General features: G+C 43.1%; 1 protein-coding gene across 1 annotated transcript; it reads right to left on the bottom strand.

Moving 5' to 3' along the window:
* Positions 1-15,480: 15,480 nt before the first annotated feature.
* On the bottom strand, positions 15,481-89,121 carry CPLX3 (complexin 3). The gene is made up of 3 exons (XM_077472833.1): positions 88,398-89,121; positions 31,603-31,690; positions 15,481-17,429 (listed from the first exon to the last, which is right to left on the bottom strand). The coding sequence occupies exons 1-3, from the start codon at positions 88,559-88,561 to the stop codon at positions 17,205-17,207; spliced, it is 477 nt and encodes a 158-aa protein (XP_077328959.1). The 5' UTR covers positions 88,562-89,121; the 3' UTR covers positions 15,481-17,204.
* Between the last annotated feature and the right edge of the window lie 47,575 nt (positions 89,122-136,696).

Raw genomic sequence — 136,696 nt, 5'->3', positions numbered from 1 at the left:
CAGTTTTTGAATGATTATTTAATTTATTAAGGGAAAAAAGCTGTCCAAACTTTTGCCCCCTAAACCTAATAACTGGTTGTGCCACCCTGAGAAAGATTATCTATTACATAATATAGATTCAGATTATTAGTCACAAAGCACGTAGTATAGCTGCAAAGCAGCCCCAGACCATCACACTACCACCACCGTGTTTGATTATTGGTATTATTTTTTTTTTTATGAAATGTTCATTTTGCACCATATTTAACGGGATGCCCGCATTCCAAAGAGTTTAACATTAGTCCACAGAATATTTGTCCAAAAGTCTTGGACATAATAAATAGGGATGAGCCGTACACCCCCTGGTTTGGTTTGCGGCAGAACATGCGAACAGACCAAAAACCTGAGGGATGTCTATAGTATGCCTGTAAAGTGGCACGTGTTTCCCGTGTTTAGAACAGTCCCTGCACAAAATGACATTTCTAAAGGGAAAAATAATTTAAAACTGCTTGAGGCTGTAATGTAATGTTGCCACCCCCAGCCCATTAATGGGCCCTTTGGGTCTGGTATGGATATTAATGGGAACCCCGCACCCAAATAAAAAAAAAAAAAGGCTTGGGGGTCCCCCAGGCTCTATATACTCTGAACAGCAGTATACAGGCGGTCCCCAGGGTTACAAACAAGATAGGGACTGTAGGTTTGTAATTTGGAACAGGTAAATTTTTTAAGTGTAGCTCCAGCCCCAAAATGTTAAGCTTTTTTGATAATATAGGGCAGGGTTATTACCCCTGTAACATTTTTTTTTTTTTGCTGTGTCCTTGTTCAGAAGACTTCATCTCACTTTTTGTCCCAGTGCCAATTGGATTTTGAAAATTTTGGGTTATTAGGGAAAGAAGGATTGGTGATAAAGCATCAGCGGAGACACATTTTTCCCATATTAACTCTTACAGGAGAGAATTTCCCTTCCTAGTGGTAGATTTCCTCTCACTTCCTGTTATCTCCCTCTGTTTGTAAGTTGGATGTTTGAAAATAGAGGACCGCCTGTATATACTATACAGCCTGCCCTATACACTCTGCGTAAAATTGGGCCTTAGGTGTTGGTACCAGAACACTGTAAGCCCTCACAGTTACTCTTGTTGGGTGCAAGAACAGGCCCTGCTGTGAAATATTAGATCAAAAATTTTAATTACACTCCCCTGTTAAACAGGGGCAGACAAATTGGGTCATAGGCAGTGGTGGTGGTGGTGGCACAACACTGTAACCTGTCGCAGATACTCTTGTTAGGCACAGGAACGGCCCTGCTGTGAAATATTAGATCAAAAATTGTAATTACAATACAGTGCAGCCGTAGTGCAGTTGCTACTGCTTTTCTGGTGGTGTACACAGAACACAATACAGTGTAGTGCGGTGTTGCAAAACAAAATATACATCGTGTCCAGAAGGCCACCAAGGAGAGGCAGATGCTTTTTTTCTGCTGCTGGTCGTGTTATTGAGCCAGAACATGCAGAAGTGTTGGTGGAGTGGATAACAAAGCCGTCCTCATCCTTTCAACCAGGCTCAGAGTAGTTCTCCTTCCTATGCAGCTGCCAAAGTGGCCTATTCTACCAACTCCTTGTCCACAGTCACTCCTTCCGTAGCCCAACCATCATGCACGGAGGAGTCCCCTTAACTATTCAACCACAGTGTCGGGTACATGCTGCTGAAGGATGCGCAGCGATTTGACGGCTCCGATGTTGGTTTCCAGGTTGAGGAAGGGAGTAACGTGAGCCTAGAGAGAGGGAGTGCCCAAGAAGGCCAAGAAACTGGCAGTCCTGTTCCCCCAGCTGCAGCTTAGTGCCAAGTTTGCTCCAATCACTAGGAGGGAGGGGAGGATGAGGTCATTGACTCTACTTGGGTGCCTGATAGAATGGAGGAGGCTCAACCCCGAGTCAGGATGTCCTCTAGGGGGCAGCTTAAGGGCAGCCACCCTACAGCATGGCACCGCAGAGCTCCGCAGGTGCAGCGCGCTGCTGACTCCCGCTGATTTTGAAAAGTTCCTTGGTGTGGACCTTTTTGGACACATGTGCAGCAGATCACACCGTTGCTGTTTGCAACCTATGTCTGAAGCGGATTAAACATGGCCACAACAGCAGCAGCTTGGACAACACATGCTTGACCAGACATATGACAACCTCCCATGCAGTCTTTTTCTCGTATACTATATTTGAGATTTAATATTTCTCAGATATGATTTGGGTTAAATGAGAGTTCTTTGACCATGAGTGAAAGCTTTAACACAATAACAACATTTTATTGGTGAGTAGTTGAAAGTCTAATACACAACCATCTATCTATAGTCTACAGCAAGGAAGAAAATATTAGGTTAAAATAAGAGAATTACATGAAGGAATACAGAGTATATTCCTGAAAACATTCATCTGCAAACATATTTAGTTACTTACAAGTAAAATGCAGACCTTTCCCATAATTACCCTTTGCACCAAGGTTCCATCCATTCTGATGGTTGCTCTCCCATAAAAGTGTGTGTTTCCCTTCCATCTAGTCTGTGTATATCATTACATGCTGATGGCTCATTGGTTGGCATAGCGTGGCTCTGATTGGTGAGCTTCCCTATTACTGGTTAAATACTGGATACATCTCCAATCCCTATACTTTGCATCCATGCCCCGTTTAATGCAAATCCTTGTGACTATTCTGAGCAGGAGCTTAACTTGAATCTTCCTGGGAAATTAAGTATTGATTATGAATTGGTCTCCCTTCATTGCATATCCCAGCATGGGATCCTTTGAAGTGAGGTTTGGATCCCATTGTTTGTATATACAAGCCTAGGCACTGACTTGTCTGGTCTACCAGAGATTTCGGTGACGATAATATGTTCCGCCCTGCATAGCTACAAGCTAAATTAAATATGTTCATTAAATATAAATAAATAAATTAAATATAAATTAAATATATTCATAATTACAATATCCTACGGCAACAGCACTTCAAAAGACACACATCAAAGAAAGATGCAGACTTCTCCTTGCTCCTCATCTGGGATCTCCAACCCTACTCCAGTCCTCTGGAAAACCTACACTTAAAGGAATGAAGGTCTAGCAATAGGTGTCCCAAGTACTTGCAGCCAATCTGCTAGCAGTACACCATTATCTGATTTTGGCAGGGAAATTTCCCTACCCCAGTTGCTAAACATTAAAAAGAAATTCGGTCCCAGCCATCCACATGCTGATCTTCTGAATGCCAGCTTGGCCAAATTGCTAGCACTGCAACTACTGCCTTTTCAGCTGGTAGACTCTGCCCCCTTTCTTGAATTTGTGTAATGTGCTGTACCTCAGTCGCAGCTACCAAAGTGCACTTTCTTTTCACGGAAGGCCTTTCCAGCTCTCTACCGGCATGTGTAAGGTGTTGTGCTTTTTAAGGACAGTCTTCCCGCACAGTATTTATAATTAATTAATTTTTAACGAGGATATTTTTAAGATACAAAATCAATCTATATGACACAGTCTATACATATGAAACTTATTCATGGAGACATGTGATCATAAAAAATAGTTACATTTATTGGTTGAGAAAAAACAAATATTTACATGAAATTAAAATACATCTTGAAAATTAATGGAAACGCCCGTAAAAATGGGCGTAGTACCTTGGACATAATACCACCATGGTAACTTCTCGGTAGAATCAATAACCTTGTGAAAATGACAATTAAACAGAACGTCTGTATTTCACATGTCCAACCGTTACTATACTCCAGGTAAGTAAGTGGTTAACAATGTGAAATACATTAGACGTTTGTTTTGTCAATAAAAGTGGCAACTATGCAAAAAGAAAAATATAATGAAAAAAGTAATCTTTAGAGAAAAAATCTAAAAGGCAGTTATTGATTCGGAAGAACGATCATTAATATTATAACATTCAATACATCAATATTTGAGGGAATATACATGATAAAATCAACATGACATAATTACCCATTCCAAGGTGGCTACTGTTCCCAATGGCTGGTCACCAGAGTTAAGATGACTGCTGTAGCTTTCAAAAATGGATACTCTTAAAGAGGATTTACTTCTTGCGACCTCCGAGTTCCAAGGATCAGGGTTCAGGAATCTTCATGAATGTCAAACTATGTATTCATGCATGGTGCATGGGTGTCTGTCTGGGAGTGTGTGTATCTCCCAGTGTCCCCCTCAGGGTGTGTCCCTGAGCCTTCATCCTTTCATGGCATCTTTCTTGCTTCTAAATACCCTCTCAGACAATAAGATCATAAAACTTATAACATGCTCAGCCCTAAAAGTATGGCTTCTTTTCTATTGGTTAAGCAAAAACTAATGATTTACTTTGGTGAATTTTCAGGTAATATCACCTTCAACCACTAGGCATGTCTGAGAGCAGAAAATGTGTTCTGAACTATCTTTTAAATAATATGTTCTATTTTTCATACTGTGTATCAGTTTTTATATTTGTTCTAAGGAATATCTATATCTAGTATTCAGGGATACTAGTAACCGACATAATATAAAATACGCTTAGCATAATTTTGATTAATCACTATTACATAAAATGGTTATATATATATATATATATGTATATCTATGAAAAACTGGTCTATCTATGAAAGACACATGTTGTTATATATATTATTCAATATCACACCGAACGATTTTCTATATGGATACATGTATAATTCGGGTATATCCGATGAATATTTGTTTATCTAAAAACATGTAAATTCTTATACAATTATAATCACGATTATATGTTTTTCATAATACTAATTTGTTTCTTAAACTCTTCTACTTATAAAATCACACTTTCATATATATTTTTTTTTATAATAAAGTTCTTAGATCATCAGATACTAATTATAATCATCTCTGTGACCTACAATATCATATATAATTTGAATGACTTATAATCACCATATAAGTACTTTTAAAATATTTCTGACTTGCACAAACTTCAAATCTTTTCCACCATGTGTTGAATTTGAACAGTTTCAATGGATGTTTAGAGATGGCTTGGCTATTCACACAGTTCCTAACTCTAGCACAATGGGTTATGTTAGGTGAGGTTGGTTTCCATGTGATAACAGTCCGAATAACCTTTTTGTCTCTCTGTCTGTATTTGTCGATTTTGTTTATCCACTAAAACCAGGTAAATATCTCCTTGTTTTGTGACAAGTGTTACCATTGTTCCATCGGTTTCTGTCTCAATACAGGCTTGTAAAACTTTACATAGTTGATATATTGGAGACTTGTAAAAAACAAAACAAAAAAAAAAACATAAATTCATCTGCTTTTCTCTGCAAGGTTTTCAAGAGCAATAGTTCACTTCATTTTTGAGGCCTACTGGAATTTCACATCTTTGCCAGTAAATATTAAATGTATTATTTTTTTTTCTTAATGAATTCACAACAAAGGCAATGTTTTTGTCTTGTTGGACAGGGCGGTCAGCAGTAAGGTGTATATCACCGCAGACTCATTGTCTAGCAGGCACAGGCAAGGATGTTACCTTTCCTTTACGGCGCACTGGGTAACTCTGCTGGCAGCTGGGAAGGCTGCAGGACAGGGTTCAGTATTGTTGGAGCTTGTTACGCCACCATGCCTCTAAAATACTAGTGGTGATTCTGCTACAGCTCTCTCCTCCACGCCCTCCTCTTCTTCTTCCTCTATGGCCTCTTCTGCAGATTTGTTCTCTGAACCAGCGGTGCTCTGTAAACGTTCAAGGGGCTACGCAAGCACTCAGGCAAAAAGGTGCCATGAGTTACATAGTTAGGTGAAGTTGAAAAAATACACAAGTCCATCAAGTCCAACCTATGTGTGTGATATGTCAGTATTACACTGTATATATGTTGTGGTCATTCAGGTGCTTATCTAATATTTTCTTGAAACTATTGATGCCCCCTGCTGAGAGTGACCACTGCCTGTGGAAGGGAATTCCACATCCTTGCCGCTCTTACAGTAAAGAACCCTCTACGTAGTGTAAGGTTAAACCACTGCTTAGGGGACAGGAGCCACACTGGGGCAAAGATTCTGTCAGCTCTGCAGGGGCAGGCCTAGAGGTGGTTGACGCCATGCCAGCTTCACCCAGGAATGGTTGTATGCGACAGTGGACCCACCTTCTCTCTGCCCTCCGACAGGGACACTTGACCCATGTTCCATGTTTGGCACACATCCTGAATTTGGCGGTTCTTTAGCAGATACCCAGGCTTACAAGATCTCCTGAGGCAGGCCAGAAAAGTCTGTGGCCATTTCCAATGGTCATGCAATGCCAGTGCTCGGCTGGCTGACATTGAAAGGGAATGCAACCTGCCCACCAACCGCCTCATTTGTGACATGTCCACCAGGTGTAAAACAATATTGGCGATGCTGCATCGTCTGTAGACGCAGCAGAAGGCCATCAATGAATACCTGTGTGAGTATGGCAACAGGACAGAGTCAGGGGAGCTTGGCTTATTTTTGCCACGCTAGTGGCTACTGATCAAGGATGCATGCACTGTCCTGTCACCATTGGATGAGGCCATGAGGATGGTGAGCACACTGAGCAGCGACAATGCATGCATCAGTGATACTGTCCCTCTTGTCTTCCTGTTGGAGCACACGCTTCATGGAATAATGGACAGGGCACTTGAGGCAGAGCAGTGTGAGGAAGAGGAGGACTTCCTTACCTCTCAAGGCCCCTTTTATCCAGATATTATTATTCCTGCAGGCCTGTCAAACACACAGGAAGAAGAGGAGGATTGTGTCAGCATGGACGTGGAGGATAACATTCAGTAGCAGTCTTCAAGGGATGGTTTTAAGTCCCCAGAAACCCAAGGAGTTGTGCGTGGCTGGGAGGAGGTTGTTAAGGATCATGTGATCCTTAGTGACCCAGAGGACTCAGAATCAAATGCCTCTGGAAACTTTTGCAGGCTTTGTAGAATCAGGGAGCCCATGCAGCGTAAGGACCATAGGATTTGTGGTATCAAAGAGAAGGAATCATTACTGGCTGGCAACTCTTCTTGATCCATGTTACAAGGGTAAGGTTGCAGAGCTCATCCTGCCTTCACAGAGGGAGCAAAGGATGAAACATCTTCAGGAGGCCTTGAAGAAAGGTTTATGCAATGCATTTCCAGACCCTGTGAGGTTACAATTTCCTGGTGCTGGACAACGTGTTGCTGAGGCTTCCGTCAGGTCACCTGAGGCCAGGTGACAGATGCACGCCATTCAGGAGTGCACCACAAAGGTAGTGGACCCTACGGCTGACTGCTGCGGATGGGAGTCTAGGTGGTTAAGGAAGGAAGGTACCCTGGAACACCAACACGGATCCCACAGGGGCTACAGCGTAAGATTCCACAGGGTGCAGAGTCTAAGAGCCAGCAGGTGTTCACCAGACCCTTAACCATGACCGCTTTGTTCAGTCAGAGGAAGAGCAGTGGAGAAGATGGCCGGCTGACCGATGCCTTTAGACAATTTTTCAGTCCTCTGTGCCAAGGTCTGATCGTTTCAAGCAACCATCGTCAGCGTCTGCATTACATGGTTCAGGAACATCTGGGGCAAGAGCAGACTTGGAGACCTTTCCAACAGAGCATCCACTGGGTTACTGGGTCTTGAGGATGGACCACTGGCCAAAACTAGCTCAATATGCAATTGATCTACTGGCCTGTCCTGCATCCAGCGTTCTTTCTGAACGCACATTCAGTGCTGATGGAGGGTTTATAACGGTTCATAGAGTGCGCCTGTCCACAGACTCCCTTAATAAGCTCACATTCATAAAAAATAATCAGTCTTGGATCAGCAGCAGCTATCAAGCACCTTATGCTGATGTAACTGCTTGATTTTTCTATGGATGTGGGATCCCTTGAAGACTGCCTATGCTGAGTGACTATCCTATTCCTCCTCAATCTTGATGCTGCTAGCTTCCAACAATATTTTTAGTTTAGGGCACCACTGCCTAAGGCCCAATTTTTCTGTCTCTGTTTAACAGGGGTATGTAATTACAATTTCTGATCTAATATTTCACAGCAGGGCCCGCTCCTGCACCCAACAAAAGTAACTGAGGGGTTGTAGTGTTGTGGCACCACCACCAAAGGCCCAATTTTTCTGCCCCTGTCCCAGCAGCAAAGAAAAGGACAAGCGTGCCTCACGGCAACCCGCAGAAGAGGCACCGTGTCCATGACCAGCAATGTGGACTGTAGACACAGAGGAGCCTGCTTGCCCTCTTTTAGTGGCCTGTGAGCATCTGCCTCTCCTTGGTGGCCTCCCGGACATGATGGGGATTTTGATTTACAACACCACACTACACTGTATTGTGTACTGTGTACACCACCAGAAAAGTAGTAGCAACTGCACTATGGGTGCACGGTATTTTGTACACCACCAGAAGTCTAATAGCAACTATGGGTGCACTGAATCACCTGCCTGCCTGAAAGTATATTTGAAAACGTACACCAGGAATGGCCTGCAATGAGATATAGGCTTGGCTAGACTAGAATGCAGTGGATATATATGTAGGAGACTGTGTGTGTGTGTATATATATATATATATATTTTATGCACTGCAGATCACTGAATCACTTGCCTGCCTGAAAATATATTTGAAAACGTACATCAGGAATGGCCTGCAGTCAGATATAGGTTTGGCTAGACTGGAATGCAGTGCAGAGATATATATGTACGAGACTGTGTATGTATATATATATATATATATATATATATATATATATATATATTATGCACTGGAGCTCACTGAATCACCTGCCTGCCAGAAGTATAGTAGAAACAGTACACCGGGAACGGACTGCAGTGACATCTAGCTAATCTGTGTACAGGTCTTACTGTGAAGAAGCCTTTCCAAATTTGGGGATTGAATCTCTTTTCCTCCAGATATAAAAAGTGGCCCCTTGTTCTCTGTAATGACCTGAAAGTTAATAACTCACTAACACTAAGTTTGCGATATGGACTACTTCTGTATTTGTACATGTTGATCATATCCCCCTTAACCACTTCAATACTGGGCACTTTCACCCCCTTCCTGCCCTGGCCAATTTTCAGCTTTTAGTGCTGTCATACTTTGGCAATTGTCATACAACACTGGGCCCATATGACATTTTTATCATTTTTTTTTGAGACAGCTAGAGCTTTCTTTTGGTGTATTTAATCACCGCTGGGTTTTGTTTTTGTTTTTCCTAAACAAACAAAAAAAAAAGACTGAAAATTTTGAAAATAAAAGAAAATTTCTTTTGTTAGAATATTTTGCAAATAAGCTATTTTTCCTCTTCACTGATGTGCGCTAATGAGGCTGCACTGATAACCAGGGCACTGATGATCAGTGCCCTGATTATCAGTGTAAACCTTATACCATGAGCGCGCATCCAATGATGAATAAACTCCAATTAATTTATTTTGGAATTCACTTATCACTTATCATAAAAGACACTGATAAAAATGATATAAGTTCATATAAATTGTAACAAAAAGTCAATATAGTGCTCCAAAATATGCTGAGTGATAAAAAGACACAATGGGGGTTATTTACGAAAGGCAAATCCACTTTGCACTGCAAGTGCACTTGGAAGTGCAGTCGCTCTAAATCTATGGGGTCGATCTGAAATGAGTGGAAGCTCTGCTGATTTTATCATCCAATCATGTGTAAGCTAAAATGCTGTTTTTTATTTTCCTTGCAGATCCCCCTCGGATCTAAAGTGACTTTACTTCCAAGTGCACTTTCAAGTGCACTTGCAGTGCAAAATGGATTTCCCTTTTTCGTAAATAACCCCCAACGTGTTCCTTTGGTGCTCCTGCTCACAAAGAAATCAATCAGCGCTGCTTACTAGAACAGTTGGATCTCAGATCATGCACACTCATACAAATGCCATCTCTGACTCTTCCAAGGGAAAGACCCTCTCCAATACAGCGGGCTATTCAGTTATATAAAAATCTCAGAGACAGAATCATCCTTTTCCAAGTAATCTCTGGCATCATAGGATAAAAGCAAGAGGCTTCATGGTGCAGTATTTTCAAAGTATGTATTAAAAATATATAGTAACACTTACATCCAAGGAAAATGGTAGAAAGTTAACTCTCAAACAGCCACGGCTCTGACCAGCAGGCTTATACATGGTGATGTCAAGGAATACTGCTCAACCCAACGCGTTTCCACATACTAGGCATCGACTGTGACTGGATGCTCTGAAACAATATACCAACAGGCTTGCTGGGTATCGGCTGTCCTTTCCTCACACAGGCAGTCATGAGGAAAGGACTGCCGATAAATGGCAAGTCTGTTTACAAGTGATCAGCTGTGATTGGACACCGCTGATCATGTGGTAAAGTGCCGCTGTGATTGGCTGTTTACCGTGATTTGTGATCAGTTGTGTCTGATTTCTATAGGTGGAAAATTATATCTCTCTCCCAACAGTCTATATATCTCTTCTGATGCAGGAAAGTATTTAGCTATCTTTAGAAACTGCAGCTTGGCATTGCATGCTATTGTTAAGTCTATGATGTCGCAGAACACCCAGATCCTTCATCATTGGTTCTCCCAGATGTTCTCCTGGCATGGTTGGGTATCTAAACCCAAAACAAGAAAAATGAACACACCCATCCCACCTGGTAATCTGTAATATACTACATTTTAGTACTCGGATTTAGTTCTTCTTTAAATTGTTTTGGCACTTAGGGTGGCCAATAAGAAAAATTATCATAAACCGGATAATCTTAGTTCTCTTGAAACTAGGGTTGAGCTCCGGGTGTTTGCAGAACAGCGAATATTATGGGGTGTTCGCACCAATTATTTTTTTTTAAATGGCGTGAGGGGCCCCCCCAAAATCCATCCCATGCCCTTATCCGAGAAAGCAGCCACAGCAGGCCAGGAAAGGGGACAAGCGAGCGCCCCCCTCCTGAACCATACCAGGCCGCTTACCCTCAACATGGGGAGTGTGCTTGTCCCCATGTTGATAAGGGCAAGGGCCTCATCTCCATGTTAATGGGGACAAGGGCCTCATCCCCACAACCCTTGCCTAGTGGTTGTAGGGGTCTTTGGACGGGGGGCTTATCAGATTCTGTAAGCCCCCTTTAACAAAAGGGGCCCCCAGATCCCACCCTCTGCCTATGTGAATGGTTAGGGGTACATTGTACCCTAAAAAGTGTGAAAAAAGTAAAAACGACAGGAGACAGCTTTTGACAATTCCTTTATTAAAAAAAAAAAAAAAGTGGCCTACGATGTCTAACCATCTTCAGTCACGGCACCTGACAGACCCAGAAAAAAAAAAGGTCTGCCTCGAGAGGCGCTGCCCTGGCTGCTATCTCTTGGCTGCGACAGCTGTTATAGACAAGGGCGGGGATATGATAACATGGTGAATACTGCAAAGAAAATAATAATGAAGTATCAATGTGCTCAGACAGAGACAATGTGTAAATAGCAGCAGTATATCCAATGCTTATCCCAGCTCAGAAATCAGTGTATATAAACAAATATACATGCATAAACTGTATAGGGGATAACCTACGATGATGTTAAAATAAAAAGTGCCACACAGTGAATAGTCCAATCAAGTGATCTGGGATTCAATTGCCCAAAGTTGTGATATAACAGAAAATCCCACACAATGAATAGTCCAATCAAGTGATCAGTAACTCAATCGCCCAAAATTGTAGTCGGAGTGAGTCTTGAATCAATCTCGGTAGCTTCACAGGTGGAAATCAGATAGATGAAACACTCTTACCAGATAAGTTGGATACGAGTACCATACGGCAATGTATCATACAGGCTTGATTTTTTTTTTTTTTACTTCTCCACTATGTGCCTTTCGTGTTCTATCTTAGCCACCCTGATTGCATCCTTACATTTTTTGTGGCATTCTTTGTAAAGTTGGAATGCTGATGAGCCCTTAGCCTTGTATTTTTTTGAAGGCCTACTCCTTTGCTTTTGTATGCATTTTTAAGTTGGAGTTAAACCACTCAGGACTTTTATTAGCTCTTTTAAATTTATTAACCTTTGGGCTGCACTGGCTAATCTTCTAGCAAGAACCTTGGTTTAGGGAGGTTGGCTCTTTTTTATTCCCCTTATGTGTCCTATTTTGTGTGATTTATACTGAAACAAATTGACCTGTGATCGCTGTTTCCTAAATTGCCCCGTATTTCCACATCCGCGATCAGGTCTGTATTGTTGGTAATCAGTAGGTCTAGTAACGCTTTGTTTCTTGTTAGTGCATTTACCATATGACCCACGAAATTGTCCTGCAAGACATTTAAGAAATTGTGAGCTTTAGATGAATGCATGGTTCCTTCTGCCCAGTCTATGTCTGGATAATTAAAATCCCCCATTATATTGACACTTCTCATCCTTGCCGCTAATCTAAATTGTAATAGGGCGTACGCCTCCCCCTCCTCCCTCTGGATAGGGGGCCTATAGTATACGCCCAGTATTATTTTCCCCTTAGTTTCCTCCCTTTGTAGCTCTACCCATAAGGGTTTCACCTCCTACCTTGCTCCATTAGTGACATCGTCTGTCACATTCACTTGTACATTATGTTTGATATACAGGCATACCCCTCCCCCTTTTTTACCCTCTCTAGCCCTGCGATATATGGGGAATACCCTTGAATGGTAAACAAGAATGGAATGTGGGACTTTAAATGGGGCTATTGATTTGTGGAGGTGGAATGGTTAGTAAACATTATTAGTCACAATAGTATGAAACAAGTGGAAAAGTAATTATATATATATATATATATATATATATATATATATACACATGCAACATATGGCACGAACATAATGGATACATAGATACATACATGGCAGCTTAATGGCACATAAAAAAAGATATATATTGATGGTTAATATACAGTAAAAACATAGTGTACACATGTCATAGAAACGTCATTTGGCAATATAGTAAATAGTAGAACATTTTTAACATAATTGATGGTATAGTACAGGATAGATTCCTATTGACAGGCATGTGGATACATCCTTAAATGCTAACGCGTTTCATGTAAAAAAAAAATAAGTACCCAGGATTGGCAATTTGCCTTTTCCTGTTATGCTTAGTATTACACTAAATCGATTATATTATGTTCCTTGCAGATAACTTGTAGCATCCACCCCTGAGGAAGTGTTTTTTATACGAATCACATTGGAATTCAGGGTGTATCCACATGCCTGTCAATAGGAATCTATCCTGTACTATATCTACCATCATGTTCAAATAATTCTACTATATTGCCAAATGCTGTTTTTATGATGTTTACACTATGTATTTATGTTAACTATCAATATTTATTTGTTATTTTTACGTGCTATTAAGCTGACATATATGTATCTATGTATCTATGTATCCATTATGTTCATGCCATGTGTGTGTGTATTGTGGAGATGCGACCCCATGTCACAGGTGCATATAAGCAGTATATGCCTGATTTTGGCAGGAATACTAATTACAAACCTGTGGGCTGGGTTCATAAACATGCCAGGAAAAGAAGTCAGTGCTCAGACTTGGAGACAGCTCCGCCCGGCAGACAGGAAGTCTGGCCAGGAGGGTTCCAGTAGGAGACGGCTCCAGATGCAAGAGACAGGAAGTCTCGGAGTCTAAAGGCCCGTACACACGGTCAGACTTTTTGACAACAAACATGCAAATTAGCTGTTTTGGAGCAACATCCGACTGTGTGTACGCTCCATCGGACAAACTTTTTCTGTTTTCATCTGACTTTTGTTGGCTGTGCGAATGGACAAACTTTCTGCCAACAAAAGTCCGATGGAGCAAAGTCCGACCGTGTGTACGGAAAAGCATCGGACTTTTGTACAAGGTACAAACACGCATGCTCAGAACCAATGCAAAAGATCAGACTACAATACAGAAGTTCACCAAAGGTGGCGCTGGAGTCATTGAACATCCTCTTTTGAAGCGGCGTCAGTATGTTGTGACGTCATTACGTTCGTGTTTGTTGTCAAAAAGTCCGACCGTGTGTATGCAATACAAACTTGTGGACCACGCCCTTTGTTCAAAAGTCCACGGAAAAGTTTGTACAAAGTCCGACCGTGTGTATGAGGCTTAAGACTGCAGGTGACAGTCTGTGTGTATGTCTGAAGCAGGCAGGTGTAGCCTGTGACTAAAGCAGCACAAAGCTGACAGTGAGTAAGCCAGGAAGCTATCATTTGTTTATACAGTGATGGTGGAACCCCCTGCGAGGGAAGATTACTGTTTGAACTTTTTTGTTTCCTTTAAATAAAATTGGGCTGCCATGTCCTAAAAACGCAAGTCTGAAGTGGCACGTTTCTGGAAAATTGCATGCACCACTTGAACCTAATCACCCCAGATCGTCACAGTATATATATATATATATATATATATATATATATATATATATATATATATATATATATATATATATATATAAAATTACGTTACCACTTGTTTCATACTATTGTCACAAATAAATTATGTTTACTAACCATTCTACCAAATCAATAGCCCCATTTAAAGTCCCACATTCCTTTCTTGTTTACTTAAACCAGGGATGGAGGCACACCTATTTTCAACCTGACTAACTATTTAACCATTTAACTCATTTAACGTCCCAAATTCCCCCCTCTCATTCATACCCTTGAATGGTTGCCAGCCAATCATGAGAGCTGTTGAACAAAGTCTCTGAAATTCCTACAAAATCAAAATCCTCCTCGTACAACAGTAGCTCTAGTTTTCCCTTATTGTCCGCCAGACTCCTGGCATTGGTAAACATGCCACGTAGTTTAGACCTGTCACATACTATCTCCTTATTGAGTGTTCTGAGGTTGCAAGTAGGACTTGTTACTGTACTTACCTTGGATTTAGGTGCTTTAGTCAACCTACCACTAATGCCCTCAATACTACCCTCTGGAGTTTGTTCCGTGCTGACTATTTCTACCTCTAGACCTCCCCTTCGCCTAGTTTAAAAGCCCCTCTAACATGTCAGCCATCTTCACTCCCAGCTGATCTGCACCTTCCCCATTTGTGGGGCACTTGCACATTTACTTGAATATGGCATGACTGGCAGGCGGTAGCACCTATCAAAAGCAAAAGGGGGCTTAATTCCTGCTGTGGCATGTGTACACCTTTGGCTGCAGCCTTAGCAGCTAATGGGGGTAGGGATTGGCAGCAGTAAAAACACCCCTCAACATTACATGTGAACCAGCACTAAGGGTGCCACTACCGAATGCAACTAAGGGCTCATTCACAAGTGCAGCAGGAAAAACTGAAAAGCAATCCGAATGTGTTTGACTGGTGGCGAGGAGGCAATGTGTTGCCTCATCACCACCTGATTTAAACCCATGATTGCTGCGCAATGCATGCGATTGCAACACGGTAGTGCGGCAATCAGACATTTAAATCAGGTGTTAGGAGGCAACACTGGATGACACTGTGCCTGGTGATTTTTGACTTCTCCCATGTTGTTCAGGTAGATCTCCACCTCTTTAAGGTTGCCTACCCCTGATTTAGATGAATAGAGGTTTTGGAGGAGAAAGGAAAGAACACACATTTTTCCAAAGTGGTCTTTTAATAACAAGTTGTTATAAATTCAGTTGCTAATAGTAACTACCAGTACAGATACTTAGAGTTGTAATCAGAGCAGACATCCACCTATACACGGAGTCACAACACTGCTGAGACACAGGAGAAGGTTGACTGATTCAGGACATGGTTTCTCATAAAAGGACACCTGTGTGAAAAGGCTGATGGAAAGTGCCATTCCCTGAATCTTAGGTCACATAATAGCTCTAAGGAAGAGTGTGGACATATTCAATAAGTCACTGCGTGGGAACTAGTATGCCGTGGTGGAGTTTGGGAATGACTGCTTCTGTTAGAGCCTTCTCACACAGATGTTTTGCTTGGTCACAGAGTATTTTAACCCTCTCCTCAAGTAACATTAAAATCACTACTTGTACTGTGAAACCACCAACAGTTGTGATGGTGCAAACTCCTTTGGTGCACTTATCCTCTTACTCTACACTGCAAAGATAGATCTATAGTTTGGAATGTATGGCTACCTGGTCTTTACATCATACCATAATAAGGCAAAGGTAACCCCTCTCCTACCTGTATAGCCAGGTTAATTCTTTCTCCACTGACTTATATGAGAACTTGTTTTTCCCTGTGTATTACATGTTTATTATGATTAAGCTGTGCAAAGTGCAGTAACCCATTGAAAATGTTCAGTTTACAATACTCACATTATGGAAAAGATGAGATCTGGGTGCCATGGGTTACAGCTTTATACAAAAGTCTTTGCACTACCTATCAATTGTACCAAGTTATTGCTTGTTGTAAAAAGTAATACAAAATATAAAGTATTTTAAGAGCCCATAGCGTGTAATGCCAGATATTTTACTATCACCTTCCTCTTTTTATATACAGTTACTGCAATTAAAATTAGAACTTTCTTTCTCCATGTTACTTAAAGGTATTGCGTATGAGACAAATAAAGAGGCTGTTATTGCTTTGTTCTCATACCAGAATTGCCAATTGCCTGGTTGTCATACTGATGCAGTGACTTCAATAGTTTGTTACTGACCTGTACCAACTTTTGGCCAAGATTGGCTGCTCTAACTTTACTGGCTGCATGATTGTCCAGGTCAATGACTAGAAATGTGCTGCCGCCACTGTATCTTGTAAGATCACCAGCTTTTTCTAAAAGAGATCTGTAATGGCAGCCTTCATATTTGTCTCGCACAGGTTTCATTTAACATTACATATAATGATTCCATTATATTTTAGCCCTGATAAAACTGAGAACCAGATTGCACAGTTTCAAAGGATGTAAGAGCAGATACAGTACAACAGAAAACCTGCACATCTAATTTTAAGTCATAACAAAAGATATTAGTGCTGGCTTCAAGAGCTGTAAGACACATACATAACACAATGCAACTCCACGTATTGGGTCATTTTTCAAATCTGAAACAAAGGAAGAGCAGACTGCAACACAAGGAAATTTACAGGCCATAAAGGTTACCATTTAAATATGTACAAGCAGACATCTAAACCTTTCCCTGGAAGATCTTTGATATTTACTTGTTTAAAAAAACAGGCCCTTCCTGTTTAATACAAGAAAATATAGGGGCTGTGCATATATTACTGAGCTGTGTTTGCTCCAAAGGAATAATTTTGATTTGTGACCAGTGCTGGAATGTATGGTCTCAGAGCTGGAGTGGCAAGTTAAAGCAACCCGTTGGACAGCAAATATTTTAGGGCATTAAAAGAAGTCACATAACTGAGCACTTTTCAGCGGATTGTTTCAGATCATCCAAAGTTGACTGAGCTTTTCCTTTAATTGAGTCCAAGTCAATATTCTGGATGTTGCCGAGTTGTCCAATGACAGATGACCTTCCTTCCTCTTCTTCATTATCCTCTTCGATCATTTTTGCCAACTCCTTGGGCAGCTCCACATCTCCTCCAGCTAGCTGTATTTGAGCATCATCAGTGTCATTCTGCATAGAGAGAGGAACAAGTGCAATAATTATCTTGCAGACATTGGCTGGAATGTGTAATAAGAGGTCCTTACTTGTTTGCAGTGTTAACAGTGTTTATTCATATAAAAATTATGGCATAGGTTACCTCTTTGTAGGGATATTATATTTGTGCATTCACTGACTTTGAGTCCCAAATCTAATTATACTTGCTCTTGTCTTGTTGATATAGAATAACAGTCAATATATTACAAGCAGCGTGATTAGAATACTTTCTTTAAAACAAAGGGGTTTTAGTCTTACAGTTAATTTATTTCAAATAGAAGTTCAGGAATAAAAAAAGATAAACACACATAGGGGGTTATTTACTAAAGGAAAATCCACTTTGCACTGAATGTGCACTTGGAAGTAAAGTCGCTGTAAATCCGAGGGGAACATGCAAGGAAAATAAAAAACAGCATTTTAGCTTGCACGTGATTGGATGATAAAATCAGCAGAGCTTCCACTCATTTTAGATCTACCCCTTAGATTTAGAGTGCACTGCCAAATGCATTTTCAGTGCAAAGTGGATTTGACTTTTGTAAATAACCCCATACTCACCTAGGTGGATGCAGCATCAGTCCCCCACCACCTCTAAGACTGAGAACTGAGTGATCAAAGTCCACTTATTGCTCTGTTCTCAGACTTTAGTGAGCAGAGAGCCAGTGTCTCTCTGGAGCACCAGGTGTGGAGGGAGCAGCTGGCTGAGAGGCTGAGCCAGCTGTCTCTCAGGAATCTGGGTGGATCCCGACTTCAAAGTCGGGATCGATCCAGAGCCTGTACTGGCTCAGTGACATAGGCAGCCAGTGGACGTTAGCCCGCTGTTGGCTGAAAAAGCATCACAAAAGTGTAGAACAAAGTGCACTCCTGTGATCCATAAGAGAAGTAGGACAAAAAGAGCTTTGGTCCCACTTCTATTAAGAACAGCCAAGGCCAAGTAGAAAATGTTGCTGTAGAGAGGACCACCCTTGCTGTCTGCATAGAAACAATGGTCTCTCTACAGAGGTCTAACAGTCTTGCTGACTCAGAGATACAACTCTTTATTCAGCTGGAAGCATAATCATTTGTGATTGGATAGCTCTAGCTCTGACTAAGACCCCTTTCACACTGAAGCTCCACTAAAGCGACAGTAATTTTTGCGGTGCTTGAGAGGCGTTTTAGAGGCGCTTTTGCAACGCTTTTCAGGCGATTGCAAGGCAGGTTTTTTAAGGTCACGTGACAACATGACCTTAAAAAAATCCAATTTTGCAGCTCTTTCGAAACACTGCCCATTCTTTTCAATGGGCAGGGGCGATTTTGGAGCAATTTTTACAATGCTCCAAACCCGCCCCAAAGATGCTGCTTGCAGGACTTTTTCTAACGTCCCGCAAGTACACCGCCCGAGCGTGAAAGCAGTCATGCAAATAAATAGGAGACAGTTTTCAGGCGCTATTTCTAGCGCTACAATGCCTGAAAACTGCCTCAGTGTGAAAGGGGTCTAAGTAGTGTGGATGTGTTAGACCTCTGCATTGAGAGCACTAATTCCACACAAAGAGCAAGGGTGCTTCTTTGTAGTATGCTGGTAGTGGACAGGCTTTTATTACTCAGGCTGTAGCTGCTTTCTAAAGAAAATAAACAAAAAGAGTTTTCACACCTTTTTTAATGCACCTGGAATGTATTTAATTTATATAAACTGCAAGTTCTATTGAACTTTAACCAGTTCCCGACCAGCGCACGCCGATGTACGTCGGCAGAATGGCATGGGCAGGCATATTGGCGTACAGGTATGTCCAATCTTTAATGCCGCCCTGCCATTGCGAGCGCGCCACCGGCGGCGCGCTCGCGTGCTGGTCGGGACCCCGTGAGTCCGGTCGCAGGTCCCGCAGACTCGATCGCCGCGGGCATACCCGCGATCGTCTCACGGGGCAGCTGAACGGAGAGATGCCGCTGTAAACAGCATCTCCCTATTCTGCCTAGCAACAAGTGACGCTGATCGCTCATCTAAACTGGCCCTAATATGTATATGTATGCATGTGAGGTTTGTACTGTAAGCCCCTTATGGACAAAAACTAATGTGAATGCATAATATATACCATGTAAGCGGTAAGCGCTGTGTAAATTGTTGAGGTATATAAATACCTGCAAGAATTACAAAAAAAAAGTCAGCCAGCAATTATTTTTCTATCTTGTACAGCATGGGATAAGGTTAGAACTTTTTTTTTGTATTTTATTGCTCTCTGTGTGCCTCTTACAGAAAATTCTAGAATTCTAATTACTTTCTGTTGCAGTGGCAGTAATCAAGATAGAAGCTCTCAAAGTGGGGACCCAGAAGCAATAAAACACTGACAAAAGTTATAACTATTCAATACGACATGGTGGCATATACTGTCATTGTACACATATTATGCTACCAAGTCAGTAGTCTAACCTCATTTAGCCCTTTGAATAAATCTTTTATTATTATACAGGATTTACAGTGCCTGACAGTACAGTTCCAATACAATTCAATACAGGAGGAATCAGAAGGCACTGCTTGTTAGAGCATACAGTCAAACTAAGGAGTCAGACTTATAAACTAACCTAAACTGGGGAAAAAGCAAAAGTAGAGAATTTATTGGATTATAAACCAGCTGAGTTTTTGGAAATTGTATTCCTATTATGAAATACAGTAACACCTGATTGCATTTTTTTGGATGCTGAAAGGAGTGAGCTGTTGCACATGGGCATGGTACAGTGCCTTCAAAAAGTATTTATACCCCTTCAAACTTTCCACATTTTGTCATTTTACAACCAAAAACGTAAATGTATTTTAATGGGATTTTATATGATAGACCAACACAAAGTGGAACATAATTGTGAAGTAGAAGGAAAATGATGAATGGTTTGCAAAAATTTTTACAAATAAATGTGTGAAAAGTGTGGCATGCATTTGTATTCAGCCCCCCTGAGTCAATACTTTGTAGAACCACATTTCTCTGCAATTGCAGCTGCAAGTCTTTTTTGAGGTATGTCTCTACCAGCTTTGCACATCTGGAGAGTGACATTTTTGCTCATTCTTCTTTACAAAATAGCTCAAGCTCTGTCAGAGTGGATGGAGAGCATCTGTGAACAGCAATTTTCAAATCTTACCACAGATTCTCAATTGGATTTAGGTCTGGACTTTGACTTGGCCATTCTAACACATGCATATGCTTTGATCTAAACCATTCCATTGTAGCTCTGGCTGTATGTTTAGGGTTGTTGTCCTGCTGGAAGGTGAACCTCTGCCCCAGTCTCAAGTATTTTGCAGACTCTAAAAGGTTTTCTTCTAAGATTGCCCTGTATTTGGCTCCATCCATCATCAACTCTGACCAGCTTCCCTGTCCCTGCAGAAGAACAGTATCCCTACAACATGATGCTGCCACCACTATGTTTCATGGTGGGGATGAGGTGATGTGCAGTGTCAGTTTTCCGCCACACATAGCGTTTTGCTTTTAGGCCAAAAAGTTCAATTCTGGTCTCATCTGACCAGAGCATCTTCTTCCACATGTTTGCTGTGTTTCCCACGTGGCTTGTCGCAAACTGAAAACGTGAATTCCTATGGCTTTCTTTCAACAATAGCTTTTTTCTTGCCACTCTTCCATAAAGGCCAGATTTGTGGAGTGCATGACTAATAGTTGTCCTGTGGACAGATTCACTCCTGAGCTGTGGATCTATGCAGCTCCTCCAGAGATACCATGGGCCTCTTGGCTGCTTCTCTGCTTATTTCTCTCCTTACCTTGCAGTTCTGCAATACGCTTTCCATTTTCGGATGATGGATTGAACAGTGCTCTGTGAGTTGTTCAATGCTTGGGATATTTTTGTTTTTATAACCTAACCCTGCTTTAAACTTCTTCACAACTTTATCCCTGACCTGTCTGGTGTGTTCCTTGGCCTTCATGATGCTGTTTGTTCACTAAGGTTCTCTAACAAACCTCTGAGGGCTTCACAGAACAGCTGTATTTATATTTAGGTAACTTTTGAAGACAATTGGTTCCACTAGATTTTAGATAGGGGTATCAGAGTAAAGGGGGCAGAATACAAATGCACGCCACACTTTTTCACATATTTGTTTGTAAAAAATGTGGAAAATGTATCATTTTCCTTCCACTTCATAATTATGTGCCACTTTGTGTTTGTTTATCACATACAATTCCAATAAAATACATTTACATTTTTGGTTGTAAAATGAGAAAATGTGGAAAATTTCAGGGGGTATGAATACTTTTTCAAGGCACTGTATATATCACCAACATTTTGCGCAGCACTTTACAACATGAGGGCAGACACTACAGCTCCAATACAATTTAATACAGGAGGAATCAGAAGGCACTGCTTGTTAGAGCTTACAATCAAACGAAGGCGTCTGACTTATAAACTAAGACAGGAGAGAGAGGCGCCTCTAAATGCAGAATTAGTAGCTATTGTCTCTCTAGAGATACTGTCTGCCTGGTCCTCATCCTCAGAGTGCCCTTATGCACTGTACCTAGAATTATAAACGAACCTTTTACTGTGGGAAAAAGCAAAAGTAGAGAATTTATTGGATTATAAACCAGCTGAATTTTGGGAAATTGTATTCCTATTATGTAATACAGTAACACCTGATTTCATTTTTTTGGATCCCGAAAGGAGTGAGCTGTCGAACATTGGCATGGTACAGTGTCTCAAAATAGTATTCATACCCCTTGAAATTTTCCACATTACCTTAGTGAACAAACCATACCATGAAGGCCAAGGAACACACCAGACAGGTCAGGGATAAAGTTGAGGTTAGGTTATAAAAAAATATCCCAAGGTTTGAACATCTCACGGATCAATGTTCAATCCATCATCCGAAAATGGAAAGAGTATGACACAACTGCGAACCATCAACTGACAGGCCAGGTAAGGAGAGCATTAATCAGAGAAGCAGCTCTGGAGGAGCTGTAGAGATCCACAGCTCAGGTGGGAGAATCTGTCCACAGGACAACTATTAGTCGTGCACTCCAAAAATCTGGCCTTTATGGAAGAGTGGCAAGAAGAAAGTCATTGTTGAAAGAAATCCATAAGTATTCCCATTTGTAAGAAGCCATGTGGGGGACACAGCAAACATGTGGAAGAAGGTGCTCTGGTCAGCTGAGTCCAAAATTTAACTTGTGCCCGAAAGCAAAACGTTATGTGTGGCGGAAAACTAACACTGCACATCACCCTGAACACACCATCCCCACCGTGAAACATGGTGGTGGCAGCATCATGTTTTGGGGGGCTTTTCCTTAGCAGGGACAGGGAACCTGGTCAGAGTTGATGGAAAGATGGATGGAACTAAATACAGAGCAAGCTTAGAAGAAAACTTGTTATGCCACATACACACGACTAGACTTTCTTTCAGAATAAACTCTAACGGTCTTTCCGGAAGAGTTTCGACCGAATGGACTTGCCCACACACGATCACACCAAAGTCTGTTAGTTTCAAATGCGATGACGTACGACGGGACTAGAAAAGGAAGTTCAATAGCCATAGCTGACCTTGCGTCATATTTGGTCCATCGGACTAGCATACAGACAAACGGTTTTCCCGATAGGAATTGATTCCGTCAGAAAGATTTAAAACATGTTCTATTACTAGGTTCGTCAGACTTTTTGAAAAAATATCAAATGAAATGATTCTGTCGGACCTTTTCTTCCGGAATGTCCGGTCGTGTGTATGTGGCATTAGAGTCTGCAAAATACTTGAGATTGGGATGGAGGTTCACATTTCAGCAGGACAACGACCCTAAACATACAGCCAGAGTTGCAATGGAATGGTTTAGATCAAAGCATATTCATGTGTTAGAATGGCCCAGTCAAAGTTCAGACCTAAATCCAATTGATTATATGTGGCAAGACTTGAAAATTGCTGTTCACAGACGTTCTCTATACAATCTGACAGATCTTGAGCTATTTTGCAAAGAAGAATGGGCACAAATTTCCCTCTCTAAATGTGCAAAGCTGGTAGAGACATCCGAAAAAAGACTTTCAGCGAAAGGTGGTCCTACAAAGTAAGGGGGGCTGAATACAAATGCACGCCACACTTTTCAGATATTTATTTGGATAAAAATTTGGAAAACAATTTATCATTTTTCTTCCACTTCACAATTACGTGCCACTTTATGTTGGTCTATCACATGAAATCCTAATAAAATACATTTATGTTTTTGGTTGTAACATGACAAAATGTGGAAAATTTCAAGGGGTATGAATACTTTTTCAAGGCACTTCTTTCTTTCCTTCTTTATTCTTATGCACAATGTAGGACAGAATTTGGGTGGACTCATTTTGTATTAATGATTGCACATAGCACATAGCGCTTTAGTTAAAAAATATATGTGCCTTTTCCTTTTTTTTATATATAAGGGGTAATTATAATATTCGAGGAAGATGGGGTTTGAGTAAATCAAAATAATATTAAGAAAAACAATACGGAATTTACGCAAATTTGAAATTTAATAAGTGGGTGGAGCTGCAGGAGGGTATAATGGTAAGTAGGGGAGCTAAAGCTAATCAAACAGAAAGCGGGAAAGGGAATGCTATAAAAACCTATATGGCGCAGGGTAAGGGTGAAAGGGTGGAACAGGAAGTGGATAGGGGGGAAGTAACAGAAGGGCAGGCAAATAAAAATCCCGCCGCTGAAGAGGGAAAAACTCCACAGAAAAGTCAGAAAGAATAACGACATCAACAAAAGGAGATGGAAAAAGAGAGGGAAATAGAAAAGGAAGGAGATAACTCCCAGTCACTCCCTACTAAACAGGATATGGCAGAGATGATGTCACATTTAGAATGCACGAACTGAATGCAACTAGAGCGGATATTCAGAATGTATTAAAAAGGGTAGAAGAATCGGAAGTACAGTTAGAAGAACATAAAAAAGCTATCATGGAACTGTGGGAGAGGGCAGAGTTGGATTGGAAAGAAATGAGGAATATTAGATATAAGCTGGAAGATCAAGAAAATAGGAATAGACGAAACAATTTAAGAATCCGTGGGCTGCTAGAATCCATGAAAAGTAATGAGCTGGAAACCGTGATTCGTGAAGTGTTCAACAAAATAATTAAAAAAGAAGCAACATTTCCTATAGTTTTTTATAGAATACATAGAATACAAACAACAATGAAGTCACCATCTGTGATGGTGAGAGATGTAATAGTGAGATTTGCCCAATATGAAATAAAACAACAAGTTCAGCAAGCTACGAGAAGCCCAGAAGCTATTAAATATGGTGGAGCTACGTTGCTTATCTTCTCCGATCTGTCACAGGAGACATTGGCTTCCAGGAGGGCCCTGAAACCCCTAATAAATCAATTACAAGAGAAGAAGATTTCCTATAGATGGGGTTTTCCAGCATGCCTGACAGCTAAAAATCAAGGCGTATCAGCTATCCTGCAATTTCCCAGAGGACTTGAAAGAATTTTGTAGTAAACTAGACCTACCATGCATGAATTTAGAAAATTGGGAAAAGAAACCGCCAGAATGGCTGAAATTTAGAAATCAGTCATGGAATAGAGTATAGAGGCTTCTTAGTAAAAAGGGAGGACAAGGGGAGGGAAGGGGAAAATGAAGAGAAATGTAAAATAAATAGCAGGTCCTTGGGTAGGAATAAGGTAGGAAAATTAGGACATAAGTAATAGACTCTTGGGTAGGGTTAAGATAAGCAGGCTCCCTTCGGAGGGGGGGTGCTGAGGGCCTGGCGGTGCCCGCCTGTGCCCCCGGGACCACCCCGTCCGAAAGGCATTTACAGTCCCCCAAGGGAGGTCCAAACAGGTCTGGGGTCTGGCAATAGGTGCTAGCCTGGTGGATTATAACATTGATATTCAATGTATGGAGGGGAGGGAGGTGGGAGGAGAGTTGTGTAAAGGGATGGGGATGGGGGGGAGAATGGGAAGGGGAAGATTATGTTTTGTCATGTTGGTTATTTGGTACACTGAATGGATCGATCCTGGGGAAAAAATTTCCCTTTCGCTTTTTTTTTTGACACCGCAGCTTTATATCTCTGGACATATACATTTGATTCCTGTGAAAAATGGCCCCACTGAGGATTGTTACATATAATCTTAGAGGGCTAAATAGCCCTAGTAAGAGGTATCAAATTTTGCAGGAATTGAAAAGCTGGTCATCAAATATTTTTTTTTTTACAGGAGACACACTTTAAATGGTCATATAGTGCTGGGTTGAACTCTAAAAATTATCCAACCTGGTTCCATGGATACTCCCCTAACAAGAGGTCCAGAGTGATAGCAATATTTTTCGATAGAAACACCCTCTTTGTTCTAAAAGCTATGGAATCAGATTCCGAAGGGAGGTATTTATTTATTAAAGGTTCCATGTTCAACAAAACATATACATTAGTTAATATCTACTGCCCTAATTCTCACCCTTGTCCCTTCTGTGGAAAAGTATTGAATAAACTGGAAAGTTTTAAGGAGGGAGGGGTGATTGTGGCAGGGGATCTTAACTTTGTTTTCGATCCTGCTCTTGATACCCAACCTCCATCTCTACGTTCAGAGGAGAAATATTTTAAGGTAATTAAACGGAAATTAAATCAACAGCAATTAGTGGAGGTATGGAGAATTGCGCTTCCTAGGGGGAAGGACTTTACATATTATTCTCAGGTACACTCCTCCTATTCAAGAAATGACTATATCTTCCTGGATCACCAGCTTTTGGAAGGGTTAAGGAAAGTGGAAGTGAAATCAATAACCCTCTCGGATCATGCCCCGGTTATGGCTACCTTGGATTTAGAGGACATAGCGGATAGGCAAAGATCATGGAGGTTAGACAAAGCTCTCTTATATGATCATAATATATTTGAGGCCCTAGAAATAGCTCTGAACCTATTCTTTAAAGAAAATAATGTAGAGAATATTGCACCAACTGTACTGTAGGAAACCCATAAGGTATTTATGAGAGGGAGATTGATAGCAGAAGTAGCTAAGAGAAGGAAAATATGGACAGCGCAAAAACAACTGATCCTGCAGGAAATTCAGGAGCTGGAACAGCTACACAAAGGGCTAAATGCTCACAAAAAAATGGTTGAATTAATAGGAAAGCGGGAAGCACCGAGGGACCTGCTGGAACAGGATAATAGGCGGGTTTTTCTGAAGTCAGCTAAAAGGCAATACGAATTTGGCAATAAACCTTGGAGACTACTGACAGGGGTAATTAAACCTAGAAGAAATTTTAATTACATTGCAAAAATGAAAGATAAAAAGGGAGTGATGAAACATTCAAATAGAGATATCAGTAAAAAAAAATTCAGAATACTATCAGCTATTATATAAAGTGAGCAACAGCCAAGATTCTGAGGATAAACAAAATAGAAGAAAAAAAATTGAACAGTATCTTCGGAAGATTGAACTACCAAGTATAACAGAATAAGATTCAAGTAAGCTTGATAGTGATATTTCTAAGGAGGAGATAGAGAAGGCAATTAAAAACAGCAAGAGTGGGAAAAGTCCAGGGCCAGATGGATATACGTCAATATATTTTAAAAAGTTTATAGGATCCCTGACACCCTTCTTTCACCTATATATGAAGGAATGAAGATACGTAAGGATGCCCTGGGGGCCTACATAACAATCCTGGCAAAGGAAGGGAAAGCTCCAACACTTTGCTCCAGCTTTAGGCCAATTTCCTTGATTAACGAGGATGTAAAAATTTACGCAAGGATCTTGGACAAAAGATTGAAGCAGTATATGCCAGATTGCATAGAGAGGGATCAGGCAGGCTTTGTCCCAGGTAGGGAGACAAGGGACAATATACTAAGGACAACCCTCTTAATGCATAAAGCAAAAAAGTGAAGGAAATCTTTCCTTTTCCTATCAGTAGACGCAGAAAAGGCTTTCGATAGGATAGATTGGGAATATATGCTGCAGACATTATATACATTTGGCCTTGGAACACGAATGCTTAGGTGGATAAAGGCTCTATATTCCAACCCCACAGCTCAAATCCAGGTGAATGGAACTTTGTCAGACACATTTAGGCTTCATAACAGGACGCGCCAGGGATGCCCACTCTCTCCCTTACTTTTTCGTGTTTTCTTTAGAACCCCTTTTGGCATCCATAAGAGCGAACTATGAAATTGAAGGAATAGAGGTCTCTGGGCAAGACCATAAGATATCTGCGTTTGCAGATGATATTATGCTTTATATAACGAATCCCAAGCAATCACTTCCAAGGATCCTGCAGGAATTGGATAAATATGGGGCGGTTTCAAATTTTAAGATCAATAGGGAGAAAACTGAAATGTCTGTGTCCCCCCCCCAAAGGAGAGAAGAGAATTTAGAGCTCTTTTCCCCTTTGTGTGGAAAGATAAAGGACTAAAATATTTGGGAGTGTTACTATCATCATCAATAGCAGACTTATACCAGGATAATTACCTATCTCTCTTGAATAAAATTTAACAAGACCTGAAAGGATACCCTGCACATAGATTGTCTTGGTTCAGTAGGATAAGTGTAATTAAAATGATGATCCTTCCAAAAGCCCTATATATTTTTCAAAGCCTTCCGATTAATATCCCAGGGGCTTATTTCAAAATTATTAGATCCCTGATACAGAAATTTGTATGGAATAGAAGAGGCAGTCGTATTTCCTATAAAATAAAGAGTAGATCTAAGGATAATAGGGAGTATTCCTCCCAGATTTTCAGAAATACCATACAGCAGCACTATTGAGGAGAATTCTGGACTGGGTCTATAATTGCCCCATATAAAAAATGGGTATCACTGGAAGATAATATGAGTAAAGTTGCTCTGGGTCAGATCATCTGGATTCCATTGAAGTATAGAGGTCTCCCCAGAGAAATGGCTCCAATTACAACTGAAACATTAAGAGCATGGGATACGGTACTTAAAGGTGCAACAGGGCAAAATAATTGCCCCTTGATGCCCTTGACAGGAAATAATTACTTTCCCCTGGGGAAAGAAAATAAATTGTATTTAAAATGGACCCATGTGGATCAATTAAGACTAAGAGACGTGCTAAAAACAAACACCTTATGCTCATTAGTGGAGCTACGAGAAAAATATGGTACAACATCATGGAATGGGTGGAGATATAGACAACTCCAACATTTTGTAGAATCCCTTCCCAAACCCCTCCGCTCAGTTGATAGCTTAAATCCCTGGGAATGATTGATTGACCAAGGGAGGATAAGTAGACAGGGGATTTCCAAAATATATAGGATGTTGATAACCTTTACGGATGATGGGTTAATGTGTCCCTTGGGGAGGTGGGAAGTAGAACTGAACCATCCAATTTCGGAAAACCTGAAGGGGAGGGTTATGGACTATGTCCACTCTACCTTAATGGACACAAGGATAAAAGAAATGAACTATAAATTATTGACTAAATGGTAATATGTTCCATCTAAAATGCATAAAATGAATCATGACTTATCACCTTTATGCTTTATGCTGGAGAGAATGTGGGAAGGAGGGAACCCATGCTCATATATGGTGGCAGTGTAGCTCGATCCAGTTATATTGGGTATAAGTGTTGGACTTAATTAAAAAGATTGACGAGACGGAAATAGAACTAGATGCCTGGAAATGTTTGCTCCATGCGATTGGGGGTTCTAGGAAAAAGTATAGAGCAGCACTCACTCCATTTATACTTAATGCAGCGGAAGTATTAATCCCGATACATTGGAAAACAAAGGAAATACCAAGGATAAAGGATTGGTCTAGAGAAATAGATAGAATGAGGACTATGGAAGAATTAATATGTCTTCAAAAGGGAGCAGGAATAAGATCTCAGGATACCTGGAAGAAATGGCTAGAATTTAAACAGTCTCTGATTTATTTGGGAATTATGGGGAATGAAGGGAGCACCCAGGGGCTAGTCCACTGATGCCCTCTCTCCATCCCCCTTGCCCTATGAAGGAGAGGGGAATATAATTCCTATTTCCCTCCCACTTTTTTTTATTTTATTAATATATATTTTATTTATTTATTTATTTTTGTTGTTCTTTCTTTTCCCTCCCTCTCCGCACAAATAAAAGGAGGATGGTAATGGAGCTAGAGGGAGGGGAATTTCTTCTCTCTATACCTCGAAAGTAGGAAAAATAGTCACGGGTAAGAAGAGAATAGTATGGTTTATAATGGGGTAATGTAGTTTACAGAGGGATAGATAATCTCCCCCCCCCCCCTTTTTTTTGTCTCTTTCTTTCTCTCACAACACAAAGGTGGATAACACTGAGGTAGAGAGATTGGATTCTCTTTCCTTAAAAGTAAAAGATGAATAGACACGGGTTACGCGGGGATATCGATTTTAATCACTTGCTTACTGGGCACTTAAACCCCCCTCCTGCCCAGACCAATTTTCAGCTTTTAGCGTTGATGCACTTTGAATGACAATTGTGTGGTCATACAACACTGTACCCAAATTACATTTTTATCATTTTTTTCCCACAAATAGAGCTTTCTTTTGGTGGTATTTAATTATAGCTGGGAGTTTTATTTTTTGCTAAACAAACAAAAAAGGATGCAAAATAAAAATAAAATAAAATCATGTTTGATAGTTTGTTATAAAATTTTGCAAACAGGTCATTTTTCTCCTTCATTGAAATGCGCTGATGAGGCGGCACTGGTGGGCACTGATAGGCTGCACTGGTGGGCCCTGATCGGCTGCACTGGTGGGCACTGATAGGCACAGTTAAGGCGGCACTAATAGGCACAGATAAGGTGTCACCGATAGGCACAGATAAGGCAGTACTGATGGGCACAGATAAGGCGGTACTGATGGGCAAAGATGGGCACAGATAAGATGGCACTGATAGGTGGCACGGATGGGTGGCACGGATGGGTGGCACTAAGGGGCACTGATAGGTACTACTGATAGATGGGACTGATGGGCACCGATAGGTGGCACTGCTGGGCACTGATGGGCACTGGCAGATGACACTGATGGGCACAGATATGTGGCATTGAGGTGCAGCACTGTTATTGAGGCAGATTGTGGGCACTGATAGGTGGCACTGTGGGTACTGATGGGTGGCACTATGGGCACTGATGTGTGGCACTGATGGGTGGCACTTTTTTAATATTTAGGTGGCACTGGCAGGGGGCAGATGGGCACTGATGAGCTGGCCATGATCGGGACTGAAGTCCTTCTCACGGCTGCCGGTGATCGGGGTTTTTTTTTTCTGTCAGCGCGAGGAGGAAAAATAGCCGATTACCGGCTCTGTTGTGTCACATGATCAGCTGTCATTGGCTGACAGCTGATCATGTGGTAAGGGGTCGGGATCGACCCCTTGCTCCGATACGTGATCAGGCGAATCTCATAGACTCGCTGACCACAGGCCGCTCGAGCACGGGACGACGTCAATAGAGCAGGTCCGCGCTGTTGCCGTCATTCGGCTATAGCGCGGATCTCCAGTGGTTAAACATTCCCCCCCCTTTTTTTTTTGTTGATGGAGATAGGGAAATATGCATGCTTCCAGGTTTTTCCTCTTTTTCCTCTTTTATTTTTTCTTTTCCTCCTTTTTTTTGATAGTTACTAACTAGTGATGTAGATTTATTTTTGTATTTAAACGTATGTTAAAGGATCGATCCATTCAAGTACCTAATGTAATTTTTCTATGTATTTATGTATACCTTGAAAATGTTTAGTATTATCATGAATGATTTTCAAATTGTCTTGCAAAGTATGTAAGATTTTTTTAAATGTGAAAAACTTAATAAAAACTATTTAAAACAATGTAGGACAGAATTTGGGTGGACTCATTTTGTATTAATGTGAACAGTATTTGAAAGTTGAGAGGTATGTAATAAGATGCTTGTTTCCTGATGAGTATGAGTACTAACGTGTATGATAATGCATTGTATGACAAGTTTTTTTTTTTTTTTTGTATCCCGACCCTACAAAATACAATTATTTCACCTTTGGTAGTTGGCAGTTTTTTTTTTCTTATGTCTATTGGAGGTATGCACTAAACATGAGTTATCTGATTAATATGATATGCAATGAGCACTAATTTGTATGATGATACAAAATTTCTTGATCCCAACTGCACAAAAAAAGTTATGTATATAACATATAAATTGGGATAAATACATGCACGTTATGTTTCCTCTGGTATGGAATGAGATATTGACCATGGTGCTTTTTTCCAATCCTCCTTGTGCAAATGAAATTTTACCTTTGGTAGTCGGTACTTGTCTCTGAAGTGAGTCCGCAGTGTTGCTCTTTCAGCTTTGCGTTGGGTGTATATAGCGTCCCGCTCCATCCTGCATAAAGCAGATTACATTACAGTCATACAGTATGATTACTACAAATATGAGTCTATGAATATAAAGCTTGTCATAATACCTTAGGTTTTCATAATAAAGTCCCCTAACAAAAATCTAGATAACTAGCTTATTAAAAAAAAAAATAACATATAATTATAACCTACAGCAATTAAATCTTTCTTAAGAGGGACTATGCCTTATGTCAGATGATGTGCACACAGTATCTTTGTGACATTTAGGGCCGGTTCACACCAGAACATGGTTCAAAAAAGGTGCATTCCATGCTAGTTTCCCTCCCCGCAGGTGAATGCACTGCCCTTATGATTTGCGTGTATGTCAGTGCATACCTCCCAACATTTTGAGATGGGAATGAGGGGCACCTACTAACAAACGTATGTAAGCATAGAACACGCCCCCTGCCACACCCCCTTAAAGGGGAATTACCAAGAAAAAGTTAATTAAATCAAGGGATTTCTTTTAATATTTTTTCTTTATATTGGCTTTTAAAATGTACAAATTAAACAATTTAGAAATCGGATGAAAGGTTTAGCACTAGGAAACACTTTTTGAAAGATAAAAAGTGCATTTTATATACAACTATATAGATCAGACCAAACTGAGGAACAAATGAGGAGGAAAGAGGGACAGAGGGACATTGCTGCAAATCAGGGACAGTCCCTCAAAATCAGGAACAGTTGGGAGCTATGTGTCAGTGTATTAGACACCAAAAACTCAGATCACAAATGCAGTGCATTTGTGGGTAGGGATGGGCAAACGGTTTGTTGTTTGGTTGATTGATGAACAACTGAACAAACGGGTCGTTCCACCGTTTGTTCGGCCTCCCACAATGCATTCTGGCGCTGAACAGTGCAGTGCAAGCCCTGATTGGCGGAAGCAGTGAAAGCTTCAGCCAGTCAGGGCACAGAGCACTGTCAGAGTCATGATTGGACACTGTCATCATGACTTTATCCTACTATGGCTCATTTCCACCCCACAGTATAAAAATATTCTTTCAATGGCAGCCATTTTCAGTGTGATTTTGACGTGGACAGAGATAGAACAGGGCTCTGTTCAGTGCTATTAGTTAGTGTGCTATACTGTGCTATTTTGCTTCAACTGCCAGTGTAAAATATTAGTTTAGCGTCAGTCTAGGGATAGTGTGAGTGTAGTGAGGAGGACCATCATTCAGCTTTACATAGTGTGCAGCTAGAGTAGGGACAGCTCAGATAGATTCCCTGTAGTGTGGTGAGACCATGTCATTCATACATATATTAGTGTAGAGTAGGAACAGCTCATATAGTTTCAATGTAGTGTATTGAGACCGTGTCAGTAATCTTGACATTGGTGTATAGCTAGAGTAGGGACAGTTCAGATAGCGTCAGTGTAGTATAGTGTATTTCATTGCGTTACTGCCAATTTAACGTCATTTACTTATGTGGGCGTTACTGACAGTTTAATGCCATTTACTGCCAGTTTAATGCCATATAGTTCTGTGTGCGCTACTGCCCGTCTAACGCCATATCGTTTTGTGTGCGTTACTGCCCGTTTAACGCCATATTGTTTTGTGTGCCTTACTGCCAGTTTAACGGCATATTGTTTTGTGTGCGTTACTGCAAGTTTAACGCCATACCGTTTTGTGTTCATTACTGGCAGTTTAACGCCTTATCATTCTGTGTGTGTTACTGCCAGTTTAACGCCATTTGCTTCTGTGTGTGTTACTGCCAGTTTAACTCCATATAGTTTTGTGTCTATTACTGCCAGTTTAATGCCATATAGTCCTGTGTGCGTTACTGCCAGTTTAACTCCATATCGTTTTGTGTGTTACTGCCAGCCATATAGTTCTGTGTGTCACTGTATGTTTGGCGCATTATATTGCAGTATATTATAATGTATCCGTGGAGTGTGTCTATGTAGTGTGAGTACTCAAATTAAAGTGTACTAAACACCTCTTTACATTGATTAAAGTGCATCTACATACAGATTTCAACTTCTTAACATTTGCTTATAAGCTCCGTCCCCTCCCTCCCAATAACATCTAGGAGGACAAGAAGGAGAGGCAGATGTTCTCTTGGCACTGTAAGGGGGCCAACAACAAATGTGTCCACAGGCAAAGGTGGACATGGTAGTCAGTCCTCAGGCAGGGCATAATTTCCTCTGTTTAGTGAGTTTGTCTGTGCTATCCAGCCACAGCATGCAGTGGAGGTGATGAACTGGCTTGCTAAGCTTTCCTCATCCTCTGTCACGCAAGCAGAGACAAGTGTGCAGACAAGAGTGGATAAACCTGCCTCCTTGTCCACATCTATTCCTGCCATAGCCCCAACATCAGCCATTGAGAAGTCAGCTGAGTTATTTGACCATGGCATCAGCCACTTGCTCCTTGATGATGCCCAACCATTACTGGATTCAGATGTTGGTTCTGAGGTTGAGGATGACAGGAGCATGAGCCTAGAAAGAGGGAGGAACACAGGACAAATTGGCATTCATGTTCCCCAAGCCACAGTGTATTGCCAAGTTGTCTCCAGTGGTAATGATGAAGATGGAGGAGATGATGATGATGATGAGGAGGCCAACATCAAGAAAGAGTAGAGAGCAGCCACCCTATTCGATCACATCCACAGCTGTTATCTCCTGGCCCACTCCCCAAAGCTCAGCTGTCTGGGCCATTTTCAGTACATCTGCAGCAGATCGCATTGTTGCTATCTGCAAACTGTGTCTCAAGCACATCAAACGTGGCAAAAACACCAACCATTTGGGTACTACATGCTTAACAAGGCATTTAACATCCAACCTCTCAGCCCGTTGATAAGAACACCTAAAATCCACACAAAAGGGGCACAAATATGTCCCTCCTCCTCCTTACCCACTTTAGTCTGCCCCTGCGATATCGAGTCATTACCTTTCAGCAGCCTCCACTGACAGGGATGATGGTATAGCACAGGGTGTCCCAGGTCCTAGCAGCACATCTGCCAGCAGCACACCACCAGCTGTAGAATGTAGCTGGAAAATTTCTCTGCCCCATCTTCTGCTGGGGAAAAAATACAGTCCCTGCCACCCACATGCCCAGCATCTGAATGCAAGCTTGTCAAAGCTGTTGGCTTTCTAACTTCTGCCTTTTGGTCTGGTGGATTCTGCCCCCTTCCATAAATTCGCATAATGTGCTGTAACACAATGGCAGGTTCCCAGTCGCTACTACTTTTCACGTAAGGCCATTCCATCTCTCTATCATCATGTGGAAGGGAATGTTCTGGCATCGTTGGGCAAGGCAGTCACTTGTAAAGTCCACCTTACTGCTGACAAGTGGACCAGCAAGCATGGGCAGGGACTATATATTTCCTTCACAGCACACTGGGTAATGCTGCTTGCAACTCGAAAGGATGCAGGACAGGGCTCGGTGCTGCAGCTTGTTTTGCCCCCACGTCTCTATACAGCTGGTGATCATGCCAGACCTGTGAGCTCTACCCCCTCCTTCTCCTCCTCCTCTGCCACCTCCATACCCTCCTCTGCAGAATTGTGCTATGAACATCAACTACCCCCTAAGCGTTCAAAGGGCTATTTCCAGAGTCAGGCTAAAAGGTGCCATGCAGTGCTTCAGCTGGTGTGTTTAGGGGACAGGAACCACACCGGAGCAAAGATTCTTGCAGCTCTGCAGGGTAAGGCCCAGAGGTGGTTCACACCATGCCAGCTGGAGCCAGGAACAGTGGGGTCTGATAATAGCTCAAACCTCCTGTCCACCCTTAGACAGGGAAAGTTGACACATGTGCAATGCCTGGCACATGTCCTCAATTTGGTGGTGCAGCATTTCCTAAGTAAATACCTAGGGTTGCAAGATGTACTAAAGCAGACCAGAAGAGTCTGTAGTAATTTCAGGTGGTCATACACAGCCAGTGCTCGTTTGGCTGAAATTCAGTGGGAATTCCACCTGCCTGTAAACCGCCTGATTTGTGACATGCCCACCAGGTGGAACTTAACTTTGAGACACATACAGCAGAGGGCCGTCAACGAGTAACTGTGCCAGTACAGCATGACAACAGCCTCAGGCCACCTTGGCTTTTTTCCCCACACCAACGGCTGATCATTAAGGATGCATGCACTGTATTGTCACCATTTGAGGAGGCCACAAGGATGGTGGGCAGTGACAGTGCATGCATCAGTGACACAATGCCTGTTGTGTTTCTGCTGGAGAAAACTCTGCAAGGCCCACTTTATCCACACACCATAATTCCTATGTCACAGAACACACAGGAGGAGAGAGGGGAGGAGGATAAGGAGGAGAATTCGGGCACTTTCATAGGCTTCGAAGAAGAGGAAGACATGCGTCAATCTGTAAGCGATGGCTTTCCAACCCCAGGACCCTTAGGAGTAGTAAGTGGCTGGGAGGAGGAAGTTCCAGATGTTGTCATCCTGAGTGACCCCAAGGAGTCTGCTTCTCAAGCCTTGGCAAATTTTAGGCGCATGGGCAACCTCATGCTTCAAAGCCTGCAAAAGGACCCAAAAATACGTGGCATAAAGGAGAAGGATTATTACTGGTTGGTAATCCTCCTTGACCACCGTTATAAGAGGAAGGTCTTGGAACTCATCCCGTCCCCACAGAGAGTGCAGAAGATAAAATCTAATCTTTCCTGACTCCGGTAGGTTACAGTGTTGTGGAAAACTTAGTTTTGAGTCTTCCGTTGGTCAAGAGAGGAGCGTTGGAAAAAGGCGGCTGCCTAAGTGAGGCATTTTGGAATTTTTTTAGTCCTCGCCACCCTGGGCTGTCAGCTTCCACATCCCACTGGCAGCATCTGCATCACTTGGTAGACAATTACCTCGGGGCCAAAACAGAGATGGAGATCTTTCCAACTGACGAACCACTGACTTACTGGGTCATGAGAATAGACCACTGACCAGAACTTGTCCAGTATGCTATTGAGTTGTTGGGCTGCCCTTCATCAAGTGTACTTTCAGAACAGGCATTCAGTGCTGTAGGAGGTTTCGTTACTGATCATAGAACGCATCTGTCAACAGACTCCGTGGACCGCTTGACTTTTATAAAAATGAATCAGTCCTGGGTTACCGGCTATGAAGCCCCTGATGTTGATGTCACTGATTAAGTCTTTTTGGGATGTGGAATCCCTGCAGGACTTCAAGGCTGCCTAGCTTTGAGGATGTTCAATCATTTCATCTGGAAGAATGTTTTTGGTATAGGTTTCATGGGCACAATTAACACCCAAAGACCAATTTTTCTGCACCTGTTTGACAGGTGCAGATCATTGCATTTTTTTACAGCAAGGCCAATTCTTGCTTTCATCAAGATTACCTCTATAGGGCTACGGTGGGAAGGCGCCACGACACCCAAATATCAATTTTACGCACCCGTTACTTGTATCCAAAGTCAAAGTGACACCAGGATGTATCCAAAAAATCTCTAATCTTGTTCGCCTTGCACTACATTGTGGCCTCATCATACACACTGGCTCCCCAGCTGTTGTTGAGCAAAATAAAGGCAGCTTGCAGGGAAAATGTAATTTTTTGGGCTTTATAAATGCGATTATTGCTGCAGAAGATTCTAGACATGGTACAGATCTGCCCCTTTACAGGTCGACTAAGGGGACCCCCCCCCAAGTACTATATTGGAAGGAATTTGTAATTTTTATGCTTTCACTTTAAAAATCAAAAAAAAAATCACTGCTCATTTAAAAATGACGTTTTTCACAAACTTTTTTTTATTGATACATGTCCCCCAGGGCAGGACCGGGACCCCTATAATCATTGTATGGCCAATTACTTGCATATAAGCCTTCAAAATGGGCGCTTAATTTTTGACGTTTGGGTCCCATTGACTTTAATGGGGTTTGTTATTCGGGTCCAAACTTTCGTGGTGTTCGAAAATTCTGGTGCAAACCGAACAGGGGTCTGTTCGACCCATTCATATTTGTAGGCACCAAATTGCATGGTACCACAGTACCATGCAGTTCGGTGCAGTGCGTTTTCAAAAGTCGTTTTAAGCCCGCAAAGTGTGTGTGTGTGTTAAAGTGGAAGTAAAAGCTTTTTTTTAATCTATACCTATATTTACTGTACCTACAGGTAAGCCTTATCATAGGCTTACGTGTAGGTACAGTAAATATCTCCTAAACATGCACCATTTAGGAGATATTTACTTTAGCAGTGCTGGTGATGTAATTGCGCACATGCATACTTTACTCCCTATGGATGACGTGCAATGCATATTAGCACATTATGACACTAATTTGTAAGAAGAAAAAGAAAAGAAATCAGCACATCTATGCAAAATATAAACATTTCTCTTTATTTATACTTTTAAAGACCCTTCAAGTACAGAAAAATACTTGTTGGTCTGACAGAAGTGTGCTCAGCATCTAAATTCTGTTGTGGGACAGAGGACTGAGTGGTGTAATATCTGCCCAGTTTCCTTTTGCTCAATCGCCTAAACCAGGGGTGTCCAACTGCTGGCCCCTCGAGGGTTCCTGACCTGCCATCCCCAAGCATCAGTGTGAAGAACGGAGCTGGCGCTAGAGGTAGCAGAGCCGATGCTTCCTAGCTGCTTCCTGGTTGCGGCTCCTATCACAGGCGGAGTGATACTAAATGTACTCCACCTGTGACAGGAGCCATACAGGAAGCATCGGCTCTGTGCTCTACTGCAGCCACATGCTTCCTCTAGCACTGGCTCCTGTCACACTGATGCTCGGGGATGGTGGGTCGGGAACCAGCCAGCAGTACAAGCCAGCAGCACCAGCCAGCAGGACCCACTAGCAGTACCAGCTCTTGAGGACAGCCAGCAGCAGCCACACTCGCCTTGGGGACAGCAGCAGCCAGCGATACCTGCAGGAATCCTGAAGAAGTGAAGATTGAGGTCAGTTTAGGTGCAGGTAAACCACAGTGCAGCAGTGTGAAAGAAGCCTTAGGCCCCTTTCACATGATCAGTCTGATCGGGTGCGCCTGTCCATTTTTCAGGCATACCCAGACGGACCCTCTATTCACCTCTATAGAGCAACGGATGTAAACACACTTGTGTCTGTTTATACCCATCTATTTGCAATCTGATCCACTTAAAAAAAACAGAAGGGCAGTCCCATTCTGTCTGGGCAGATCAGAGGGCTCATAGAGAAGAACGGGCTGTGTCTGTGTCTGCTCTGCATAGGCTGAGTGGACATGTACCTGTCATCTGCCCACTCATTGTGGCCCATGACCAGTTACCAAGTCTCTAAAGTGGCCCACGTGCCTGAAAAAGGTTGGGCACCCCTGACCTAGACTGTCCCCCTATCCTATTCTTCACAACACAGACAACAGACACTAATCATTCTGTATACCCAAGATAAGAACGAAGAAGGCTAGTTACTCTTCTTGGAGATCACACAGGACTTGTGTACAAGACACAGGACAGCTCTAAATTTCTGACTTGATCAACAGGTATCTTTTACACTTATTGAACACTGATATAGCAAAACCCTTTAGTGGTCTACTTAACATACCAAAAAGAAATGAATTGTTAGGGCTCACACACCATTTAGTAAGGGGCTTGTTAATAATATAGTTATCCACTCTCCATTATGTACCTCTGTACTACACACACTGTAGCCTATTTTACTAAAAAAATTGGGCCTTGGAATACTGCTGGTAGCTCATTCCTTTGAAATGGACTGCCCTAACGCAATGTATATTTTCACATGACACAATGCTAGCAACATAGTAGAACATCAGAGTGTGAATGGGCCCTAAAGTAAATATTTCAGGAGTTAAACACAGAGGCTGCTATTAGTTACTTCTCATTCTACACATACTTGAGATATGCCGGCCATAGATGGTTTGAATCATGGCCGGTTCAGCAGGGACCTCCTGAGATTCAAACCATCTTTGGGCAGGCTGAATGTACCCAAGTTGATCCACCCACTTGGGTACAACCAGAATGTCAGATTTTCCGTATGCGCTCATTGCCAGTGGCTATAATTGTTAGCAATAATCACTGTGTTCTCCCGGCAAGGATGGCTCCCCACTCCTCCACGCTGGAAGAACACAAAAGCTCCACAAGAAAGAAAATCGCACCATCTATGACTGGCTTTAGTAAACTAGAACAGGTAAGTGGATAAGGATTTCTAAGGTCACTCTAACTTTACTGATATGGTACATGATCCAAGTTGGTGACTTAGAAAGCACTGAGTTCAATGGGCCTGGAGAAAAACTGAAAGAACATCCCTCAAGCTCTCATCGATGTCTATTTCATTATAGGTTTTTTTTGTGAAAATGCAGTTATCAAGCAGAATGCCCGCAACATTTGATCAATGATGCAATGAGAATAAAAGTGCATCGTTTTTTAAGAACAGTTTGGTGAAAAACCAGCAGTGCTGGGTTCGGGGTGAACCTCGATCGATCAATGATGAAGATCGATGGTGGTTGGTCTAAAAATAATGGGGGAGGCCTCAGTCAATTTAAGTGGGGGGGGGATATCAGTTGGAGGGTCACTGGTTAATAATTTGGCTTGGCACCACTGGGTATATTGGAAACATTGTATTATAGATTGCTGGGTATCTACAAGCAGAATTTAAATAAAAGATTCCCAAAGCTCAAAGGAATTCTGAACCCGTGAGTCCCAACTTAAGGAGGCTTCACCCATTCCATGCGGAAAACCTAAGACGAACAAAGAAGAGGTGGGGGGGGGTCCGAGTAAATCTACTGATAATGATGTATGGGCTTTCCGTGCCACAAGGGATATAACAAAATTTCAAGAAGGTGTAAACAACCTCTTATTGATACCTGAGATATTGATCAAATAATTAAAAAAAACATTTCATTTTGGGGCATGTTCAAAAGGCATGACACAAGTCTGCATTTAGATGGCCACATTTAGGGCATTTATTGTAGTTTTAAATATGTATCTTCATCCAAAAAGTCAAACACTAAGGCCGCGTACACACGGGCGGATTGTCTGGCCAACTAAGTTCGTCAGACAATCCGACAGACAGTCCGTCCTACTTTTGAATGAACGGACTTGACCACACATGACGAACAGACAGTCCGCTGAAAGCTTACGCGATGACGTGTACAGCACGTACGACGGGACTAGAAATACGACGTCCAATACACTGCAATGCAACCTTTCGCCGTGTAAATCCTTTCTGAGCATGCGCCATACTTAGTCCGTCCAACTTGCCTACTCACGAGCGGACTGTCCGCTGAAACCAAGTTTGGACGGACTGTATTACGGAAATTCCGAAAGACTTAGTCCGCCAGACTGTCCGCTGAAAAAGTCAGCTGAAGCCCACACACGAGCGGATTGTCCGCTGAAACACGTTTCAGCGGACTAAGTTGGACGGACAATCCTCTCGTGTATACGCGGCCTAAGAAAACCTAGTATCTGCTGTCTCCCCACATTCCTGCAGAGTGCACCTACTTGATAATTGTTTTTTCTTTTTTTTTAAAGCCAGGCAAATTGTGGTCAAGATTTGCTATTTTTCTACCAATCAGTTGAGGTTAACCTGAATAATGAATTTCTCCTAGAAAAGGGGGTGTACATAAAACTATAGTTATGGGTGATGAAGTGAGGCTCCTCAAAGTCTATATTCACTGTACTTTTGTATATTACTATAACATACTATAGCATAATTGTGTTTATTTTCTGTGTGTAAGCATTTTAACACAATGGTTATCACTTAACCAGCTTTCCAATTAGCTAGTTCCCCAATATAGTGAGTCGTTGGCATAAAGGAAACCTGTACTGGGAGAAATATGAGAGGTGCCTTTTCAGGTCCTTCTTCTGTAAATACTAGCAGATTGTGAGTCCCTGATTTTGTTAGGCCGCGTACACACGCGGGGACTGTTCGCCCAACTTTGTCCGCTGAACAGTGTTTCGGCGGACAGTCCGCCCGTGTGTGGGCTTTCAGCGGACAGTTTCAGCGAACAGTTTGCTGAACAAGGTTTTTCGGAATTTCCGAAAAACTGTCCGCTGAAACTTGGTTTCAGCGAACAGTCCCCTCGTGTGTAGGCTTGTTCGTCAAACAAAGTTCCGCGCATGCTCAGAAAGGATTTACACGCCGAAAGTTGTAATGCAATGTATAGGACGTCGTATTTTGCGTCCCGTCGTACGTGCCGTTCACGTCATCGCGCACGGTTTCAGCAAACTGTTCGTTCGTCGTGTGTGGGCAAGTCCGTCCATGCTAATTTTGAGCGGACTGTTTGCTGAAACTGTTTTGACGGACAAAGTTGGGCGAACAGTCCCCGCGTGTGTACGCGGCCTTACTTTCCTAGTCCCCTGGAGCACAAGAAGTGTAGCCACTAAACCAAGGGTGAAGACAGAACTGATGTGCACATTTCCAGGTCAGTGACCCAAACGATTGGAACCATTTCAGGCCAATGCCCCAGGGCACTGGAACTATTTCATCACAAGAAAGCCAGACAACCCTCATTATGTAAAGAGAGGTCTATTATAGCAACCTATTTTAAGAAGTATCTCACATCTTTCCAAATAAACTCCTAAACTTTTTTTTTTTTTTTTACTCTCTCTGCTGAGTTGGAAAATACCTATAAACCATAATTCTATTTTTCCTCTTGACCATGTCAGTATATATTCTTTAATCCCAGTCTTCTTCACCCCACTAATTTAATATACCATGTGTGCAGAGCGTGCTAGGAAAAGCTCCTTAGGAGGCAGTACAACTAAAAGCAATAATGTTAAGAGAAGGATTACGTACATAGCAAAAGAGATTTTAATCTTTTATTTTTAGCCTATTTACTGTGCTATCTGACAGCAGCCTCATAATTTATACTTCGTCATTATCTGTAATGTGGCAGAGTTCAATCCGCAGTGTAACTAATTTTATTTTGTTGCCTTACCAACAAATGCTGTTTAACTGCACCTTTTATGTGCTGCCACCCACTCAATATTCCCATCCTCCTGTAAACTGGGTCTGTCCTCATCATTTCACATTCACTCATTAATCTGGATCTAGATGTTACAGTCTGCTCAGTGGATTGCAGGAGGAGGTACCATTTTTATTTTAGTCATGTATGAAAGTATCCTTTTATCATCTCTACCCAGTATTATATATCTGCCATAATCCTTACTACCACAGTTACTGTTAAAACTGAGCTTTTTTTTTTTTTTTCTCTTTAAACACAACAGCCTTTTAAAGTGGTTTTAAACCCAGATTAAAAAAAACAAAACTGCAAGACAAAGGCATAATGAGCTAGTATGCATCGCATACTAGCTCATTATGAAATACTTACCTTAGAACGATGCTGTTGCAGCGGTCCCGGCATACCGCTGTAACCAGTAACATGTTGTCCCGTAGTTGCTTCCAGTTTCGTGGGCTCTGGCTCTGTGATTAGCTGGAGCTGCAATGACGTCACTCCCGCACATGCACGGGGGAGCCGCCAGTAACAGCATAGCTGCTGGAGAAACAGCACGAATAGGCCGTTTCTTCAGTGCACATGTGCCGATGATGTCGGCACATGCGGATACAGCGAATATCTCTTAACCACTTGCTTACTGGGCACTTAAACCCCCCTCAGTCCCAGACCAATTTTCAGCTTTCAGCGCTGATGCACTTTGAGTGACAATTGCGCGGGCATACAACACTGTACCCAAATGAAATTTTTATCATTTTTTTCCCACAAATAGAGCTTTCTTTTGGTGGTATTTAGTTACAGCTCGGAGTTTTATTTTTTGCTAAACAAACAAAAAAAGATGCAAAAAAAAAAAAAAAAAAAAATCATGTTTTAATAGTTTGTTATAAAATTTTGCAAACGGGTCATTTTTCTCCTTCATTGAAGTGCGCTGATTAGGCGGCACTGATAGGCTGCATTGGTGGGCACTGATGGGCTGCATTGGTGGGCACTGATGGGCTGCATTGGTGGGCACTGATGGGCTGCACTGGTGGGCACTGATAGGCATAGTTAAGGCGGCACTAATAGGCACAGATAAGGCGGCACCGATGGGCACAGATAAGGCGGCACTGATGGGCAAAGATGGGCACAGATAAGATGGCACGGATGGGTGGCACGGATAAGTGGCACGGATGGGTGGCACGGATGGGCACTGATAGGTACCACAGATAGATGGGACTGATGGGCACTGATAGGTGGCACTGATAGGTGGCTCTGATAGGTGGCACTGCTGGGCACTGATGGGCGGCACTGCTGGGCACTGATGGGCGGCACTGCTGGGCACTGATGGGCGGCACTGGGGTGCAGCACCTTTGAGGCAGATTGGGTGGCACTGTGGGTGGCACTGTGGGGTGGCACTGTGGGTGGCACTGTGGGTGGCACTGTGGGTGGCACTGTGGGTGGCACTGTGGGCACTATGGGCACTGACAGGGGGCACTGACGGGGGGCACTTACTTTTTCTTTTATTTTACTTCAGGATGGCACTGCGGGAGGCAGGTGGGCACAGGCAGGTGGCAGGTGGTCCCTTGTATTGATGGCCGTGATCGGGACTGATGTCCCGATCACGGCCGCCGGTGATCGGCTTTTTTTTTCTCTCCTCGCGCTGTCAGCGCGAGGAGGAATAATAGCCGATTACCGGCTCCGTTCTATCACATGATCAGCTGTCATTGGCTGACAGCTGATCACGTGATAAGGGGTCGGGATCGACCCCTTACACGGATCGGTGATCAGGCGAGTCTCACGGACTCGCCGATCACAGAGCGCGCCGCGCGCGCCCCTCAGGGGGCGCGCAGGCCGCTCGTAACCAGGACGACGTCAATAGACGTAGTCCTGAAAATGTAGGTCCGCGCTAATGCCGTCATTTGGCAATAGCGCGGATCTGAAGTGGTTAAACTATGCAGGTTTATGAGAAATTCATGGTACTTACAGGTAAGCCTTATTATAGGCTTATCTGTAGGTAGAAGTGGTTGTATAGGGTTTACGACCACTTTAAATAGGCAGGTGAAGATGGAGTCCTTTTTGCTCTGAGATAGATCACTTTAATTCCAGTATTCAGTACCAGACATAAGAACCCTCCTCTTGCTGATCTCCATCCCCATGCTGGCGAGACCATTTATCCAGGAGTGAGATTGAGAACTTTCTTCTTTGAAAGTGCCCCAGGTTTATAAGAGCAATGCCTTAGGCTGGGTTCACGCTGCAGCATGCTCTGGCTCACAGCAGGAGTCTGGTTCGTCTCCATTTACCACTTTAGGTCTGATTTCAGCCCACATTTTGGGCTGAATTCCGACCCGAAATGGACCAAACGACCCACAGGGCATCTGTGCAATTCGCACTGGAGCCACCGCAGAGATGTGTGAACAGGCTCCATGGAGAGCCAGCCACAATCTCCTGCTATGCGAAGAAACCGCGTCCAATTTGCAATAGTGTGAACCCAGCCTGAATTGCCAGATGCTGCTTGGACCTCACATGACAAAATGGCAGACCCACCCTGATGCAATTGGTGCTCTGGAATGACATGGCAGCTGGACACCTAACCAGTTGCAAGTATTTAGTCACCTGATCTAAGCTAAAGGGGCCTGGAAATGGTCAGGCAGCTCAAGTCAATAAAAATTACTCCAAAAGTCCCTTCAGCTGCCATCTTGTAACCAAATGTTGGCATCTTACCAAGTGCAAGCCCAAAACAATAGTTGTTGCTGCTCCTGTTCTGTCCACATTCATTTAATGCTGAAGGAAGCTTTAATAGCTTTTATTGGCTTACATTAGCACTACATCTTATGACTGCTTAAAATAACAATGTCCACCTCCCAGAGCTTTATTTGAAGTGTAACTTAGGAAACAAGTAAAATGATTTAGGTAACTGTTAATATTATCAGATGACATTGACACTCAGTATGTGTAAATATCCCAGAGTAAAGCCTTGTACACGCGGGCCATAAATTGGCCAAAATCATTGACAGATTTCTAGTCTATAGAACCCGGTCTCACGGGCATCTTCTGTTGAACAGGCATGCTGGAAAGCCATCATCCAACCCACGTCTGATCAGCACTGGCAGCCAATGACTCTGAGCGCTGATCAGTGTGTTAGTAGTTACAATGAGGGAAAAAAAGTATTTTATCCCCTGCTGATTTTGTATGTTTGCACACTGACAAAGAAATGATCAGTCTACAATTTTAATGGTAGGTTTATTTTAACAGGGAGAGACAAAATAACAACAAAAATATCCAGCAAAACACATTTAAAAAAAGTTATAAATTGATTTGCATGTTAATGAGTGAAATAAGTATTTAATCCCCCATCAATCAGCAAGATTTCTGGCTCCCAGGTGTCTTCTATACAGGTAATAAACTGAGATTAGGAGCTCTCTCTTAAAGGGAGTGCTCCTAATCTCAGCTTGTTACCTGTATAAAAGACACCTGTCCACAGAAGCAACCATCAATCAGATTCCAATCTCTCCACCATGGCCAAGACCATAGAGCTGTCCAAGGATGTCAGGGACAAGATTGTAGATCTACACCAGGCTGGAATGGGTTTCAAGACCATCGCCAAGCAGCTTGATGAGGGGGTGACAACAGTTGGTGCGATTATTCGCAAATCGAAGAAACACAAAATAACTGTGACTCTCCCTCAGTCTTGGGCCCCATGCAAGATCTCACCTCATGGAATTTCAATGATCATGAGAATGGTGAGGAATCAGTCCATAACTGCACAGAAGAATCTTATCAATGATCTCAAGGCAGCTGGGACCAAGTCACCAAGAAGACAATTGGTAACACACTACATTGTGAAGGACTGAAATCCTGCAGCTCCCGCAAGGTCCCCCTGCTCAAAAAAGCACACGCACAGGCCCATCTGAAGTTTGCTAATGAACATCTGAATGATTCAGAGGTGAACTGGATGAAAGTGTTGTGGTCAGATAAGACCAAAATCAAGCTCTTTGGCATCAGCTCAACTCGCCATGTTTGGAGGAGGAGGAATGCTGCCTATGACTCCAAGAACACCATCCCCACCGTCAAACATGGAGGTGGAAACATTATGCTTTGGGGGTGTTTTCCTGCTAAGGGTAGTGAACAACTCCACTGCATCAAACGGGCGATGGATGGGGCCATGTACCATCAAATCTTGGGTGAGAACCTCCTTCCCTCAACCAGGGCATTGAAAATGGATCGTAGATGGGTATTCCAGCATAACAATGACCCAAAACACACGGCCAAGGCAACAACAGAGTGGCCCAAGAGAAGCACATTAAGGTCCTGTCCTGGAGTGGCCTAACCAGTCTCCAGACCTTAATCCCACAAAAAATTTGTGGAGGGAGCTGAAGGTTTGAGTTACCAAACATCAGCCTCGATGCGTGTGGCTGGTGGCTGCGATATCCGCCAGCCACCCGCGATCGCTCCACAGAGATATGAAATAAAATAATACTGAGCAAAATATCAAAAGGTGAAAGAAAAATATATGTGAATATAGCTAAATATAACAGCTGCTACACAAGACTGTGACAAAAATTCAAATCGGAAAATGATGCCCCTGTAGATGCCCCATTAGGATGAAACACGTCCATTAAGTTCATCGTTTCCACATTGCTATTATTAATTGTGATCACTTTTATTTTATTTTTTGTATGTTGGTTTTAATAAACCTACTCTTTTTGACCTGCACTATTTGGAGCCCCCCTCTTTTTTATTTGCATACATCGTATTTGGATGAGAGTGGCCGTGGTTTTTGTTTTTGGATAAGCTACCTTTTCAAGTTGATCGAGATTTATGAGGTCGTTGGAAGACAACTCTGGAGTTTCCGGGTTTCTGCATCCACCTGAGAGAACCATTGATCTGTGTGTCAAGGCTCTTATGATTCAGTGTCGCTGATTCAGTGTTGCTGACATCTGGGTCCAAATGCTCTGGTAAGGGTGTCCAATCTTATTCATTTTTCGGATTTACCTACTGTTGGTGTTCCACATTGCACCCAGCACATTTGAAGATCATCACTTTGTTGTGGATTCTAACCCAGTTTCTTTTATTGGGACTCATGCCATGAGATTCATATAAATATTTTTTATTTCACACATTGGTTCATTTCATTATGTTGGAATGAACTTTTTATACACTTTTCATTGGTGTACATATTTTGCTAACGCTACATTTCTTGCACCGCTCCACAGAGAGCCAGAATGCGGATCTTGCAATGTAAACAAACAGATCCCCATTCTGACAGAGAAGTCGAGAGATATCTGCTGTTCCTAGAGATTAGCAACAGAAATATCTCTCTACTCCCAGTCAGTACACTCCCCCCATAGTTAGAAACCCCTCCCTAGGGAACACTTAACCCCTTGACCATCCCCTAATCTTAACCCCTTCCCTGCCAGTGTAATTTATACAGTAATCAGTGGCTATTTTTAGCGCTGATGACTATATAAATGTCACTGGTCCCAAAAAAGCATCGAAAGTTTGCAATCTGTCCGCCGCAATGTCGCAGTCCTGCTAAAAAGCGCAGATAATTGCCATTACTAGTAAAAAAATTATAATAAAAATTCCATAAATGTATCCCCTATTTTGTAGACACAAACCAATCAATATACGCTTATTGCGATTTTTTTTTATAACCAAAAATATGTAGAAGAATACATATTGGCCTAAACTGATGAAGAAATTTGTTTTTTGAAAAAAAAATTGGGATATGTATTATAGCAAAAAGTTAAAAATATATATTTTTTCCAAAATGTTTTGTTTTTTTTTGTTTATAGTGCAAAAAATAAAACGGCAGACGTGATCAAATACCACCAAAATAAAGCTCTATTTGTGGGGAAAAAAGGACCTCAATTTTGTTTGGGTACAACACCACACGACCACGCAATTGTCAGTCGCAAAAAATGGCCTGGTCATTAAGGTGGTAAATCCTTCCGGGGCTGAAGTGGTTAAAATGCAAATCAATTTATAACTTTTTTAAAATGCATTTTCCTGGATTTTTTTTTGTTGTTATTCTGTCTCTCACTGTTAAAATAAACCTATCATTAAATTATAGACTGAGGGCAGACTAACAAAATCAGCAGGGGATCAAATACTTTTTTTCCCTTACTGTAGTACTGCAATCTGTCAGTTTTTTTCTTGTTCAGTCTGGTCGGATGAACAAAAAAAAACAAAAAAAAAAACATCTAGTGTGTACCAGGCTTAAGACTGAGCAGTACTCTTAGAACATCTCTTTGCAGGATTGTAGCTATTCCCATTTTGCATTATTACACCTTATCTCAGACGTACATTTCTTTCCACGTAATGCTTCCTGTTGCTCAGTACTGGTAGATCTTGGGTGTTAATGATTTCAGAATGATCCAGGGAGCTCATAGTCAAAATGCAATGACTACAAACGTTGATGGGAATTCTTTACTTTCAAAATGCCTGTTGCAGGAATAGGTATTCCCAAAACACCAAGTTATTATGAGCAAGAAGATAATGTATAACCCCTTCCTGCTGAGCGTACGCAGATGTGAGTACTCGGGTTCCGGGGGGTATACCGGGATGATGCCCGCACCTGCAGGCATCATCCTGGTACCGTTTTTTACAGCAGGCGATTGGCTATCCAGCCATAAGAACCGAAGCGCATTAAAAGCCGCTCGGCTGTCATGCCGGAGGAGCGGGAGTGGACTCCCCCCCCTCCCGTCGCTGTTACCGGTGCTCCCGCTCAATCGGGAGCACTGATTCACGATCTGATGCAACAATCGCCGTTTTATTCTCTAGAGTCTCTGCTAAAAAATATATATAATGTTTGGGGGTTCCAAGTAATTTTCTAGCAAAAAATATGTATTTTAACTTGTAAACGCCAAATGCCAAAAATAGGCTTAGTCATGAAAGGGATAACTGTGTGGATTCTGGTGTGCTGTAACTAAAGCATTGACAGTATGAAATACAGAGGCCCTGGACAGATACAGTGTCACTAGTATAGTAAGTGTTTCCAAGACAAACATCTGACTAGAGTGAGTCAAAAGACAGAAGAGGCCTTCCAGGAAATGGAATATTCTAAGTTTTTGTATATTAACCTTGTGAATTCCCAGAAGGGCAACAAATGGAATAAAAACAGCATACATTGCTGTACACTAGGGGTCTCAAAACTCTGTCCTGCGGGCCAAATTTGGCTTGCCACAAGTTTTTATTTTGGTCAGTGGCCTCTCACACAGGTCTTCGGATCCGGCTATGGTCTCTATTGCTACCCAACATCCAGAGTACCCTCTTGCTTAGCAGGGACGCCAACTTAAATATCTATAGTCACCACGTTACAGCCAATGGAAAATTAAAATAAAAGCCACAAAAAATGAAGGCGTTCTGGGGTAAAGGCCTACGCTTTTAATAGCAGTACAAACTCTAGTTACTTTTTTGACAATCAAATTTAAGCTTACTTAAAAAATTATCTTCCTCTTGGACTATGAAAAACTCCCTGCTCTCCATACAACAGATCTCTGTGCCTTACGTTAAATCTATGGAATATTTTTGATTTAACAATGGCACAGTTTCATCCATGCCTAAGCTATGGGACGCTTTCAAGTCCATTATTCGCTGGCATATTTTACAACTCACTTCTAAGTGTAAAAAGGGACACTTGCACCAAACTCTGCAGCTAGAACATGAATCAGAAATGATCCCTTACTAAAACTAACTTTCGATCAAGTAGAATACTGTATTGTACATGGGATAAGTACAATCAGAATTGTATGTGATTCATCCCGACCAACAAATGAAAAAGACTGGTGGATACAGAAATTTACAGATTCCCAACCTTACAAAACATCAGAATGTGACAATCTTTGAAGTGTAGTAACATCAATTAGATCAGATAAGAAATGTAGGAGTAGAGGGAGCCAATCCTGGGAAGCACAGTTAAGGGGACCAAAGGTTTTGAAACTATTTTGTGCAGCCCCTATGTTACAGCACTGTACAAAAGTAGTAGGAAGCTTGGATGAGAGCAAATATTGTGCTATTTGTTTGTGGGTGATGAACACTAAGAAAGTCAGTAGTATTCTATGTGCAGAAGGTAACCAGTCTTCATAGATAATGCCCAGGAGAGGAATTTTAGGCTCAAAGGGTAATTGAACAGAGCATAAATTTGGCCCACTCCAACTTCCAGTAGCTATTGCTACTATTTTTTTTATATTTCAATTGACACCTTATTCTGGTTGTATTTGACTTCAAATCCCCTTAAGCTAAACTTAAACACTACGAGATTGAATCTTCTCTGTTCTCCATTCACCCAGGCACCCAGCAAAGTTGCTAGCTCTCACTCATCCTATCTATTTTGGTGCTTGAGCCTCTGGCAGAAGCTACACAAACTGTCATTGATGTTAAAACCATTGAACTTAAACTTACATAGTTTGTAAACAATATTTTACCGTATTTCACTTCACCACATATCTTTTTACCCAAACTATTAACCAAACCTGTCAGGTCTTTATGTATACCAGTCTAAATCGAAAGCTATGTCTGTTTCTTTATTGAGACAGATGAGGGCAACCCTTTAACTGTCTTACCAGTTTCAATGAGCAGATTCCTTACCTTACATAGACATTGAACTGACACCTACTTTTAAATTGATTTTCCAAGCCAACTTTCCACCTCCTTTCCGATATTTAAACTCTCTTCTTGATGCCCTGGCAACACTTTCCAATGGCATGGCTTGAGAGAATACATGGGGATAAGGTGACATACCCCCTCAAATTATTATATGCTATCAGAGTCCTCCTAGTCCACATACTGTCCTACATTCCCAGCCTTCAGCACAGTAGAATATGCATATTTTATTCCCTCCAAAGCTTGCCAGTGGCAGAGCAGTGCCCAATATTAATAAATACTATCTTGTGGCTAATATTGTCCCTCTTTATCATCTCCATGCCACCCATGGCCTTCCTCTTTGGGTTTCCTTAAACTTGAGTAAGTGCCACCTGATACCTATAACGACCCTCCTCTGGTTCCCCCATCCTTCTGCCTGAAAACTTTACATCTCTTTCTAACTACAGACTAGTCAGCCTAAAATTAATAGCCTTATGGTCCCTTGATACATAGACAGTTAAATACTGTTGGTTCAATAGGTGGTGTATTATATGTCAAGTAGGCAACCTTGTTGTATTGTAAATGGAAAACGTTTTTAGCATTGTTAATGTGTACATTTTGTAATAAAGTTTACTGAATTTTAATTACGTTGTCATTGTGGTGCCTACAAAGTCAATCATCTATTCCTTATACAGTCTTAAAATCAATAGTAAGTAAACTATTGGAAGGAATGATAGGGAGCCATATCCAAGAATTTTCTAATGAGAATAGTATAATTAGTGATAACCAACATGGATTTATGAAGGTTATGACCGTTCTTGCCAGACCAACATTTAAACATTATATGAGCAGGTGAGCTGTAACTTGGATAGAGGAAGGTCTGTGGACAAAATGTATCAGAATTGTGCTAAGGCATTTGATACAGTACCCCAGAAATGATTCAGTTACAATTTAGAGTCTTTTGGCATTGATGATATTGTATATACCTGGATAGAAAACTGGCTGCAGGACCAGGTCCAGTGGGTGGTAATAAATGGCGTATTTTCTGAATGGTTGTGAGCAAAGAGCAGGGTACCCCAGGGCTTTGTCTTGAGACCAATTCTGTTTAACTAGTTCATAAATGATATAGAGGTTAGAATAAATAGCTCAATTTCAGTGCTAATGAAACAATGCTAAGCAGGACCACAACTTCACAACAAGATATATAGCAACAAGAGATAGTTAGAATAGAGGGATGGACGACTATATGGCAGATGACGTTTAATATTGAAAAATTTAAAGTAATGCACTTGGGCGCTAAAAACATGTATGCAAGTTACTCACTAGGAGGAGAACCTCTGGGGTCCCAGTAGATGACAGATACAGTAATAGCATGCAATTCCAAGCTGCAGCAAGCAAGGTCAGCAGACCACTATTATGCATTAAAAGGGGTATTTACTCAAGAGATAAAACTATAATTCCACCACTATACAAAACTCTGGTTCGGCCACATCTTGAGTATATGGTCCAGTTTTAGTAATCAATTCTCTGGAAGGATCTGCTTGAGCTGGAGAGAGTCCAGAGAAGGGCAGCAAAGCTAATAAGGGAGCTGGAGGACTTCAGTTATGAGGAAAGACTACACACGTAAAACATATTCTCCCAGGAGAAGAGATACTTAAAGTGGTTGTAAACCCTGTAACACCACTTTAACGTACAGATAAGCCTTATTATACTTGCACAGTTTAGGAGTTATTCACTGTATCCACATGTGCCAACGTCATCGGCACATGCACACTGATGAAACAGCTCTCTCAAGCCATTTCTTCAGTAGACATGCCGTGACCGGTGGCACGTGGGAGTGATGTCATCGCGGCTCTGGCCAATCAGAGCGGAGGAGCCCGTGAACCCAGGAAATAACTCCGGGAGATAAGTCCCCGGTCACAGCTTTGATCTAAGGTATTCCATAATGAGCTAGTATGCAATGCATACTAGCTTATTATGCCTTTGTCTTGCAGGTTTTTTTCTTTTTTATTTGAGAGTGTACAACCACTTTAAAAGGGGATATGATTGTGTCCTGTAGATTTAGGAGCGTACTTTTAGTTTAGGGCACCAGTGTTTTTGGTGGTTCCAAGTCATGTAAAGTTGTGTAAATGTTCCAAGCCTGGGTATGCATTGGGAGAAAACTTTTCAACCTAAGGTCTCTAAAGAAGATGTGTGGCCACAGAATGAGTTGGAATTCCCTTACAAAGCTGATGGTCAGGGAGGAGTGTAGATACATTTTAAAAAATGAGTTGTGTTTCTATGTTTTCACACACAAACACTCACACACATAAGTTGAACTGGGTGGACTGGTGCCTTTATTTAGCCTTACCAACTATTTGACTATGTACAGTATGTAACTCATGCACTCATCCTGTAAGACTTTATGGTATTACTTTGCAGGGGAGGTATAAAGATTTATTTTGTACACATCCTTCTCCATATATGCTCAACCCCTTCGAAAACAAGTTTTGAGCCAATCCTCATAACGCTGGTTATTCCCATCCACGCACAATGGCACACATTTGGTGGACCTGTCCTATTATGAATACACTTTGGATATAAGTTTATAATATCTGTAATATACTTCATACGAACCTTCGTAAGATCCTGCGCAAAGAGCTACTTAACCACTTGACCACTGGGCACTTAAACACCCTTAATAACCAGACCAATTTTCAGCTTTCAGTGCTCTCACAATTTGAATGACAATTACTCGGTCATGCAACACTGTACCCATCTGAAATTTTCGTCCTTTTTTTCCCACAAATAGAGCTTTCTTTTGGTGGTATTTGATCACCTCTGCGTTTTTTATTTTTTGTGCTATTAATGAAAAAATACCGAAAATTTTGTAAAAAAAAGCATTTTTCTTCATTTCTATTAAAATTTTTTGCAAATAAGTAATTTTTCTTCATAAATTTGGCCAAAAATGTATACTGCTAAATGTCTTTAGTAAAAATAACCCAAATTAGTGGATATTATTTATTCTGCGTGAAAGTTATAGGGTCTACAAGCTATGGTGCCAATCACTGAAAATGTATCAATTTGATCACAGCTGATGTACTGACAGTCTATCTCATTTCTGGAGACCCTAACAAGCCAGTAATGTACAAAAACCCCCCAAATGACCCCTTTTTGGAAAGTAGACATTCCAAGGTATTTAGTACGTGGCACGGTTAGTTTTTTGAAGTTGTAATTTTTTCCCACAATTCTTTGCAAAATAAAGATTTTTTTTATTTTAATTTTTTTTCACACCAAATTGTCATTTTACCAGGCTATTTCTCTCACACGGCATATACATTCCACAAATGAAACCCCAAAATACATTCTGCTGCTCCTCCTGAGTACGGTGATACCACATGTGTTAGACTTTTACACAGCCTGGCCACATACACAAGTCCAACATTGAAGTAGCAACTTCAGGCGTTCTAGGAGCATAAATTACACATCTAATACCTCAACCACCTATTACACTTATGAAGGCCCTGGAGCACCAGGACAATGGAAACGCCCACAAAGTGACCCCATTTTGGAAAGCTAACACCCCGACGTATAATCTATGAGGCATAATGAGTCTTTGGAACGGTTCATTTTTTTCCCAAAGTTTTTGGAAATTGTGGAAAAAAATGAAAATGCATTTTTTTTTACTAAAAGTTGTCCATTTATAAGATATTTCCAACACATAGCATGTACATAGCAAAAATGACACCCCAAAATATATTCTGCTACTCCTCCTGAGTATGGCGATACCACATGTGTTAGACTTTTACACAGCCTGGCCACATACACAAGTCCAACATTGAAGTAGCAACTTCAGGCGTTCTAGGAGCATAAATTACACATCTAATACCTCAACCACCTATTACACTTATGAAGGCCCTGGAGCACCAGGACAATGGAAACGCCCACAAAGTGACCCCATTTTGGAAAGCTAACACCCCGACGTATAATCTATGAGGCATAATGAGTCTTTGGAATGGTTCATTTTTTTCCCAAAGTTTTTGGAAATTGTGGAAAAAAATGAAAATGCATTTTTTTTTACTAAAAGTTGTCCATTTATAAGATATTTCCAACACATAGCATGTACATAGCAAAAATGACACCCCAAAATATATTCTGCTACTCCTCCTGAGTATGGCGATACCACATGTGTTAGACTTTTACACAGCCTGGCCACATACACAAGTCCAACATTGAAGTAGCAACTTCAGGCGTTCTAGGAGCATAAATTACACATCTAATACCTCAACCACCTATTACACTTATGAAGGCCCTGGAGCACCAGGACAATGGAAACGCCCACAAAGTGACCCCATTTTGGAAAGCTAACACCCCGACGTATAATCTATGAGGCATAATGAGTCTTTGGAACGGTTCATTTTTTTCCCAAAGTTTTTGGAAATTGTGGAAAAAAATGAAAATGCATTTTTTTTTACTAAAAGTTGTCCATTTATAAGATATTTCCAACACATAGCATGTACATAGCAAAAATGACACCCCAAAATATATTCTGCTACTCCTCCTGAGTATGGCGATACCACATGTGTTAGACTTTTACACAGCCTGGCCACATACACAAGTCCAACATTGAAGTAGCAACTTCAGGCGTTCTAGGAGCATAAATTACACATCTAATACCTCAACCACCTATTACACTTATGAAGGCCCTGGAGCACCAGGACAATGGAAACGCCCACAAAGTGACCCCATTTTGGAAAGCTAACACCCCGACGTATAATCTATGAGGCATAATGAGTCTTTGGAACGGTTCATTTTTTTCCCAAAGTTTTTGGAAATTGTGGAAAAAAATGAAAATGCATTTTTTTTTACTAAAAGTTGTCCATTTATAAGATATTTCCAACACATAGCATGTACATAGCAAAAATGACACCCCAAAATATATTCTGTTACTCCTCCTGAGTATGGCGATACCACATGTGTGAGACTTTTACACAGCCTGGCCACATACAAAGGCCCAACATTGACGTAGCAACTTCAGGCGTTCTAGGAGCATAAATTGTGCAGCCAATTTCCTTACAATCTATCACATTTTTGAAGGCCCTTCATATTTCTAACATAGCACGTACATACCAATAATTACACCCTAAAATACATTCTTCTGAGTAAGGGGTAAACAAAAAAAATTACCTGTGGTTTTAGTAGTCCAATTGTCCGCAGGAGAGCCCTGATCCAGGCAGCAGGCAGGGACATGGTCAGCGACAGTAAATGGAATTGTCCAGGTAGCAGGCAGGAATATTGTCCATCCTGGGAGTAAGCAGGGACATGGTCCGAGTAGCAAGCTATGAAATAATGGGGACAGGGGTAGAGGCTTCTCCCGCCCAAATCTCTTTGAAGCCTCCGAGTCTCCAGACCCTAATCCGGGAATGAGAAAACTAAAAAATTAGTTTTCTTCACCCAGAAAACAATTCTGGAGCCCCTCACATATGTGAGACCCCTTTGTTCCCACTAGCCTAGCAGGGTAAAAGATCAATCCAAGAGGCAGGCAAAAAACGTGGTCAAACAGTCCATGGTCAGTTCCAGAGCAGGCAGAGGTAGGTACAGTTTAGCGTTAGGCAGAAGCATGGTCGTATAACAGGCCAGGGTCAGTTCCGGAGAAGGCAGAAGTATTTTAGCGTTAGGCAGAAGCTTGGTTGTATAACAGGCCAGGGTCGGTTCCGGAGAAGGCAGAGGTACGTTTAGCGTTAGGCAGGAGCTTGGTCGTATAACAGGCAAGGGTCAGTTCCGGAGAAGGCAGAGGTATGTGTACAGTTCAGTGCAGTGGCATAAAGGGTGTGGAGGAAAATGACAGGAAATGAGAATTACGTTTACCATACTTCCCTAATAATGTAGAGAAGTATGGTAACGGCGGAAGCATTCACCTATACAGAGGCCTGGTTGGGAAGGACAATCGGGACAATAAAACGTGGTGTCTCTTCTAATTCCTCTTCTGGAGCACACCCGGCATTTCTTCTGACGCCTGTGGCCTGTTTCGGGGAGGGGGATTTTGTCAGGAAAGTGGCGCTCGTGGAGTCTGCTCACACAATCAGAGCGAATAGTTTCTGGTGGGCCTTCAGGGTACAAAAGGGCGGAAATAACTTCTTCTTGGTAGTACAGATAGGATACGGGGTTCACTGTAGATTTTTGGTAAAGGACATAAGTATTATACATGGCCAAACTGAAAAGATAAATGGACACTTTTTTATACCAGTGGCGGGATTTTCTTGTGGGAAGGTAGGGTTCAATCATCTGATCGTTAAAGTCCACTCCTCCCATAAACAAATTGTAATCATAGATGCAGGCTGGTTTCTGGATTGGGCCGTTTCTTCTGGAGACTTCTATGTAGGTGTCATTATGTATTGTCGTCAGCATGTGGACGTTTCGTTTGTCCCTCCACTTGACAGCCAATAGCTCCTGGTTCCGCAAAGATGCTGTCTCCCCTCGTTGTAGCCTTTCATTGACTAGTTTTTGCGGGAAGCCCTTTCTATTGGCCCTCACTGTACCACATGCTGGGGTGTCTCTCCGGTGAAGATTGCGGAAGAGGGGCAAGCTCGTATAAAAATTATCCACATAAAGATGGTATCCCTTTCCAAGGAGTGGATAGACAAGCTGCCAGACCACTCTTCCGCTGGCTCCAATGTAGTCTGGGCATTCAGGGGGGTGCAGTTGGGAGTCCTTTCCTTCGTACACCAGGAAGGAGTAGATGTACCCCGTGGCTCGTTCGCAAAGTTTGTACATTTTAACCCCATATCGGGCCCTTTTGCTGGGGATAAACTGTTTGATGCCAAGCCTGCCTGAGAATTTTACAAGGGACTCATCCACGGAAATGTTCTGATCGGGGGTATATAATTGGGGAAATTTTTCTGAGAAATAATTTAGGAGTGGCCGAATTTTAAATAATTTGTCAAAAGCTGGGTCATTTCGGGGAAGGCACTGGGTGTTGTCATTGTAGTGGAGGAACCGCAAAATCATTAGGTATCGTGATCTTGGCATATGGAATGAGAAGAGTGGAATGTGGTGGACAGGTTTGATAGACCAATAGGAGTACAATTGGTTTTTTTTTGAAAGTCCCATTGAAAAAGTTAGGCCTAAGAAAATTTTGAATTCCTCTACGGTTATTTCTCTCCACTGAAAGGGACGGGCATAACTAGAGCCAGGGTTGCTTACTATGTGCTGCTGTGCGTAGAGGTTGCACTGGGCCACAATGGATGATAGTAAGTCTTCGGTGAAAGCCAAATGAAAAAAATCTAGCATTGAAAAATCATCGGTGTTCACCTGGACACCTGGCTGGGCGGTGAAGGGGGGGATATTTGCTTCTCCGGAATTAGAGGGCAGCCACAGGGGGTGTTGAAGGGCATAGGGAAGGCTGGCATGGCCCCTATTCAAGGTGGACGGCACTGCTCTCAGGGTGGGCGGCACTGCTCTCGGGGTGGGCGGCACTGCTCTCGGGGTGGGCGGCACTGCTCTCGGGGTGGGCGGCACTGCTCTCGGGGTTGACGGCACTGCTCTTGAGGTTGACGGCACTGCTCTTGAGGTGGACGGCTCTGCTCTCGAGGTGGACGGCTCTGCTCTGCCGTCCATGGTAGTAGGCTGCGGCTCCACACCAGAACGCCTTCTTTTCACTGGCACACATTCCTCTTCTGATTCTGTATCAGACCCGCTGCTTGTAACGGGTTCATAGGCCGAATCCGTATCAGACTGAGACTCAGAGAGCTCCCCGCTGCTCTCGCTGGTCATACTTAGAAGCTTGTAGGCTTCCTCACTACTAAAATATTTTTTTGCCATTCTTGTGGCTGGTGAGGCTGCACTGCAGAGCACTGTCGTGGCACAGGCGGCACAGGTGGGCACTGATGGACACAGGCGGCACAGGTGGGCACTGATGGGCACAGGTGGGCACTGATGGGCACAGGTGGGCACTGATGGACACAGGCGGCACTGATGGACACAGGCGGCACTGATGGACACAGGCGGCACTGATGGACACAGGCGGCACTGATGGGGCACTGCAGTGGCACAGGTGGCACTGATGGGCGCAGGTGGCACTGATGGGCGCAGGTGGCACTGATGGGCACAGGTGGCACTGATGGGCACTATAGTGACTTTGGTGACACTGGTGTGGCTCTGGTGGCACTGATTAGCACACAGATGGCACTGGTGGGCACAGGCGGCACTGGTGGGCACAGGCGGCACTGGTGGGCACAGGCGGCACTGGTGGGCACAGACGGCACTGATGTGGCACTGCAGTGGCGCAGATGAGCACTGATGGGCACAGATGGCACTGATGGGCACAGGTGGCACTGATGGGCACAGGTGGCACTGATGGGCACAGGTGGCACTGATGGGCACAGGTGGCACTGGTGTGGCACTGGTGTGGCACTGGTATGGCACTGGTATGCACTGTAGTGGCACTGGTATGCACTGGTATGCACTGGGGTGGCACTGGGGTGGCTCTGCTGGCACAGAGGTGGCACAGAGGTGGCACAGAGGTGGCACAGAGGTGGCACAGAGGTGGCACAGAGGTGGCAAAGGTGGCACAGGTCGCACAGGTGGCACAGATGTGGCACAGGTGATAGATGGCACTGGTCTGTCACTGGTCTGGCACTGTTGTGGCACTATTTGGGCACTGCTGGGCACTGCTGGGCACTCACGGTTATCTTTTATTTTCACTGGGATGTTCTCCTCTCCTCTCACGCTGCATCGGTGTGAGGAGAGGAGACTGATGACCTTAGCTTGACCCGGCAAGCCGAATTGTTTACATTTGTGATCGCTCCGTCATTGGACGGAGCGATCACGTGGTAAAGGACCGCTGCCATTGGTCCTTTACCGCGATCCGTGTTGCGCCGGGTCCCGTGAACTCGGCGAGCACGGATGTTCCGGCGTGCGCGCCCCAGGGGGGCGCGCACGAACGATTCTCCGGGAGGCCGTTAATTAACGGCCTCTTAGAGATAGCAAACCGACCTATAGCCGTTAATCGGCTATAGGCCGGTTATTAAGTGGTTAATGAGTTCATTGCCTCTCTGTTGCATTTGGAATGCGCGCTCGTCATTTAACGCTAAAGCCTGGAAAACACTCACACTAAACTCTGAAGCAGTAAAAATAGGCCTACTGGAATAATGACAGATAAAAAATTGATGCCTATCCTAGCTGATACTCATTCAGGATTCTCTTTATATGGAACCTTTAAATATCCTACTGTCCACGCAACAATTTGACAGCAATCTGCTAGCCATCTGATTGCTTTGAGCATCACTCCCCCTAACCCATTGATGGCAATCCTTGGCACCTCAGATGTTTAGTAACTACATTTCCCACAATGCTCCACTACACTGCAGAGTGCCAGAGCATCATGGGAAATGTAGTTCCAAAACATCTGGGGTGCCAAGGTTCGCCATCACTGCCCTAACCTAACCCAGCACCCTCCCCTGGACTCCTCCTCACCCCACACCCCATTTTTTCCCTTTCCATTTCTTTACCTTTTTATACCTTTCTAACTGCATTTTACTTTTAGAGACAGAATATGCCTGGTACGTTTATCTTGCAAAAATGTGTATTATTCTTCCTTAACACTTTTACACAGACTTGCATAGGTAAGTCTTTGTTTCTAGGGAACCACATCCTTTGACATCAGCCACACTAATAAGGTTGCTCGCTTGGCGGTCCTCTGGAATAATCATAATTATGCCCTGTTCTTGTAAATTACTCTAAGTAAACCATTATAGTCTAACCATTTCTGTATCAACCAACTTGTTAACAAGACCTTCATGTACTACTGCAATCATTTTTAATAAAATATTTTTGAAATTAAAATAGCCAAACCTTTTTCTTGGTTTTGGATAAAGTTATGGTAACTTAGAACTTCTACCACTTATTTTCTGCCTGTGGGAAGGGTGTTTCTTACTTTGTATCCTAGTGGTAACTGAAACAAGAACAAGAAACAAGAACAAAAGGAACAAGGAACAAGAACAAAAGGAAAATGAATCCATATACTGGGGAAACCGGATAGTTTTAACACGCGAGTCCATGTTGAAATTTTCATTCCTGTCCCAGTGACCATCTTTATTAAAACAAAATGTGAGGCTATATCTTTCTGCAGGGACCAGTAATAAAAATCAACAGGTTCTATGCTTCCCCAAGACCATGCTGTAAACTTCCACACTTGGATCACCCTAGAATGCATGTTTGTCTATGGGTGAAGAGAAATGAGAACAGATGTACTCGGCTAAAAGTCTCCAACTCTGGTTAGAAGTGTATACTGTGTTTTGCTGCAGTCTGCTCTTGATCATTTCCTTATCTACAATTATTTTTTAAAGTAACCATGTTTAAAGTGGTTGTAAACCTCAGACATGAAAAAATATAAACAAAACATAATCCCTATACTGTGTACTTGTCGACAATGGGAAAGAGAAAATCCACCGCTCCAGGCTGATCCACCGAGAAACTGACCGCTCTTCCTCCAAGCAGATAGGGGTCCCAGGTGCAGGCTAATTGCACTAGCCAAATGAAGAAGAACAGAGGAACTCTGGATAGCCGCACTCCGGATCAGGTAAAGTAAATTGTGACTTTATTATTTCCACTAAAAAACCTTCACATCATGCAAGTCACAACAGCAAAGGGAATCTAGAACAAAGAATTCTGACGACGCGTTTCACGCTGAAATTAGCGCTTACTCATGAGTAAGCGCTAATTTCAGCATGAAACGCGTCGTCAGAATTCTTTGTTCTAGATTCCCTTTGCTGTTGTGACTTGCATGATGTGAAGGTTTTTTAGTGGAAATAATAAAGGCACAATTTACGTTACCTGATCCGGAGTGCGGCTATCCAGAGTTCCTCTGTTCTTCTTCACTGTGTACTTGTCGCCATTACCAGCACTAAGTGTAATTTCTGTCTGTTGCTTTGTTCCTTTGCTATTAGCATGAGTCACTTCTGACAAGTTTTCCTAACACCAAAAGAAAAATGGTGATGAGGAGGGACCTCTGGCTGACTGACAGCCTCAGCTCTCTATTCCTGTGTGAAGAGGGCTCCAATCAGTTCTCAGAGCTCTCCTCACTGAGCTCTGCAGAGTATAATTTCAGCTCTCTGCCCCCTATTTTCTGAGAGCTCAGACAGAAATAAATTCTGGACTTTGAAGGGATGTAGAGAAGACCGCAGATAAACAGCTACAACAAATGTAGAAGGATTTGTTTAGTCTCTGAGTATATATAAGGGATTACAACCACTTTACCATATATATCTATATATAGCTATATGTAGATATATCTATATATAGATAGATATATCTATATATATATCTATCTATCTCTCTCTCTCTCTCTCTCTCTCTATATATATATATATATATATATACATACACACACACACACACACACACACACACACACACACACACACACACACACACACACACACACACACACACACACACACACTATATTACCAAAAGTATTGTGACACTTGCCTTTACATGCACATGAACTTTAATGGCATCCCAGTCTTAGCCCAAAGGGTTCAATATTAAATTGGAATACCGTTTGCAGCTATAACAGCTTAAATTTTTCTGGGAAGGCTGTCCATAAGGTTTAGGAGTGTGTCTATTGGAATGTTTGACCATTCTTCCAGAAGCGCATTTGTGAGTTCAGGCACTGATGTGGATGGGAAGGCCTGGCTCACAGTCTCCACTCTAATTCATCCCAAAAGTGTTCTATCTGGTTGAGGTCAGGACTCTGTGCATGCCAGTCAGGTTCCCCCACCCCAAACTAGCTCATCCATGTCTTTATGGACGTTGTGCACTGGTACGCAGTCATGTTGGAACAGGAAGGGCAAACCCCAAACTGTTCCTATAAAGTTGGGAGCAGGAAATTGCCCAAAATGTCTTGGTTAGCTGATGCCTTAAAAGTTCTCTTCATTGGAACTAAGGGGTCAAGCCCAACCCCTGAAAAATAACCCCACACCATAATCACCCACTCCCACCAAATGATTTGTATCAGTGCACAAAGCAGGGTCCATAAAGACATGGATGAGCGAGTTTGGGGTGGGGGAACTTGACTGGCCTGCACCTCACAAATGTGCTTCTGGAAGAATGGTCAAACATTCCCATAGACACACTCCTAAACTTTGTAGGCAGTTTTCCTAGAATAGTTGGAGCTGTTATAGCTGCAAAGGCCAATTTAATATTGAACCCCACGGACTAAGACTGGGATGCCATTAAAGTTCATGTGCGTGTAAAGGCAAGCGTCACAATAATTTTGGTAAAATTGTGTGTGTGTATGTACATATATATATATATATATATATATATATTTGGTTTACAAAAGGCAAATAGGCTGTTCAGTTTGCAAGGGAATTTTCTCTTAGTGAATGTGGTTAAAATTCATATTGCAAATAATACTCAATCATATACAAGGAAAATATTTAAAAAAAACAATCATTTTGCTTGCACAGGATTGGATAATGAAAGTCAGCAGGGCTTCACCTCATTAACTAAACTAAGGGAAAATTCCTCAACAGTCTATTATAATCATTAAAGTGGTTGTAAACCTAGTTACACCACTTTTATCTACAGGTAAACCTATAATAAGGCTTACCTGTAGGTACTGGAAACGTCTCCTAAACCTGCACAGTTTAGGACATATTTACCATATACTATTGCGCGGACATCATGCGCACTGAACAAAGGGCACGGTTGTGCCGTTTCTAAAGAGCCCGTGCCGTGACCGGTGGCTCCCAGACAGGAGTGACGTCTCCCGACTCCGTCCAGTCACAGAGCCGGAGTCCACAGCCCGGGAAGGAAGAGAGGTGAAGATGGATGTGGGGAGACAGTGGGGACATCACTGGCTTCTTTTCCAGGTAAGTGCAACATAATGGGCTAATATGCGATGCATACTAGCCCATTATGCTTTTACTTTGCAGGGGAAAAAACAGGAAGTAAAACCCATCAGGATTTCCTTTCTCTTTAACAGTAGCTATAGATTCCATTGATGTCATTCTTTACTTTTTTCATGTGTATTAATATTTGCTCTATCCATGAGTTCTTCGATTTTTTAAATGCCCGCGTACATCGGCTTTTTGTTTACTGGCTTATCAAGAGGAGTGCAGAAAAAGGAATGCCTCCATTCATTCGGATTCATGAAGGAGCAACATATCTGTTTTCCATCTAATCCTTCAGTCCGTTCAGTGCATGCACAGTACAGGGGCTGCTCCTGGCAGATGGGAGGATTATGTTTAGGAACAATTATGGCTTGTGACAATAAAATGGAAATGTAGAGGATTAAGCAAAGTTAACACATGCTGTGCTGCTAGTACAGACTACAAAGGGCCCCTCCGTAAATTTTGTCCCCCCCCGTTGATATTTTATGCTCAGCTTCAGATTTTGCTTCTTCCAATATGCTTATGAGAAAGTTTGTAAATTTTAGGAACTTTTGTATTTTTGCATGTACAGTACGTAAAGGAAACCTGTGCTGAGAAATATGTAGGGTGCCAAGTGCTGTCCTGTCATGCTGATCCGGGAACCTTAATACCATTGCTTTGAACAAGCATGCAATTCAGGAGTTCTGACTTTACGAGTTACATGCTTGTTGCAGGTTAGTAAATAAGGTAATTTTCATTTACAATTTCCCTTTAGATTCACTAGGTGTGCTCCTGTGATGGAGTTGGAGGCATTACTATATGATATTTGTGAGCCAGGGAGTGGAGTGATAGGGAAATTGCATATTTCATATTCCTTATTGAGATTGGCCTCACAAGCCTCTAATATCCTGGTTATTCTGGTTACCTTGAATGACTCATCCTATTGGAATGTGAACTGCCTATATGGACAAGCCAGCACCCTCTCCTTCAGGAATTTGCCATTTTGCTCTGAAGGTGGGCTGGACCATTTCCTACATACAAGACCTATATCCCCTAGCTAGAACTTCTAGGGTTAGTCTTGCCAGAACGTCCATGAGGCAAGTATCTGGTCCAGATTAACTGTTACATGTTGCATAACAGCAAATGGGACTCCATGGTGGGAAACAGCAACTTTGGTTAAATATTCTTGTTATATTTTCTTTTTCTGTATCTTTTATTACTTTTAATAAATGTTATACTTTTAAGTATTTGTTGATCTCTCTTTGCACATATCGAACACAGCTCCAAAAATGTGAAAAAACCTCTTGAAGTGTAACTAAAGCCAAAACTTGTTTTTTCATTTTGGAGTAAGGCTGGATTCATACCTATGCAGTTTTAGTGCTTTTTTCATTTTGCAGATTTGCCCTACAGCCCATTTAACATGGTTTCTGTAGTGCAAATCTGCAAAATGCAAAAAGCACTAAAACTGCGTAGGTGTGAATCCAGCCTTAGAAAATGTTTGTTTAAGTAAAATGAAACCCCTTTTAAGAATAAATTCCAAACTATTCTTCTAATTTATAGTGATAAAAACACAGTTAGGCCTGGTTCACACCTATGCATTTTTTAGTGCATTTTCAGTGTTTGGAGAAAGATACTGCAGTCCATTTAACATGGTTTCCTATGGGTCATGTTCACATCTGTACCTTTTATGGAAAGGGCCAGGGACTTTTTTTTCTGGATTTTTGGTTCCATAGACTTAAATGGATCAAAAACATGTACTAAAAAACACAAAATGCACCTGGAATATGCAAACTGAATAGGTGGGCTTTCCATTTATCATGGTTTCCTATGGAACACGTTTTGTAGTGCAAATCTGCAAAATGCAAAAAGCACTAAAAATGCATAGGTGTGAATCCAGCCTAAGAAGAGATTGTACTCCCTGTTGACCATTACCTACACCTATCACTCCATCTTGTGCTTGCCACTGGCACCAGGAAATGATACCAAACTAAAAGCAATTGCTTGAGTGTGACACACTAAAACTATGGAAGAGCAAGCCCATCCTGATCACATACCCCCTGATAGGCACCCATTCTTGTGTGCCCCTGTGCCACAACATATCCTTCATAAGCAATATATATCCACTCCTGCTTCAGAATATGACAAAAATGTTATGATCCCTGCAAGAAGAAAAAAGTATGAACTAAGACGGTTGAGCTGTTAAGGAAAGCTTTATGCCATATACAGTGGTGTGAAAAAGTGTTTGCCCCCTTCCTCATTTCCTGTTCCTTTGCATGTTTGTCACACTTAAGTGTTTCGGAACATCAAACCAATTTAAACAATAGTCAAGGACAACACAAGTAAACACAAAATGCAATTTGTAAATGAAGGTGTTTATTATTAAAGGTGAAAAAAAATCCAAACCATCATGGCCCTGTGTGAAAAAGTGATTGCCCCCTAAACCTAATAACTGGTTGGGCCACCCTTAGCAGCAACAACTGCAACCAAGCGTTTGCGATAACGTGCAATGAGGCTTTTACAGCGTCCTGGAGGAATTTTGGCCCACTAGTCTTTGCAGAATTGTCCTAATTCAGTTACATTAGAGGGTTTTCGAGCATGAACGGCCTTTTTAAGGTCATACCACAACATCTCAATAGGATTCAGGTCAGGACTTTGGCTGGGCCACTCCAAAGTCTTCATTTTGTTTTTCTTCAGCCATTCGGTGGTGGACTTGCTGGTGTGTTTAGGATCATTGTCCTGCTGCAGAACCCAAGTTCGTTTCAGCTTGAGTACACGAACAGATGGTCGGACATTCTCCTTCAGGATCTCTTGGTAGACAGCAGAATTCATAGTTCCTTTTATCACGGCAAGTCTTCCAGGTCCTGAAGCAGCAAAACAGCCCCAGACCATCACACTACCACCACCATATTTTACTGTTGGTATAATGTTCTTTTTCTGAAATGCAGTGTTCCTTCTACGCCAGATATACTTGGACACACACCTTCCAAAGAGTTCCACTTTTGTCTCATCGGTCCACAGAATGTTGTCCCAAAAGTCTTGGGGATCATCAAGATGTGTTGTGGAGAAATTGAGACGAGCTTTGATGTTCTTTTTGCTCAGCAGTGGTTTTCTCCTTGGAACTCTGCCATGCAGGCCATTTTTGCCCAGTCTTTTCCTAATGGTGGAGGCATGAACGCTGACCTTAACTGAGGCAAGTGAGGCCTGCAGTTCCTTGGACGCTGTTGTGGGGTCTTTTGTGACCTCTTGGATGAGTCGTCGCTGCGCTCTTGGGGTAATTTTGGGCGGCCGGCCACTCCTGGGAAGGTTCACCACTGTTCCATGTCTTCACCATTTGTGGATAATGGCTCTCACTGTGGTTCGCTGGATTCCCAAAGCTTTGGAAATGGCTTTATAACCCTTTCCAGACTGATAGATCTCAATTACTTTCTTTCTCAATTGTTCCTGAATTTCTTTGGGTCTCGGCATGATGTGTAGCTTTTAAGGATCTTCTGGTGGACCTTACTGTGTCAAGCAGCTCCTATTTAAGTGATGCCTTGATTGTGAACAGGTGTGGCAATAATCAGGCCTGGGTGTGGCTAGAGAAATTGAACTCAGGTGTGGACAACCACAGTTATAGTATGTTTTAACAAGGGGGGCAATCACTTTTTCACACAGGGCCATGATGGTTTGGATTTTTTTTCACCTTTAATAATAAACACCTTCATTTACAAATTGCATTTTGTGTTTACTTGTGTTGTCCTTGACTATTGTTTAAATTGTTTTGATGTTCCGAAACACTTAAGTGTGACAAACATGCAAAGGAACAGGAAATGAGGAAGGGGGCAAACACTTTTTCACACCACTGTAAATGGAGTGGGGCTTGTATGAGCACCCCTTCCTGGTATAAATAAGGGCTCCTTTTGAGGGTACCTGGTATCTGCATGTTTCATATATGTATAGGAACATTCTGCAGTCACGATTTTAAACTGTAACAAGCACCTTGCAAACAAATATTTGCTTAGTGTACCATAAATTACATAAGCAACGGATTCCCTTTATTATATTCTAGCAGTTTCTGGACTTTTCACATTTCTGGCTTCCCTTTTCACCGCCTTTACAATAGTCTTGTTACATGCTACCTGCCCAGACCTTGGTTGTCTTTCCCAATCCCAACCACACACTAACAAAAGTATCTTTTTAAGCTATGACCAGTGACCTCCTTCTGATTTTGCATTGTAAATATGTATTTGAATTCTGTCCCATCAACTTGTATTAGTGTAAAGGAAACAGTTTAAAAGAACAAAAGGTCCGAATAACATAGAAGTTAATATTTCTAGAACTTTGACATTGTATTGTTTTACCTGACAAAATAGATTTAAAGTAGAACTATGGGCAAAACTTTTTTCTTTTCATTTTAGAAAGAGCAACTGAGGGTTATAACCCCTGTCAGGTTTTTTTGCGCCATCTGTGTCCCATTCCAAGGATTTCACTTTACTTCCTGTCCCATAGCCAAACAGGAAGTGAGTGGAAATCCCTGAAATCTAAGGGAATTCCTTGGGGATCCCCTGGTCACCAGAACTAGTGCCCCCATTGGAAGATTTCCCCTCTATAACCTTTCTGGGGATAACCCAAAATTTAGGGGTTTCTTTTACTTTCAGTGATAATGGTAAACAGGACAATAGAGTGAATCTCCCTAACAGGGGCATAGACTCCAATAAAGACTGAAAAGCATTCTAATCCCTCTGCACAGGTTTTGCCTTTAGTTGTACTTTACTTACAGCTTACATTAAATTTTGTGGCCAAATATTGTTCATTAATCATTGTATTACTGCTAACAGTCAGAAGGCTACAGTCACAAATATATCTGTGAATCCATTGTTATTGTTAGTCAATGCATTATGCTATCAAAATCAGATACAGTGCATCTGGAAAGTATTCACAGCGCTTCACTTTTTCCATATTTTGTTATGTTACAGCCTTATTCCAAATGGATTAAGCACTTGCCGCCCGCCATATAGCAAAATGATGGCGGCAAAGTGGTTTTAATATCCTGACCGGGTGTCATATGACATGATCAGAATATTAAGCCGCTGCGCGCCCCTGCATCGCGGCGATCATTGTTGCGGTGTGTCAGTCTGACACACCGCAACTATGATCTCGGTAAAGAGTCTCTGATGGACACTCTTTACCATGTGATCAGCCGTGTCCAATCACGGCTGATCACAGTGCAAATACGATGAGCCGTTGATCGGCTTTTCCTCACTCCCGTCTGTCAGACGCGAGTAGAGGAGAGCCGATCGGCTGCTCCTCTGACGGGGGGGTCTGTGCTGATCGATTATCAGCGCAGCCCCCTCCCCCCAGGATGCCCACACTGGACCACCAGGGATGCCCAGCACTAGGTGTGCCCCTCTAGACCACCAGGGATGCCAGTCAGTGCCCACAATGGATGCCAATCAGTGCCCACAATGGGCATCACTGATTGGCATGCATTATTGTTTGGCACTGATTGGCATCCATCCCTACATTACTGTACACTACAATGCCGCCTATCAGTGCCCATCCGTGCCGCCTATCAGTGCCCATCCATGATGCCTATCAGTGCCCATCCATGCAGCCTATCAGTGCCCATCCATGCCCATCCGTGTCGCCTATCCATGCCCATCTGGGCCGCCTGTCCATGCCAATCTGTGCCACCTATCCATGCCACCTATCAGTGCCTATTTGTGCCACCTATCAGTGTCTATCTGTGTCGCATATCAGTGCCACTTCATTGGTGCCACATTATCGGTGCCTATCAGTGCCGCCCTATCAGTGCCCATCACTGCAGCCCCTTCAGTGCCCATCAGTGAAGGAGAAAACTTACTTATTTACAAAGTTTTGTAACTGAAACAAAAAAAAACATGTTTTTTTTCTAAATTTTCGGTCTTTTTTTATTTGTTTAGCAGAAAATAAAAATCCAAGAGGCGATCAAATACCACCAAAAGAAAGCTCTATTTGTGGGACCAAAATTTTAATAATTTAGTTTGGGTACAGTGTAGCATGACCACGCAATTGTCATTCAAAATGTGTCTGGGCAGGAAGGTGTATAAGTGCTTGGTATTGAAGTGGTTAAATTCATTATTTTCCTCAAAATTCTACAAATACCCCATAATAACAACATGAAAGAAGTTTGTTTAACCACTTAAGCCCCGGACCATTTGACTGGCCAAAGACCAGATCACTTTTTGCGATTCGGCACTGCTTCACTTTAACTGACAATTGCGTGGTCGTGCAAAATTGACATCCTTTTTCCCCACAAATAGAGCTTTCTTTTGGTGGTATTTGATCACCTTTGCGGTTTTTATTTTATGCGCTATAAACAAAAAAAGAGGGACAATTGTGAAAAAAACGTATTCTTTTGTACATTTTGCTATAATAAATATCCCCCAAAAAATATACAAAAAAACATTTTTTTTCTTCAGTTTAGGCCGATACGTATTCTTCTACATATTTTTGGTAAAAAAAAATCGCAATAAGCATTTATTGATTGGTTTGCGCAAAAGTTATAGCGTTTACAAAATAGGGGATAGTTTTATGGCATTTTTATTAATATATATTTTTTTTACTAGTAATGGCGGCGATCAGCGATTTTTATCGTGACTGAGACATTATGGCGGACATATCAGACATTTTTGACACATTTTTGGGACCATTGTCATTTATACAGCAATCAGTCCTATACAAATGCACTGATTCCTGTGTAAATGACAATGGCAGTGAAGGGGTTAACCACTAGCTGGCAGTGTAGGGGTTAAGTGTGTCCTGGGGCATGTTTCTAACTGTGGGGGGGGGGCGTGGCTGTGTGTGACACATCACTGATCTCTGCTCCCGATGACGGGGAGCAGAGATCAGTGACACTGTCACTAGGCAGAATGGGGAGATGCTTGTTTACATTAGCATCTCCCCGTTCTTGCTCCCCATGAGATGATCGTGGGTATCCCCACGGCGATCCAGTCCACGGGACCCGCGATCCGGCTTATGGAGGTCCTGGCCGGCATACACATGATGGCATAGCGACAAATTTAAAGGGACATACAGGTACGCCCATTTGCCTGTCTGTGCCATTTGCCGACGTACATCGGCGTGCGCCGGTCGGGAAGTGGTTCAAATTTTAGCAAATTTATTAAAAATAAAAAATGAAAAAAAATCACATGTACATAAGTATTCACAGCCTTTGCCATGACACTCAATATTGAGCTCATGTGCATCCTGTTAACAGTGATCATCCTTGAGATGTTTCTACAACTTGATTGGAGTCCACCTGTGGTAAATTCAGTTGACTGGACATGATTTGGAAAGGCACACGCCTGCCTATATTAGGCCCCACAGTTAACACTGCATGTCAGAGCACAAACCAAGCCATCAAGTCCTAGGAATTGTCTTTAGACCTTTGAGACAGGATTGTATCGAGGCACACATCTGGGCAAGGGTACAGAAACATTTCTGCAGCACTGAAGGCCCCAATGAGCACAGTTGCCTCCACTTCCAAGAGCGGGCCACCCGGCCAAACTGAGCAATCAGGGGAGAAGGACCTTAGTCAGGAAGGTGACCAAGAACCTGATGGTCACTCTGACAGAGCTTCACCATTTGAGAGAGAAGAGAACCTTCCAGAAGAACAACCATCTCTGCAGCACTCCACCAATCAGGCCTGTATGGTAGAGTGGCCAGAAGGAAGCCACTCCTCAGTAAAAGGTACATGACAGCCCACCTGGAGTTTGCCAAAAGGCATCTGAAGGACTCCGAAACCATGAGAAACAATTCTCTGGTCTGATGATACAAAGATTGAACATTTTGGCCTGAATGGTAAGTGTCATGTCCAGAGGAAACCAGGCATCGCTCATCACCTGGCAAATACCATCTCTACAGTGAAGCATGGTGGTGGCAGCATCATGCTGTGAGGATGTTTTTCAGTGGCAGGAACTAGGAGACTAGTTGGGATCGAAGGAATATGAATGCAGCAATGTACAGAGACATCATTGAGACATCATTGATGAAAAACTGCTCCAGAGCGCTCTGAACCTCGGACTGGGGCAAAGTTTCACCTTCCAACAGGACAACGACCCTAAGCACACAGCCAAGATAACAAAGGAGTTGCACAGGCTGAGCCCAGACTTGAACCCAACTGAACATCTCTGGAGAGATCTGAAAATGGCTGTGCACTGATGCTCCCCATTCAACCCGATGGAGCTTGAGAGGTCCTGCATAGAAGTATGGGAGAAACTGCCCAAAAATAGTTGTGCCAAGCTTGTAGCATCATACTCAAAAAGACTTGAGTCTGTAATTGGTGTCAAAGGTGCTTCAACAAAGTATTGAGCAAAGACTGTAAATACTTATGTACAAAAAACGATTTTTGTTTCGTTTTTACTTTGAATAAATTTGCAAAGATTTCAAACAAACTTCTTTTACGTTGTCAATATGGGGTATTGTTTGTAGAATTTTGAGCAAAATAATGAATTTAATATATTTTGGAATAAGACTGTGTAAAAAGTGAAGCGCTGTGAATACTTTCCAGATACGCTGTAGATGCTAAAACTTATACACTATAAAGTGTATCGAAAGCCATTTTTTTAAAATTTTGTATTGTAATTCAGTTATTTTTTTCCTCTGTCAGTGTCCATGCTTGGGTGGGTCCTCCTCTCTATTTGTCCTGATGACCATTGTCACCAGGACTGAGAATAACAAGTTTGCATCGAAATAGAAATAGAGGGGAAATCTTCCAATGGTAAAATTTGTTCCACTGGCAGCTGTCTATAAGGACTTCCTTCAGTTTGGAGAGATCTCCTCTCACTTTATATTGTGTCTTCAGACAGGAAGTGATGGAAAATTGCCCCAGAGGGACTCAGACAGGACAAAAACCTATGACAGAGACTTTATCTATTCCCTACTCTAGCCAACAAACATAGTTTTAAATATTTTTTATTGATCTGGATTTTTCTTTGTTGAAAATAAAGAAAACAAATCTAGAAATGAAGTGGAGTGGTGAATGTATCAATTCGCTATCCTCCAAAAACACTTGGTCTTATAATTTAGCATTTTGGCTTTACTCATTTGTCACTCAGCTCTTCCCAGAAGCATTTGTCTTGGTGACCTTCAGTGAAAAAAAATAAAATAGACCTTGTCTTCTCCACCTGCAACTTCTGTATCTAAAGTTGATCAAGAAACATGCAGGGACTGTTCACTGACCTCTCATATCCTCATTACATTTTGACACCTTATCCCAGAATGATGCAGGATTGCCATAGTGGTTTAAAGCGGAGGTCCACCCTAAAGTGGACCTTCCGCTCATCGGAACCCTCCCCCCCTCCGGTGCCACAATCTGCACCTTTCAGGGGGGAGGGGGGTGCAGTTACCTGGATAATCCAGGTAACTGCACCCACTTCCGGGACAGCTCTCTGCGGAAAAGGGCGTAACTTACGCCCCTTTCCGCAAGTACCCGCCCCTTCCCGCAAGTGCCCCGCTGCCTGCTGGGAAACACACAGCTCCCAGAGGCAGCGGGGAGCGTCCTTATTGCGCAGCGTAATTCGCGCATGCGCAGTAGGGAACCGGGAAATGAAGCCGAAAGGCTCCATTTCCTGATTCCCATACCCAAGATGGCGGCGGCAGGACCCGACAGACGACCTAGCGATCGGCTTCGGGTGCCGACATCGCGGGCGCACTGGACAGGTAAGTGTCACTATTTTAAAAGTCAGCAGCTGCAGTATTTGTAGCTGCTGGCTTTTAAAAAAAAAAAAAAACGCGGAGTCCCGGTGGACTCCCGCTTTAATGTGACTGGAGTCTGCAAATCTGTGGTGCCAGGTTGGTGCCAAGATTTAAATTGACTGGAGTCCCAGTGTTAGGGGAACAACTGCTCCCTCACCATTGATCTCTAAAATCCTTTCTGCAAAGAGTCACTTAATCATCCTGGAAGTACTTATTTTCAAAGCAGGATGTGTACCTAACAGCCATCTTCAGTAGGGATATAGTCTATATACAGGGAATACAAACACAAGTTTTCAAGTGATCTTAACCACTTCAGCTCCGGACCAATAAACACCTTAAGGACCAGAGGTCTTTTTGCAATTTCGCACTGCGCTGCTTTAACTGGTAATTGCGCGGTCATGCAATATTGCACCCAAACGAAATTTGCGTCCTTTTCTTCCCACAAATAGAGCTTTCTTTTGATGGTATTTGATTGCCTCTGCGATTTTTTTTTTTTGCGATATAAATGGAAAAAGAGCGAAAATTTTGAAAAAAAAAGATATTTTCTTCTTTTTGTTATAAGAAAAATCGAATAAACTAAATTTTAGTCATACATTGAGGGCAAAATTTATTCAGCCACATGTCTTTAGTAAAAAAAATGTCAATAAGCGTATATTTTTTGGTTTGCGCAAAAGTTATAGCGTCTACAAACTAGAGTACATTTTCTGGAATTTACACAGCTTTTAATTTATGACTGCCGATCTCATTTCTTGAGGTGCTAAAATGGCAGGGCAGTACAAATCCCCCCCAAATGACCCCATTTTGGAAAGTAGACACCCCAAGGAAATTGCTGATGGGTATGTTGAGCCCATTGAATATTTATTTTTTTTGTCCTAAGGGATTGAATAATGACAAAAAAAAATAAAAAAATTTTTTTTTACAAAAAGTTGTCACTAAATGATATATTGCTCACACATGCCATGGTTATATGTGGAATGACACCCCAAAATACATTCTGCTGCTTCTCCCGAGTACGGGGATACCACATGTGTGGGACTTTTTGGGAGTCTAGTCGCGCACGGCACCCCGAAAACCAATCACCACCTTCAGGATTTCTAAGGGTGCAAATTTTTGATTTAACTCCTCACTACCTATCACAGTTTCGAAGGCCATAAAATGCCAAAATAGCACAAAACCCCCCCAAATGACCCCATTTTGGAAAGTAGACACCCCAAGCTATTTACTGAGAGGCATGTTGAGTCCATGGAATATTTTATATTTTGCCAAAAGTTGCGGGAATATTACAAACTTTTTTTTTTTTGCACAAAGTTGTCACTAAATGATATATTGCTCACACATGCTATGGGCAGAAGTCAAATTACACCCCAAAATAAATTCTGCTGCTTCTCCCAAGTACGGGGATACCACATGTGGGGGACTTTTTGGGAGCCTAGTTAACTAGCTACCTAGCGACACTAGCGACACTGATGCAGCGTTCAGAAAAATTATCGCTTAGTGACACTGGCAAAAGGGGGTGAAAGGGTTAACTAGCGGAAATCAGGGGGTTAAAACCATTATTGGGTAGTATATCGGGGTACCTAGCGCTATAAAAACCTGGCGGTGAACCTAAAAAAATAACTAGCTACCTAGCGACTGTAGCGACACTAATGCAGCGATCAGAAAAACGATCGCTTAGTGACACTGGCAAAAGGGGGTGAAAGGGTTAACTAGCGGCAATCAGGGGGTTAAAAACATTATTGGGTAGTATATCGGGGTACCTAGCGATATAAAAACCTGGCGGTGAACCTAAAAAAATAACTAGCTACCTAGCGACACATGCAGCGATCAGAAAAATGATCGCTTAGTGACACTGGCAAAAGGGGGTGAAAGGGTTAACTAGCGGCAATCAGGGGGTTAAAAACATTATTGGGTAGTATATCGGGGTACCTAGCGCTATAAAAACCTGGCGGTGAACCTAAAAAAATAACTAGCTACCTAGCGACTGTAGCGACACTAATGCAGCGATCAGAAAAACGATCGCTTAGTGACACTGGCAAAAGGGGGTGAAAGGGTTAACTAGCGGCAATCAGGGGGTTAAAAACATTATTGGGTAGTATATCGGGGTACCTAGCGATATAAAAACCTGGCGGTGAACCTAAAAAAATAACTAGCTACCTAGCGACACTAGCGACACATGCAGCGATCAGAAAAATGATCGCTTAGTGACACTGGCAAAAGGGGGTGAAAGGGTTAACTCTAGGGGCAATCAGGGGGTTAAATCTTTATTGGGGGGTGATAGGGGGCTACCCTGGACCTAACACTAACTGTCCTGACAGTTTTTACTGTCACAACTGACACTGAATGCATTGATCAGTAAAGAAATGATCAATGCAATCAGTGACACTGTGACTGGGGGGGGAGGGGGGGCGGGGGGGGGATCGGGGGGCGATCGGGGGGGGGATCGGGGGGGGTTTGTGTGCCTGTGTGTACCTACATGTCAGTGTAGTGTTCGTGCAGACTTACTTTTACTCTTCTCCTCGTAGTCCGGTCAAAAAGACCGCCCCGAGGAGAATGACATCACTTCCTCCTTCCTGTGTAAACAATACACAGGGGAGGAAGCTTCTCATTGGCCAGGAGCGATCCAGAGGGGGTGGCCGAAAACGAACGGCCATCCCCTCATCACGGAGCGCTCCTGGACCGAATCGGACCGCCGTAACCAGCGGGAGGGGGTCCGATGGGACCCCCCACCCGCTGGAAGGCAATCACGTAGATGTACGTGATTATGCCTGCCTGTGCCATTGTGCTGACGTACAATGGCAATACGGCGGTCCTCAAGTGGTTAAAGAAGAACTGCAGTCTGCTCACATCATTTGTAATAAAAAACATCTTTGCCATTCTGAAGCCCTCCAACTACTTTTTTTTTAATCAAAAAGGTTTTTTATTGAACATTGTATATATCAAAACAGTTTCCATTGTTCAAAACTTTTCAGAGCTTACACCAGATGATTGCCTAAGTGTAGCACCACAATATTGCATTGCTAGGTTCAGTGCACATATACAGGTTATTTTCATGGGCACTGTAAAACCCTAGACATCACTAGCTCCCTGGGGCTCAACTTCCAACTCCTTTGAATATTATTTTATATATACTGTGATTCTGTACTTGCCAAATATGCTGCAGAAATCTCCCTCAACTGAGTCTGGCTGTACCCATTTTAACTGTGGGAAGCTGGCGCTGCTGCCTGTTCACTTCCTGGATATACACAGACACCCCCGCAGGTCTGCAGCTTTCATTGGCCCTCTTATGACTCACCCCCCTTCCCTTCCTGGCAAACTCTCCAGAGAGTGAGAGAGAGCTGTCCATGATGTCATAAGCCTAGGCTTTTTACCAGACAGGAAACAGGAAGTTGGCTGTATAAGGCAGTGTTTCTCAACTCCAGTCCTCAAGGCGCCCCAACAGGTCATTTTTTCTCGATTTCCCTCAGATGAAATGGCTGTTGTAATTACTAAGGCAATGAAACTGATCAAATCACCTGTGCAAAGTAATGGAAATCTTGAAAACATGATCTGTTAGGCGCCTTGAGGCCTGGAGTTGAGAACCACTGGTATAAGGTATTTACTTGCAGAACAAAAATGTTTTACTATCCAAAGTTAAAACAACAAGAGAAGATTCAAAAGGTGGAAAGATAAAAAAATGACTGAAGTTCCGCTTGAAGTGTTGGTGGTAGGTTACATAGTTACATAGTTAGTCAGGTTGAAAAAAGACACAAGTCCATCCAGTTCAACCACAAAAAAAAAAAAATATATATATATATATATATAATATCATACAATCCCATATACCCAATTCTATACCCACAGGTGAAAAACCCCAACAGAGCATGATCCAATTTGCTAAAGCAGGGAGAAAAAATTCCTTCCTGATCCCCCGAGAGGCAATCGGATTTTCCCCGAATCAACTTAACAAACTTTGCCTGTAACTCTTTGGCTGTGTTTCATTGAAATCTGGTTGAAATAAATCAGCATTCGAGAATTGGATGGTGAAGTCGCAGTCACTCAAGTAGAAAATTGGAGGAGTTTAGTAGATGCATCCATGTATTTATTGCCCTACATTAAAAAAAAAAAAAGTACTAAATAGTGTGGATGCTCCTTACAGGATGACACTCTAATTCAGGCTGTTACTGAAATTATGTAATGGAAGGTACTGTGCGTCAGTGATATCTATGAAATTTACTCAATCACCAAATGTAACACTATAGAGGTGTGATCTATAATGTGGCAAAAAGTGTGTAGTCGAGTGTTTATTATTTTACTTTGTGTAGCTTCTTCTCAGAATCATTTTATATTGGATATTTTAATAACACCGTTTTTTTTTTAGCAAAATGTATGTGCCTTGCGTTGTAGAATTGTGATAATTTTATCATTGCATTACAACTTAATACTTATTAGTTTATAATCTTAGCTAGTGTCAGTTGAAACAAAGCCAGGTCTGCAAATCATCATTATCATGTCAACCCTTCTGGGGAATTGGTCATACTTGTTCCAATCTGAACACCCCCAGGACTGAAAGAAGCCTGACTAATTATGATCTGCTTTGTGTGAGCTGGCATGACAGTAAATTCAGCTTTATGAATTATAACTGAGGGACACATGTGCTAGCACATGTCCTGCTTTGTTTGCAAGTAGGTCTCAATGCAGCAGCACAACATAATCAGTGATGCAAGTAAGATGGTGCAGGCAGGAAGCAACACATGATCTGGATGCTGGCTTGGAATGAACTCTTGGTGTTTAACTCTGATTCTATAATGTGTGCTGGGTTCTCTGCTGCATTCTCAGTAGTTTCAATGGCATACAATGCTTATCCAGTCCATGGTACATTCTTATTATTTAGTTATTCCAGTTGTGTATAGGGCAGCCACTATTACAGCAATGGATAAAACAAAAAAACAGATCTGATAAAATAATAATCTAAACAAAAAATAAAAAAATAAAGTGCAACAACCACACAGCATATACTCACGTACAAAATGAAATACAAGAGATGTTTTTTTCAATGGGCTTTATTAAAGCAGTATTAAAAAAATTAACATATTGTAGCTTACAATTCTTAAATGTGGTGGTTGCATTAGTTTTGTTTTTAGGCTTTTTTTCTCTTTATTTTCACCTGGTAATCTGGCCAGTAACACACTTCCTGTGTTAGGGTGTCTCCACTCTGGATGGAGGAGCAACAGAGACACCTTTTGGCAGCAACATTTTCTAGGGCAGTGGTTCTCAACTCCTATCCTTGGGACCCACTAACAGGCCAGATTTTAAGTATTACCTTGGGGAGATGCAGACTAGAATACTGCAATCATTGAGCAGCAATTTATATCACATCTGATGTATTTCAATACAGTGCCAAAATATAAGCAATAAAAAGGGGTACCTACATCCTATCAAAATGAAAAGATTTGTATTTGAGGTGTAGCAGCCACAACCCTTGCAGGGCAGCCTTGACGTATTGGGCTTACCAGTTACCTCCTCTTGGCCTGCTCTTTCACGTCTAGGGGTTCCCAGGGTTGATACCCAACAACTTGAACGCTGACACAAATAAAGTCCTTTTGAAAGGTTTTATTTTGCAGTAATAACATCCAATAACATAGTCTCTCATGGGAACAGAGGGCACGGGTAAAGAACTCAGGCACCTTGAACTGCAGGTCTAACAAAGTCTCTAATTCCACCCAGAGAGTAGCCACTCACAGGTGGGTACTTCAAGGCTGAACAGATCTCTAGCCAGTCAGCACGTTGACTCAAAACTTGAAGTAATCCTATAAACGTGTACAAGTTGTAACCAAGGGTGAACAGGAACCTGTTTCCACAGTACCTGGAACTTTCTCTGTCTCCTCAATGGTACTGGAAAAACGTGAATTTGTCAATGTCCTTCCCAACTCAGTAACCGGGCACTTCCCAGGATGACACTTGCCGGTCCTCCTCCGAAGAGTCCTCCCCCGGTCACTTCCATGAGCTGTGGTGCCACTCCAAGCCGAGAGCACACCGGGACACCTTGAATCCTCCCTTAGTTACTGCGCCTCGGACCAGCAGGTTCAGAGACTCGGGAACAGACGAATCCCTACCCCAGACCAGGCAGTTCTATTAGGGGCATCTAACAGAAACATGTTGCGGGATGTCGAACACCCCGTGACCGGGACCCCTCACGGGGCTACCTTGGTCCTGGAACCAGAACAGACCACACGGGGCTCATGAACTCCTCTCTTCTAAACACGTGACCCACACATCTTAAGTATCCCTTCCCAGACTCCCCAGTGGGGCCCGGCCCTCCCACTGATTGGTTCCGAGAAGGTTGATACTCAAAACGTCCAACCAGGCCTGGTTCTGGCCTGTCACATGCACCTCATTGCTCTCATGACCAGGCAGAACTTCTAACACAGCCCGGCCAGACTGATGTCAAGGCCAACCTACGTAATTAACCCTCAGAACCCCTACTGTTCTGAAGCAAAAACTAAATTTACATGAGTATGACATTTTGTCCAAAATGTCATCTGCTACAGAGGCTAAAGGACTTTAATGGTAAAGTGACAATTAAGATACACAGTTATATAAAACAAATAAAGTTTTATTGAATTAACATCAACATATTTAAAACATACAGATTTAAGGAAGCAGATCTGTGTATATAAACATAAAAGGTACAACTTAAAGAGGTGGAAATACCATTTCGCCAAGTCTCAATTATGCTGGCATGCACGAGATGTTTCACCGCTTCTTCAGGAGCTTTCATTTGCATAATAATGTATTAAAGGAACAGAGACAGTGTATCTATACTATAGAATAGAAAGATAAAAATACATAAAACATGGTAAACAGGATATAGCATCACAAAACATGACAACATGATAACAAAGTAATGGTGAGCATAGTGTTCCTCCCCCAAGGTAATCATGGCCCTTACCCAGAGCAGCAATGTAGGTCGCTGTCCAAAAGAGTAGGCCCGCCCCCCGGAGGGTGTGGAAGCTCCCACAGACGAAAGAGGGAAGTAGCAGAGAGATCTATCCAAAGAGTATAGTAAACATGATTTTAGATGCTAAAGTGCTTTCTAAATCTATCTCCTATTGCTATCTCAATGTACATCATAACAAATAAACATACCAGGATACATGTGGAGCAGTGTGGAGGGAATAAAGTGTCCTCTTTACCTTAAACTCCTTTTGGGTCCCAGAGGTCAGTAGCAAAGGGGGGTATTTATACACTGTAGATGGAAGATAAGATCACCCAGCTGTGTCCAGTTAACAGGAGGAAATTGGATTCAGTCTGGCATTTGCAGAGACATTCAATCTGTTAGGTGCATAAAGCACTGGTCACTATAAATAGCCAGGAATTCCCAGGGTGAACACATTCAAATCTGGGGATTCACCTTATATTATAAAGCTGGGTAAAGTACTTCAAATTTGCTGAGCTGTCATTATATAGTGTGTAGATGCGACCCTTTGTCACAAGTGAATATAACCAGTGTATGCCTGATTTTGGCAGGAATACTAATTGCACACCTGTGGGCTGGCTTCATAAACATCCCAGGAATAGAGGTCAGTGCTCATCCTTGGAGACAGCTCCGCCCGGAAATGAGTTCTGGCCTAGAAGTCAGGGAGTCAGTGCGGCACGAAGCTGCAAGCACAGAGGTGCTGAGCGTCAGGTCTGGGGAAGATAGACCAAGGCCTAAGGAGTAAGGTCTGAGCAGGAATGCTGCATTTTTAGCCAGGAAGGCTGAATGCTGTTTGTTCTGAAGCAGGACTGTAATGTTGAATACCCCTGCAAGGCAATATGCTGTTTATTTTTGAACTTTATGTTTTTTTAAAAATAAAAATGGACTGCCAAGCCATGCCCTAAAAAATGCAGTCGGGACTGACACGATTTCTTCAACTCGGATGCACCACTAGAGCTTAATCACCCTGAATGGTCACAGTTGGTGGAGAATGCGGGCACGGATGGTGCTGGTCCAGATCCTCACATGCCAAAAACCATGAGTGTCAGAGACTGTGTGTATTGCTGTTGCTGTGTGAAGCAGAGTGATGGGTGCTGTGTCTCAGCTGTAAGGAGACAGTATGCCAAATTTTTTTTTTTTTAAGGAACTCAAAAATGCAATCGTTGCTGCAAAGATGCATGTTGTTGCCCATAGCAACAAAGGCAAGGTTGGTCATGAGAACTATGGTGAATGGTGGAATGATTCCGTTGAGAGTCCTGGCTGGTGGGCTCAAGAGGATCGTTACAGTTGCTGGAGAAGCTCTGCAGGGAGAATGCAGTCTCCCATAGCAACCAGTGAAATTTTGTCTGGATGGTGAGGCTCCCATGAAGAGTTGGCTCACTGTTCCCACAAAGAGTCTTTCATTTCCCTCGGTAACCGCATGGGAAACTACAGACGGAGAGAGCAACAGGCTGACCGTAAATTCAAGAGATCGGTTGCCCGTAGCAATGCCTGTGATTCCAAGTCTGCAGACTGGGTGAGAAAGATTATGTGACTATGCACACTGGAGTGGAAGTGACCCCAAATGGGAGATCCCCTGTTTGTGCTAAAAATTACTTGCCTTGCTGCATTGCTCTGTTTAGTGGGGAGGCAAGTGTTAAAGTTAAAAAGCTTGAGGTCTGCAACAAAACTCCATCTGCTCATGCTGATAAGGGTGGGGTACAGCAACATGGTGTGGTTGAAAATGTGTTGCCACAATGCAGGGTAAAACAAAGTGATGTGTTTAATGTTGAGAAGTGTAAAACGGACAAGAGCAGTGTTGCAGATGTTGTTGAGCCTCTTGGTCTGTCTAGGTCTCATTGGGATGATGTAGTCCAACAGAGCAATACCTACTGATTTGGCCAAGAGATTAATAGCAATGTGTGGAAGAAGCTTTTGCGGCTAAAAGAGTAGTGGATGCTGTGGCTGCTGTGCCATAAGTGTGGCACAGCAAAAGTGTCTGCAAAACAGCCTATAGGCCAAGGTGCAAGGGTTGTTGCAGAGACTAATCCTCACATGAATGAAGGTCTGAGCGAGTGTAAACGCACAGCAGAAATTGTGTTCACAATGAAAAAAAGAGAAAAATGTGTATTTTGTCACAGACATGCTTAATAAAATGTTAGCATCATGGAGTGTAAAGCCAGTATATATCTTGCCTCCTGTGTTTGGAGAACTGGTACCACGGGGTATGGCTTATTGGAGCTGGATATTGCAAGCTGTATTGTACAGAAATTGCAAATGCTTAAATCATTTAATGCGATGTTTGGTGTTAATGTGGAAAGTTAACTCACAGTGCGCTGGATTGCTCTATACATAGCTAGAGTATGAGAGGCACTCTGGAATGCTGTTGGACAGGTCAGATGTATTAAAAAAAGGTGTTGGCAAATATGTGTTGCAAGAACATTTGCTGTTGGAATGTTCGACAACAGGGGGCGGTGCGAAACTGTGAGAAGGTCCCAAAGAGAGTAACTACTTCCCTGTGTGTGGTCCCTCCTCAGACACTGTCCTAAGAAGCGATGGAGTTCCTGGTGGTTTTGAACTGGGTAATTTTGAGATAGTGGTTGCCAGGGGTAACTATGCAGGTATCAGCGAACCTGAAACCCAGACAACAACCTGAGACAGATGGCAATGTAGGACCCCTACAGTCTTGGGAGAGTAGATCTGGGGGAGGTGAGAAGAAATGTAAGCTCCCAAAGATTAGGAAGAAGTGCACATGGAAGCACACTTGGAAAAAGAGGTGGGTGGAGTGCCCCTTTAGGAAGAAGGGTGTTGTATTTCTCCCTCAGGTGTGAAAAGGGGGGGGGGCAGAATATGTGGAGATGTGACCCCATGCCACAGGTGAATATAAGCAGTGTATGTCTGATTTTGGCAGGAATTCTAATTGCACACCTGTGGGCTGGCTTCATAAACATCCCAGGAATAGAGGTCAGTGCTCATCCTTAGAGACAGCTCCATCTGGCAGAAAGGAGTTCTGGCCTAGGAGTCAGGAGGGAGCCAGTGCAGCACAAAGCTGCAAGCACAGAGGTGCTGAGCTTCAGGTCTGGGGAAGACAGACCAAGGCCTAAGGTGTAAGGCCTGAGCAGGAGTTCTGCATTTTTAGCCAGGAAAGCTGAATGCTGTTTGTTCTGAATCAGGACTGTAAAGCTGAATACCCCTGCGAGGAAATCTGCTGTTTATTTTTGAATGTTCTGTTTCTTTTGAATAAAAATGGGCTGTCATGCCCTTGAAAATGCAGTCGGGACTGACACAATTTCTTCGGACGCACCACTAGAGCTTAATCACCCCGAATCATCACAATAGCCATACCATCCAATGAAAAAAACAGGGGATTCCTATAAAAAAGCACAGATACAGTCTGTGCACTGTGCTTAATTCCATCAGAGTAATAGAGTGTATCCCAACCCAGTACTCACCAGTAATGGTGGAAAGCGACACTAACCCATTCACGCTGCAGCAGCATAATGCTGTGCTCTGAGTGTCCCATCTTATCTGTCTGGGGCTCCTGCACGGCGCCGACCCCACGCCAATTGACGTACAACGTCACTGGGTCCGGCCCGGCAGAGCGCATGTGTCAAATCAGCGCATGCACAGCATTCAAAAATCGGCATCCACACATACACGGATATAATCCAAGCAGTGTGCCGCTATTAAGAGAAAAGAGAGCCGGGGCAGCGGCTCCGTGGGGAGGATAACGCTGCCCTAGCTGCCTTGAGATACACTCTACTACTCTGTCTGATGGAATTAATCACAGTACACAGACTGTATCTGTGCTTTTTTATAGGAATCCCCCCTTTTTTTTCTTTGGATGGTACGGCTATATAATGACAGCTCAGAAAATTTGAAGTACTTTACCCAGCTTTATAATCTAAGGTGGGTCCCCTGGATTTGAATGTGTTCACTCTGGGAATTCCTGGCTATTTATAGTGACCAGTGCTTTATGCACCTAACAGATCGACTGTCTCGGCAAATGCCTGACTGAATCCAATTTCCTCCTGTTAACTGGACACAGCTGGGTAATCTTATCTTCCATTTACCTTGTATAAAAACCCACTTTTTTTACAGACATCTGGGACTCAAAAGAAGTTTAAGGTAAAGAGGACACTTTATTCCCTCCACACTGTTCCAAATATATCTTTCTTAAAGGAGTACTCTATGTGTTGTGTAGATAGGGGTACATATATTCCCCTTCTTTCCATATAGATGGTGATGGCTGTGATTCTGAAGTGATCTCTGTATACCTATGTAAGCTATATATCTCTGTACGCCTACTTATTATGATACACGGTCTGTGATGGCTGTGAGGCCGAAATAACTTTTGTACGCCTATTCAAGTTATATATCCTGGTATGTTTATTTGTTATGATGTACATTGAGATAGCAGTGTAGTTGAGCATCATGGGAAATGTAGTTCCAAAACATCTGGGGTGCCAAGGTTCGCCATCACTGCAATAGGAGATACATTTGGAAGGCACTTTAGCATCTAAAATCATGTTTACTATACTCTTTGGACAGTTCTCTCTGCTACTTCCCTCCTTCATCTGCGGGGGCTTCCGCGCCCTCCAGGGCGGGCCTACTCTTTTGGACGGCGACCTACGTTGCTGCTCTGGGTAAGGCCCATGATTACCTTGGGCGAGGGATACTATGCTCCCCATTACTTTGTTATCACGTTGTAATCTTTTGTCATCTTTTTATCATTATTTATGTATGTTTCTCTTTCTATTCTATAGTATTATACATATCTCTGTTCCTTTAATACATTATTATGCAAACGAAAGCTCCTGAAGAAGCAGTGAATTTTCACGAAACATGTCGAGCATGCCAGCATAATTGAGACTTGGTGAACTGGAATTACCACCTCTTTCAGTTACATCTTTTATGTTTAGATATACAGAGCTGCTTTCTTAAATCTGTATGTTTTAAACATGTTGATGTTAATTCAATAAAACTTTATTTGTTTTATATAACCATGTATCTTATGTGTTACGGTACCATTAAAGTCCATTAGCCTTGTGATGTATTTCAGTTATCTTGCAAACCTGGCCAGTTAGTGGATCCTGAGGGCAGGAGTTGAGAACCACTGGTCTAGGGAGAGGGTAGAGTTAGGGCTAGTTTACACTTGCTTTAAAACATGGCTTCGGACAGGCTTTGTTAAAGCTCTCTGAATGCCAGTCAAAGCCCCTGTCGCTAAATAAAATGGTTCGCTTACAATCCTGTTTACACCTGATTTTTCTTGGGGTTTCGATGAGGCTTTGATGAGGCTTCAGTGGGGCTTCATGGGGCTTCCATGAGGCTTTGATGAAGCTTTGGTGGGGCTTTGGTGGAGCTTTAATGAGGCTTCCATGAGGCTTCGATGGGGCTCCAGTGGGGCTTCAAGCGAGCTTTGCCATAGACTTCTATTGAGGCTTTGAAGACTCTTTGAAGCACCACTAAAGCTACATGGGGTATAGTATTTGAAGCAAAGCCAAAGCAAAGCAAAAGCCTGTCCAAAGCCATGTTTTGAAGCAAGTGTAAATGAGCCCTTAGATGTACTACCAGATTTAGATGGACTGGACTAAAAAAAAAAAAAATTTAAGCTGAACTTCAGTTAACATTTTAAGCAGTTACAGTAACGTTTTCTTTTCATTCTGAGATAAATGTTTTACATAAATGAATAAAACCTGACCATTGCTACTACCTGTGTCAGTGTTTTTTTTTTGTTGGCAGAAAAACTTTATTAGGTTCGTATAAACATACAGATTCCAGAATTAAACAGATATCCAAATACCCCCATTGCATATGATTACAACAGTACACTCTACCGATATTCCATTCCAGTCCAAAATGAATAAAGTTGATACCTGCCATTTCAAGTCCCACTCCTCCCCCAACGTGCAAATCAACCAACAGCAAAAATCTGCATACAAAATCCTATTGACTTCATTACACAAGCATTTCAACAAATAGCATGCAGAGGCCAGCAACATATTACCCCAGCAATCTATCCATGGCCATTTCTGCAGGGGCCAGTCCAGGAATACCACTGTCAGTGTAAAAGTGGTAGTAAACTGACAAAAAATAAAAATAAATTGGGCCAATACTGAAAGTTTAGGTCATAATGTACTAGTATGCACAGCATACTAGCACATTATGACAGACTTACCTGGACAGGGAGCCCTGGAAGCAGGGCCGTCTTTAAGGCAGGGCAAAAGGTGCAGCTGCCCTGGTCGCTGTCATTGTTGTGGGGCCCAAAGCAGCTGCCTCATACTTGCCAATTATCCCAGTTTACATTCCCTTGTTCCTTGAAGTTTTAGTCCTGTGCTGCTACTAATGCTGCCCAGCTCTGCCCTATTGTTGTGTACAGATGACTCACCTGCAGACCTGTATTTACATGTAAATACTGGCATTCATATGTAAATAGCAGTGACATGCATATGTAAATAGCTGAGGACAACTGCATTGATATGTAAATAAAGGCAGCATTCATAGGTATATCATGCCCCCCTGCAGTGAGGAGAAGATGTGCTGTGACCTATAGCAACCAGTGAGCAGTATTACTGTACAGCAATCTCTAGCAGCCAATCAACAAGCAGAAATGTGCTGTAAGCTCTAGCAACTAATCAGTGAGCCTTAAGGAGTTCTGTAACCTCTAGCAACCAGTCAGTACGCAGTAATGATATGCTGTAACCTCTGGCAACCAATCGCAATCGCTGCCTGATCTGATACAGTAAACTGATTTTAAGTCTAGCTGCTATTTATTGTATGTATCAGAGAAGGTGGAGAGCGAAGTTGCATGGGGGGAGGGGGGCCCTAAGAAAATTTTTGCCCAGGGTCCAATCAATATTAAAGACGGCCCTGCCTGGAAGCACTGTCCCAGCTCCCCGGCACTTCCATCTTCACCAGGTCTTCCTTCCAGGTTAGTCGATTCTGGCTCTATGAATGGCCAGGGCCACCATTAGGTCGCTCTCTCGCATGGGCTCTAAAGGTATGGCATGGGTATGCCAGCCCTTCAGAGCGCATTCACCGGTGAAGTCACCAGCTGCATGCAGTGTGAATATCTCCTAAACAGTGCATATTTAGGAGATATTCACTGTACCTACTGGAAAGCCTTATTATAGGCTTATCTGTCGGTACAAGTTACTGACACTTTTGCTGGACAGTTTATTCTGCTGACAGAAGTTGAAAAAAAACAGACTTGCTGAGATCATCAGGTGAAAATAAAGGAAAAAAACTGAAAAAAGAAAACGATTTCAGCCACCACATCTAAAAATGGTATGGAGCCATAAGAACACATTTTGGGGGGGGGGGGGGGGTTAATACCACTTCAAATAAGTAAATAAAAACATTATGACTGGCACATACAACACTACTTTTTTTCCTAAACTCCTCTATGTTTGACCATCATAGCCCACCTGATAGTTCTTATTTACATAATGATATGTTGTATATAGTTTCTGAAGTTTCTGATTGAGTTGAGGCTTCTATCTACATCTAAATGTGCACATGCTAGTCCACTTAGTTACCAATTCTTATTTACATAATGACATATTTTATATATATATATATATATATATATATATATATATTTTTTTTTTTTTTTCACCTTCTCTGAATTCTTGAGTTGAACCTTCTATCTACATCTAAATTTGCACATAATAGCCCACCTACTACTTCTTATTCACATAATGACATATTTTTATATAGTTTTCAGCACTTCTCTTAAGTACATGTTTCTGTCCACATCTGATTCTTAAAGCTTATAAACATGACAAGTACTTACTTCTCTTCCAGGAGCTGCTTTTGGTATTCTTCATATTCTTCCCTTGTCATTCCTTGAGCTTCAGCTGGTGATTTCTCCCCTTCTCCCTTCTCCTCTTTGCCCCCCAGACCTCCTGTGAGGTTCTTCAGCTGACCACCCACCATAGTCTTCACTATAAAAGCCATGATCAGTAGAGGGCTTCAGCAAGTTGGGCTGGAGAACCTCAAACAATATTCTGAGCTGATCGTCCAAATGTCTGGAGATGAGCCGCTTCAGGTCCTTTTGTGAGCCTCAGCTCTTCTAAAATCAGCCGCTAATTATTGCCTGTATTCTCAGAGCATTGATCCTGTGGGTTCACAACAGATGATAAGTTTAATGAGTTGAATGGATTTTCTCAGTCATCTTGTGTCAATGTAAGGTAAATCCAAAGATAAGCCCTGAAGAATTCCAAGAGGTGTGTGAGTTGTGGATGAGTGGCAGGGCTAGGTTCAGCACCACAATCCTGGACAGCTCCCAAGTAGACCTACTGCTCTCCCTTGCCTTCTGAGACTCTTTTAGCGGAGGGAGGGAGGCTGAGCAGAGAACTCACAAAAAACAATCAGCCCCTTCTGTTAGTATGGCTTATAGCATGACAGCCATTGGCTGTAGTAAAGTCACTTAGCCTTTCCAATCTGTTCACATAGCTCAGCTGGGCAATCCCACATTTCGGAAAGAGACACACAACTATTCCCATTAGCTGTGAAGCCTTCAAATCCTATTATTCTCTGCCTCACTCTCCTTCTAAATATAGCAGAACTCGTTTACACCTAGAACGTCATTAAACCACATGGCTTCATCATTTAAATGGCATGCCATTCTGGGAGTAGAGGGGTTAATGGATAGGATGGTATCAGAAGGTGAGGCACCCTAAAAGAGTTATCTTCACACCTAGGAGAACGTTCCCACTGCTGGGTTATTAGTGTGAAACATAGCAAGATCCTTGAGATGATGATACAATTAACACCTTTAGATTTATCTGCACATACATCTGTAAGCTGATGCATGGGGGAGAGGTGGGGGGTCTGGAATAGAAGCACTCAATAGAAAATCACAGCAATAAAATCAGCTTCCTTAGTGAGATTTTCTACTAAAAGCACCAGAAGGGCCGACAAAAATTACATAAAACGTCTGTAATGATCTTCTACCCAGTGAATGTGTTCAGGCTGCACATGTGAACTTGCCCAAGTGCACTTATGAGAAAAAGCTGCATCTAAATCCAAGAACAAAAATGTAATGTATTGGAGCATAGGAGTCCTTAGATGTGGTGCTTGCATTTGTTTTTTGTTTTTTCAGGCTTTATTTTTACCTTGTGATCCTGTTTTAACACACTTCTTATCCCAGAGGACACACCTCCCAACTTTTTGAGATGGGAATGAGGGACACCTATCAGCAAAAGTATGCAGGCATAGGACACACCCCTTGCCATGCCCCCTTAAAGGAGAATTGTACAAAAAAGCAAGATTTGTTAAACCCACAAGTGCTTTTTTATACCACTATTATTCATTTATATTGGCTTTTGGAATTTACAAATGCAGCAATTTAGAAATTGGATGAAAGGTTTAGCCTGGAAAACATTTTTTGATGGATAAAACGTGCATTTTATACACAACTGTATAGATCTGCTCAAAATGAGGGACAAATGAGAAGGACTGAAGGACAGAGGGACATTGCTTCAAATCAGGGACAGTTAGGGCCGGTTCACACAGCGGGCGATGCGAGGCGACACGACTCGCCTCGCCTCGCTCCCGCAAGTCGCCCCCGTTCTGTACAATGGAACCGTTCTGAGAGGAGCGACTCGAGTCGCTCCGACTCAGAAAAAAGGTTCCTGTACTACTTCTGGGCGACTTCGGGGGCGACTTGCATTGACTTCTATACAGAAGTCATCTGCAAGTCGCCGCTGAGGTCGCCGCAGGTCGCGGCGAGGCAAGTCGGAGACGCCTCGCCGCGCCTGCAGTGTGAACCGGCCCTTAGGAGCTATGCCAGAGGAGCAGTAATGTCACCCTAGGCTACAAATACCTCTACCATAGCTCCCAAACGTTCCTCTTTTGAGATTAAATCCCTCTGTCCCTGGGAAGGCTGATATTTCAACTTTTATAAAAAAAAAAAAGTAAATGCATATCTTTACGCAGGTACGTGTGTAAAGACATGATTTAACTACATCAAGGGGGTGAATGAGTTTCAGGAGGGCAGTTTTTTTTTTGATATGAAATCAAAATCAAGAACTTAGGGACATGACTTCAAACTAACTGGAGGAAACTTCAAAACTAATCTTAGAAAGTATTATTTTACTGAAAGGGTAGTTGATGATTGGAAAAAACTACCAGCAGAGGTAGTGAGACAGTCAACAGTAAATGGCTTCAAACATGCTTGGGACAAATATAGATCTATACTCAGACAAAAAAATAAATAATGAAAAGAAATAAAAAAGTTAAATCATTTTTTTTTTTTTAAATGGGCAGACTCAATGGACTACTACGGTCCTTTTCTGCTGTCACTTTTCTATGTGGTAAAAACAAATGTGCTTTTATTTTTATTTTTTACTCTGCAGCCTGTAAGGCATTGCACCTGTGATCAGCAGATCATGGGTGCAATGCCTGGATCCTGCAGACTGTCAGTACACTGTCTGCCCATACTGTCTACCCATACTGTACTTCCAATACAGGCAGGCAGTTACTGAATGGCAGAAAAAATCAATGGACTAAAATAGCGTTCACCAGCGCCCTCAAAGTTCATTGAGAATTACAAGCCGTCGGCCACATTGGCTGATGGTAAGTGTAGTCCATTCATTCACAGAACTCTCAGCCATGTGGGCGTATTTTTAAATTCTGACAGCAGGTGCACGGAGAAGATCCCCTGTCCACTGTCATGAGGGGAGGGGGCTAGCGAGAGGAGTCACGAGCTGGAACATGTTATATGTTCCACCCTAAATAATGGTGGAACATGTAACATGTTCCAAAGGTGAACTTATACTTTAAGTGTACAGGAAGTTACAAGGAATTTCTGGCAGTACCAATGAGCATTTCTTTTATATTTGCAGAAAATGTAGCAGCAGAGCTATGGAGAGCTGACATCCATCTTCACAGTATGGGTTACTAGGCATGGTGGGTGTAATGCAAGTTGAAAACATGGGTGCCAGTCACTTTTTGGATGAGAACAAAAGAGATTTATTGTCTCTTAACAAGAACTGAGGGAGAGACGGTTTAGGGCCAGGACACCCTTAGGCAGAGGCAATTGACAGACTCGGAGACAAAAATAGTCAGACAGCTATACAGGTAGAGGGCCTTTCAGCTGGATGCAACAACTGTATTTGTAGAACTGCTGTCTCCTATGGCAACTGAACTTCAAACAGTCAGTAGAGATCCATACACGTAACTCTCAATAACCCATTATAGATCTTTTCTCACATCTCACGGTATCTTACTGTAGATCTTCACTTACTGAGCTTCCGGTCTCTCACTAGACTTCCTGATCCCAGTCATCACTGGATCCCCTGAGCTCTTCCACAACGAACCCACTGTATTCGGCTCAAGCTTCACCCCTGCTAACCACTGGGTCCCTGGCTTGGCACTCTGCTGAAGCTTTCCCACTTTTTCAGACTTCCATACGCTGGCCTCTGATAACCGGACTGATTAGCCCTTAATGTCAACTGTGTTTCCTTTATCTCTGACCTTGATCCTCACTCGCCTCTGGTAACAGGAGTGGTCATTCCATGTGACAACTGCGTCGCCCTCACCGCTGGCAACGATGTGGTTCCCTGTCTGGTGGAACCTCTGCAACTTGTCTGGGCTTCTGGCCAAAAGCCCCAACCCCCGTGCTGATTCCTTCTAAACTGGATAGTCTTCGGAGAGCCTAGCAGTTAGGTGCTCCCAGGATAGGCCTCAGGCTTCTGACCTACCAACCCGGAGCCTTGTGACAAAAATCCACCCAGACAGCCGCCCGGGTGGCAGAGGTCCCCGATCAACTGACTCCTCCCAAATAAATAGGCTCTCCTAGTAGGCCAAGGGGCTAAAGAAACCCCTGCCAATTGGCTGAGACAACTCAACCACTCCTAGTCTGAATTCAGTATGCCCTAGTCATTCTATTGCCACAGGCAACAATGCCACCTAGTGACAGAAGAGAGAGGTGCATAAAATTCAGAGTTAGGGAAAAGCCAGTGAATCCCCTATAAATCAGCCAGGCTAGTTACCACCTAGCAAGCTAAATGTGTTAGCAACCCTGCCTACTACCAGAGTGCTACATGTATTTAGCCTTAGAAAGAAAACTAATGCAGCCACCACATTCAAGATTGGTAAGCTGCAATAAAGTTTTGTTCATGTTAAATATGCTTTAAAGAGTACCAATCTTCACATTTACCAGAAAAGTGGATTCAGAAGTTGCCTACACATATCTCCAGTTATCTTCTAGCTACCCAATAGCCCTTCAACCAAGGGAGCGAGCTATATGCAAATACTGGTCCGAATTCAGAAAGCAATGCTGTCCACCACACATACATACACTTCTGCACCTGTCTATTAGTATGTCAATGTAATGTGAGGTGTGAAAACAGTGAGGTGTAGGAGGTGGAAAAAGTTTTGCAGCTAGACCAGGTGGTTGAGGCATGACTTTAACACGCTTCAGTTACCTGCCAAAACCTGGCAATGGCTGCTGGACAGCACCATTCACATTGTTGTGGTCGCAAAGACTTTGCATTGTAGCATGGCAAAAAAATAAAAATAAGTAGGGCATGTCAAATTTTTGCACCTGCCAACATGTCTCATAGAACTGAATGGGGCCATTCTGCAATCATGTCTAATAGATGTGGTTGTAGCAAGGTGTAAAAGGACTTAAGAGGTGATCACTTGCCTCATGATCACCTACTAATAACAGGCCAGCCGCTGCGGATTCGTTCCGTCGGACCTTAGCTGTCAAAAAGTTCAGCCGTGTGTATGCGGCATAATTGTTAAAAACATGTACTTACCAGCCCTTGAAGTCCAGCACTGTCTTCCTAGAGACCCAAAGTCTTCACAGCTCTTCTGATCACTTACAGCAGCCGCCTTCTCTACACATGCGTGAGATCCACCAACTGGACAAGACTGTCCTTAACCACTTTAGCCCCAGAAGATTTGGTTGCTCAATGACCATTCCATTTTTTGCAATACGGCACTGCGTCGCTTTACTGACAATTGCACGGTCGTGCGATGTTGTACCCAAACAAAATTGATGTCCTTTTTTTTCCCACAAATAGAGCTTTCTTTTGGTGGTATTTGATCGCCTCTGTGGTTTTTATTTTTGCGCTATAAACAAAAGAAGGGCAGCATCTTTGAAAAAAACACAATGGGGGTTATTTACTAAAGGCAACTCCACTTTGCACTGCAAGTGCACTTGAAAGTGCACTTGGAAGTAAAGTCACTGTAGATCCGAGGGGGATATGTACGGAAAATAGAAAACAGCATTTTAGCTTGCACATGATTGAATGATAAAATCAGCAATTTTCCACTCATTTCATATCTACCCCTTAGATTTAGAGCGACTGCACTTCCCAGTGCACTTGCAGTGCAAAGTGGATTTGCCTTTCGTAAATAACCCCCAATATCTTTTACATTTTGCTATAATAAATATCCCACATTTTTTATCAAAAAAACTGTTTTTTTCCTCAGTTTAGGCTGATATGTATTCTTCTCCATATTTTCGGTGAAAATAAATCACAATAAGTGTGTATTGATTGGTTTGCGCAAAAGTTATAGTGTCTACAAAATAGCGGATAGATTTATGGCAAATTTTTTTTTTTTTTACTAGTAATGGCGGCGATCTGCGAATATTATTGGGACTGCGATATTGCGACTGACAAATTGGACACTTTTGACACATTTTTAGGAGCATTGACAATTATACAGCGATCAGTGCTATCAAAATGCACTGATTACTGTATAAATGTCACTGGCAGGGAAGGGGTGGGTACGATCAAGGGGTTAACTGTGTTCCCTAGGTGTGTTCTAACCATTTGATTTGACATCTTATGTGTGTGGACAAGCAGAGACCTGGAGCTGGCGCTGTGATGCCAACACTACTGATACTGAGCAGAGTGGTAATGTATTGACTGACATACCGATCTGTTGTGAATACCACTCAGCTGATTGCTCTTTATTGTGAATGGATTATGGTATGCACTCCCAAATATACATCACTGAGTGAGATTGGAAAGTCGCTTGATACTTATAAATGTTAACCAGAAACCAATGAACCAGTTATTTATGTGATTCATGATATCCATCGGAGCCTTCTGATTGCATTGAATGCTCCTATTTAGAGTGTTTGAAATAAGCTTCTATACATCAGTGCTATTTAAATGGGACTACCTATATGGCCGTTTTTTTCTATCCAATTTTTTCCTACTCTAACTTTCCAGTGCTAGGATGAATAAATACCATATGAAGTGGATTCCCAAAGATGAATAAAGGACATTATTATACATGCCTTATAACCATTAATAATAATCTCCAAGTCTTAATCTAACAACTGTGTTGCTGCTCCCTCCCCACTCCACAATTTAATTAGCCCACCACTTCTTAATTGGGTGATATAGGGGATATAATTTGATCCCACCTTGCCAATTTTTTTTTTTTTACTTTGTCTTTATTTTCAAATCTACAAAACAACATACACCTCATACTTTTTACAATAGGAAAGGGAATAAAGAGGGAGCGTTTAGACTTCCCCTTCGTAAACAACTATAATTATTTATGTCATTCTTCCCCTTTATCACACCTATTCCATTAATCTAACATACCACACTTTCATACTTCCGATACCTCCAACGCTCACCACTCCATTCATCACTCAACAAGATACTTAGCCTTTATCCCTCCCAGATTATTAGGCCACGTCCTTACATATCATTATTCCTCCACATTACTTTTTCTCATTCCACATTTTCCAAATCCTATCAAATTTGTTGAGGCTTCATTGTTTGATATATGATGTCCTTTCCTTAATAATCACCATCTCCATACTCTGTTCCCATTCCCTACTGGATAGGGGGGCAAAGGACTGCCACCTCTGGGCAATAAGTTTCCTGGCCTGCAAAAGGCATCTCAATATTGCTAACTGGGTATCTTTGGGTCTCCCCTCTCCCTCTATGCACCCCAAGACACACAGAGTGGGATCCATGTCTACACGAACTTTAAACACCTGGACAATAGTATCCACTACCTCCCTCCAGTATCAAAATAGTTTTGGGCATCTCCAAAACATATGGATAAGGTCTTCCCTTGTTTTACCACATCTTGGGCAGGTGTCGTCATGTCTCCGACCAAACCAGTTTTTGAGGTGTGTAATAGACTCTATATAACAAAAAAAAGGTGTGACATCTTCCGGGGTGGGGAGAGTGATATCCATGGAGCAAGTTCAAGAATCCTTTCCCATTGTGCTTCCGTTATTTTTTCCCACATCTTTTTCCCATTTCTCCCTATAGGGCCTTGTTTGCAGCCCTTCCTGGCTCGCTTTATGTATACTTGGATATATTTTAGATATTAGACCCTTCCGTGACTTAGCCTTAATGATATTCTGTAACACTGGCATATTACTCCATTCTAGTGTCCTCCCTTTACACTGTTCTGTCAAGGTGTGTCTTACCTTCAGATACCTAAAAAAAGATCTCTTGGGGAGTGCGAATTGGTCTCTTAGATCTTGAAAAGATCTTAACTTTCCATCATGATAAGTCTGAGAAATGAACTTTAAACCTCTTTCTCATTCTTTAATCGGGCCCAGTTTCTGCACCTCACCCAACTTGCTGTTTTCCCATAAGGGGGAGTACTCTGTGAATCCTCTATAACCCAAGGTTTTTTTTAACACTTCCCCTACTCTTGCCATCAGGTCAAGAGTAGGGAGTCCCCTCAGGAATGTCTCCGACTCTATTGCTTCAGTAAAAGAGTTATGCAACGAGTTACAAGGGAGGATCTTCCTCTATCGTCCTTCTCTCTCATTTTCGCATCCCCCCATATGTTGTAGCTGGGCCACCAGGAAGTAACTAAAAAAATGTGGGAGGAATAACCCTCCCTTGTTATTTGGGAGTAGCAATGTACTAAAGCTGATGCGAGATGAACCCCATTTCCAAATTAATTCTCTGAGTAAACTGTCAATTTTATGGAACCATATTTTGTAAATCCATACTGGGGAGTTGTGGAGAACATACAACAGTTGTGGCAGAAATATCATTTTGATTAAATTGCAACGACCTGCCACTGAAAGTGGGAGTTTTTTTCCAAATTTTAATTTTACCTTTAAATGTATTTAACAATGGGACTATGTTATTTACGATAAATTGTTTGGGGTCTCTAGAGATACTGAGGTACTTTATTTGGTTCACTATTTGTAGCCGTTCTGCCTCTTGGGGCAGATGATTATCTAGTGGATCAATGGGCAACAAAATGGATTTCTCCCAGTTTATCCTCAATCCTGAAAGATGCCCATAGGTTTTGATTTTACACATAGTCTCCCTCAGTGAATCCTGTGTGTCACTAAGCAATAAGAGGAGATCGTCCACAAATAATATTACTTTTTCTTCATCCTCTCCTCGTTTAAATCCTTTTATCCCTGGGGAATCTCTAAGTGACAAGGCCAAAGGCTCGATAGCAAGGGCGAAGAGAAGCGGGGGCAAGGGGCACCCTTGTCTCATCCCCCTCAGCAATTGAAAACTGGCAAAGTGTTCATTATTCACTTTTACCCTTGCCCCAGGAGACCCATATAGGAGCTTCACCCAGTTGACAAAATTCAGTCCAATCTGGAATTCCGTCAGAGTTCTCCAAAGGAATTTCCACTCAAGGGTATCAAAGGCCTTGGCGGAGTCCAAAGAGAGAACTGCCCTATGGCAGTCCTCATCCGTAGGGATTTGAAGATTTAAAAATAGCCGTCTTATATTTATACTGGTAGACCTACCGGGTATGAATCCCGATTGGTCAGAGTGAACCGGTTTCAGTATAACTCCATTTAATCTAGCCGCCAAGACCTTTGCTAAAACCTTAGTATCGGAATTAAGTAAAGAAATAGGTCTATATGAGGCATGGCTAAGCGGATCTTTGTTTTCCTTGGGGATTACTATTATAGTAGACTCCATCATGGACAGGGAGAGCTCTCCCTTTGCCTCCGAAGAGTTAAAAACCTTCAGCAGTTCAGGAAGAATTACCTCACCATAGTGTCGATAGATTTCGATGGGGAGATCATCCGATCCCGGGGACTTCTGTCCCACCATTTTCCGGACGGTCCACTGTATCTCGTCCAGGGTGACAGGGCTGTCGAGAGCAGCCCTGTCCTCCTCGGAGAGACAGGGGACCTCCAGGTTCCGGATTTTTTTTCCATTTTTCCTCGTTTCCTTCCTGGTTAGACCTATATAAATTCTCTTGGTAAGTTCTTAATCTATCCACTATTGGTGTGTATGTGGATGTCCTACCCTCACAAATATTAATCATTGGTACAACCGATGATGGTAAATTAGTTCTAACTAAATGGGCCAACATCCTACCTACACTTACCCCTTCCCCAAAAGCAATTTGCTTTTGGAAAATTTGTTTGCTCTCTGCTTTACCTAATAATACTAAACAAAAGTTCTGTTGTGCCTCTGTCCAAGCCCTAAGATTCCCAGGTTTCGGGTCATTTATATATCTTTCCTCTGAGGATACTACTTTACTTGCTGCCATTTTTTCCCTTTCTTTTGATTGTTTTTTTATTTTTGAGATTTGCTAGATCAGCAATCCCCAGAGAAAAGCCTTAGTTGTATCCCAGACTACCCCCGGGGGTGCTGAACCAGAATTCAAGTCTATGCATTCTCTTAAGGCCGTTAATACCTCCTGAGGTTCTCCCATAAGTTTCAACCAGGAAGGGCTAATTCTCCATTCCCGATAATTCCCTCTTTCCCCAACCTCCAGTGAAGCTATCATTGGTGAGTGGTCCGAGAGTCCTCTTGGCATATACCTAAGATTGTTTATCATAGTGATCACCTAATCATTGCCAAGCATATCGATCCTCGATAATGTGGAGTGTGTGCTGGAGAAGCAAGAATAGCTCCGGGATCTTGGATTTCTTATTCTCCAAATGTCTTTTAGGCCCATCTCTCCCGTAAAAAGGGGTAATTGGCCATCAGATAACCCTCCCCATGGAGTCCCATGGGGGAGCCTATCTAATGTCTGGTCAATATCCGTGTTAAAATCTCTTACAACCGGAATGGGAAGTCCCAGTTTGTCCAGCACAAACTCCACTAAGTCAAGGAGGATCGACATGTGAAAGGGAGGGGTTATATACACATTAGCCAGTAAAAATTTTCTATTTTCTATCTTACAGTATAAGAAAATATACCACCCCTGGTCATCAATCCTACTTTGCATGCAATTAAACGTAGCCCCCGATTTAATCAAAATACTCACTCCTCTAGAAAAAGACGTGTGAACCGAATGAAACTGTAGAGCGAATTCTCCTCATCCCAACTGAGGGATGGAGACGTTGGTAAGATGTGTCTCCTGTAGACATAAAATAGTGGCCCCATAGATTTTAGCCATTGACAAGACTGCAGCTTTTTTCCCTGGGTCTCCCAGTCCCCTAATATTGCATAAAATAATGCTCTTTCTATTAACCAGTGTTTCTCTAATCATTAATGAAGATAAGTTTTTTTAAATCTGTGACTTTGTGCATTAATCCTTTACTCATAATTTTTGCTTGTGATATCTTGCTAATCAAACCTAGATTGTGGAAATCTTTTTTATCTTGAGAGTGAATCCTACAATCTTCCTTACACCTTACATACACACTATGCCCTACATACCATCCGAACTTAACACTTCCTTTACCCATATATCCCTCTCTCATTACCTCACTAGGTTTGGCTGGGGGCCTTCTATTGTGACCTACCCATACACACCTTATTTGAAAAGTTATCAATGTAATATTATTTACTATTATAACCTCCCCCTCCCTAACCAGCCTTCTCCCAAAAACAAGATGTCCTTCCCCCTCCCCCCCAAAAAAAGAACAAAACTCCCACAAAACAGACACCCAAAACACATAATCAAAGAGAACTTTTTGCTGCACCCCTTCGAGAAGGGGATACCATGCTTTTTGCTCTCCTTCTTCCATACAACTCACTCCACCCCCACCCCCTCTTCCCCACCTCCCTCTAGGAGGGAGGGGGAGAAGGAGTCGACAAACAATGGAAAAAAGAAAAAATAATAAAAAAGGGGGAACCCCCCCAAAAAAACCATAATCATTATAAGTCGCCTCCCGCTCCTCCCCCCTCACCCCAGTGATATTTTATGACATATATAAATTCATATTGACCCCTGGAAGACTCAGTTAACACAGTATAGCAGTCCCAATCTTCTACAGTCTTTGTGGGATGTCAGCCACTGCTCCACCCCCTCGGGGGTATCAAAAAATATAGTCCCCCCGAGAGTAGTTAGTCTTAATTTTGCTGGGTATAGTAGTGCATATGTTAAATTGGCCTGACGTAGCCTACGTTTACTTCCTCAAATTTAGCTCTCTTCTTCTGGAGGTCTCACACTCGGCCAGCTGTATCACAGTCAGAAGGAGGGAGGGGAGGTAGCCAGAGTCTCTCACTCCTCTCATTACAACTCCCAGCACCGCCGATGTCTGGCCACACGTCCTCTGTGCTCACCACATGCACTGCTGATGTCCCACCCGTCAGCCCACACTGTCTCACTCCCAGCCTGGATCATGGCGCGGCCACGTCTCGCTGTCAGCGGCACTGCTAAACAGGTCCCATGCGTCTGTAGGTTAGCAGAGGCGGGAAGTGGGAGACAGGGAGGTGAGGGATCACCACGCTCACTCCTCACACACTCTCACCTGAATCTGGTCACGCCCCCCCCCCAGCCAAATGCCAAATTTAAAACCATTTTGATGTGTGGTATTAGTGGACTAAAGCAATATGTCCGGACTTGTTCATTGTTATGTTGTTTTATGTTTGTTCTGTTTGTTTCATCCGTATGCAGTAATCTAATCTGATTGTCCATTCGGTCAGTTTTAATCAAAGCACTTTATGATCTTTTTGATACATAATTATTTGTTTAATAAAATTTCTATAAATGATAGTTTGATCTATGATTTGTTGCTAAAAGTAACCCCTTTTAGCCTGGTTCTATCAGGCAGATTTTCCTGTATGTCTTTTATACTCCATGGTTACAGCAACAACACCATAATAGGTAAATGATCTATCACCGGTCATCTCAAGTATTTGACCATGTACCATTGGCTATGCTTGCCTTCCCAGCTCCCTTTTTCCTATTTTCTCTTCTATATCAGTTTTCAGTGAGTTTCTATGCTGAGAATTTCCTCCCTATCACATCTTAGCAGCCCATGTGACAAAATAGTCACACATGTGGGCGTATACACAGTGGTAAATGAGAGCCCACTCCCTCCCTCCTTCATGCCCACTAACCAGCCTAACACAATTGGGGCGGGATATTACATATAGATAAATCGAGGCTTCGCCTCCCTGGTATTTTAAGACACAGGCTGGAGAGGCATTACACATCCTGTGACTGGCAGAAATTCACCTACGTCATGTTATTGCCAACAAATAATAACAATGTGATTTCAAATATATATTTGTATGACAATTTAAAACAGTATATTTATAATAATTATTTATTTTTTTCTCTGTATTCCAAAGGTGTTTTTTTTTTTTTAACATGTGACCAGCAGCGCAGGACTAGAAGCTACTTCTTATGTTTCTCTGCAGACAGGCTGGGAAAGATCTGGGTCATGTGACAGCTGTATATAACATAGGAAAAAGGTACTTAGATGTATTTTTTTATTAAAATAATTACAGTGCCATCATCCACATACAGAAATAGAAGGGACAATGTACATTAAACAGTGAGTGTTTAGTATTACTTTAACCGGTTCCCGACCAGTGCACGCCGATGTACGTCGACAGAATGGCACGGGCAGGCATATTGGCGTACAGGTACGTCCAATCTTCAATGCCGCCCTGCCATCGGGAGCACGCCGCCGGAGGCGCGCTCCCGCGCTGGTCGGGACCCCCGTGAGTCCGGTCGCGGGACCCGCAGACTCGATCGCCGCAGGCATACCCGCGATCGTCTCACGGGACGGCTGAATGGAGGAAATGCCGTGTAAACAGCCTTTCTCCATTCTGTCTAGCAACTAGTGACGCTGATCTCTGCTCCATGTGATTGGAGCAGAGATCAGTGTTCACTAAATGAAAGCCCAACCCCCCCACAGTTAGTAACACACCCCTAGGAACACTTAACCCCTACACTGCCACCCCCTGGTTAACCCCTTCACTGCCAGTGTCATTTACACAGGAATCACTGCATTTATATAGCAGTGATTACTGTATAAATGACAATGGTCCCAAAAATGTGTCAAAAATGTCCGATGGGTCCCCCACAATGTCGCAGTCACAATAAAAATCGCTGATCGCCGCCATTACTAGTAAAAAAAAAATAATAACAAATTATTAATAGAAATGCTATAAAACTATCCCTATTTTGTAAATGCTATAACTTTTGCGCAAACCAATCAATAATCACTTATTGCGATTTTTTTTACCAAAAATATGTAGAAGAATACGTATCGGCCTAAACTGAGGGAAATTTTTTTTTATATATATATTTTTGGGGGATATTTATTATAACAAAAAGTAAAAAAGAATGCGTTTTTTTCAAAATTGTCGCTCTATTTTTGTTTATAGCGCAAAAATAAAAACCGCAGGGGTGATCAAATACCACCAAAAGAAAGCTCTATTTGTGGGAAAAAAAGGATGTCAAAAGGATTGTCAGTTAAAGCGATGCCGAATCGCAAAAAGTGGTCTGGTCTTTGACCAGCAAAATTGTCCAGTCTGTAAGTGGTTAAGGAATGGTTCTAATGTCCCAGGCTACGCTAGACTTTGTACCTACTCTGCCCTGCACTCACCTAGAGACTTTGACTTCCCCAGTCAGCTTCCAATACTTAGCTCAGAAACAGTTAAACTTCTGGCATACCATCATCCTAGCTCTCCCTTATCTTACTGGTCCTTTCTCACCCTCTTAACGCAGATTAGGAGGGGCCCTGCCAGGAAAGAAAAAATGAGCCAAAAAGCAGGTCTTTATTAAAGCGGGGTGCCCATTTAAAAAAATAAATTAAAAGTCAGCAGCTACAAATACTGCAGCTGCTGACTTTTAATAACCTGACACTTACCTGTCCCAGGGTCCAGATATGCAGGGGATCGAAGTCCCACTCGTCCCACCCTCCATTCGTCGGCGCCAGCGAGCGGCGCCCCGTGCCGTGAGTGGCCGTGCAATCATCTGGGACCTGTCACATGTCCCAGAGGATTGACAGGAGGGAGGGGGCAGAGCTGAGCCCTTCCTGCGCCAAGGGGAAGTGATGTCACCAGCCCAGGCACTGAAGGAGGCAGACTATGAGGGACCCCCTAGCAACAGCCATTTAGAGGTGAGTTTAAAAAAAATTCAAAATTTTTTTAATTTTTTTTAGCAATATTGATGAGGCATGAAATCTCCACATAAAGCTCTGCTGCTTTCTTCTGGCATGGCAGCTAAGGTGTTTTTTTTGTAGTATACACAATAGGTTTGTAAAAGACTTGGGATGCCTTTGGGTGCCCCAAGGAGAGCAGTAGTGTGGCGTGGCCAAATTGCGTTAACAGTTGGAGGAGCTTAAAGAGGCATGGTTCTATAAAACAAATAATAAAAATATGAACTTGGCCTACCTTATAAGTTGACAGTGTCAGTCAGTAGAGCAGTGAACAGTATGTGGACAGTGTCAGTAGGGCAGAGATTGGCAGGGGAGGGCTGGCAGGCTTAGGCCAGGGGGGCAAGTCCAGTCAAGCGGCCCATTGAACCACTGAATCAGCTCACTGAGGGCTCCATTCAAAGCAGAAGAACCAAAATGCAATGCAGGCCCATTAGGGGCACCAGGGCGCCGCCCCCTCTCTCCTCTCCACCCCCTATATGTATCGTGCTGCAATTCACCTCCTGCCTGACCCACCACTAAGATGGGGTAAGTGGCAGGCATGCAGCGGGCGGGTGTCCTCCCAGATCAGTCCGCACCACTGACCGGGGGGTCTAGGAGGTGGCTGTGTGTGTCTGTGCTGCTGGCCGTGCGTGCCGGAGGGGGGGGGGGATTGGTTGGGCTAGTCCACTGGTGGGGGGGTTAGATAAGTCCGCTGGTGGGGGGAGGGTGTTAAATAAGTCCGCTGGTGGGGGGGAGGGTGTTAGATAAGTTCGCTGGTGGGGGGGATGGTGTAAGGGTGATAGATAAGTCCGCTGGTGGGGGGGAGGGTGTTAGATAAGTAGGCTGTTGGGGGGGAGGGAGTTAGATAAGTCCGCTGGTGGGGAGAAGGTGCTAGAAAAAAAACAAAAGCAGGCACTGCCAAAATTTAAAATTGTCATGATGGCTATGCTATTAGAGGTGCGCATCTTCACTGGCCTCACGATTCGATTTGACTACGATTATCATGTCAACGATTCGATTCCGCGATGCATCATGGTTACTGTGCGCAGTTTTCTTTAAAAAAAAAGTAGTCAGGAGAACTTAATTTTCTTATTTTATATGTTCTTAAAAAAAAAAACACAACACTCCGTGCATGCAGCAAAGTCTAATCACAGCAGACAACTTAGTTCCAGTTCCAGCCCCCCCCACCAAAAAAAAAAAAATATACTACAGGAGATGGTCAGAGACTGCAGATATGATACAGGAGTTGATCAGAGACTGCAGACATAGTGCAGGGGGTGATCAGAGACTGCAGACATAGTACAGGAGTTGATCAGAGACTGCAGACATACTACAGGAGATGATCAGAGACTGCAGACATACTACATGAGATGATCAGAGACTGCAGACACAGTAAAGGAGATGATCAGAGACTGCAGACACAGTACAGGAGATGATCAGAGACTGCAGACACAGTACAGGAGATGATCAGAGACTGCAGACACAGTACAGGAGATGATCAGAGACTGCAGACATAGTACAGGAGATGATCAGAGACTGCAGACATAATACAGGAGGTGATCAGAGACTGCAGACATAATACAGGAGGTGATCAGAGACTGCAGACATAATACAGGAGGTGATCAGAGACTGCAGACATAGTACAGGAGGTGATCAGAGACTGCAGACATAGTACAGGAGTTGATCAGAGACTGCAGACATAATGCGCCAAGTAGCCAGCGCTAGGTCCTAATGCGCTGCTGCCATGGAGACAGAGACCAGTGCTATCAAATTTCGGTGCCGGGAAAGCAACCCTGGTTGTTCGCCCACTGGTCCACTGTCGGAGGATTCCCCCATCCCCCTGAAATGTGTAGATGGGGGAATTGGATCATATTTTTTTTCCAGTGTAATGACAAAAGAAAGCGATCAATATATGGACTGCATAAGTGGCTTAGTGGTAACTGGATCTTGGAAGAACAGAGCGGGGGAGGGAGACAGATAGAGGAGAGAAAGGGACAGTTCAGTTATCAATGTGTAATGAAAAATGCAGAGCTCACTTATTCAGGGAGGAGGCTGGAAGTTCTCACAGCTTGGAAAGTGTAGCTGCTGCTGTTCATATCTCCCGCGCACCCTCCTCTCTCCTCTCTCCCCCCTCTCTCCTCTTCACAGCTGTACATCGGGATAGGAGAGTGGGCGGGCCAGGCAGACACAGGGAGAGAGAGGAGGAGGGGCAGCTGTATGCAGTACAACTACATTGGTCCGTTGCTGGGAGGGGGGGAGTGAACTTCGCTGGGCTGTGTGTGAGACACACCGCTTAGCTGCAGCCACCAGCCCCTAAATGTACAGACTGACCATTCTGTCCTACGGACGGGACAAATCAGTCTGTTTTTTCTCTAACTGTCACAAGGATAATGGAAGGCTGGAAACACTGCATTGTCCCTCCCACAGTGCAGGATCAGACAGACAGCTACATAAGCCCAGCAGGTCACGTGCAACGTGACGTTCTTGACACCGGGCGTCCCCTCCCCTGACGTGCCACACACCTGGCCTGCCTCTGAGACTCCTGGGAGGTGGGAGTTGTAGTTTGCTGTGCTCACACTTCCAGGAGCTTTAGCGCAGCCGGACTACAACTCCCACAATGCAGCGCAGGCTGGGCAGCAGCATCGAGCTAGCCAATTAGTGGCCGACGCTATTAACACTGTGTGACTCAGGCCGTCCGTCACAGCCTGAAAAAAAATGAACAGCCAGCCAGCGCAGCGGCCGTTTTAAAGATAATGTAGGCGCCGGCCTGGGGGGAAATTTCCACCCTGCCCCCCGGCCCAGCCCGCCCCTGGAGATTGGTGCCAGTGGGAGAGAGGTTGGTGTCCATAGTGCAGTGGACGGTGTCAGTAGAACAGTGGAAGGGATCAGTAGGGCAGTGGACAGTGTCAGTGGGGCAGAGGTTGTTGTCAGTAGGACAGTGGATTGTGTCAGTCAATAGAGCGGTGAATGGTGCCAGTAGAACAGTGGACTTTGTCAGTAGGGCAGTGGACGGTGTCAATAGTGTTTTATTTTTATTTATGCATCTATTTTTTACAATATTTAAAATAATTTCTTACAATATTTTTTTTTGTTACATGTTTTTAGAAGCTCATTGGGGGCTTTGCTGAAATATCAGGGGTCTAAACAGACCCCTGGTGTCTCACTTTTGAGACAGAGAAATGAATTGAGGACACAGACTCTTCAATTTCTTTCTCTGCAGCCTCAGCTGCAAGGGATAATCAATTAATGGGAAGTGCTCTGTGCTGAGCAGTTTCCTGTTCATTCTCAAACAGGTGGAACTGTGTTTTCTATGTGTAGCACTACCCCCTTAGGGGCCGTTGGTGAATGTGATTCGTCTCCCACCCTGCACAGCCAGGCACACACATTTCCAGTCACACAGAGTCAAGAAGTAGTCCTTGCTTTTTTTTTTATTAGAGAAATAGAACTTGGATGGAGATAGGGTGCATATGGGATTTCCATTTGATAGAAGGAAATTGGTAGGGACTTAACTATATACACTCCAGTATATACAATCTCTTCTCCTCAACCTCCACCACATACACTTGCTTGCAGACCATCACTCCCAGGACCAGCTACCACTGATGTGGGGATCTGACATTGGCTCTGTCAGACCCAAAGCAAATGCCCTTTGCAGACAGGGACCGCGGGACCCTATGGTGTAGCAAAATGCAAGTATTTAGTGCTAGCTGTCCTACATGTGGCTACTGCTCCAAGTACCACCTCTTCAGGCCCTGCCAGTCCTCCTGGCTGCAGCTGCTTCTTCCCACTGCCGTGCCTCCACAGTCCTCCTGATTGGCTCTGCACCCATTCCAGACTGCTCCATCCCAGTCCCCTCAGGCGTGCCTCCCAGTCCTCCTGGCTGTGTCACTTTGTCTCTGTTCTTCCTGAAGACTTGCCTGGCAGTGTTCTCCCGCTTTCCTCTCCTTGCTCCTATGCCTCCTGGCCAGGTCACCTCCGTGGGTTTTGAGAAGGTCCTGTACATGTCAAGGCTGGCTTAGCCCTTCCTCCCCTGGGCTGGCCGCTCAGCTGTCGGCTAATTGCCAGCTCTCTTCTCTTTCCACAGTTACCAGCTGTTCCCAATGATGCTCGTCTGACCTGCCTATTTAAAACCTTCCAGCTCACTGTTTCCTTTGCCTTCGCGTTGGTCACATCACAAGGAACCATCTCCTGCTGTTTGTTTCAAGACTGGCTTGCTGACATCCCTCCTGGCTTCTTATCCTGCTTGCAGTTGCTCTCCTTGGATCCCTGACTTCTGGCCTGGCTGATTACCCGATCTGGTTAATGAACTTTGGACTGGCTGACTACCCGATCTGGCTACTGGACTCTGGCTATGCTTGACTATGCTTTTTTCTATTTACCTTTTATTTTTATTAATAAACAAGTGTGATTTGATTGTACTTCTGTCTCTGTCTGTTTCATGGTTTCTGACAGTACGTACCAGAGCCCAGACCCAAGGTCACCCCTCCAGGACTGGGGAGCTCCTGCAAAGGCCATGACAGCCTAACACTCCATCTACAGCTTCCACTGAACTCTCCTCCCCAGCTGGGCTGACCCAGAGTATTTGAGGGGGCCTGTCCCCTGCCAACCCAAGTTGGGGATTGGTCAGGGCCCTCAGAATACTCCAGGCAGCTCCACCTTACTTCCCCTCCCATTTTGATAGAAGGTTCCAGTACATTCTAGAAATAGGGGAGAGGTCTCAGTGATGCTGCCTGTGGATCATCTAGCTGCCAGCCAAGCCTGCACAAATTTACACTTTACACTTTTAGCACTTTAGCAATGCTAGGGGGTGCTACATGTGCTTCAGTCACTCACAATGTTCATTCAGAAAAGGAAGGGGTGGTAAATTACATATTTACTGGTCCCATGCCCGCTCTCCATCCTGACACATCACAGCAGCTGGCGTGGAGGTGAGGGGGGAGCGCTGGGAGGGGGGGGGGGGGACAAGGAGGACCCAGACAGCAGAAATAGAGGTGGCGGAGAAGGCATTTACTAGAACTGATTGCCATCGGCTCTATTTTCTGCCTGCAGCCACTGATTCTGGCCTTCAGCAGCTGCAGGAGTAACATACAACCGATCGGTTCTAGCTAATGCTGCCCCCGCCCCCCTCGTGCCCAGGTCTGACTTTAAGACAGCAAGGTAGCAGGCTGAATCCCTGGAGTCCGGTTCCCGGCTCTCTTGTGATCAGTGGCAGTGCAGGCTCACAAAGCAGCTAGAGGTGTGTAATCTTGGCTCCCTGTAAATGCAGCTCAGCAGCTCAGTCCAGCCCGATCCAACCTCCCAAATCCCAGCTAATGTCAGCACTGCAAACATAGGACCATTTCAAGTTGGTGCCTGGGGCATGTTCTCCCCTGTAGGGTTTTGTGCAGTCAGGTACACATTCCAAGTGTTTCTTGGCATGACTTGGAAGCTGGGTGTACTGTACATCTACCTGGATTTTTCAGATGCTGCTGGGATAAGGTGATGGCATCTCAGCATTACATTGTGAGCCCAATCCAGCATACCCACCAAGAGCCCATTTTACACTTATTTCACAAACTATTTCTATTTTCTCCACCTCCTGAACATACACCATTTTTCTTGATTGGCATATAACTCAACCAATTAGCAACAAGACATGCTGTAGCCCGGGGCTCCAGGAAGTTCTACCCCCTTCATGAACAAGGTCATTTTTGTTATTCAGCACTGTGCTACTTTAACTGGCAATTGCTTGGTCAAGCAACACAGTACATACATTTAACCCTTGCAGTGTGCAGTGGGTGTCCACTGCAAGGGTAGGTTTTTTTCTAATACCTAGAGTTCGATTTTAAAATCTACAGTTGCTTAAATCTAATATTTTACAAATATTGACGCACTTAATGCAATCCCTGCCCCCTTCTGATTCATGCAGAGGCTATGTTGACTAAAGGGGATTAGATGATTTTTCTGGAGAGGAAAAAGAAGCAGAATAAATGGTTTCATATTAAATTCTAAGCGGATTGGGATGGGACCGGGTATTGCATGGCATAAACCTGCCACCTGGGTAAGAATTGCTCTAGCTTAGCTTCTAAAGAATGACAATTTCATTGACCTAGACATTAAACAATCATTATCTGAAGGATTATCTCTATGCTATTCTAACATCACTACAAACTTGTCTGTTAAAAAGTCACTAGGGAAAAGGAAAAACCTAGGAATATACAGGGCCTTGCAAAAGTATTCACCCCCTTAGCTTTTTACCTATTTTGCTACATTACACCCTTTAGTTCAATGTTTTTTTTTTAATCTGAATTATATGTGATGGATCAGAACACAATAGTCTAAGTCGGTGAAGTAAATTTATAAAAATATATACATAAAACTATTTTTCAGAAATAAAAAACTGATAATTGGCACGTGCGTATGTATTCACCCCCTTTGTTATGAAGCCCATAAAAATCTCTAGTGCAACCAATTACCTTCAGAAGTCACATAATTAGTGAAATGATGTCCACCTGTGTGCAATATAAGTGTCACATGATCTGTCAATTACATATACACACCTTTTTGAAAGGCCCCAGAGGCTGCAACACCTAAGCAAGAGGCACCACTAACCAAACACTGTCACGAAGACCAAGGAACTCTCCAAATAAATAAGGGATAATGTTCTTGAGAAGTACAAGTCAGGGTTAGGTTACAAAAAAATATCCAAATCTTTGATGATCCCTAGGAGCCCTTTCAAATCTATCATAACCAAATGGAAATAACATGGCACAACACCAAACCTGCCAAGAGACGGCACACCAAAACTCACGGACCGGGCAAGGAGGGCATTAATCAGAGAGGTAGCACGGAGACCTAAGGTAACCCTGGAGGAGCTGCAGAGTTCCACAGCATAGACTGGAGTATCTGTACATAGGACGACAATAAGCCGTACACTCCATAGAGTTGGGCTTTATGGCAGAATGGCCAAAAGAAAGCCATTGCTTTCAGCAAAAAAACAAAATGGCACATTTTTGAGTTTGCGAAAAGGCATGTGGGAGACTCCAAAAATGTATGGGAGAAGGTGCTCTGGTCTGATGACACTAAAATTGAACTTTTTGGCCATCAAAGAAAACACTATGAATGGCTCAAAACCATCACATCACCCAAAGAACACCATCCCCATAGTGAAACATGGCTGTGGCAGCATCATGCTGTGGGGATGTTTTTTCCGCAGTCGGGACTGGGAAACTGGTCAGAGTTGAGGGAAAGATGGATGGTGCTAAATACAAGGATATTCTTGAGAAAAACCTGTAACATTCTGTGTGAATTGAAGCTAGGATGGAGGTTCACCTTCCAGCAGGACAATGACCCCAAACACACTGCTAAAGCAACACTTGAGTGGTTTAAGGGGAAACATGTAAATGTTTTGTAATGGCCTAGTCAAAGCCCAGACCTCAATCCAAGAGAAAATCTGTGGTCAGACTTAAATATTGCTGCTCACAAGTGCAAACCATCCAACTTGAAGGAGCTGGAGCAGTTTTGCAAGGAGGAATGGGCAAAAATCATAATGGTAAGATGTGGCAAGCTCATAGAGACTTATCCAAAGCGACTTGAAGCTGTGATAGCTGCAAAAGGTGGCTCTACAAAGTATTGACTTCAGGAGAGTGAATAGTTGTGCACCCCATCTAAGCTCAACATGAAAGTTGTGGGCATGTTCTGTAAATTAGATGATTAAATCCTCAAACAATCCATGTTAATTTCAGGTTGTGAGGCAACAAAACACGAAAAATGCCAAAAGGGTGAATACTTTTGCAAGGCACTGTAGAGTATATTTCTCCCAAGTTATCAGACCTATTCCATGAAAACTCCCCTCCTTAACATTAATAAGACATGAAACGTAACACAGACACGCACACATAGTTTGGATGTATCAGTATCTTGAAAATGAACATTCTCCCATACCTACTATACTTGCTAGAAACCCTCCTTATTGTCATACCCTTTGCTTTCCTGTGTTCCATTGAGAGAGAGTGAATTAATAAAAAACCTTATGGGATCACAAGCACCCACACACACAAATACATTAACCATAGAGGGTCGCCAATATACAATACTCTCACTGGTATAGTTACCATAAAGTCTCATCCGAAGAGCGTTGTGATTTCATCAAGCCCTTCCCCTACGTGTTACGCCACAGGGGTTATCCCCATAAGGAAAGCCATGTGACCCTGTGGCGTAACGTGCAGGGAAGGGACTTGGAGACATCACAACGCTGTTCGGATGAGACTGTGTGGTAACTATACAAGCAATAGGATTGTATATTGTCTACCCTGAATGGTTAATGTATATTGCATGCGAGGCATAGTATGGTGTGCTGGTAGCATCCTGAACAAGTGAGTGTACATCTGAAAGTTGGCATTTTATGGCTTAAAATATTAATTTTAACCACTTGGTGCTGATGCCTGCCAGCTAGGGATGAGCTTCGTGTTCGAGCCGAACATACGTTTGACTTGAACATCGGCTGTTCACCCGTTCGGCGAATTCCGAACGTTATGGGCCGTTCACGCCAAATTCGTGTGGCGCTCACGGCCCACAATGCACTGCGCCATCGCAGTGCATTGCTGGCTCATGATTGGCCAAGCATGTACTGTAACCCCGCATGCTTGGCCAATCACAGCGTCGGCAGCGAGGAGAGCCATGATTGGCCACAGGCAGGATGCCTGTGGCCAATCATAGCTCAGGCTGGCCTTGTGTAGTGTGTTGGCGTCTGTAGGAGTTAGTGGGTGTTCTGTGTACCTTCAACACAGTATACACCGATGGTTATCGGCCGATTTTTCGTTCTGGCTCTTCTGTAGTGGTTGTTGTCTGCGTGCCCTGACCGCAGTATACACCGCTATAGTCACCTATATAGCTAGCTATATTTCTCTTTTTTAATAGAGCTTGCAGTCAGTGTTAAGAGATTGTGCGTGCTGTCTGCGTGCTCTGAACCCAGTATACACCGCTATATCCACCTATATAGCTAACTATCTTGCTCGTTTTAAATAGAGCTTGCAGTCAGTGTTAGAAGATTGTGCGTGCTGTCTGCGTGCTCTGAACCCAGTATACACCGTTATATCCACCTATATAGCTAACTATCTTGCTCGTTTTAAATAGAGCTTGCAGTCAGTGTTAGGAGATTGTGTGTGCTGTCTGCGTGCTCTGAACCCAGTATACACTGCTATATCCACCTATATAGCTAACTATCTTGCTCTTTTTAAATAGAGCTTGCAGTCAGTGTTAGGAGATTGTGCGTGCTGTCTGCGTGCTCTGAACCCAGTATACACCGCTATATCCACCTATATAGCTAACTATCTTGCTCGTTTTAAATAGAGCTTGCAGTCAGTGTTAGGACATTGTGCATGCTGCCTGCATGCTCTGAACCCAGTATACACCGCTATATCCACCTGATCTCATTACAGCTGATCACATGTGGCGGAAGTGATCTCATTTCCGCCCACATTATAGGGAATCTTGCACTTAACTGACATGGTCAATGGAAGCTCAGAGCGGGGCGGAGTTAATTGTACACAGTGCTATTTAATGCGGTGAGTCAGTACGCCGCCTGTGCCCCTGGAAGACGTTACCTATAACGAAACGGCGTAGGGAGGAGCGACGTACTGACGTCACCGCGATCTACGCTGGACCCGGAAGCGACGGGCAGCGTTACTAAGCCGGCCGGCGAATTTGTTTGTTTTACAAAGCAAAGTTTTTTCTACTTGATGTAAGTGCAATCTTTTTTATTATATTAAATTTCGTGACTATATCACACTATGGCGATTCCTTTCGTTATTATATGTGCTGGGCAATGAGCGGTGTGGCCGTAGGATTTTTCTAACCATTGGAATAAGCGGTGTGGCCGTAGGATTCTTCTAACCATTTGAACCAAGCGCTTAAAGAGGATACACCCTCCATGCAGTCCTGACTCAGAGGAAGCGTTTTTGATTTGGCGATATCTGGTCTCTGAGATGGGATCAGTGTAGCTGGTAAGCGGCAGTAGTGTTGGTGGTGGAAGTCCTCTTTTTTCCTGCAAACTCTGATGACACTTTTCCTATATCGGTGTGGTGTGTTTAAAACACGTTGGAGATTACAAGCAAAACGTTTTTTGTTGATGGGATGATGGACTAATATTTGAACATTAGTATATGCATTTCCCTGTCTGCACTTTGTTAATATTTTTTGATTTCATGCTTTATTTATTCACTCATTTGCTTCACATAGCATTTATCGGATCAGTATAGCGCAGCTTATTTGGGAATAATTATTTGAATTGTGGGTATCTCACGGTTAAAGCTGCTGCTGCGTTTATAATTCACAATTTTTTTTTTTTTTTTTTTTCATTACTTCACATTAAGTTTACATAGGAACAGCGCTGTATTTTTTAGGTTTTTATCCACCTATATAGCTAACTATCTTGCTCGTTTTAAATAGAGCTTGCAGTCAGTGTTAGGAAATTGTGCGTGCTGTCTGCGTGCTCTGAACCCAGTATACACCGCTATATCCACCTATATAGCTAACTATCTTGCTCGTTTTAAATAGAGCTTGCAGTCAGTGTTAGGAGATTGTACGTGCTGTCTTCGTGCTCTGAACCCAGTATACACCGCTATATCCACCTATATAGCTAACTATCTTGCTCGTTTTAAATAGAGCTTGCAGTCAGTGTTAGGAGATTGTACGTGCTGTCTTCGTGCTCTGAACCCAGTATACACCGCTATATCCACCTATATAGCTAACTATCTTGCTCGTTTTAAATAGAGCTTGCAGTCAGTGTTAGGAGATTGTGCGTGCTGTCTGCGTGCTCTGAACCCAGTATACACCGCTATATCCACCTATATAGCTAACTATCTTGCTCGTTTTAAATAGAGCTTGCAGTCAGTGGTAGGAGATTGTGCGTGCAGTCTGCGTGCTCTGAACCCAGTATACACCGCTATATCCACATACATAGCTCTTCTCTATTTCTAGCCATAGAGTTAGTGGAAATTGTGTGTGCCTCCAGCACAATATACACTACCCAATTGCTGGTTTTCCCAACTCCCTTCAGGCCATTACCATGTCTGGAAGGCCAGCAAGGAGAGGCAGACAGGCGCGAGCCGATAAAAGAGGGCAAGCAGGCTCTGTGTCTAGAGACAACAGTGCTGGTCGTGGACGCGGTGCATCGTCATCATCAGCACGTGGCCATGGGACACGCTTGTCCTTCTTTTCGGCAGCTGGACATGTTGAGCCGCAACATGCCAACGACTTGGTAGAGTGGATGACCAAGCCCTCTTCATCCTCCTCATCGTCTCTCACCCAGGCTCAGGGTACTAGCAAAGCAGCTGCCAACGCATCGTCTTCCCTCCTCTCAATGTCATCATCAGTGACTCCTTCCCTAGACCCACCATGTCCTCCTGAGGAGTCTCCTGAACTCTTTGAGCACAGTGTTGGGTACATGCTCCAGGAGGATGCCCAGTGTTTTGTAGGCTCTGATGATGATACTCAGCTAGAGGAAGGCAGTAGCGTGAATGCAGAGAGAGGGGATGATCAAGAAGGACAGCAATCTGGCAGTCATGTTCCACAAGCTGCAGCATACTGCCAGGTTTGCTCCAGTGATGAAGAGGGAGGGGGTGATGAGGGCACTGACTCCACGTGGGTGCCTGGTAGGAGAGAGGAGGAGGAGGAGGAGGCACATGTCCAACGAGGCAGGATGCCCTCCGGGGGCCAGCTTAGGGGCAGCACACCGACTGAATCACACCGCAGAGCTCCGCCTGTGCAGGGCGCTGCCTCTGCGCGTTATTCTAAAAGTTCTTTGGTGTGGGCCTTTTTTGTGATGAGTGCATCAGATCGCACCGCTGCTATTTGCAACATATGTCTCAAGCATATCTCGCGTGGCTAAAGCATCAGCCACTTGGGCACCACATGCTTGACCAGACATATGTTGACCTGCCATGCAGCTCATTGGCAAGCGTACCTCAAAGACCCACACCAAAGAACAAAGCGGACCTCTCCTTGCTCCTCATCAGCTGGGATCTCCAACCCCACTAGACCTTCAGTCCTCTCTGAAACCTGCTCTTAGAGGAATGAAGGTGTAGAATTAGGTGTGTCACAGCCAAGTGCTTCCGGGCACTCTGCTAGCAGTACACCCACGTCCGATTATAGCAGGCAAATGTCCCTGCCCCAGCTGCTGGACCGGCGAAAGAAGTTCACTCCCAGCCATCCACATGCCCAGCGGTTGAATGCTAGCTTGGCTAAATTGCTAGCACTTCAACTGCTGCCTTTTCAGTTGGTAGACTTGGCCCCCTTCCGTGAGTTTGTACAATGTGCGGTTCCTCAGTGGCAGGTCCCCAAACGCCACTTTTTCTCACGGAAGGCGATTCCGGCTCTCTACCGGCATGTGGAAGGCAATGTCCTTGCCTCGCTGGACAGGGCGGTCAGCGGTAAGGTGCATATTACCCCTGACTCATGGTCCAGCAAGCATGGACAGGGACGTTACCTGTCTTTCACGGCCCATTGGGTCACTCTTCTGGCAGCTGGGAAGGATGCAGGACAAGGTGCAGTAGTGTTGGAGGTTGTTCCGCCACCACGTCTCCAAAATGCTACTATTGGTTGTGACACACCTCTCTCCTCCACCCCCTCCTCTTCTTCTTCCTCCATGGCCTCTTCCAGTGCTCTGTCCTCAGAACAAGCGGTGCTCCGTAGGCGTTCCAGGGGCTACGCAAGTATGCAGGCAAAACAATGCCATGCCGTGCTTGCGCTGGTTTGTTTGGGGGACAGGAGCCACACTGGGGCGGATGTTTTGTCAGCTATGCAGGGGCAGGCCGAGAGGTGGTTGACGCCACGCCAGCTTAAGCCAGGAATGGTGGTTTGCGACAATGGCACCAACGTCCTCTCCGCCCTCTGACAGGGACAACTGACCCATGTGCCCTGTGTGGCTCACGTCCTTAACCTGGTGGTGCAGCGGTTCTTGGGCAGGTACCCGGGCTTACAGGATGTCCTGAAGCAGGCCAGGAAAGTCTGTGTGCATTTCCGCCGATCATTTAATGCCTGTGCTCCCAAGAACCGCCTTATATGTGACATGCCCACCAGGTGGAACTCAACGTTGGTCATGCTGCAGCGACTGCACATGCAGCAGAGGGCCATCAATGAGTACCTGTGCGACTACGGCACCAGGACAGGGTCAGGGGAGCTCGTTTTTTTCTCACCACGCCAGTGAGGCATGATCAGGGATGCATGCACTGTCCTGTCACCGTTTGAGGAGGCCACAAGGATGGTGAGCAGTGACAGTGCATGCATCAGTGACACTGTACCTCTTGTCCACCTCTTGGAGCATACGCTGCGTGGAATAATGGACAGGGCACTTGAGGCAGAACAGAGGCAGGAAGAGGAGGACTTCCTTGCCTCTCAAGGCCCCCTTTATCCAGACAGTGTTCCTGCTGTGCCACCCATCACACAGGAAGAGGATGAGGAGGAGGAGGAGGAGGATGATTGTGTCAGCATGGAGGTGGAGGCTGGCACTCAGCATCAGCATCAGCAGCAGTCTTGTAGGGATGATTTACAGTCCCAAGAAACCCGTGGACTTGTACGTGGCTGGGAGGAGGTAGCTGCGGATCATGTTGTCCTTAGTGACCCAGAGGACTCCGGACCGAATGCCTCAGCTAACCTATGCTGCATGGCCTCCCTGATCCTGCAAAGCCTGCGGAAGGATCCTCGTATTCTTAGGATCAAGGAGAGGGACCATTACTGGCTGGCCACTCTCCTTGATCCATGGTACAAGGGTAAGGTTGCCGACCTTATCTTGCCGTCGCAGAGGGAGCAGAGGATGAGACATCTCCGGGAGGCCTTGCAGAAAGGTCTGTGCAGCGCATTTTCAGAGACTGGGAGGTTACAAATTCCTGGTCCTGGACAACGTGTTGCTGAGGCACAGTCAGAAGGAGCGGTGGAGAAGGTGGCCGTCTGAACGATGCTTTCAGGCAATTTTTTAGTCCGCAGCCCCAAGGTATGATCGGTTCCAGCAACCATCGCCAGCGTCTGATTTACATGGTGCAGGAATACCTAGGGGCAAGGTCAGACTTGGACACCTTTCCCACCGAAAATCCTCTGGCTTACTGGGTCTTGAGGATGGATCACTGGCCAGAGCTTGCACAGTATGCAATTGAGCTACTGGCCTGTCCTGCATCCAGCGTTCTTTCGGAACGCACCTTCAGTGCTGCTGGTGGCTTTGTTACCGATCACAGGGTGCGCCTGTCCACCGAATCAGTTGATCGACTGACCTTCATCAAGATGAATCAGTCTTGGATCACCCACAGCTACCAAGCACCTGAAGCTGATGTAACCGAATAATTTTTTTTAAAATATCACATCCCTTCAAGACTGCCTATGCTGATGCTGAGTGACTGTCCTGTTATGTTGATTGTCTATCCTCTTCCTCCTCCGCTGATATGTTGGAAGAACATTTTTGGTTCTGGGTGATGCCATCAGCCCAATTTTTCTGGCCCTGTTTAACAGGGGCGTTTAATTACAATTTTTGATGCAATGCTTTGCAGCAGGGCTAATTCCTGCACTAAAACTAGAGTATATGGGAGAGGTTGCAGTGTCGTGGCACCAGCACCAGTGCCTAAGGCCCAATTTTTCTGCCCCTGTTTAACAGGGGCGTTTAAATACAATTTAAAATGCAATGCTTTGCAGCAGGGCTAATTCCTGCACTAAAACTAGAGTATATGGGAGAGGTTGCAGTGTCGTGGCACCAGCACCAGTGCCTAAGGCCCAATTTTTCTGCCCCTGTTTAACAGGGGCGTTTAATTACAATTTTTGATGCAATGCTTTGCAGCAGGGCTAATACCTGCACTAAAACTAGAGTATATGGGAGAGGTTGCAGTGTCGTGGCACCAGTGCCTAAGGCCCAATTTTTCTGCCCCTGTTTAACAGGGGCGTTTAATTACAATTTTTGATGCAATGCTTTGCAGCAGGGCTAATTCCTGCACTAAAACTAGAGTATATGGGAGAGGTTGCAGTGTCGTGGCACCAGCACCCGTGCCTAAGGCCCAATTTTTCTGCCCCTGTTTAACAGGGACATGTAATTCCAATTCTTGATGTAATATTTCACAGGAGGGCCCGTTCCTGTGCCCACCCAGAGTAACTGTGAGGACTTATAGTGTTGTGGCACCAGCACCACAACCACCAAAGGTCAATTTTTCTACCACTGTTCAACAATGGCATGTAATTACAATTCTTGATATAATCGTTCACAACAGGGCGCTCCAGCGCCCACCAAGAGTCACTTTGAGGGCTTACAATGTTGTGGCAAAACCAACACCTTGTTCCGCCATTTCTGCAGAGCATATAGGGCAGGCCCCTACTTTCAAACATCCAACTTACAAACATCTCCTACTGCAAACGGAAGGAGACAACAGCAAGTGAGATGAAAAAAGACGGACGGCAAAACAAATTATACAGGGGTGATAACCCTTCCCTATGCTTTCCAAAAATCTTAAAAATCGTTTTTTTGACTGGAGCTACACTTTAAAAATGTACCAGTCGAAAATTACAAACAGATTCAACTTAACACAACAAATCTACACAGTCCCTGTCTTGTTTGCACCACCTGTATACTGCTGTTCTGAGTATATAGGGCCTGGGGGCCACACGTATTTCCTTTTTTTAATATGGGTACGGGGTTCCCCTTAATATCCGTACAAGACCCAAAGGGGCTGGTAATGGGCAGGGAGGGCTACCCATGCCATTTTTCTCAATGATTTTCAACCATATTGCAGGAACCAGATATAACATTAAAACCGCAAGCAGTTTGAAATGACGTTATTTCCGTTAAATGTCATTTTGTGCAGGGACTGTTCTAAACATGGGAAACAAGTGGCACTTCACAGGCATACTATAGACACCCCCCAGGCACGATATTTAAAGGAATATTTCACTTTTTTTTTTCACTTTAATCGTCATTAAAATCAGTGCTCCCGCCAAAACGGCCATTTTTAAAACTTTTTTTTGCATTGAGCCATGTCCCCTGGGGCAGGAGCCAGGTCCCCAAACCCTTTTTAGGACAGTATCTTGCATATTAGCCGTTAAAATTAGCACTTTTAATATTTCGAACGTTCGAGTCCCATAGACTTCAATGGGGTTCTAACATTCGTACGAATTTGGGGTCCGTTCGAAAGTTCTGGTGCGAACCGAACCGGGGGGTGTTTGGCTCATCCCTACTGCCAGCCTTTTAAGGTGTTTTAGATGCTGGGAGGCAAGGCAAGCTTTATGATTATGTGACCGCCATGATTGGAAAGCTCTTGGTATGCAATACTGCACGCAAATATGAGGCCATCCGGCTCCAAGGCCCACCCACATATTTGCATGCTGTAGGCACCAAGATGTTAAGGATAAAGCACTATGCTTGGCAGTTTCCCTTTCTTTATGTACGGGTGAATGGAGATATCTAGGATTGATGCAGGAGGTTAAGAAGCTCTGTGTGAAATCATATGCTGTGGAGTGTGTCTAGTCCTCTGAGAGGGACACAAGCCCACATAGACCATATGTAAAAGTGTGGTCATATATCCCAGGTGGGAGCACATCTGGTGGAGGGAGCACAAGTCGCAGATTTGATTGAGAGCACTTCTTACAGGAATCATTAAGGAGTCACTTATAGAGACACTTTTTTTTTATATGTAGCGCTGGTATTTTCAATACAGACACTATTATTTTTGTAAATTGAAGTTTGTCTGAAGCTTCGGTTTGGCTCAGACTAATTATGTCAAAGTTCTGGTCTCTGTACCAGTTCAGCTGGGTTGTGCTAGTTTCCACTTGACTGTGGGTGTCGCTGTCACCACCGGTAAGTGTTGGAAATGCAACAGGCTGAATGCATTGGGTACGCCTTTTACTCAGAAACAGCCCGGTGGGAGTGGTTCACCCGCTGTGCATTCTGGGTAAGGGTACTTAAGGTACAGGCGCCATATTTTTGGGGTTCCTTATCCCAACCTCATGGCCCTCTGGCCTGAGGTGTGTGCTGCCTTTCCCTATGTCTCGGGGCCGGCTGAAAGGGTGGGCCCAAAAGTCTTGGGGCCTACCGATCCAGGGGTGGTCCTGTGCTGTCCTGCCTGCAGGGAGAAGCTAAGCAACTGGAGGATCCAGGGGAGGACTTTTTCAGGAGAGGACTGAGCAACAAGGCTGGTATTTCTGGAAGAGCCTGGAGACTCAGTTGGAGGACGCATCCCGAGGTCACCTATCACACAGTATCGCTGGATCGGCTGAAAGAAACTGGTACTGTGTGGCAGCTCTTTAACTTTACAAGTTGCTGGTTGTGCTTTCCTGTGGCAGAGGATTGCACAACGATTCCGTAGAATTGACAAGTCTGTGGCAGAGACTTTGTTCGAGCATCTCACCGGCTGCTAGGTCAGTGAGAGAGGCCTATCCGGTGGTTGCCAGATCCAGCCTGTGGAAGCTGTTTGTCCTCTGGATCAAGGAAATACCTCTAACCCGCAATTACAAGGTACCTGAATCCCCCTTAAACCTCTGTCCCTCTATTGCAAAACTTCATGTTCTTTCAAATAAATCTTTGGAAAAATAAGTTTCGGAGCCAACATTCTTTAATCCACTCAACAATGGAACCCTTAAGATGGACACAGTGAACAGGTAAGGTAACGGTAAGCTCAACAAAAACCAGCAGCTCCTATAGGGGTTAGTGCTACATGATAAATAATTTTTATTTTAAACACATGTATGGACTACATTTATGGACTTTCGTTTTTCATATTGGGTATTCGCCTATTTTATGTTTAATGATAATATAGAGAATATTTTGGGATATTTGCACATCTATTGGTTAATGTATTTTATATTGATGGCACAGATCAGTCTTTAAAAAAGGAATGTATAAGGGTTTAAAATTCCACCAAATTAAACAGAGAATGAGAAGCAACATCACCCACCTTTTATCACAGTATACTACAAACTGTACAACATTGTAGTCCAGGTGCCTTGGAGAGGCCCCAGGCTTTTAGAACCATAGAAGGTGTCCTGTGTGTATATGAAGCAGATAGCAAGATTCCTTCAATAGTGCATTTCTAGTATTGTTTTTTTTATCATCATGTTCACTCTTTTCAAAGTCAAAATGTAATATGACCAGGATTCCCCAATATTTTGCATATCTTATTTTAATCTGACTATTGTCTCCTCATTCACTGACCAGTAACCGCACTTAGTATTCTGTAATAGCAATGCACATGCTGACATGCAGCACACAGGAGGAATGACAATGTCATATGTCATTATGATTAATTACAACAAAATAACCTAGTCAGTGGCCACCTGTACTGCTACCCCCATAGCCTGAGTTCTCACTAATCTCATTGCAAAAAAAACATTCTTATTAGTAGAGTAATTAATGATTTAATGCTTTCTTTGAGAATCCTCTCCAGATTTTTTCACACAAGTAGAATCTGTCTGCAGCTCACTTAATAAGAAATATAGAATACATAGCAGGGATGTCTGGCATTTCATTGAATTACTAAGAAATATCTTTTCTCATTTGAATTTTAAAGTGTAAATCCAAAGGCTGCGTACACATGATCGGACATTCCGACAACAAAATCCATGGGATTTTTTTTCTGACGGATGTTGGCTCAAACTTGTCTTGCATACACATGGTCACACAATGTTGTCAGAAATTCCGAACATCAAGAACGTGGTGACGCACGACGAGCCGAGAAAATTGTAGTTCAATAACCAGTGCGGTTCTTCTGCTTGATTCTGAGCATGCGTAGAAATTTGTGCGTCGGAATTTTGTACACATGATCGGAGTTTCCGACAACGGATTTCGTTGTTGGAAAATTTGAGATCCAGATCTCAAATTTTGTGTGTCGGAAATTCCGATGGAAAATGTCTGATGGAGCCTACACTAGGGTTGCCACCTTTTCTTCAAGTCAAACCACAACACTTTAGCGGTGCACAGCAATTTTTTTATATAGTATGAACTATGCATATATTTTGCAATTAAATAAAATTTCTAATCAAATGAAGTTTATCATAAGAGTCCCCATTTACATCAGAGTCCACAGAGTTCCCCTTTTACTTCTGAACTCACAGAGTTCCCATTCAATGTAAGGGGGGACTCTGCAGATTCTGATGTAAGGGAGAACTATGGGGACTCTAACATAAGGGATGCTCTGGGAACCCTGATCTGGGGGGGAACATTGGGAACTCTGATGTACGGAGAGGACTCTGATGTAAAGGGGAACTCAGAGAACTCTGATTTACCTTAGTGTACTCACTCAGAGCCAGAAGAGAGAAGGGAGGAGACTTCAGTCACAGACATGGATGGATGGTAAGCTCACTCAACCCATGGCAGTCAACGCCTCTCATCGAGATGTAGCTAAGGCTGCTGGAGTGTGAGTAGACACAGAGGGGTAGGCGTGGGAGGAAGAGGAGTAGATCAAGCCCTTTCTCCTCTCCCATCTGTGTGGGGGAGGGGTAATTGTTAGTGCTGGCTTTGGGCAGTGTGAAAGAGGGTGTAACAGACACTCTCAGCTTACACAACTGCAACCCCATAGTCTGGTCTGAATAATGTGTTCGGGTTTCAGGAGGTCTGAAACCCGAGCACATGATTCTAAACCCGAACTGTCCGGGTGAATCCCGGACAGGTGGCAATCTTAGCCTACACACGGTCAGAATTTCCGACAAAAAGATCCCATCGAACATTTTCCGTCGGAAAATCTGACCGTGTGTACGCCGCATTACTCATACATCTCCATCTATAGAGCCTTAGTGGTTGATTTACTAAAACTGGAGAGTGTAAAATCTGGTGTAGCTCTGCATGATAGCCAATCAGCTTCTAAATTCAGCTTCTTCCATTAAGCTTTCACAAAAAAAAAACCCTGAAAGCTCATTGGTTTCTATGCACAGCTGTGTATACTGTGTTCACAGCAACGCTGTGTATACAGTGCTAAGTCTTGTTAAACCGCGTTTAACACCTTTTACTGGCATCTGACATTTTTACAGCTCCAGCGCTGGACCCTCAGAACGCGCTGGTCCTGGTTTTTTTTTGGACCTTAAAAACACCAATGCCAGTTACAACTCAAAAACGCCATGGTGTGTACGAGGCCATTGAATACCATGGAGAGGCGTTTTTAAGCTGCAAAAACGCTGCTGTAAAAGCATCTGTGTGTATGAGGCCTTTGGCTGCCATTTCTGAATGCTTCTTGTTTGTGACACAAAGGGGGTTATTTACTAAAGGCAAATTCACTTTGCACTGCAAGTGCACTTGGAAGTAAAGTTGCTGTAGATCCGAGGAGGACATGCATTTCCAAGTGCACTTGTAGTGCAAAGTGGATTTGCCTTTAGTAAATCAACCCCAAAGTGTTGATGTCAGAAACAGCCAGGCCACTATTATTTTCATATGAAGATGGCAATGTCAGCCTCCCTACTAGTCTATGTATGCACCTTTTAATTCTGAGCTGTGCATCCTCTCTTTTTGTATGTGAAAGGTAGAGAGGAGTCTGCTCTGGGTAGGACCAGGAACGCCTCTCCTATAATTTACATGGATAAGCAGTGGGTGTTCATGGATCACCAGATGACTAGCAAGGAGGTGGCCTGGTATGATATGCTCATTTTCAGTGCTCTAGGTCTTGATGTGGGGCTTTTGGCACTGGAAACAAGTATAAAATTACTTCCTAAAACCCTATATACACTATACTTTTGTTGTCAGATTTCCTTAAGATTTACCAAAACCATGTAGTGCAAGGGCCTGCCTGATTGCATACAAATTAAAACTCATATGCCGTGTACACACGGTCGGATTTTCCGAAGGGAAATGTTGCACGTGAGCTTGTTGCCGGTGTTGTGACATATACAGTCCGGCCATCAAAAAGTGTCCGCTCTGAACAGCACAGGCGCAGCACTTGCTACGGAGCAGAAGGAGATTCGGAAAATCTCTGAAGATGAACGGCGCCTGCACCGTGAGTCGAGATGCAAGCCCCACCATCCAAGTGGACATAGGGCTGCACATATTAGAGGGCCCCTTGCGGGCTTGCTTCGCTCGCCAGGCTGCGGGCACGGCCTTGCTTCACTCGCCACGCTTCGGGCACGACCTCGCTTCGCTTGGCTCTTTTTAGTCTAACTCTATGTCTATTTGGATGGTGGGGCTAGAACCTGGACTCACGGCGCAGGGGCCGTTCATCTTTGGCTATTTTCGGAATCTGCTTGTCCTGTGTACTGCGCATGCGCAGTTCACAGCAGACACTATCTGATGGGGGACTTTCCACCAACAAATGTTTGCTAGCAGGTTCTCAAATTTTCCACCAACAAAACTTTATTGTCGGAAATTCCGATCGTGTGTACACAACTCCATAGCACGCATGCTCGGAATCAAGCAGAAGAAGCTGCACTGGCTATTGATCTTCCTTTTTCTTGGCTTGTCATATTTCTTCTACTTCAGCACGTTCCCACATTTGGACTTGTTGGCCAACGTTTGTGTGACCATGTGTATGGAAGACAAGTTTGGGCCAACAACCTTCGAACAAAAATACATGGTTTTGTTGGTGAAAAGTCTGATCGTGTATATGCGGCATTAAGGTTTGACCCCATGTTCTATGGTTTTGGTAAATCTGAAGGAAAAAATCTACAGAAAATTGTAGTGTGTATCCAGCTTAAGTGTCCCTAATATATAGTTTCTCACAAAAGTGAGTACACCCCTCAAATTAACCAACTCTGTGAGTAATGCTTTATAATTGGCATTGCAGTACTAACAAAGCCAGTTGTAATATATTACTCACAGAGCCAGTTATAAAGGAGTTCTTCTTAATAACTGGCTTTGTGAGTACTCCATTATATGTGGCTTTGGCCCCAATCTGCCACATTAAACTAAAAAAGTTACCGTAACCAAATCCACACATCCTGAAACCCCAAATCCCATTACCAATAGGCACCACAAATGCCTATCCCCCCCCACACTGGATTGCTCCGTCTAAAAACACCTGGCCTATTTTTGGTCCCAGTCTGGGCCTGAACTGAACCATGCCTGAGTTTGATTATCCACCTCCCCCACTAGTTTGCTGTCACAATGGTTTGTGAAGTCGTTTTCCCGGGCACACTACCCTGCTAACCAGACCAGCAATCCCTGTTTCACCACGCAGTTTTCTATGAGGGAAATTTGCTCTGACAAGGTTTGTACTCACACTGCAGCAAACCTTACTGGATCACAAGTAATCTGTTTCCAGGACCACCTGATTCAAGTAGACATGGTTGGGAGTACTCCCACTACACAAACAAACTGGTCCAAGGGGCTGAACCGCAAACTCCAGCGCTAGTCTGAGTGCACCCTAAGTCACCCCTTTTACCCTTTTTGGTTCCTGAAAAAGAGGCACCAAAAGCCAACTGCTTCATTACCATGCTCTAAAGTTCTGAGATGCCACTGCTGGAAAAAAATGATCAAAACTTTTTCGTGGAAGACACGCTGCCACTCATTAAAATGAGAAGAAAAGAGGTTTAACCTTAAACTGCGTAGAGGGTTCTTTAAAGTAAGAGCGCTAAGGATGTGGAATTCTCTGAGGTGGTTTCAGAGGGGAGCATCGATAGTTTTAAAATACTATTAAATAAGCACCTGAACGACCACAACATACAGGGATATACAATGTAATACTGACATATAATCACACACATAGGTTGGACTTGATGGACTTGTGTCTTTTTTTCAACCTCACCTACTATGTAACTATAATACTCTTGGATGAAAAACTGAATCCGTGGCCAAGTAGGCCATGTTTTGTGGAGGAACTTCAACTTGGAATATTTAGAGCATACCTTTAATAAATGCATATGAAACGGTATTTGTAACACACAGACATGAGTATACATGTAAGTGCAGTTCCCAGAGGGTTGCTCTAATTTAGAATATTGTCTGTCAGGACCAAGCTGCTATTTTCAGAGTGTGTGCCGGGAGATCCCCATCTGCGTGAAGATACCCATTCAAGCGTGACATTCAGTATTCTGTCCTGAGCAGCCACACACACACTGTACAGAATCAGAACACTGTCAGCAACACGAGTGTCAGCTGTGGGCCTCAAGGAGGCTTGTGTCTGATTGCTTCTAAAACCAATAGCCATCCTCAAAACTCATTAGATTGCAGCCCACAATTCTAGATTTCTTGAAAAGCATTGCATATCGCAGCACCCGAGCTACAGATGGCAGTGGAGAAAGACTTCTGCCAGCAGCTATTTTACATTATTAGGTAAACAATTTCCAAAGGCAAAATCCGAGATATTAATCACCCACACATTCCTATTGTAGATGCATGAAGTAATTTGTGTTATCCCAATGGTACTTGGCGTACAAATGTACATGCAAAGGAAATTTATTCAATTTTTTTCTTTTTACTGCTTCTAATGAACATTGAACTAGTGATGTAATTACAGTTAAAAACACAAAAATACTGGCTGATGGAAATCTCTTCATAGCAAGAGGTAGGAAAATATGCATGTGTCGGATACCAAGGGAGGGGTTGTGACTGAGAAATCATTTTACACTCTAGTTCACAATGTACCTGTCAAATGTTGCAGGCAGTGGTGTGTCAGAAAACGCCTCTTTGATACTGAGTGACGGTACAAATGGAGCGAACGCTGGCATTTCCACCATAGTACATATGCACTGTCATGTCTGAGGTGTGCCCCTAGCCAATAATTTTATTAATATGTAATATATATGTAAAGCTCCCCCAAATACCATCCTGGCCTTCGTAATCAGTTCTCATCAGCAGTGCCAGTTCTCACCAAAAATGGCACCCCCTAACACAAAACATTATTCTTTAAATATGTATTTGAAAATTTTAAACTTTCTTTTAAATACATTAACCTACTTCATGCTTTATTCCATCTCAGTACTGCTGATCTCCCGCAGCATAATTTCTGCCAACTGCTGTCTAATTGTATGCACTCCAGCTATTGCTGCATGGCCTTTTCCAAGGCAGGTTCCTGATAGTGACAACAGTAGGCCATGCCCCCTTAATGTGAGTGCTGTCACCCTATAACAGGAAGTGCCTCAACAAGAGTCTTCATGGCAGGATCACCAGCTGTTATTGTAATGAAAGCTGCATTCGACAACGTTGAAATTATATTTCTCTTGTGCTTATAATGACAGCAGACCCTGTTAGTTTTAGGCCTTGTTTCACTCTTGAAGTGTGTGGGTGAGGGGGGGGGGGGGGCCGTGGTTGTAGTTGCTGAACACAGGTCTCCCTTATTTTCTTTTTTTAGAGGTTATCAATCCCAGGTCACAGTAGTAGCCTTAAGTATTTCTGGAAATAGATAAGGAAACAACTAGCTTCCTGAGACTATGAGAGCTCTAAAGAGCCCCTCCCCCCAAACATTTATCTTCTCCCCAGCCGCCTTCTGAGCACCCTTCCAGGGATTGGCTGAGGTAAGATAAATATGTATAACCCAGTGGCTAACTCTCCTACTCTATTTCTGAAAGCTTCCTCCAGGGGCAGGCAGGAAAAATCAACCACAAGGCTTAGGGAGACCTGACCAGATGTAGAAAATAGATTACCGCTCAGCTGAGTACAGTAGAGCCAAAAATGAAAATGTATCCAGTTTAATCACACACATAGGTTGGACTTGATGGACTTGTGTCTTTTTTCAACCTCACCTACTATGTAAATATGGTAGGGCACTACAATGGTAAAAAAACAACACGTTCTTGAGCCACGGAAAATGAAAAAATTATAACCCCTGACACATTCAGCATGCAATACCATCATTAAATGTGACCCATTCAATTGAATGGGTCTGTGGTGAAACTGCCCTGCAACTGTATACAAAGCATGGGATTGTGGTACAGTTGTGTGGGCTATTTAGGGTTTAAACATGTACTGAGGAGGCTGCTGCATGTGTAAACTAAGGCCTCGTTTACATGGGCCTACAACACTGTGCACCTATGCGAGGGCCTTGTTTACCTGCGTGGCAATTGACATGAATGGGACTGCCTGGAGGGATGCACACAACACCTGACATCCCTGTTTGGGGAAACACGACCCTTGCATGGGTTGGCACAATGTTGTATGAGGCCTAAGTGTAAGAAAGGAAATTATAGTACAAAGCAATTTATTCATAACAGGGAAATATATGGATCTGCAACACAGTTTGCTAAAAATCCTTGCAGTGTATATAGTCCACCTAAAGTAATTTAATTTTATCTAAAAGTTCACAGAGTTAAATATGTATTATAGGCCACATATACAATACAAACAAGTATTTATTGACCGATTTTCCTGACTGTCCTTTTAGTTCTCCAGCTCCACAATGCACCAGAATAATATGGTGTAGGATTTTCTCTACATCTAGTACATCACCAAAGTGTCTCTGTAAATTATTTAAGAAGTTTGACAACCAAATAACAGCAACATTTATGTGGACATGCATGTTGTGGCAGGTGAATGATGAGTTGCTGCATCAAAAAACTGTACGCTTTCCAGAAATGAGAGATTATTGTCAGACATTCCCCCACCCATTTTTTAATTTTCCCCCACAGAAAGTAGGAACACGCACGTGCTATGGCTTTCTCATGCACAAAGAAGCAGCATTAGTGTTCCATGCTCTTCAGTTTACCCCGAGGTCTGGCAGTCAAGCTGCGCCCTCACAGCCTATGATAATGATAGGCGATTCATCAAGCTTCAGTCATTTGTGGTAATGAATGATCCCCCAAAACAAGGGCCTACTGCTTAGATAGGCAAAGCAATTTATCCACAAAGTAATCACCTTTCTAGAGAGGGGACTACTATGTAAACAGAGGAATGCTTTTCTTCTTGACTTTAACCACTTTCAGACCGGACCATATTGCTGGCTTAAGACCAGACCACTTTTTGCAATTCGGCACTGCAACAATTTAACTGACAATTGCGCGGTCATGCGACGTGGCTCCCAAACAAAATTGACGTCCTTTTTTTCCCACAAATAGAGCTTTCTTTTGGTGGTATTTTATCACCCCTGTGGTTTTTATTTTTTGCGCTATAAACAAAAATAGAGCGACAATTTAAAAAAAAAAACGCAATCGTTTTTACTTTTTGTTATAATAAATATCCCCCAAAAATATATAAAAAAAATTTTTCCCTCAGTTTAGACCGATACATATTCTACATATTTTTGGTAAAAAAATCGCAATAAGCGATTATTGATTGGTTTGCGCAAAAGTTTTAGCGTTTATAAAATAGGAGATAGTTTTATGGCATTTTTAATAATAATTTTTTTTTATTAGTAATGGTGATCAGCGATTTTTATTGTGACTGCGACATTATGGCGGACACATCGGACATTTTTGACACATTTTTGGGACCATTGACATTTATACAGCAATCAGTGATATACAAATGCACTGATTCCTGTGTAAATGACACTGGCAGTGAAGGGGTTAACCAGGGGGTGGCAGTGTAGGGGTTAAGTGTTCCTAGGGGCGTGTTACTAACTGTGGGGGGCTGGGCTTTGTGTTAGTGAACACTGATCTCTGCTCCAATCACATGGAGCAGAGATCAGTGTCACTTGTTGCTAGGCAGAATGGGGAGATGCTGTTTACAATGGCATCTCCCCGTTCAGCCTCCCCGTGAGACGATCGCGGGTATCCCCGCGGCAACCAAGTCCACGGGACCTGCGACTGGACTCATGGGGGCCCGACCGTCACGCGAGCGCGCTGCCGACGGCACGCACGCGATGGCAGGGCGGCATATAGAAGTGGATGTATCTGTACGCCAATATGCCATTCTGCCGACGTACATCGGCATGTGCCGGTCGAGAACTGAATAAAGTAAAATTTATTAGGATACGCTCTGACTGCAAGATGTTGCACACATAGCTCCCAACTGTCCCTGATTTTGAGGGACGGTCCTTGATTTGGAACAAAGTCCCTCTGTCCCTCTTTCCTCCTTATTTATCCCTCATTTTGGTCTGATCTATATAGTTATATATAAAATGCACTATTTATCTTTCAAAAAGTGTTTCCCAGTGCTAAACTTTTTATCAAATTTCTAGATTGCTAGAATAATAGTGGTAAAATAAAAAGCACTTGTGGGTTTAACTAATCGTTTCTTGTATAATTCTTCTTTAAGGGGGTGTGGCAGAAGGTGTGTCCTATGCCTACATATTTTTGCTAATAGGCGTCCCTCATTCCTATCTCAAAAAGTTGGGAGGTATGTGCACATGCCAGAGGTGAAAGATATATACCTGTTAGCCTATGTAGCTTGGATTTATTATAATTGCATAGGTATATGCAGAAGGTGATTATAGGTTCCTGAAAACAATCCAAGAAAAAATATTGTTAAAAGGACAAGAAGACAAAGCATCCCTGACCAATAGATACCATTAGGGAGGTTACAAGCTCTTTAGGAGATGATACGGGGCACTAGAAGTACTTCATTGAATGCTCCACCAGATCCCAAACACTTGCTGGTGATGCCAAGAATAAGAGGGGTCATTAAGCCACATTTTCTGGGAATGCCCTAAACTGAGGGACTACTGGACCATGGTGGAACAGATGATAAAAAAGATAACAGGAGTGTCCCTTTGAGAAAACTACCCTTTACACGATACGCCATTCTCCAATAAGAAGTACAGAAATGATTTATTGAAGCATTTACTAAAAGCTTTATTTAAAAGCTTTTATTTCAGCATTATGGAAAAGCACTGTACCTCGCAACAGGATGCACTTGCTTGCTTGTATTAATGAGATCCAAGAGATGGAGAATCTAATTATGATTTTGAAGGAACAGAGGAAAAGTATTGGAAAATATGGACTCCGTATTTCTTTTACAAAGACAAAATATCACTAGCTTCCCAACCATAAACTAGCGTGAGATAGGCTGGGTACCTCTTCCTTTTTCTAGAGGTGATGGGATCCTCTGAGAACTGGGCCAGGAGGAAGGGTGGACTCCCCCCCCCCCCATCTTTTACCTTATATATACAAGAATGTTATTATCTTTCTTTGTAAACCTGAACTATATTTAACTCAAAACAATAAAATATTTTAAATGAGAAATTTTATAGCCAAGTACTTACACAATCAAGACTTTTCCTTTTCTTCTTTGTACCCATTTTTTGTATCTATAGATGTTTTCTTTTACTTTAACATTTTGTACTTTTTTATCTAAATTTGTGACATGAACCCAGTTTAAAACCATTTACATTTTTAGATTGTAACAGTACAAAGTACAAAATGTGGAAAAGGAGTGAGTACTTGCACAATCAACTATAAAAATTCTTAGTTTAATTTTAAAGAAAAAAAGAGAAAAAAAATAAAACCTTACAAAGCTGAGTATTTGTTCTATATAAAGAACAAACTATAATGCATTGTCACAGGCATGATAGTTCCTTTGACCTTAGCTCTCCATTGCTTTCACTGTGACCAGTGTGTGACTATATTGTTGCACATTATTTACAGGTGAAGTGTTGTTTTATAATCTCACAACACAAAGTGTTTAGTAAAGGTGTAATACTGCAAAGCTGAGAAGTCGCATCACAGTTCAGTAAAAAAAAGTCATTAAACCTAACCATCATTTATGTGAAATTAACACATTGGAACGCGTCAGTATTCAAAGCATTATATATATATATATATATATATATATATATATATATATATATATATATATATATATATATATATATATATATATATATATATATATATATATATATATATATATATATATATATATACACAGTATATATATTAAAATGCATCCCTGGCATAAATTATCCTGGGCTCCATAATTATGCAGTTGCTTCTCACAAATATCACTAAGATAAATTATATGCCAGGGGTGTATTTTAGTCCAACCACACCTTTAAAAGCCATGTGTAATTTTATCCATGCACAATAAAAAAAATCTGCAGTGATATCATGATACCTAGTTGAAGGACAAACTGTTACATAGTTACATAGTAGGTGAGGTTGAAAAAAGACAAGTCCATCGAGTCCAACCTATGTGTGTGATTTTATGTCAGTATTACATTGTATATCCCTGTAATGCCGCGTATACACGATCAGACTATCCGGTGGACTTAGTCTGGCGGACAAACCGCCGGACTGTCCGCCGGACTGTCTGAACGAGTGGACCTGCCCACACACAGGACTTTTTCAGCAGACTAGGTCCGCCGGGCTATCCGCCGTACTTTTGAAATGAACGGACTTGCCCACACACACACACACGGAGGAAAGTCTGTTCATTTTGAGCATGGCTCCAGGTAGTGGGGACTAGCGAAGGAAGCGTCGCTGGCCCGTCACCTGGTATGGATTTAAAGGGGAAGCCCTGCGCTGAAAAAACGGCATGGGGGTCCCCCTCAGGTCCATATCAGACCCTTATCCGAGCACGCTACCCGGCCGGTCAGGAAAGGGGGTGGGGACGAGCGAGCGCCCCCCCTCCTGAGCCGTACCAGGCCATGTGCCCTCAACATGGGGGGGTGCTTTGGGGAAGGGGGGCCGCACGGCCCCCCACCCCAAAGCATCTTGTCCCCATGTTGATGAGGACAAGGGCCTCTTCCTGACAACCCTGGCTGTTGGTTGTCGGGTCTGTGGGCGGGGGGCTTATCAGAATCCAGGAGCCCCCTTTAATAAGGGGGCCCCCGGATACCGGCCCCCCACCCTATGTAAATGAGTATGGGGTACAATGTACCCCTACCCGTTCACCTGTGAAAAAAAATGTAAAAAAAAACACAACACACAAGGGTTAAAATTGTTTATTGCACAGCACCGGGGGTCTTCTTCCGTCTTCGGGGGTCTTCTCGCCGGACTCCTCCACTATCTTCTGCTAGCTCTTTTACTAGTGGAGGAGCCCGGCTTTCTTCTACACTGCCGCCCTCTTCTTCCGACTTCAGGGGTCTTGTCCCCCTCTTCAGGGGTCTTGTCCCCCTCTTCGGTTCTTCTTGCCGGGCCACCGCACCTTCTTCTAGCTCTTTTACAAGAGGTGGCCCAGTCTTCTGTCGCTGCTTTCTGTTCTGTTCTTCTCTTCTCTTCTTCTCTTCTTGGTGTCATCTGCAAAGACAGAAATTTTATTTTTGATCGCAGACCCAATATCATTTATAAAGATATTAAAAAGTAAGGGTCCCAGCACTATTGGGTGCTTATCTAATAGTTTCTTGAAACTATCAATGCCCCCCCACTGAGACCACCGCCTGTGGAAGGGAATTCCACATCTTTGCCGCTCTTACAGTAAAGAACCCTCTACGTAGTTTAAGGTTAAACCTCTTTTCTTCTAATTTTAATGAGTGGCCACGAGTCTTATTAAACTCCCTTCTGCAAAAAAGTTTTATCCCTATTGTGGGGTCACCAATATGGTATTTGTATATTGAAATCATATCCCCTCTCAAGCATCTCTTCTCCAGAGAGAATAAGTTCAGTGCTCGCAACCTTTCCTCATAACTAATATCCTCCAGACCATTTATTAGCTTTGTACTTGCTCCATTTCCAGTACATCCCTTCTGAGGACTGGTGCCCAGAACTGGACAGCATACTCTAGGTGCAGCCGAACCAGAGTCTTGTAGAGCGGGAGAATTATCATTTTATCTCTGGAGTGGATTTCCTTTTTAATGCATGCCAATATTCAGTTTGCTTTGTTAGCAGCAGCTTGGCATTGCATGCCATTACTGAGCCTATCATCTACTAGGACCCCAGATCCTTTTCCATCCTTTCCATCCTACCGTAGATTCCCCCAGAGGTTCTCCCCCAGTGTATAGATTGCATTCATATTTTTGCCACCCAAATGCATTATTTTACATTTTTCTATATTGAACCTCATTTGCCATGTAGTTGCTCATCCCATTAATTTGTTCAGATCTTTTTGCAAGGTTTCCGCATCCTGCGGAGAAGTTATTGCCATGCTTAGCCTAGTATCATCCGCAAATACAGAGACTGAACTGTTTACCCCATCCTCCAGGTCGTTTATGAACAAATTGAATAGGATTGGTCCCAGCACAGAACCCTGGGGGACCCCACTACCCACCCCTGATGATTCAGAGTACTCCCCATTTATCACCACCCTCTGAACACGCCCTTGTAGCCAGTTTTCAATCCATGTACTCACCCTATTCTATTTGGTATTTTGTACAGAAAACGTGTATGGGGAACTGTGTCAAATGCTTTTGCAAAAATCCAGATACACCATGTCTATGGGCTCTAAACTTTGGGGATAATAGCTCCGTGGGACCAAGTGTATAAACCGTTCAAAGGTGAAACCAAAAGACTTTTATTTATAATTAAAACAAAAATAAGGCTTTCTTTAGCACACAAATCAAAACGTAAATTAAAGTCCACTTATCTTTAGCCCAAAAAACAAGAATTAAAGAAAACACCTACAGTTCTGTAGCCGGGTCTTCGCCCCCAAAGTTTTCAGAGTACTTAGAAATCTTTTGCAGCCTCCAAAACAGCAATGCAGCAACACAGCAACAAACCTCATCAGACAGGTGTTAATCTCCTACTCCTCCTCACCACCACCTCTTCACTACTTCCGGTCTTATGAGCTGTCTTCTTGGATGCATTTAACCCCCTGTGTGCAGAATCCCTGTGGTCAGGGAGGGAGGCTCTTTCCCACCCAAGTGTCACTTCAGATCCCCCAAATTCTGAGTAACAACTATCTCTCTCTTAATATAGAGAGAACCGTGAGTCAGTCCTCTACTGATGACTATACCCGGAATTTCTCACCCATTTTGGGTGACCCCCTGAAGTCTACCGGGACTCCCTTAAAGGGACCATAACCCGAATACTGGTGCTACATAGCACCTGTTCAGGACCCAACCTTGAGGTCCTGTACAGGGCCTTCTTTTATCTTGATGGCAATTCACCTCCTCATAGAAGGTTAATAGATTGGTTTGGCAAGAATGATGCTTCATGAATCCATGCTGATTATTGCTAATCATACCGTTCTCATTACTAAAATCTTGTATATAGTCCCTTATCATCCCCTCCAAGAGTTTACATACTATTGATGTTAGGCTAACTGGTCTGTAATTCCCAGGGATGTATTTTGGGCCCTTTTTAAATATTGGTGCTACATTGGCTTTTCTCCAATAAGCTGGTACCATTCTAGTCAGTAGACTGTCAGTAAAAATTAGGAACAATGGTCTGGCAATTACTTGACTGAGTTCCCTAAGTACCCTCGGGTGCAAGCCATCTGGTCTCGGTGATTTATTAATGTTAAGTTTCCCAAGTCTAATTTTAATTCTGCCCTCTGTTAACCATAGAGGTGCTTCCTGTGATGTGTCATGAGGATAAACACTGCAGTATTGGTTACTGAAACCCCTGATTCCCTTGTGAAGACTGAGAAGAATAAATTCAATACCTTCATCATCTCCCCATCCTTTGTAACCAGATTTCCTTCCTCATTCTTTATGGGGCCAATATGGTCTGTCCTCCCTTTTTTACTGTTTACATACTTAAAGAATTTCTTGGGAATTTTTTCGCTCTCCTCCACTAGCAAACCCATCTCTCCTCCATGTTCTTTGTTCCTAAGATTTTATCCCAATTTATTCCTTCTAGCAAGGCTCATAGTTTAGGGAATTTTTCTCTTTTGAAATTCAGTGTCTTTGTATTCCCCTTATGTTTCCTATTTGTGTGATTTATACTGAAGCCAATTGACCTGTGATCGCTGTTGCCTAAATTGCCCTGTACTTCCCCATCCATGATCAGGTTGTATTGTTGGTAATTAGTAGATCCAGTAACACTTTATTTCTAGTTGGTGCATCTACCATCTGACCCATAAAATTATCCTGCAAGACATTTAGGAACTGGCGAGCCTTAGATGAATGTGCGGTTCCCTCCGCCCAGCCTATGTTTGGATAGTTAAAATCCTCCATTATGTTAACACTTCCCATCCTTGTTGCTAATAAAAATTGTGATAGGAGATCTGTCTCCCCTTCCTCCCTTAGGTTAGGGGTCCTAGAGCATACTCCCAGTATTATTTTCCCCTTAGCTTCATCCCTTTGGAGCTCTACCCATATGGATTCCACCTCCTCCCTAGCTCCCTTAATGATGTAATCTCTCACATTCACTTGTACATTATTCTTGATATATAGGCATACTCCTCCCCTTTTTTACCCTCTATATCCTTGCGATAAAGGGTATACCCTTGAATGTTTGCCAGGCAATCATGAGAAATTTTGAACCAGGTCTCTGAAATTCCCACAAAATCCAAATCCTCCTCATACAACAGTATCTCTAGTTCACCCATCTTGTCCACCAGGCTCCTGGCATTGGTGAACATGCCACGTAGTTTAGACCGCTCGCATATTATCCTCTTATTGTTCCGAGATTGCACCCTCAAATTAAGCACTTAAAACAGGTGTAGGCAACTTTGGCCCTCTAGCTGTGGTGAAACTATAAATTCCATCATGTCTCTACCTTTAGGAGTCATGCCTGTGATTGCCAGGGTCTTGCAATGTCTCATGGGACTTACAGTTTCAACACAGCTGGAGGGCTGACATTGCCTACCCCTGACCTAAAGGAAGTGTTTGAAAGAACGCTCAGTCTCTGTGGAGGACCTCAATTCTCACAGTTTTTGTGGCTGACATTTATGAGTGAAAAGATCTGGAAATATGAGATAGGAGAATACAAAAGTGGCATAGGAAGGCTGTCCAGTTCTCATGCCCCAAGCAAACATACTGTAATTACACTATGATGGGATTATTAGCTCTGGATGAGAAACAAATTTGCCTTAAAAAATGGACAATGTACTGCCTTACATTTTTTAGGTTTACTGGCCCTTTAAATGTATGCCATAAATATAAGCAGGTTTGGAGGAACTATAGAAGGATTTAATATGTGACTTATATAAATTTATACAGGCAGATTAGGAGAAGCAATGAAAAACATTTTTTTAAGCAAAGATTACTATAGAG

Source organism: Lithobates pipiens, unplaced genomic scaffold (assembly GCF_037356315.1).
Source record: "Lithobates pipiens isolate NorthernLeopardFrog02 unplaced genomic scaffold, aLitPip1_a1.2 Scaffold_8, whole genome shotgun sequence".
Classification (NCBI taxonomy): domain Eukaryota; kingdom Metazoa; phylum Chordata; class Amphibia; order Anura; family Ranidae; genus Lithobates; species Lithobates pipiens.
Note: the sequence above shows the minus strand (reverse complement) of the source record. Positions and strands in the feature narration are given on the sequence as shown.

What these genes read in the sequence shown, in the direction of transcription:
- CPLX3 (XM_077472833.1), bottom strand. Translation starts at nt 88,561, where the DNA reads ATGGCTTTTATAGTGAAGACTATGGTGGGTGGTCAGCTGAAGAACCTC. An exon ending in AAGCAGCTCCTGGAAGAGAA is followed by an intron (nt 31,691 to 88,397) that starts GTAAGTACTTGT and finishes TGCTTTATGCAG; the next exon opens with GATGGAGCGGGACGCTATAT. An exon ending in ACAAGTACCGACTACCAAAG is followed by an intron (nt 17,430 to 31,602) that starts GTAAAATTTCAT and finishes CTCTCTATGCAG; the next exon opens with AATGACACTGATGATGCTCA.